Source organism: Nelumbo nucifera, chromosome 6 (genome assembly GCF_055504915.1).
Source record: "Nelumbo nucifera cultivar China Antique chromosome 6, China Antique-T2T, whole genome shotgun sequence".
NCBI lineage: Eukaryota > Viridiplantae > Streptophyta > Magnoliopsida > Proteales > Nelumbonaceae > Nelumbo > Nelumbo nucifera.
The window spans coordinates 3,681,038-3,803,466 of NC_142654.1; the positions used below are offsets into that span (position 1 = coordinate 3,681,038).

A 122,429-nucleotide genomic window follows, 5' to 3' on the forward strand; every position below is an offset into this window, starting at 1 on the left:
TAAGGTTTGTAAAGGTTTCCCTATCTTTTCCTTCCTTTCCCTATTTTTTCCTTCAAACCAAACACAACGTAAATGTTGTGGCAAATGTATCGCCAAACTAAGTTGCAGATCTGTGTCACCAATGATTCTAAAGATGTATCGTCAGACAGACTGGGTCTTGCCGATGACAAGCATTCGAACAACAAAACAGCAGTATTAGAATGTGCTTGGTCGATGTAACGATGGAAGAAGAAGAGATCAAGGCTTTTTTATATGAATTCAAATCTGCGCCCCACAGCCTCGCGCCCCAAAAACGCTCCACACAATTAAAGCCAGCCAAGTGTTCTCTCACATGCATTCCTTTCTCAGTGCGTGCGGAGCTAACGGCCCCAATTCACCCAAAATGAAAATTTATCTCTATTCCCGCTCATATTCTGTAAGATTCTCGAGCTGCGCTATGTAACCTGATTCCTGCACCTCCTCCATTCAAGCTGGGCAAGAAATCCGGCGTCTCTCTCTTTCGTATTGTCCTAGAAGTTTAGAACCAAATTTGGACTCCACGCAGCCTATCGGCCACCAGACAATCGATTCCGACGATCATACCGTCTTGCAATACCTCTATTATACTATATTTCTTTTTTTTCTTTTTTTTTGTATTTTCTCCAACCTTCCTGGTCCGAGTGGTTAAAGATACATGTTAAACTTCAAAATACTATTATTGATCAATTCTCCGTTCATCGTGTTAAACAACAATTTCATGAAGAAATTGATAGCTCCGTTCATGAATTCATGTTTCCATCCACCTTGCAGGAATCTCTTTGACATTCCATTTATAGAATTTAAAGCATCATGTTTAGAAAACTGTGAACAAAATATGTGAAATAGAATATTAGTATATTACCAAACGAAAACGCTAAAGAGGATGAGCCCTTAATTAATTGGATGGAGAGTTATTTTACTAAAACCATGATAAAAGACTCCAAGAATACCTATCTTCCAAATTCAAAGAGGGAAACAATCGGAGAAAACATTACAGAAAAAAATCAAACCACTTTACAGGGTTTTGAGGAAAGAAATGAGAGAACCACGGATATTTATCCTCCATACAGCGAGAAATATGTATGAAAATTGTAGAACAGAAAAAAAAAAAGAAAATAATAGAAGGAAAGATGATTGGAAGGAGATCAAATAGGAACCTATTTGAAGTTCAATGCAGAACGCCCGGGACTGTAAAACCCACGATAGATCTTATTGGGAAACCAAATCTCCACGTAACCTTCATACCGAATCTCTAGGCAACCTTAGTTGGGAACCTTCTTGCATGCATGTAATTAGTATTTCTGGATGTATTTGGAAAATCGATTCCTACTGAAACTGAATCTCCTACCTGTATATATCGGATGTACCTTGAATGATAAAATCACGACAGTTTCCACAAAGGTTTCTTTCATGGTATCAGAGCGAGGAACAGGAGCAAGAGGTCTGTGTTCATGACAGTTTCCGCTTGAGTTTGGGGCTTTGACGTCGCTTTAGTCGCACTCGGGGTTCTTTTCGACGGGGAGGCGCGGCCGATCCCTTCTTCACCGCACGAGGAGGCATCGACGCGGATCCCTCAGGGTTCTTATTTGAAACCCTGGTTCGTATTTGAGGAAAGATACGAGATTTTTCAACAGTTTCGGTCCTCTCTTCTTTACCGAACGATCGGAACAGTGCACAACAATGTGTACCAGCGAATCTGAAGGCATCTCGCCAGCTTCTCCATCATGTCAGGCGGAGGTGAAGACAGCAGAAAAAGCGCAGGGAAAGACACGGTTGTCCCCTCGCCATACTACTTGCATCCGTCTGACAACCCCGGAATGATTCTCTCACCTGTTTAGTTAAAATGAGAGAACTATGAGGAATGGGCGAGATCCATGAGAAGCGCCCTCAGAGTGAAGAGAAATCTCAGGTTCGTTGACGGAACGTTGGGTAAACCGACAGATGATTTGACCGATATCGAAGATTGGTGGATGGTGAATTCAATGCTGGTTGCATGGATTTTCAATACAATCAAACCAACCTTGCGAACTACTATATCATATACGGAGAGTGTGAAAGACTTGTGGGAGGATTTGCGACAGAGATTTTCTATCGGGAATGGACCTCGAGTCCATCAATTGAAGGCTGATTTGGCTGCTTGTAAACAATAGGGACAGGCAGTGATGGCTTACTACGGGAAGTTGAAGGTCATGTGGGATGAGCTGGCAGAATATGATCCAGTACCCGCGTGTCGCTGTAGCGGTTGCAACTGCAAAATTGCGACCATACTTGAAAAGAAGTGAGAAGAAGAGAGGGTACATCAGTTCTTGATGGGCCTTGACTATGCAACTTATGACACCATGCGTTCGAATATTTTGAGCATAGAGTCGTTGTCGAATTTGAACCGTGTCTATGCAATGGTCATTCAAGAGGAAAGGCATCAAAGTATAGCCAAGAGCAAAGAAGAACGAAGTGATGTTGTGGGTTTTGTGGTACATGCTGGTGCAAAAGCAATTGCTGCACGTACAAAGGATAAAAGCGTGAGATGTACACACTGTGGAAAATCTGGACATGAGGCAAAGGACTGTTTCTAGGTGATCGGATATCTAGAATGGTAGGGAGATAGACCACACTCAACCGGGAAAGTAGCAGGCCGCGGGCGAAGTGGTTTGGGCGTCGGGTGAGGACGAGGAAACAAGGCAAGAGTCAACGCTGCCCAAGCAGCGGGAACTGAGACTGGAGGACAAAAAGTTGGAACCACAAATGATCATGACCACAGCGGGTTTCCGGGGCTGAGTGGAGATCAATGGACAACCCTTCTCAACATTTTGAATTCACATAAATCTGGTGAAAAACTTTCCGGTAAGAAAAATTCTACTGATTGGATAATTGATTCCGGGGCGTCGCACCATATGACTGAATAAATTGATTTATTGATTGAAGTTCGGAATATTACACTGTGTCCGGTGGAACTTCCTAATGAGAAGCAAACTGCCGCAGTAAAGGAAGGGACTTTGCATTTTGGGTGGAAATATTTATTTGCATCATGTGCTTTTCGTACCAAAAATGAACTGCACCCTTATTCTGTAGCTAAATTATTGCAAGAGATAAATTGTACTGTCACCTTTACTAACAAGCTGTGCGTGATACAGAACCAAACCTCGAGGACTCTGATTGGAACGGGTGAGCAGTGTGATGGGGTCTATCAGTTTAGAGGAGCAGCATCGGTCCGGGCCAATAGAACAAGTGGAATGAGTGAATGGGAGTTGTGGTATCGCAGATTAGGGCATCCGTCTAAACAGATATTATATTCTCTTCCTAAGGTAGATAAATTAAATAGTAGACCTGAAAGTGATAAGCCATGTGATGTTTGTTACAGAGCAAAACAAACTAGGGAAGTTTTTCCTAAAAGTAAACATAAAGCTGATGATTGTTTTTCTCTAATTCATCGTGATACATGGGGTGCTTATAAAGTACCTGCTTCTTGTGGTGTCGTTTACTTTGTAACAATTGTTGATGATTATTCTTGTGCTGTGTGGGTTTACTTGTTACTTGAAAAAAGTGAAGTAGCACATATTGTTGAGAATTTTTGTGCCATGGTAGAACGCCAATTTGACATGCAAGTCAGAACTGTTCGAAGTGATAATGAAACAGAGTTTAAAAGCCTGAAGTCATACTTTGAGACTCATGGCATTCTGCATCAAACTTCCTGTCTTGGAACGCCCAAACAGAATGGTCGAGTGGAGAGAAAACATAGGCATATTTTGAATGTTGCGAGAGCATTGAGGTTTCAAGCAGGTTTGCCTATTCATTTTTGGGGAGAGTGTGTCTTGACCGCCGGATACTTGATAAATAGGACACCTTCTTTCGTACTTGACGGGAAGACTCTATATGAGGTATTGTTCGGGATGACACCGCGATACGAGCAAATAAGAGTGTTTGGCTGTCTCTACTATGCCCGTTGGAGCCCTCGAGATAAGGATAAGTTTGGAGCGAGGAGTAGGAAATGTGTTTTTGTAGGCTATCCCTACGGGAAGGAAGGTTGGCGCGTATATGATGTTGAGAGCGGTGAATATTTCATCTCCCGCGATGTAGTCTTCCATGAATATGTATTTCCATATGCCAATGATTTAGAAGTACCTATTGCAGACAACCCTGGCCCGACAATTGCGGCTGTAGTTGATGATGATGTTGTTCACAGCCACTGAGGAAATAAAGACAAGGGGAGTGACGAAGAGGATATATGTGCGAATGATAGGGAGAGCTTTCAAAATAATAATATAAGAGAGGAGGAGAAAGATAATGGAGAGGACGTGTAAGAAGTAGAAGCTAATGGTGATGATGACATAATTAGTGTGGATCCAGCACCGCAAACAGCACCAGAAGAGCAACTTGGCAGGGGACATTGATATCGCACGCCGTCTGTTTTGTTAAAGCCCTATGTAACCTACACTGCTCGATGTATGAAAGACCCCATTCACACTCAAGCCAACTCCGAATCAAAGTCCTCAGGTACGAATCCCTATCCCATAGCAAATTATGTGACATGTACTAACTTCTCTGCTAGACATCAAGCTTTCTTAGCTGCAGTCATTGCAGGAGCCGAGCCTACCAGTTTTTCTGAGGCAGTACAAAGTGAGAAATGGAGAGAAGCTATGAGGAAGGAAATCCAGGCTCTGGAGGATAATGGTACATGGACATTGGAATCTCTACCTCCCGGGAAAAAGGCCATAGGGAGTAAATGGGTCTATAAGATCAAATATAATTCAGATGGGACGATTGAACGGTATAAGGCACGCCTAGTTATCATCGGGAATAGACAGGTTGAAGGATTATATTACAATGAGACTTTTGCTCCTGTGGCCAAACTGACGACAGTCCGAACTTTCTTAGTCATGGCGGCCGCTAGGAACTGGGAGTTGCATCAGATGGATGTACATAATGCTTTCTTACATGGGGATTTGAATGAGGAAGTATACATGCAACTGCCGCTGGGATTTACGTCTAAGGATCGAACAAAAGTGTGCAAACTGAAGAAATCTCTCTATGGACTGCGTCGAGCTCCCAGATGTTGGTTCTCGAAGTTAACAACGACATTGATACAATTTGGGTTTGTCCAATCAGATCCTGACTATTCTTTGTTCACCTATTACAAACACGATGTTCGTCTGCACGTGCTGATATATGCTGATGACCTGATTATTGGGGGAAATGACATTGCTGCTATTGTAAAATTCAAAAAGTATCTTCATTGGTGCTTCCATATGAAAGACCTGGCCCCACTTAAATATTTCCTAGGGATTGAAGTAGCTCATGGCCCTGAGGGAATGTTTTTGTCGCAACGGAAGTATGCCCTAGACATCATCTTATAATGTGGACTCTTGGGAGCCAAACCAACATCCGTGCCCATTAAATAGAATCATCATCTTGCGTTGGCAAAGGGCGCTCTTATGGAAAATCCGAATCGGTATCGACGATTAGTGGGACGGTTGATCTACTTGACCATTACACGACCTGAGTTGTGTTATTGTGTTCATATCCTATCTCAGTTCATGCAAAGTCCACAACAAAAACATTGGGATGCAGCTCTGCGCGTGGTGCGTTATATGAAAGGATATCCAGGACAAGGTCTATTGTTCTGTTCTGATAGTGATCTGTGTCTATATGCCTATTGTGATTCTAATTGGGCAAGCTGCCCGTTGACGTAACGATCGTTGACTGGCTATTCTGTTATGCTGGGGCAGTCGCCGGTTTTTTGGAAAATGAAAAAACAACATACCGTGTCGCGGTCCTCTGCAGAAGCCGAATATCGTTCGATGGCTGCGACAAGCTGTGAGCTGAAGTGGATGGAGAAACTTCTTTTGTCCTTTGGGGTGGCGCATGATGAACCTGCACGATTGTATTGTGACAATCAGGCAGCTTTGCACATAGCCGCAAATCCAATATTCCACGAGCGGACAAAGCATATTGAGGTCGACTGTCATTTTGTTCGCGATGAGCTACGACGTGGGAACATTGTTACTTGCCATGTTCAAACCACAGAGCAGTTGGCTGATATTCTGACGAAGGCTCTGGGAAAAGAGAAATTCGCATATTTCATTGGCAAATTGGGCATTCGGAATCTGCATGCGCCAATTTGAGGGGGAGTATTGGGAAACCAAATCTCCACGTAACCTTCATACCGAATCTCTACGCAACCTTCGTTGGGAACCTTCTTGCATGCATGTAATTAGTATTCTTGGATGTATTTGGAAAATCGATTCCTACTGAAACTGAATCTCCTACCTGTATATATAGGATGTACCTTGAATGATAAAATCACGACAATTTTCCACAAAGGTTTCTTTCAGATCTATATAAAAGCAAATACAAAAACTTATTGAAGAAAATGATAAAATATGACAAAATGATAACTCAGTAACTCACAGCAAAAACGTGCAAAATGGGTTCAAAGAAACTCGAAAACAAATTATGGGTTTATATCAAAGTAGCACCGAAAGAGCTCCTGAGAGGTTGATGAAGTTTCTAAGTTGTGCAGACAGTAAGTTGCGTGCACAAGGTTTTTGCGTTGCAGAACAATGACTAAGGTGGCATTTAATAAATTTGAAATCTGAAGTCTGAAAAGTTAAAAAGATATTAAAAATGTCTAAAATGTGAAAAGAGGCATAGATGCTTTTCTATTTTTTGGAGGCTCATGCTCAAGCTTGTTTGTATTTGACCAAACCTTTAACATTTGAAATTCTTTGATTTTACTATTTTACCCCTATAAAAGGCTATTTGATAATTTTGAGCTTAATTTGTACTATTTCATATAAAATAATTTATCAAATTCAAAATAATATTTAATTAATGAATAATAAATAAAAATTTAATAATTAATAACTAATAATTAATGATTACTAAAAATAACTAATATTTAAGGAAAAAATATTAATATTTAATAAAAAACACAAACAAAAATTAACAAAAATAATTAATAACTAATAAAAAATGAAATAATTAACACTAGTAAGGATACAAATAATTAGTAAAAATTAATGAAATTAATAATTAAAAAATTAAAATTAAACAAAACAATTAACAACTAACAAAATTATTAAATAAATAACACTAATAATTACTAATTAATAGTTAATAATGTCAATCATTAATGATTAACAATTAATAACTAATACATAATATTAAAATAATTAAAACCAAATAAAGATGAAAATAATTAATAAAATCAGTAATTAATTAATAAATAATAATAAAAACAAATAATTAAATACTAAATATGTAACTAATATCTAATAAAAATATTAAATTAATCAACAATGAAAAAAATTAAAATAATTTATAATTAATACAAAAAACTTATAAAAACTAAAAATAATTTATTCAATTCAAATAATTGATTAAAATAAATTATTCAATTCAAAATATAATTTATTAAAAAAACTTAAATTCTGGTCACAAATGCGGAACCATGTCTTAAAAAGTGAATGGACCGTGGGAGGAGATAAAACTTAACAATAAAAAACGAAGGAAATTGTAACACATGTATTCTCCAATAGAGTTTAGTTTAGTTTACAAAGAAATATGTACATAAACGTGAGTTCAATTGGGACCCCAACAACTCAAATACATGACTTTTCTAAGGGATTCTTCGGAATGCTTCGTCTTCTGCTAATTTGTCATCAACTACTTGCTCACCGGGGCCATGGAAGAAGAGATCTTCTTGGCCTGAGAGAAGGATCCCATATTGTTCTTGGTGTGGTGATGTAGGCATCCAAGAGCGTAGTTCCATCTACAAAAACCTTGATCCTTCAAAACCTCAACTGCTCCAATGCTTGCAACTACGATCCAAGCTCTACTTGTCAAACTCATCCTCTATTTTGGATTATGAAACTTTTTTGTTTGGAAATTGGGCGACGAAGGTTCCACATAATTGATTATGAAACATTTTGGATTATGAACTCATTCAAATAATTGATTAAAATAAGTTATTCAATTCAAAATATAATTTATTCAGAAAATTATATCGTTTCCTAACTCGTCGTCTCGCCCTCGCCTGAAACTTTCCACATATTTGATGCATCAATCGTCGGAAAGCATAGACTATGCTCATCAGTGGTTTCGATGGTGCGCCCCTGGGACGATGATCGTGATGTGGCACGGTGACTGGATTAACAAAGCAAAGCCCTTATGAGTCACCACGGCGGTGCGCCCTGGACTCACCGCTCGCGGAAGCCAACAAAGTTCAAGCCTTTTGCATCGGGAGGAAGCTCTGTGACAAGCTTGATTTCTCGATTCACAGTGTTCCTTTCCCCTTTTCTCCACTGCTTCGCAGGTTGCGTAGTGCTACCCCTAAAAGTTTAAGAATACGGCAAGAAGCAATGTCAGATGCAGTTTGTTTGATGCGAAGGTTTGCGGCCATGAAATCTGGAGCAATCTTCAGACGCGCAGGTTTGTGAGAGAAATCAGATGCAGGCGACAATCTTCCTTCTTGTTCGTTCAAGAGAGAAAATGCAATTGAATTAGGTTTTTTAGGTTTTGGGGTTAAACAGGGGTAATTCGTGCCATTTCAAAATTTTTAAAAGGGCATTTTCGACTTTGTGTTGGGTCTGAAACGCATTTAAGCGCGTTAAGTGCCATGTTACGAACTTAAAATTTCAGATTTGAAAATAGATTTTAGATCGGTTTTCAGACATAACACCAAACATGTCTGGTGTCAGAAAAGTAAGTTTTTTAGACACCATACCTCTGAAAAGTGTTATCAAACGCCACCTAAAGTGTGGTGGGAGTGAGTCTGGTAATATGTGTAAGAGGTGAAACGTGGCGTGTAAATTTGGTTGTCCGGTGCTGGAGAGCAAGTGTAGAGTCCAAGTTTGGTTCTCACTAAAATGAAATGACAAAGAACAGAGTCGAGAGAGAAGCGGAAATGAGATTTTGGGTCTTTTGGGAGCTAACGAAATGAATTAATGTCCATCCCGTTAGTTACGCATGCATCAAGGCAAGTGTAGGAGCAGGAGGACACTTGGCGGGCTTTCATTGGGTGAGGCATTTTTGGGGTGCGAGGCAGTGGGGCACAAATTTGAACTCTCTTGATGCCTGATTTCCAATGTCTTTTTCTTTTCTATTAAAATTATCACACTACCCCTCCTCTCACGTGAATATTCTTCCTAGGTGCTCGTAAATTAGAAATACGCTATGAGAAAGGCATGTGTTCTCAAAGTTGTGTTTTTAAGAAATGACAACACATATTTTTGGTTCTGTTTATATTTATGGAGTAAACTTTTTGTATTTGTGTGGCTGCAAAACCGAAAAAAGCAATTAATGAAGGTGTCTATGACACATAGGCACCATTAGGCAACACATCAGAAAATGTATCAATAAAATATCTACCCGTTGGGGGAAACTCCAAAACGGAGCTTCCTGAAACAGGAGAGACGCACAGAAAGATACTTATGGATGCACATAATGAGACTTTTGTTGATGGGGCGCCTATGTGGCACATTTACTCAATAAACGTAAAAGAAACCACACACCCTCCAAAATCTTTATTTCTTAAGAATGAGTTTTGGAAATAGCATTTCCGTCTTGGAACAAACCATTTCTTATCTTAAATGTCTTCCAAACGCATTTCTCTTTTGGATGAATGTATGGAACACGAGAAACATTCTGTTGAATGATACCAAACGGGGCCATTTATTTAAAAAAAATAAAAAAAAGAATACTATTTGTTTTGACACGTCATTTTTCAAGCATGCATGTATTATATTTGTTAGAAGGAAAACTGTATTTGTTTATATGAGAAAAGGATATTACATCGAGCGAGATCAAGCTCCCAAACGAAAGACTGAAGGGACCAAAACTATTTCATTTAAACCCATACACAAATTTTTACAAAAAAAAGGCCACTCTATTTTAGACTCAAAACTACACGAACAAAGGAAATATAATAAAAAAAGTGGCCTTAACGCCTGAATTTCCGCAATATGCCAAAAGAAATCCCAAGATAGAACTTCCAGCCATGAAAGACCACACCTATGGAGAATAATCCTCCAAACGCTACAAGAGAAAGGACACAAACCAACAAATGATCGTGGGATTCTTGGTCTTGATGACAAAAAACACAAGAGAGATCACAAACACGTACTCCATGGGAACTCAACTGATTCTCAGTAGACAGAACCCAACAGTTAGCTAACCAAGCAATGAAGGAGTCATGGTTGTTGTCGCTGCCTAAGGCAATTCCATGTTGACTTCACCATGAAGGAGCCATGAGGAGTCGGCAGCCAAGCAACTATGTCCTCCTGGTTTTTTAAAATTGAGATGGGAAGAGTTCAACCCAAAAGGATTTAAGCAAGGGAAACCGAGACTCAATTGGGCTTCACCTGTGATCCTGGATCATACAACTTTCTGTAGCCATCCTTGAGGTATGAATGATTCCACACTGGGCGACTTCAGGGATTTCGCCTAGAATACCTTTGTCGTGCCAAGGATCAAACCATAACAATGTACTTTTATAATTTCCAATGAAATACCGAACATGAGGTTGAGCATCAATTGTGGAGTGGAACAATGTCCAAAGTTTTGATACGTATCAGCCAATAGTGTCATATCGGGGGCTTTTTGATACGCCCTTATAATGGGTGTTTTGGGTCAGACCATGTTCACGGGGTAGGCGGGCCTTAAACCGATTCCTTTGAATGAACCAGATAGTAAAAAAAAAACTTTAAAAATGGAAAAGCGAGCCTCGATATAGGCTGATACACCCCTACTGGCATATTGGCCTATATCGATATTTTGAACTTTGGATTAGAGCAGGCTATGAACTGCCCAAGCACAACAAGCTGCATTTTACATGTATAATTTAAAAATATTTGTTTTTCATTTTATGGTCATTTTACATGTATAATTTAAAAATATTTGTTGCAGATTAAATCCAAATATGATAAAAAAATGTGACATAATAATCAAATGTGAATGCAGATTTGAATTCAATTTGTTTACAGTTTTACTATCCGCATTATGTGTGGGGTTGGTTTAGATCCAAGCTAAACCTAGCCTATAAGAAAATAGTTGTTTGAGCCTGAAAATTTTGTAAGCCTAACTGGGTTTGGGCTAAGTTATAAGTGATCATCACTGAGTAGGAGTCTTATGATTCGTATCTTATAGTTGCATTAAGCAATACATAAAGCCATAACCAAATACAATGGAGAGAATGACTAATCAGTCCAGGTCAGAATTTTGTAACCCCACCGTACAGGGGGGTGAATCCTTATCGTTAATTGATGCCAAATTTACGGGCAGGATGTGACTTACAGGGGGGCTACTAGTAGCCTACAGGCAGTGCATTCGGTTGCAGAGTACTTAACCAAAAGAAGAGTCAAAGAGAGTTAGAGAAAGACATTAGAAAGTAGGGATCGTTCCTTTAAACCTTTCAAAAGAAATGCAAGAATCTATCAAGTTAATATTTCTAAAGGAGTAAAAGGTGTAGGGAGTAGGACTAGGGATTCCTTGCCTTACGATGCTTGCCATTAATGGTATTCCTAAAGATAACACTAAAAATTAAGTTAGGTTGTAAGTAGGAGAGAGACAAACTAGTTAAGTAATAACTAATAAGTAATAAGTAGTTATATAACTCGGTTTGATTCGGTTTGGTTTCGGTTGTGAAAACCGAAACCAAACTAAACCGTCAGTTTACCATTTTTTGCAACCCGAAACTGACCATTGGTGAAGAAAAACCGGCTGACTCAGGTTGGACCAGACCAGGTTGGATCTTGTTATGAACAACCCTCATACAATGTGCAATTAATATCAACTAAGTCGCTAGTAATAAATGGAAATTGAAAAATGCAAAAAATATTAAAAAAAGGGTAATTTAGAGATTTAGAAAAATTTAAACGGTTACCAGATTTTTTTTTTCAAAAGATAAGTGACGGAATTCTAATGAAGGGGTCCTTTTCAGAATCTAAAAATTTAGGAGGTAGTTTAGGGGAATTGCCACTATTCCAAAGAGTACGTGTAGTAAATTTCCCCTTCTTTTTTCTGAATTAGGATCTCCTGCCAACAAACGGTTCCAACACTCAACCAACTTGATCTTACACCACATATCTCACTTAAGTCCACCTTGCTATGCACGATATGTACAGTGTCAGATGGTTGTTAGGGTGTTAGAACGTTTTTTTGTTGATATGCAATCTGAACTCTCTTTTCCTTAATTCTTCGTGGGCTAAACTAGGGCCCGTCACTGTCTACCAACAATATCTACCACCGCACATCTCATCATAAAATTGGGACCCACTATAAAAGTGATTAAGTGAGACTCGCCATGTATAAGATGTGCGGTGTGAGATCTTCTTCGTAAAGGGTCGGAACGTGTTTTGTTGGCAGAAGATCCTATATCGCTTCCCGTAACCATTTGCAGCGGGTTTTGATCCAAACAAACTCCCAAGTCTCCACTACCAGTTTGCCGAAGGAGGAAGAAAAAGAGAACAGGGTAGAATCATTATTGAGAAGAAAGAGATAAACATGGGCGATCCTTACTGGAGATATGGCTCTGCTGCAGATAGAGGTTTCCTTTTTTTCCTCCTCAGAGCTCAGTTTTTATTTTAAGCATCTGTGTATGTTCTATATTGTATCTTTTTTTTTTTTTTTTCATCTTCGTTCAAACATAATTACTCTAAAATCGCAAAACAGTAAGTCGAAATGTTTACTGTTGAATATTTTTGTGCGTTCTACTTATTTATTTGACCTGATTCATACTCCATGTCGGGTTCAATAAAGGTGCCAACGTTTTAATCAAGCAGAAGAGCTATGCAACATCTAAACCGAATACACAATCATTTGATAAGCACTGAATTTTCTCCTAGTTGGTTGCTGTTTTTAATCAGTTTTTTGAAGTTTATATTTCGTTTTCTTTTCTATCGCGAAAGTTCACTCACTCAAATACGGACTTATAAATAACTGAAACTCAAGAAGGAAGAGGTATTCTACATATTTCCATCTAATTAGACTATCCTACAATTGGCAGTGTATTGGCTATTTCTGCACAATCATTGGTAACTACTAATGACTTACGTGAAAATGTAAATTCTTGATTTTCAATTGCTCATGGCCCTATAAATGGCAATTTGACCTCTTTTTTTTGCGTATGTGATGAAGACATTTTGTTAATATTAGAAGGGTTGAGCTCAGTAGTCATCATCTTCTACGAAAAGATGACCTAGCAAAGCTTCTGGTTAGAGAGTAATGGGCCATACATAATAAAGAAAGACCCTCCCTGTATCTTGAATGTGTTTAACTTAAAGACTCACTGTCTGCGAGGGTATGCTTTGGTTGACAGTTCGGCAATAATGGCTACAAATGTTGTCCTTTTGCTTCAATGAGGGAATCATGGGCCTTGATTATTCGATTATCCATGAAACTTTTACTTCTAGATGTTGGCATCACATCTTTCTTGCCCTCAACTATTTCTCACAATGGTCATTGTTTGACATGATTCCGATTTCATTCATGTCACTAAAGATTTTTTTCTTGTTTAATTATCCTTTTTTCTTTTAAATGCATATCAGTTAATGATAGGGCTTACTTCCTCTTGTTGGTTATCCATTTGTGACAGAGGGTGTTCCAAGAACCAGTTTTCCTGGGTACTTGTCTTCTGACACCTCTTCGTTGGCATCTCATCGCTTGTGGAACTCCAATGATTTTCGAGGATCGTCATCAGAGTACCTGCAGAATGATGTAAAAATTACACATTGCTGTGACTTTTTGTGTCTTTATTCTTAATGTTTTTTTTGGTACACTTTTAATGGGAAACATATACTTTTGCTAATGCCAGATCTTACCACGACCCGGGTCTTATGGTTTAGATCATCTGACTGGCACCAACAGTCGTGTCACACCAGGATTTGGTGGGCTTTCAACTGGAGCAAGCATAGTGCCACCTCTAGAAGATCCAGCATTGATTAGCCAAAGACGGGATATTGCACTAGGCATCAGTCCTGGTATTCCTGACATACTTAATGAAAGGCCCAATTCTTTGAGAAAATCTGAGGGTCTGCAAGGAGAGGAATCAAATATTCTCTTTGTTGATGGACTTCCAAATGATTGTACTAGAAGAGAAGTAGCTCGTATCCTATTCATTCTTTTTTTTAGTTTTATGGCTTCTATTTTGTCATTTTTTGTTGCTTTCTACTTGTTCTGCTTTGTTCATTACATTTTACTCCTTGACCTTCTGTTTGAAGATCTTTTTCGTCCTTTCATTGGCTTTAAGGAAATTAGAGTTGTTCACAAGGAGCCAAGACGTGTATGTCTATTTATTTGCTTGTTTATTGAATTTTTATCTTGTCAAAACTGTTAAGTGGTATTGACTACCCAACTCATTTTTTCCTCCCATAACTTCCTTGCTGACTCAATTGTTTTGTAATGTAGGGATAGATTATGCTATTAAATTTCCAGCTTGTTCTATATATGTATTTTTTTTGCTTTTCGATTGTTCTTCTGCTATATATGCATGAAAATCTCCTAAAACAAACAAGCAGTTATACTGGACAGAGAAAACTACAATAATTCTCATATCTATTGACCTTGTTCTTTGTTTATCACCAAACTATTGAATTAAGATATTGGTTTACAAATTAACTAGTTAAGAGTGGCTATCTAAATGGATTTAGCATGAAGTCAGGTGACCTAAATATGCAGTCTTTTTTGGACAGCTATTTTTAGTGATAGCAAATGCCATTTGACCGAATAGTCCTACTTTACTAGTATTCTAAGTGTTTCAAATGATTTAACTTGATAGTTATCTTTGTCACTAGATTGTATAAGTAGAAACAATAAAGAAAATATCACAATTATATAGAATATATTATACTGCAAGTGAACCAAGTGAATTTTCTTTCATATGTAACATTGCAAAGTTATTTCTTGGCTACTTTATATAAAGGTTGTGCTGTTATTTCTTAAAAATTTCAAAATCTGCTTTTATGTGGAGAATCTATGACTTAATGTGAAAGTCAACAACCATATTTTTCTTAAGAATACTGAAGAATATCTGGTTTGTTGCAACTTTTTGCATATCATGCTTAATGCTTTCATCCATGTATTACCAGTTGAATTTATCCACGGGTAGGGGGTTCATTTATCTTTCCCCCTTTTGTTGTGTGTTTTACCATCTCCATGTAACTCTCCTAAGCCTATTATGCAATCATATAGTGTTGGTCATTCCCCTTTTAATTACTAAAGCAGAAATGTTACTGGAAATAAATCTCTCACCCTTCCTTGGTAGGAGTCTTCTCTGTGTATGAAGCTGCTAAAAGCCCAATTACTGTTTTCATTTCCATTCAGTAGAATAATATTTATTCCTCATGGCTACAATTAGCAAGAGACCTTCCCTCAGACCTCAATGGGATGTTATTGCAAAATAATGACTGAACAAGAAGCATCAAGAGTAACCAAGGAAGACAGGAGCATATTGTAGAAGTTATTTGTTAGCTCCACTAGCTTCTTACCCGAAGCTGCTAAACCTAGAGGAAGGAGCCTTTTCTGCATAGCTACTAGATTGAAGATTCACCTTTTATGGTACTATAAACTGATAAAGCATCAAGAAAAATGTGTTAGAAAGATGATGTAGACTTATGTGTTAACCTTGAAAACTACAACTTTGGGTTTTGTAGAGGGTTAAGGGATGAAGAGCTAGGTTAAATGGAAGGCTTGTTGCATCTCCTCGATACAGTTTACTTGGAATCTGATAAACATGATAGACGGGTTTGGGCTCCCTATCCTAAAGGTTTGTTTTCTTGTGACTCCTTTTTTAAGTCCCTTTGTCAGTCTCCCAATCCATAGGATTTTCCTTCAAAGGAGATTTGGAGTAGGCCTAACCCCCCCCACCCCCCCCCCCCCCCAAAAAAAAAAGTGCCTTTTGTTGGGAGATGTTTTATGGAAAGAGAATTGATGCTTTTTATGCAAATCTCATAGTGAGAGCTTTTACCACTTACTAATTTGTTGCTCTTTTTTTGGACATTTGGGATTGGTGTTTCTCTTTGTTTGGATGCAAGTGGGATCTGCCTATGAAGGTTAATATGCTCTTCAACTCATCCACTTTTGCTTGGCCTAAAAAGAGAGGTAGGATCATGTGGAGATGTATGAGGGCAGCTGTGATTTGGACTTTATGGGAAGAAAGCAATGCCAGAATTTTTCAAGAGGAGAGAAGCAAGCAAGAGATCAAAGATTTTGTGTTGATTAGAGCAATACATTGGATTAGAACATGGGATATATTTCACCAATTCTCCTTCAATAATATATGGAGGAATTGGTTGGTGGTGACAAGAAGCTACTCTACAAAGCCAAAGGAAGACTTGGTATGGATCCCTCCTCCTGAAGGATATTGGAAGCTGAACTTTGATGGGAGCAGCCAAGATAACCCAAGTCTATTTGGAGTAGGAGGGGTTCTAAGAGATAAACAAATTTGTGTTTTGTTTTGGGATCAGTGTGGGCAGGGGGTTCAGCTGGAGCTGAAATTCTTGCTGCTTTGCAAGGAGCCTAGATTGCAAGTGAGATGAATGTGGAAATGATTGAAGGTGATACTAAATTAGTAGTAGGGTGGATGAAAGATCCGAAGACTGAAATGTGGTGATATAGAAATGAAATCAAGAAATTCAAATGACCGTTTCCAATAAAAAATCAAGAAATTCAAATGGTTAAAAGGAATATGAATGTGAGAATACAATGGGTGAGGAGGTTGGCTAATGCATTGGCTGATTGTTTAGCTATAACAAGGGATGAATAGGGATTCATTAAAATAGAGTTTTAAAGGCGTGGGAGGTTACAGTGTTTTAAAGGGATGAATAGGGCTCCAAGTGAGGCCCCCCCCTTTTCTAGTGGTATGCATCTTCATTCTTCCAAATATAAAAGATTTTTATTAAAAATAAGGAAAAATGAGGTCCTCCTTCCCCTTCTCCCTCCTTCCTCCTTGTCCCCCCTCCTCTTAAGTAGGCTTACGCCTCTTGCGTTCTGAACTATGCCTCATGCCTCTAGGTAGTGGAACGCCTCACGTCACACCTCTGCGTTTTAAAACATTGCATTAAAACATGTCAACTTCTTAGCTGAAGCTAATAAATCTAGAGGAAGAAACCTTAGTAAAGAAGCGTCTATATTCTCAGTCCACCTTTCTCAAGGCTCTGGGTATCTAGGACAAACATTCAGCAATAGTCTTCTAGTGAAAAGAATTATATTTTTGATGATTAGTCAAAATAATGGTGACTTCAAGTTATTGATAGAGAGCCCAGGACTATACGTGTTTAATTTCATGATGATGTTTTATGCATTACAACTCCTATGGACCTTTGTCAAATTATCTTGGGAAAGTGATGGATGGACAGGGGAAGTGGTGCAAATGTGAGCCTAGTAAAATTAGTATAGTCTTTGCCAAGGTTCAAAATTTCGTCACGTATCAGCCCGTATCGGTTGATTCATATCGTTCCAGCAAGTTTTCGGCACGGTACATGGTACCAAATTGAATGTGCCATATCTATTCGTCGTATCGAGGCCGTATCGTGCCCGTATCGTTGAGTATCAGTGCGGTAGCGTATCGGCTGATACAATACGATTTTACTATGGCGGAAACACAAATAAAACTCCCTTTGAAAGAGGGTTTCTAAACCCATTTCAGAAGCCCTCTTTCTTTCCCAAACCCTTCAAAAAGCTTTTTAACCTTTTTAAAGACTCAAATCTTGTAAAAATTTGCCAAAAAATCTATAAATTTGCAAGATTCAACAAGTTTTTCAAGGTTGTGAAAAAAGGAATGAAACTAAATATGTTTTTTCAAATTTCTTTTACCATTTTCAGCCAATGTTAGAAAAGATAAGGGGAAAGAAAGTGGTTTGCCCCCTCCCCCAGACCCCCCCCGTCCCCCTTTTCGTTGTAGCCTAATTTATTTTTTTGAGTTAGGGGGGTCTTGCTCCGCTTCGACAAGACCCCCCTTTTAACAACTACTGTGCATATTTATTTTTCTTAATATAAAAGTTTTTTATTAAAGATAAAGAAAAAAAATGAAATCCCCCCTTCCTCCTTCCTCCTTCCTCCTCTTAAGGAAGCTTACACCTCTTGCATTCTGAACTATGCTTCACGCCTCTAGGTAGTGGAATGCCTCTGTGTTATAAAACATTGATATTTATTTATTTTTTAATTTTTAGAATAAAATATGCAAAATAATTATTTCATCTATTATGTCCATAAATCCATTCAATTTTTTGGTACATATTTACTTTTCATAATTTTAATTTAATTGTTAGAATAAAACATGCAAAATAGTTATTTGAATAAAAATAAATAATTATTTAGCTTTTAGAAAATTAGAATAAAACATGCAAAATAATTACTTGATCTATTATGTCCATAATTAGATAGTATGTTTCTATTCCCAACTTCCCGTTTATTGATTATAATATGTTTTTTCATAAAACCCACTAAAATGTGTTATTTTTATGCATAAATAGCTCAATTATGTCTTATATTTAGTGATATTGATGTTTATTTATGATTTATTAGAGTATTCATAGCATTTCCATGTGTTTCCATGAGTATCTTAATTTTTCGTCCGTATCCATGCGTATCCAAGGCGTATCCCGATACATCTCTTAAATTTGCCTTTCTGATACGCATAGCGTTTCCGATACTTTGAACCTTGGTCTTTGCACGATAGCTGAAAAGTTATTCTAGCAGGAAGATTCTGAGGAAATACTCATTATTGAAGAAATTGTAAAAGAAAAGAATGCGGAAGTGATGGGTTATTTGGAAATAAAGCCAGAAATCATATTGAATAATGATATTACTTATTTGTCTCTTTATTTGAGGAGATTTATGACACGGTCAAATTGAATAAAAAGTTTCTTTGTGGTTCATTGCAGTTGTAGAACTAAAATACAAAGCTTGCAATTTAGAAAGCCAAGATCTGTACATGGTATGAGATTTTCAGCAACTGTGAGGCTACATACATAATCTTCAACTTTGAGGATAAGAGTAGGATACTAGAAGACTGGTGATGGACTGTTATATGTTCATGTCAAATTTAAAGATATGTCAAGGGCTTCTTTTGGGTCAGACATTTGATTTTCTTTTGAGATGGGGGGGGGGTATAATTGTAACGATGTCATTTGATTACCTTTTGAGATGTATATACTTATTATCACAAAAAAAGCAATTGCTTTATTTTATTAAGAAAATGGTTGGTTATTGATCAAAAGAAAATGTGTATAATTGCCTTGTTTTGATTGGTTTGAGTTAGTTCTCACTTCTCAGCTGAGAAGTGCTTGTCATTGTTCCTTTTTATTTCATAAGGTTTCCTTTTTTCTCTTGTTATAAAAAAGGTCTTCAGCTTTGGAGAGAATGGTGGGGTTTAATGATCAAGAAAGTGCATAAAATTTTTGTCAACCTTCACTGTATCAAATAAGTCTCTTCAACATCCTAACTTATGCAAAGTAGGCGGTTTATATTTTCTTTTTTCCCTTTGATAATTGAAGAAAATCATCTCTGAAAGAAAAATAGGAAAGGAGTTTTATAGGCTTGTGCAAATACCACAAGCCAAAAGTGCCAGGGCAGTTGGTGTAAACTTAGGAGCAATCTTTTCCCCCTGAAGAGTCGGTGATTGATGTAGGATGAGTGGTGAAAATATTGGGTTTCTTAGGTTTGTCACTTTCTTCCCTGATTGAAGTGGTCAAAACACATCTATTTCTAGCCATGAGGGGCTTTATTTTGTATGGTGGCTACTTATAGAGCTGGGGAATTGTTTTCTGATTGCCTTTCACTACTCAGGGGTAATCTTTTCCCCTGGAGAGGTGGTGACTGATGTAGGATGAGTGGTGAAAATGTTGGGTTTCTTAGGTTGGTCACTTACAGTGGATATGGCTTTAAATAGAATGGGTTGGCAAAACAGGAATCATGTAGCCGATCCCATATAGTTGGGATAAGGCATGGATGATGATGATGAGGTTTGTCACTTTTTAACCTGATTGAAGGGGTCAAAACACATCTGTTTCTAGCTTTGAGTGACTTTATTCTGTATGGTGGCTATCTGTAGAGCCAGGGGGTTGTTTTCTGATTGCCTTTCACTGTAGAGCAGTGTTGCATGGATTTGTACACAAAAATCAGAACCTGACATACGTTGGTGTTTGACTCAGCAAGCCAGAATGTGTAGGCATGAGTGCCACCTAGGTTGTTTGAAATCTTTATTGTGACTTGTGACAATAAGAAATATGTTCAAATGCTTGGTCCGCAAATATGAAAGTTTAAATTACCAAAGCGCAATCTTCTCTCACAGAGACAACTGCTAGAATTTAGGTAATTTTTTTTATTAATGATACAATTAAGGACAGTTATTTTTACAGGACTCTGCAGTTAACATTAACTAGGGTTGATCATCCATTTCGCTCAATGCAGTTATAAGAGATCTTATATATATATATATATACATACATATATATATATATATAAAACAATTTTTCTACAACAAAGTTTCTGTTTTTTATTGTGTAAGCAACAAAGTTTCTGTTATTAGCATAACTTATATTTATTATATATAACTTTGCCATTTCTCTTGAAAACCTGGCTTTAGTGATAGGGCTTCAAAACTTGTATTCTTGAATTGGTATTTATTTGCAAAATGTAACATTATTAATATGAATTAATTCTTTTGCTGTTTTGTTGCATATTTCTCTCTCTCTCTCTCTCTCTTTTATTTCTTTATTCAGTTCATTGTGAATCTCTTAAACTGCAGAGTGGGGATAAGGCAATGGTCTTGTGCTTTGTTGAGTTTGATGATGCAAAATGTGCTCTAACTGCTCTTGAAGCTCTTCAAGGTTTGTCAAGCATTTTTAATAATCTCTGATCTAGCTTTTAGCTTATTTCTTATCAAAATAGTTCCATATTTATATTGTGCTTAATCTAGTGTGGTTTTATTGGTGCCCAAACATTGACTTGGACTGAAATTTGGGACCTCCCGCAGGTTACAAGTTTGATGACAAGAAACCAGATTCCCCTGACTTGAGAATCCAGTTTGCACGATTTCCTTTCCGTTCACTGACTGATCGTGAAGATCGACGACTTGGAGTTCCGCGGTAATCAATAGTCAGAAAGCTCAGCTTTAATGCTTGATTTGGCCAAGGATATTCCTCTCTTTGAAAGACTACCGGAGAACATAGAATCAATGATTTCTAGAGAGATATACTTTGGGTATTTACGTAGATATTTGGCCAATGTAAGAGGCCTTCGGGAGAAAATCCATGACGACTATTGTGTAACACAGTTGTCACTCTGTAGTCGTAGCATTGAATATTGGTGACTGCCTGCTGAACAAATTCATTTATTTTACATGCTAAACTAATGGGTACATGAAAATGCTCCTCGTTTAAAGGGGTTCTTTAGTGCCTTGTTGCCGTTAACTAGCAATATGCTATACTCAAAGTCAAAGGTGGACTTCCATCCAAGGAGGGTGAGGTTCTTTGGTGTGAGTTACTGAACTGTTAGTAGGCATGTTAGCTTGCCCGATACATGTTTTCTGCCATTTTCCCTTTCTGTTTTGGGCTTTTGGTTAATTTAACCAAGCTTAGGGTCTGTTTGGTTTGCAGGAATAGGGGTCTGGAAAGGGCTATTCCGATTTCCAACTGTTTGGTTGAGCGGAATCGGAACCCCATTCCCATTCCTGCTGGAATGGCATTCCTCCATTTGAGGGAATGGCCATTCCCTGCCCCTCCCTTGGGAATGAAATCCCATTCCCGTTGATTTTAATTCTCATCCCATTCCTGTCTGAACCAAATAGATTTATGGGAATGGACCATTCTGCCTTTGATTATGGAGGATTTTGATTCTGATTCCGATTTCAATTATGAACCAAACGGGCCCTTAATTATTGGTTTTGGTTTGTAGGGGTTTTACTCTCTACTCAAACGCAATGCTGACTTTGGGGTAATAAACTCTTGGCCCTTCTACCCACATAGCTCGGACAGCAACCAAAATTACCACCAATTGCAAATTTGCAGTCTACGGTCTACCTTTTCTGCTCGTTCCCGATTCACTTATGGATGCTAAAGTGCTAAACATGTTTTTTTGTGCATTTCCTTTCATTTGCGAACGAGAGTCCCTTTGTCCTTGGCCGTACATGCGGAGTCCGTTTCTTTCACATACTAGATGGAGGATAGTCACGTACATTTGTTTATTTTTCAGTAAAATGACAAAACAAAAGTCAAAAGAAGGTACGCCTGTCTGCTTCCTCCTCACTTTCCAATGTAGCAAGTCTCAGCCTTAATCTCTCTGGGTCCAAAGTTTCAGCTCGAGATCATTTCAAGGATGCGTATGTTTTTTTGCACATGCCAGTAAAAGAGAAGCAAAAGCAATATACTTCTACAGGGTGTAAGATTTTGGTGACATATAAGCTCCATGGGCTTCCTCAATTCATCTTCCTTGTAGGAAAAATTTTCAATTCTTATTGGCATCTATTGCATGCTCGGTGTTTTCCTTAACCGCAGTGTCTTATTTCAATAAGCTTCTTTATTTTCTTTCGTTACATAATACTTATTTCACTCTTCAAATATTCTCAAAAACGGTGCCACTTCGTAGTCACATCGGATATCTAATATATATAGCTTTCAGGCTACAGATCCTATTATTGAGTTACATGTTTTTTTTTTAAATTTAGGCACATGGCATTTTTTGAGAAGTTGATATTAAAGTCCACAACCCACAACCCACTATTAGGCTATAACTCCCCACCATTCAGACACATAGCCTTCTTATTTTTCTGGAAAGCTAGACACTTGACATTTTCTGAGAAGTTGTTGTTAAAGCCCACAACCTACTACCACAATTTTTAAGGCAAGTGGTTTTTTCATTTTTTAGAAAACTAGACACGTGGCAATTTCTGAGAAATTCTTACTAAAGCCTACAACCCATGACCCACTATTAGGCTACAACTCCCCACCATTCAGACACACGGCCTTCTCATTTTTTTGGAAAGCTAGACACTTGACATTTTCTGAAAAGTTGCTGTTAAAGCCCACAACCTACTACCACAATTTTTAATCCATTCCTAAAAAAATGCAGAAAATGCAAAAATGGTTATCCACAACCACTTCTGTCTACATTCTATTAATCTCAGTTAATCATCATTAACCCTCTACTTATCATAACAAAAGAAAATGATCCATATTCTAATAATTATTGAAAAGATATCTTTTGAAATTTTAATAATTATTAAAAATATTAATAAATATAATTTAACATTATTGATTTCATAATGTAAATTTAACATTACTTATTCCCCGTAATTAGTACGGGGTCATTCATTAGTTCTCAATAATATTAAGGCTCCATTCATTTTTATTTTAACCATTTATCCGGGTAAATGTTTCTTGGAATACATGGGGTAAGTGTATTTACTTGTATTTTTTTAGGTGAATGAGATAATAACTATTTTATCCTTAAAAAGGGACGATATTGCCTCATCGACAATTTTCTACCATGGTGAAAAAAGTTATTTATCCACTTCACCACTTGGGAGAAGGGGTATTATGTATACAGGTAAGTGATAAGTGATATTCAGAGAGAATAACTTTTTCATGGGTCTTGCATGAATTCGTAAAAAGAACATAGAATTATTGGTCAATGGAAACTATTTTCCCATTAACCAAAAAAAAAGAAGGAATGGGGCCTAAAAAGCACATTGTTTGGTTAGTTATTTTTTGAGAAAATAGAAAAAAAATGCATAGCCTGATTCTCAAAAAATGGCCCACTTTGGGAAATTTTTTCTTTTACATTTTTTTTTCAATCTATCAAAACTAGACCGAATTGGAAAAACTGGGAACCGATCACTAGCTAGTTTTGTTTCACCCCAAAACTGTCTTTTGGCCAAAAACTGTTGATTTGGTCAGCGAACCATTGACCTGGGCAGTCGAATCGTCGGCCCAGACAATGGTTTTTGGTTGTTTTTTGTTTCTAAATTTTTAAATTTTAAATTTTTTTTGTTAGAGTGGGCCATCCATTCGGACCAAACGGCCAAACCGTTTGACTTGGGAACTGGAGCCCATAACGGTTTCATGTCTGGTCTGGTTTTAAAAGCCTTACCAAAACATTGCATGGTATGGTCCCTGGCGTGGCTTTATGTGACGCCCATTGGAACAAAACACTTCCAAACATAGCCATTGGAATCAAACACCTAGGGGTGTCAACCGATTGATTGGTTTTGGATTGGATCCAATTTGATCCAAATCTTATCAAATCAAATTTGGATAGTCCATTATAATTATTGGATTGAGTCAATCCAAAATAAATTGGTCCATATTCTTATTGATCTGAGTTGGACCTAAACCAAATTTCCAATAATCTGATCATGAGGCCAAACCCTTGTCCAATTTGAAACCGATCATAATCGAAGCTGGCATAAAATCACTTTTATGAAAAGTACTTTTAGGAAAGCACTTTCACAAAAGTACTTTTAGGAAAGCACTTTCACAAAAGTACTTTTACGAAAGCACTTTTATAAAAGTACTTTTTATAAAAACACTTTTATAGAGGTACTTTTTATAAAAGCACTTTTACAGAGGTACTTTTTATAAAAGCACTTTTATGGAAGTACTTTTTATAAAAACACTTTTATGGAAGTACTTTTATGAAAGTACTTTTACGGAAGAGCTTTTACAAAAGCAATTTTATAAAAGCACTTCTATAAAAATACTTTATAAAAACATTTTTACGCACTTTTATAAAAGTACTTACGAAAGTACTTTTGCAAAAGCACTTCTACAAAAGAACTTGTATGGAAGTATTTTTATAAAAGCACTTTTACAAAAGTGCTTTTTCAATACCAAAAGGGTACATTTTTATAATTTCAGATTTTCTTCATTTTAATATATTTTTGTAATTTTTTATATATTTTTTGATATTTCATTCGGTTTGGATTGATCCCAATCCAGTCCATTTACATTTTAATGGATTGGATTGGATTTGGACTGGATTTGGTCCTGTCCATTTGAAGTGGACTCAAACTGGATCGGGTTGGACCAAATCCAGTCCAATTTACACCTCTACAAACGCCAACTACCATATGAAGACAATAAATTAACAATCTTGATACTGTGAGTAGAGGTCATCGACTGCCAACAAATTCCTAATTAATTAAACAGTTGAAAGGTACGAAATTATGTCAAATGTGTTATTTCTTGTTTTTTTTTTTGAGGAAATGTGTTATTCCTATGACTTTTTTATAAAGCCATTTAATTTATAAGTGCTGCACATGCCAAAAACCTAATCATCCTTAAATTCAGCCGTTTCCTAATGATGGACCACCCTAAATATATATATATATATATATAGACAATTGTGATGAACAACCTTAGAGTTCAATTAGGAATAGGTACAGATACCGGCAATTAATTGTTAACCACCACCTACTTGATTGAACAGCACATTCCCTTGTTGTCTGAGTGTTATTGCAACACAAAAGTGACATAACTAATTTACCAGAAATGTACACATGATGGGCCACTTCTGTGACGTGCCATACTCGACAATGACAAGAGTCGGATCGTCATAGACTCATAGCCAATGTCAGCTATACCAGATAAACTTCAGTTTTTTTTTTTTGTTTGCAAATTGATAAATCCCTTGAATTTAGTTTTCTTCTGTATTCTTAGCTTTCTCATATGGGATTTCTAGGGTATGGCACGACTTCCCTGCTCTTTTCATTGTCTTGTTTTGAATCATTTTCATCTTAAAAAGTGAGAATGCTTAGAATTCAAATACAAAATTCCTGAAAGTGTCAATCCAAAACCTCTGGATTGAATCAAATTACTGGTTGAATAATAATATATTAATATTTGGAAGCGAATCTGATGATAGTAAAGAAACAGAACTCATTCAGCTGAAAAATAAATGGGGGGATTCGTGGAAAAGCGCTTGACACGAGTCTAGTGAACTGCTGCACTATGCAGCTTATATGATCAGTATCATACACATGATCAGTTATCCCCAATTGACGAACACTCTGTGGTGGACACAGGCCCTAGACCACGGAGCAATTGGACTTCACATATTCATGCTGTATAAGATAGTTCAGAATAATAGAGTAGAGATAATTTACTGTGTCATGTAACTGACCCCATATAGTTGGGATAGCTTCTTTTGTCAAAATTAATTATTAGAAGTTTGGAACCACCTACTCATTAACCACATGCTCTTCACTCTAAAATCCAACTCCCCAAAATGTTTCAATAATATTACTCTGCACTTTCACTCCCCCATACCTACCTCTTGAGAAGGTATTAACTAAGAATATTTTGGTCTGGAAGACCAAACAAATGAAGAATATTTAACACAGAACTCCCCATCCACCTCTGTTCTCTTTATAATTCCTTGAATTAGAATCCAAATACCAACATATTCCCTACAAGATATACGATAGTAACTAATAGAAACAGGAAAAAGAAAAGATAATGCACTTGTAGCTTGGGACGAAGCTTGTATCCCGAAATCCAAAGGTGGTATGTGGATCTGGCGGTTCGTCTCGGAGAGGAGAGGGAGCTAATCCAAAGCACGGGGAGGAGGAACTGGGCTGGATCACAATTCACAAACCCTATCTCACAATCCTATGGGACAAGTTGCTGGAAGGGTATTGTGAAAAATCTGGTGTCTTTTCTCTTAGTGGTGTTCATTAAAAGTTAGTAACCGGCGAAAAGATCCGACTCTATAAAGATTTATGACATTTATCGAGCTGGCCAGTGAGTGACTGATAAAGATGTTACCGTACGGAGCTATTATGAGGTTTTGGGAAGTCAGACAGGTCAGTTAGTTTGGACACAAAGACACAGAAGAAATGAAGAGGACTGGGAACTTGAGCAGTTGAGCTCTGTTTCAGCAAATTATAGCTGTCCTTCCCAACCGGGTGGGATTGGCAGAAGGTGGTGGCAACTGGCAAGAGCATAACGAAGGGGCCTGAACAGTAAAACCGTTCTCACTTGTTCCCGTAGTGCCATGGAAGTGGATTTGGGAGGCGGGTGTCCTCCCATCTAAGGTGTGTTTCTTTGCATGGGCTGCTATTCTGAATAAAACACAAACCATCGACAATCTGATGGCCAGAGGATTGACCATGGTTAATCGTTGTTGTTTGTGCTGAGGCTGCGTGGAAATCGGTTGATCGTCTTGTACTCCATTTCCCCTTCTCTCTTGCTGTTTGGTCCAGTGATATCTGCACCTTGTTCTCTACTTGGCCTGATAATGATTTTAGTAGGGGCGGAAGGATGCTTTGGTTAGCCTCTCCGCTAGTCATTTGTTGGACACTGTGAGGGGAGAGGAATAGTCGGATTTTCAGAGATGGTGCCTCTCAGGTGGAAAGGATTTTCTGGTCAAATGGTTGTCCATCATGAAGGAGTTCTGAGGCCTCTCTTTCTCCCATGTCTGTGAATGGTGGAGGCAATTAGTTTGGGTTTCCACCCCATTTTTTAGAGCTTTCTTGTATATGCTTTGTATAGCTCATACTGATTATCTAAGCCTTGTATAGTTCATACCGATCAGTTTCCTATTCTTTCTCAGAGGGGCTTCTTTTGTATCTATCGGGAATTTCACCCTTTTATCAATACAAATACATCATTTACCTTTAGGCTCAGTTTGGGTTTCCACCCCATTTTTTAAAGTATACAAAATATAAGGTTTTTCACCAAAAAAAAAAAAGAAGCACAGTTGATATCCTTGAAAAATCACATTAATAATTTTCCAATCCCATGATCAATGCACCTTAGAAATTTTCAAGTAGTGGTATTTACTATTGTTATTATTATCCCACTTCCTAACTAACTTATTCATCAAGTAAATACTCTCTAATGATATTGATCCTCCATGACATATTTCTTTTCTATGAGGTACATCAACTAAAGGCTACTTATTATCAACTGTAGGGCAGTTGACACATTAAAGGAGGCATAAACATTCAGATCTATTACTTCACCTTTACAGGTGCAGTAGTTAAACCAAACCTGGATCAACATATGATTATGATTGTTTGGCAATATATGGGGTCTGCTACATGAATCCTGTTCTGCCATTCCAATCCTGTTCAGTACCATATACACTGTTAAATTTCGGGCCCTTAAATCATTTCTCACTACATCAAACCATGTCCTTTTTGGCCTGCTCCTAGCTCTTTTAGTCACTTCAACTTGTAATAGATCACCTCTTCTAGAAATAACCGTAAGCTTTTATTTAAACTGCTCAAATTTAATTTACAAAAATGCTAAATAGGGCACAAGCGTATCACAAATGACTACCTTCCTGCTTCACATGCTCCTCTGTTATCAGTATTAAAAAAATTCAAAACAGAGCACAATGTGTATCACAATGTGTTCACTCCAAACAAGTGAACACATCAATCTGACTCCTTGCATGTCATTTTGAGTCCCACAGGCTACATTCTATGTTTGATTTCAAGGTCAAGCACACCCGTTTGGGCCCATATTTCACGCAGTTCTCTTGTTACAGAAGGACACTGGCTAAACAAATACTTATCACACAACAAGAAATGGAGAAACTTCACTTGGTTCACTGCATAGACTAGGGTAGTTTACTCATCCTACTGGTTTGAACTGATGACCAGCCATCAAGAGAGAAAGTGCTGGAAACCACTGAAGCAACAGGATGTTGTGGATATAAAAGACCTATGAATTGCACTCAGTCAGAGACAAACTAAACCTGGAATAATTTGCAATCTTAAATATTTGTTCTCATTAGTCCATGACAACAGAAGATGAGAAGAAGCTTCTGAGAATTGGATCAGCTGATATGCAAGAAGTGTTCAACTCTATAAGCTTAGATGCGTTCTCATCATACAGACCAATCAAGAAATCAAATAGCGATACATATATAAAGCAATTTATTAGAGCATCAAGCGTCAATTGCTGTTATGTTTAATAGTTAAGAGTGCCAATTACTTTGTTATGTAAGCATCTGTTACCAATGAACAAACATTAAATCATTACCAAAAAATAGAACATGCAATGAAGATTAATGATCTATGTGAAAAATAATGGCATACTATAGAAAAGAATATCAGATTACCAATCTCATTGGCTTCTTATGGGTAATTGAATTGATGACCCAAATTACATCATTATTTGTTTGTCAAGGATGGAAACAATTTCAAACTAAAAGGGCCATTCATCTATTTGTAGGAGGGGCAAATGAATTCTTTACAGAGCCTCTTCGACAAATTGGTAATGGATTACAATAGTATTATTCAAAGACACGACTCTAAGAAGCCGTAGTCAAAAGAATTGCAATCTCAAAGGATCAAAATAAAACAAATAGGGGAACCCTATAACTACTGGAAAAATGCGGTGCCTGCAAGGCCATGGTGTAGGAGATTGTGAGCAATGTTATCTCTAGTCTGCATTGAACTCACCGATCTGAGGTTGCTCTCAGGGACCATCTCATCATCAATAAGCTCAAACTTCAGCTCAGGGTCCACTACTTCATTCCTCATCTCACAGATGTTGTGCAATACACAGCATGCCCCAAGAACCACCGGCAAGTCTTGGAGTTTCACCTCTGTCCGCTTCTGCAGGCAACTCCACCTCCCCTTCAATCTGGAGAATGCTTCCTTGGCAACACGCTGAATCTCCCCAATTTTCTCATTGAAAGCATGCTGGGTCCAAGTAAGGTGCTGATGGGTATAAGGCACCAAGACCCAATCCATTAGAGGGTATCCAGAGCTCCCCACAATCCAGACACCCTTCAAAAATCCTGCATTAGCCCGCTGATAGAGTGCAGACTTCTCCAAAACTTGGTCATCGGGCATTGAACCAGGCCAACCAATGCAGACATCTGTAAACACTCCTCTTGGGTCAACAACTCCCTGAACTGTAATCGAGTAAGAAGTCTTCTGGTTACGCTCTGTATGCCGTTTATTGAAATAAGCGGCCACACTGATCTTAGGAGCAATAATTGGGATATGGGTGGTGTACATGGAGCCAACCACATTGGGTATTCCAGACACGGATTCGAAATCATCTTTGATATTCTTCAGTGCTTCCTCGTCAGGCCATTGGAGAAATTTGGGCATGAGAACCGTTTTTATGGCCGAACAAACCTCGAGAACGAGTTTATGGCAAGTGGATATACCCAAACCAAACCGCTTAGACACAAGGCGAAGGGGCTCACCTGTGGCCAATCTCCAGATACAGACAGCAACTCGTTGGTGAACAGGAATTGCAGCACGAAGCATCGTATCCTCTTTGGCAACCACCGAATTGAGCTCCTCGCATATCATGTCGAAGGTAGCGCGTCCCATCCGAAATGCCTTACGGAATTCTTCTTCAGGAAAATCAGGGTGATTACATCTATCCCACCAAGCCTGTGATCGGTCCTTTACCCATAGCCTGCGGTGGTGGCCAGCCGTAGCGCCCGCACCGCCAGATTGAATTGGGGCATCAGAATTGGCCTTAGCAGACGCAACAGAAGCGGTAGCAGCAGCAACAGCAGAAGCCGAGAGACGAGACCTCTTGGTGCGCAGCTGCTCATCCGATTCCTCTAAATCAGAATAATAATCCTGAAGATTGTTATAATAATTGAGCATAGCTTGGCTCCTCTGTTTGTGATTGGACTCGAGGAGCTGTCTCTCTTGCTGATAAGCCCTGGCCGACTCTTGTTGGTCCAATTTTTCTTGCTCTTCCAATAAAAGATACGAAGTTAGAATCTCCTTAAAGTTCTTATTGTTTCCTGTTGTTGTCTCGCCCTCGTCAGCTTCATCATTTGTGTTGTCTCTTCTCCTTTTCCTGCTGTTGTTGCCGGTGGTGGTGGTGGTGGTGTTGGTATTCATTTCGCTGAGGGCGTCCTGAAATAAGCTGTAGAAAAAGGAGTAGTCTTCTTGGGTTGGGAGGGGCAAAGAAGAAGTTACTTTCATTTCATTCATATAGTGCGGTGGGGGGAGAAGACCTGGGGAAGACAGAGGCCGTGAGAAATTTTCTGGTAAGAGCAGAGAGAAAGATACAGATAGAGAGAGAGAGAGAGAGAGTTGAATCTGGAATTTGGAAATTCTGAAATGAGAATGACTATAGTTGTTGTGTGAATCAGTGAATGTGAACGCTGGATGGTGAAGGGGTTAATATATAGGTGTGTGTGTTGATGGGGTTTGAGGAAGGAGGAAGCGTGTGGGGGTGTGAACGCGGTTGAAGATGTTTCTGGGGAGGAAAGGCTTTTGGTAGGTGGGACGAAGGTGACTCAGGATGACGAAAGCCAAAGCATACGCGGTTGCTTATACCCCAACTCGCTTGATATCGGCCCAAAAGCCGAAAAAGAGAGCGTTTTTTTATCAAAAATCAAGAAAACAGTTCAACGTTTTGAAGCTGCTGCTGATTTGGACGTTTGGAACCACCGCGTGTGACATGAGGTGTACGAGATTGGATAGGAAGGTACGGGTGTAGAATCTCATCTCGTCAAATGTCCCTCTCTCTCTCGTGATCTGACACATAGGTCTTGTTAATCGTTCGGATCAACCCGATAGCCCGAGAGCACGTATTATTGGATCGGAATGGGCTTTACATATAATAAAAATCCATATTTAACCGATAACCCGATAGTCCGAGAGCAAGGTGCGAACCAGTTGGTTGGTAAAATCTTCGGCTGATCGTAGCAGAGACTTGGGAATCCCGCTGCACCTAGGTTGGGGGATGAGTTACCTCGTTGCGTAGCCCTTAAAAAAAACTTAAAAAAGATAGTGTAAAATTTATACTTGGTTTGTAACGGAAAGCAGGACCACTATTCCTCTTGTATAATCTCATGGATAAAAAAACATAAAACTTTTCTTGATTAAAAATTTTAGTTTCTAATTTGATTTTTCTTCTAATTGTGAGGGTATAAAATATAATTTAAATTATTATTTTTTACTTCTTAATTTTTTCTTATTAAAGTCTTTATATTTGAGATATTAATATATGTTATTTTTTAATAAATCCTATATTCAAGGTTTTCCCATCAATAAAGTTTTTTCTCATTAGGATCTATATATGATGATGCACAGTGTGATGCTCCTTGTTGGCGGATAGATTGGACGTTGGGCTGAGTAGATTGCTTGATCGAGTTGCAAGAGAGAGAGATCAAAGTGTTCGGGTTGCTTTATTTAGGGTGGTTACTCTGATGCTTAAGTTAGCAAACTAGAGATGTGATTGCAAGAATGCAAGAGAGCTAGAGTGCTTGAGAGCTAAATCGCATATAGCTTCTGAGGTTAGAAATGAGGGCCTTATATAGGCGGGCTGCCGTGAGCATCATGAAACACGTTCGGGATCTCTGACTCATCTAGTTCGGAGGTAGTTTCACGCCTGGAGGTGGACTCCATGTAAGTAGGTAGTGCTTATCCAGTTGCGCCCAAAGTGGGCGGGGGTGGTAATCGGCTCTTCCGACGTGGCGTCGTGATCCCGAGGAAGTCAGAGATGATAACCTGCTTAAGGAGGAGGTTGCTCGGCAGATCGCTAGTTGAACTTAGGTCAGGTCGATAGAAGCACGTCACCTCTCATGTTGACTTGATGTCTTGCCAGGGGCCAGGGTAGTTCGATGGAAGCAGGTTGCCTTTTACATCGACCTGAAGTCCTACCTAGCTGTTCACAGTTCGATTTACCAGGGTGGTGCCGAGGTCGCTAATGCAGTTGTGAATTGTTCAAAGTGGTTTGCTTACGTGGTGCCAAGGTGTCACCCAATTGTTATGCGATGCCATGTGTCATGATGTCATCGGAGGACCAAATTACCCTTCATCAATATCCAATACCGTTAACAATATAAAATTCATGCTAAAAAACATAAAACACAAAAAGCAATAAAAATAAAAGTTTTATAGAAAGACATTTTGGCATATCTCTAATATTGTATCAATGTTTTAAGACTTGAATTGGATCAGAGATCGAACTAGTTAATCCAAAAACCAACTGATTTGAATGATCCGACCTATTTTCCATGACCGACCTGGGTTACTAAGTAACTATAAACTTTAAAATAAGAATAGAAGGGTTTGAATTTACGAAAAAGTACGGACAGGCCCAATGCAGATTTCTGAATTCCATTGCACAGCTATAAACATTTAAAATGTCAAAGACCCCCACTCTATACATCAATGCCCACCCATGAATTGGCATCAATTCCGAGTTGGCACCTACTCCAGCTATACTTTGGGCATAGAAATTCTGACCCTGGGCTGAACCGTCATTCTCCCTTGAATTTAAGACCTCTTACATTTATTAGATTTTAACCATTAACTAACATGCCTTTTATGATTATTTGTCTCTTTTAATGTAAATATTGATTAAACACACGTATTAAAGCCTTGTTTGTTAAATGGTAAGTCATTTACTTGGATATATGCACTTACTCGGACAAATTTTCTTGAAAAATACTTGCCTAGGTAAGTAAATTTACTAGTTTTTTTTTTTTTTTTTTTGTTTCCCAAAAGTTATACTTACCCACAAGGCCCCGTTCACTTTTCATTAAGTTATTTACCCGGGTAAATGCACTTACCCAGGAAAGACTTACCTAGGTAAGTGCATTTACCCATGTTCTTTTATTTCTCATGTAAATAAGGCAATGACCATTTTAGTCATAAAAATCCATTATTACAAGGGGCATTTTTGTCTCATTCAAGTGCTTACCCAAGTAAGTGATACCCAGGAAAATAAACTTTCCCTGATTCCTACATAAATCTGAAAAAAGAACATAGAATTCTTGGTCAATGGGAATCAAAATTCCATTGACTAACTTTCCCCCCTCTCAAAATCCAGAAAAAGAATGCCCCTAAAAGTGTTGTTGCATTAGCAATTTTCCACGCAAATGGGATAGCTACTTATTCAAATAGCAGAGTTGTGGGAATCATTCTTTTTCAGAGGACTCACTAATACTGAAACACAAATGTGGGTTTCTTCCTTTTCCATAGGACTCACCAACTTATTCACCCCCATTTAATGAAAAATGAACAAGACCTAAATAAAATGAAAATTGCAAGACTTGAACTTTAGTCATTTATACAAAAAAAACTTCTTAACCATCTAACCACTACCCATACACAAAATCTTTTATATATATTTTCTATACGACTCACAGTCAAGCTATTTAACCCAACGGTCAAATTGTTTAACCTATGACCCGACAACCATTCATGTTTTGTGTTCGATCAAAGTCTTAAAATACTTTATTGTATTTTCATCATACTAAATACAAAACAAGTGTGATGAATAATAATTGCTTTCATATATAGAAATATAATAAAATGTAAAAAATTTTGAAAACATGTTATTCCTACTTATTTTCATCATACTAAACACAAAACAAGTGTGATGAATAATAATTGCTTTCATATATAGAAATATAATAAAATGTAGAAAATTTTGAAAACATGTTATTCCTACTATTGTTATCAACATCATTTACAACTCTCATGTTCAAAGCACATGTACATTTGGTATTACTTAAATGCTTATACATGTTTCTTATGAATTAATAGGGGTGGCAAATGGGAGGATTGGGTTGGGTTGGGTTTGGGTTGAGTACCAACCCACCCATATTGACCCACTAACCCATTTGCCACCCACGTTAATGGGTTAAAGAGGGTCACAACCCACTCTAGCCTTGACCCACCCTAACCCACCCATTTGACCCTCTAATTCCAATTAAACTCTTTTTTTATTCTAATTAAAAAAGAACATAGATTTATAAAAGACTCAAATTTTTCAAAAAATAATAAATTCACAAAAAACACAAAAATGGTAAAAAAATATATTTCATGCAAAACATCAATTTTTTTAAAAAAATATAGAAAAATTGCAAAAAATGTAATAAACACACAAAAAATGATTATATATATATTTTTATTTCATGACACATCAGAAATTGCAAAATATAAAAATAATAAAAATTAAATGAAAATATACAATTCAAATAAAGAAAATAAATTTAAATATAAAAATTGCAAAAAGTGTACAGATTTTCAGAGAATAGAATTTGTAGAAAAACAACAAAAATTATGAAAAACACAGAATTTTCAAATAAATAACAAAAAAACTACAAGAAAATATATAGATTGTAGAAAATAGAAATTGAAAAAAACATAGATTATAAAAAACACTGGAAATTATAACAAAAAATAAAAAATGCATAAAAAAACAAGAAAATGGAAATGTAAAAAAGCTCAAAAAGTATAAAAATTGTATAAAAACAAAATCTACAAAAAACACCATAAATTATATAAATGCAGGAAAATGCAAATAAATAACAAAAGTACAAGAATAAATATAAAAGTTATAGAAGAATGAAAAATTCTTTTAGAAAAATAACATCCGTTTGGAAATCTTGGCTACATTGCGAACCGATTTTTGAATGAATGCAGAACCATAGTTTTAGAGCAAAGAACCACGATTTTCAGTCTGTTGTTTGTTTGAGCTACCAAAGAGAGAAAATAGAAGAGCTTCGTCGTCGCTTCTACATTCGGTGTTCGGTGGTCCTTGAGCGGAGACGAGTGCCTATTACGCAAAGAGAAGTGGATACAATGTGGGGAAATGAGGGGAAAAAGAAGAGAGAGAGAGAGAGAGAGACACCTATCATTCATCGGTGTGCTATGCAATCTGGTCGTCGCATGCCGCTGCATTTCGTTCGCTGGTGGATGTGAAATTCCATTCGTTCGCTGCCGCTGCAATGGGTAACTCTTGACCCAATCCCACCCAGCTCCTTTCCCCCCCCCCCCCCTCCCCCCTGGGTTGGGGTCAAGATTGTAATCCCTACTTATGATTTTATCTCTAATAAGATCATATATCACCATTATCATTATCATTATCATCCAAATATGGGATTTGATGATGCACAATTCGGCCGGTCTTATCTATCAACGACCTTGCCTCTGAACTGAGTAGCAGAGAATCTGAAACGGAAAAGACGAAGAAGCTCCAGGGGGAACTCGATGTAAAGGCTTCGAAGCTTAAGTTAGAATCCTTCAAAGGCAAGGTAAAACCAGATAGCACAAAGTTTGCATACCTCCTCTTTGGGGGTGGAGAGCCTTTTATAACCACTTCGCGCACTCACTCCTAGACTCCTGTCAGGTCGGGAATGAGTATTTCCGTGCTTCTACCAGTTCAGGCGTCATAGCCTCTGCTGGGGTAGAACCGTCACTGCTCTTTTTGTCGGAGCCATCTCTGTAACTGGAGGTAGCGGTTGACAGGTGACGGTGGCAGGTGGCCGTTTGAAATGCAGCCGTCAGGCATCAGATCCCAAGTCAGTCAGGTGCGCCGCCCCCGGATACGGACTCCTTCGGTGTCAGGTACGGTGTGGTTCGTCCAGTTCAATGCTCCGGAAGCGAAGTGCCCGGAGCGGTGCGTGAGGCGAAGTCTTGAGTTCGGATGAGGGGGGCCCTAGACTGTCATAGGACGGGCCAGTTCGGGTCTCTTCTTTGTGCGACTCGGGGCCAAAGGGAGAGTTCGGTCTCCTCGTAGGGAGTTCGAGCACTAAGTAGGGAGTTCGGGCACCTTGTAGGGAGTTCGGGCTCCTCGCAGGGAGTCCGAGCTCTAAGTAGGGAGTTCGGACACTTTGTAGGGAGTTCGGACCGCTGGTCTCTTCCCTTTGGTGTTTGTTCCCTCGGTAAGTGCCGAGCTACTTGTTTTTTTGCCACGTGGCGTGATTTGCGAGGTCGGGCCAAATCTTCCTTCATCAATTGCCCCCCACTCCTCGTGCTAAGGGTCTTGCCCTGGTGCGGGGAGTTCGCGAGGTGTCAGGTAGGTTTGTTCTACACTTTGAATCTTGGTTCTGCTGGCGCGAGGTGCGTTTTGTCAGGGTTTCTTGGGCTTTCTTCGAGCGTTCATTTAGGCGGGAAGCGCACCGGCCTGTCTAAATGCTGATGGAGGTGGCGGCGTGCGCGTTACTTCGAAATTTCAAAAAAAGTGCGCCACTTGGGGGCGCGATAGCGAGCATTTTTTCAAATTTGAAAAAGGCGTGCTGCTGCCGTTTTTTCTGAGGAGACGTGCGTTGGCGTTCCGTCAGTTTCAGAAAGACGTGCGCCAATCACGTCTCGGCCTCGGGGGACGTGTGGTCCGTGCGGTTGTAGGCCATCAGATTGGCTTTGATCTAAGCCGTTGCCTTTCGGTCACTGTGAGCATAAATAGCGGGGGGGGGGGGGGGGACCCCAGTTGTCACTTCTGTATCTCTCGAGCTTGCGTCTGAGTTTCAGCTCGCATCCAGTTCGCGTCCAGGTTTCTTCAGTTTGCGCTCAAGGTCTTTCGCTCGTCCGAGCTCCTGTGGTCTACAGCTTTTGTCCGGGTGAGTACTTTCCTGGATCTCATCATTCTCGATGTCTAGCTCGGATGGCTCATATAGTCCTTTCAGTGGGCCTGATGCAGGTTCTACGAACCAAGTTGCATCCCCCGATAGCCCTAGCGAGCCGGAGGTAGAGCTCGAGGAAGAGTTCGAGCTCATAGGCCGTGGTGCTTCGGGTAGCTTGGCGTCCACCTCTCGTCGGGGTCGGATGTTAGACAAGTTCAGCTCTTCGACCATGATGCCCGAGGAGCTTCAATCCCTCATTACTTACTATAACTTGCCCGGGGAGTATGCTTATTTCATACCTTCGGGTAGCTTTCCTTGGGAACACGGTCCTGATGAGATCGTGGTATTCCGAGAGCAGCTTGCCACGAGGCTGCGGTTTCCTTTCCATCCCCTCTTTGTCGAAGTCTTGAACCACTTTGGCGTGACGGTCGGCCAGCTTCACCTGAATTCCATTCGAAACTTGGTGGGGACAATCTCCTTATTCTGTGACGAGAGCTTTCCGTTGGACTTGGAAATTTTTTCTTCAATCTTGATGCTTAAGAAGCAAGCGGGCCCACTCCCCGGGCGCAGGCGGGCTTACTACCTGTCTCCTCGCCCGGGCTTTAAGCTTTTACACGAGCTCCCCAACAAGGTCCCAGCATGGAAGCGGGACTATTTCGGGGTGCGAAGTGTGCTGGGGTGGCCTTTTCAGACCGGGTGGGGGATGGCCGCTCCTGACTCCGGGGTCACGCTTGACAAGGAGACGGTGAAGGGCCTCTGGCAATGGGTGCGCCTTGGGCTGAAGTGTCAACAGTATCTGACGGAGGCCAAGCTCATTGCGGCCGGCTTGAGCTCGGGTAGGTTCTTCACATAGACTCTTTTCTTGTTGTCTTTCTTGCTTTTTATTGATGGCGAACTTCTTTTCGCAGGTGTGATGGATTCGCGAGGGACCCAGGGTGGGCACTTGTTTCAAGGTATGAAGAGGAGAAAGCGAGTTGCCAAGTGAACTCGCGCCAAGATGCCCCAGGATGTGGAGCCCGAGGTGCCGGGCTATCAGCCAGAAGATCCGCCCAGGGAGCCCGAGATGGTCCCTCCGATGCAGGAGTCGGCAGGGGGCCTTATGCTGAGACTACATACACAGGGGCTCCTACATACTCCGGGTCTGCTCATACGCGAGCTAGGCCCTCGGGCTCGGGGGCCCCGGGGATTTCAGGAGTGTGTTGACGCCGACCCATGCTCTTCAAAAGAGTAAAGAGGCTATCTTCTCCGAGGAGGTCGTGGCGTGGACTGATCTCCCTCTGCATCAAGTGGCCTGCCGTGCCGTTACCCATGCCATGGTGGTAAGTGTTTTCCTCTTTTAGAGCTCTTTGGCTTTTGTTTTGTTGGTTCTTTTGATGATTCGGTCTCTTTTGGTAGGTGAACTCTTCTATTCACGCTTTGGCAGCTCAGGTGGAGAGGAGCTCGAGTCTGGCGCGAGCTGCCGAAGAGGCTTGTCGCGATGCCGAGGAGGCTACTTGTGCTACCGAAGAGATTGCTCGTTTTTCACGGATCAGGCAGGCGAGGTCTCAGAGAGATGCCGAGGCCATGGGAGTGGTGGTGAAGCACATGGCAGACTTGAGGCTGGATTTGCAGCATCAGGTCGAGTATCTTCAGGAGGATATCAGGGAGAGGACGCAGATCTTTTCTCAAGGTATCGAAGATGCCAAGAAGAAGGCCGTTGATGAGTACATTGCTTCGCCGGGCTTTGATGATCTGATGGTGGATTCATATAGGAGGGGTTTTAAACTAAGCCGGTGGATGATCCGGAATACGTACCCCGAGCTTGATGTTAGCGCCATATCCACTTCGCGCATAACTCAGGAGGTGGCTAATGTTGCTGACGCCGAGCCAGACTCTGAGGGCGAGGCGGGGCCTTCGGGTTTTGTTGAAGTGCCTTCTGATGATGAAGAAATAGCTCCGGGCTTGTAAATTTTTTTTTATGTGCTACCTTACTTTTGGAATGGAATGACTTTGTTTAAGTGGTGGTTATTCTTTCTCCCGAACTGAGCATTTTTGCTGAACTGAACGTATTTGCCGAACTGACTACATGTCCGTTTCTATTAGTTCGTTGTCTCCGTTTTGCCTTTAGCTCTTTTCTATGCTTGCCTGTGCCGAGGTTCCTTCATTAGTTCGGCATCCTAACCCGTAGGCTTTGGTTGTGATTTTATCCACTTTGCTTGGCGGTTACAGGTAGTATCGTCTTAGGTTGACAATGTTCCATGCTCGGGGTACTTGTTTTCCCTCTATGGTTTCGAGCTCGTATGCCCCCCCGAGTGCTTTCTTTACTCTGTAGGGTTCTTCCCAATTTGGTCTGAGTTTTCCTACGCCGAGTTCGGGTACCATGACCTTATGGAGAACCAGGTCACCGACGCGGAAGTTCCTCACCAAGCTACCTTTTGTTGGTAGGCCGCAGTTCGGATGTGCACGAGGTCTCTCACCTCGTCCAGTAGGTCGAGGTTGGTGCGTAACTCGTTTTCATTTGTCTGCTCGTCGTATGCTTCTAGTCATAGCGTGGGTACTTCGATTTTCGCTTCGGTGCCGTGGGTGAGGTTAAAGGGGGTCTCCCCTATGGCGGTTTTTTTCGTGGTTCGGTGAGCCCATAGAACACTTGGTAGCTCGTCCGCCCACAACCCTTAAGCTTGGTCTAGTCGTGCTTTCAGTCCGCGGAGGATTGCTCTGTTCATTACTTCTGTTTGGCCATTTGCCTGCGGGTGTGCGACCGACGTGAAGTTCTGACTAATTCCCATACTTTGGCACCATTCTTGGAACTTGATATCCTCGAACTGTTTGCCATTGTCGGAGATCAGTACCCGAGGTAGCCCGAAGCGACATACTATGTTCTTCCAAAAGAAGTTATGTATGTTTCGGGCTGTAACTATCGCCAGAGGTTCAGCTTCTATCCACTTTGTAAAGTAATCTACTGCCACCACTAGGAATTTTCTCCCGCCTGTCGCTGGTGGGAATGGCCCTAGAAGGTCGATGCCCCATTGGGTGAAGGGCCATGGACTGGTGAGGTACTTGAGGTCGGCAGCAGGCTGATGGTGGATATTGGCATGCTTCTGACACTTGTCGCACTTTCTGACGAGCTCGACGGCCTCTGTCTTCATCGTTGGCCAGTAGTATCCTTGTCGAAGTGCCTTTTGAACGAGGGCTCCGCCCCCCAGGTGTCCGCCGCACAAACCTTCGTGAGTGTCGTGGAGTACGAGCTCGGCTTCGGCAGGGCGCAAGCATTGCAGGTAGGGGAGCGTGTAGGATCGTCGGTACAACCGTTTGTCTATTATGACGTATTTGGCTGCTTGGCGCTGCACCCACTTGGCTGCATTGCGGTCCGCAGGGAGGGTTCCGTCTTGCAGGAAGCCCGCGAGTGGGTCGATCCAGCTCGGTTCTACTTCAGAGACGGGAGTGACCTCTTCTGCCCCACCGAGAATGCTGGGCCGAGGTAAGTCTTCTATGTACACGGTTCTCCTGGTGTTGTGGCTCGTGCTGACTAGTCGGGACAGGGCGTCGGCCTCAGTGTTCTCTGACCTCGGGATTTGCTTGATGAAGTGTGACTGGAAGTTGAGCAGGGCCTCCTTTACTTTTGCCAAGTATGCGATCATAGTGAGCTCGCGTGCTTTGTACTCTCCTTTAACTTGGTTGACCACGAGCTGGGAATCGCTGCAGATAACTACGTGCTTTGCTCCGACCTTGTGCGTTAGGTTCAGCCCAGCTATCAGTGCCTCGTACTCCGCCTCATTGTTAGATGCCGCGAACTCAAAGCGTAGTGCGTACTCCAACTTTGTTCCGCTCGGGCCGCGTAGCACTATTCCAGCCCCACTGCCCTACTGGTTCGAGGAGCCATCTACGTGAAGGATCCAGGGCTCCTCATCGCAATTCGCATTTGGTCTAACTAGGAGAGATGCTATACTGGCTGCTACTTCACGGGGTTCAGACTCTATCGGCTCGGGAGCTCCGAGCTCGCCCGAGCTGGGGATCTCGGGCTCGACCGGCTCAGGGGCTTCGAGGCTAAACGTGCACTCAGCGATAAAATCTGCCAAGGCTTGGGCCTTAATAGCAGTTCTTGGCTTGTATGGAGGTCGTACTCGCTGAGTTCGATGGCCCATTTCGTCAGTCGACCGGAAACCTCGGGTTTGAGTAAAACTTGTCTCAGAGGTTTGTTGGTCAGGACGATGACGGTGTGAGGTTGGAAGTACGGGCGGAGTTTGCGAGCTGCTATCACCAGTGCGTACGCTAGCTTTTCTATCTGCGGGTACCTTATCTCTGCTCCCTACAAAATTTTACTAACATAGTATATGGGTCGCTGGACTCGGTCTGTTTCTTTTATTAGTACCGAACTGACCACCTCGTCGCTTGCCGAGAGGTACAGTTGTAAGACCTCGCCCTCCTCGGGCCGGGCTAAGGTTGGCACACTAGCGAGGTAACCTTTTAGCTCGTCAAACGCGAGCTGGCAATCTTGGGTCCACTCGAACCCTTTGCCTTTGATTGCTTTGAAGAAAGGTAGGTAGCGGTCTGCTGATTTGGACATGAAGCGGCTCAGAGTGGCTATGCGGCCGTTTAGCCTCTGAACTTCTTTTACTTTCTGAGGTGGTCTCATATCTAGGATGGCTTTTATCTTGTCCGGGTTGGCCTCAATGCCGCGCCGATTGACAATGTAGCCTAGGAATTTGCCCGAGGTGGCGACAAAGACACATTTGTTGGGGTTCAATTTCATGCTGAACTGACGCAGGATTTGGAAGACAGGATCTAAGTCTTGTATTAATTCTTGTGAAAACTGTGTCTTGACGACCATTTCGTCTACATAACACTCTATCTTCGTGCCAATCAGGGGCCAAAACAGCCTATTTACAAGTCTTTGGAAGGTCGCCCCGGCATTTTTTAATCCGAAGGGCATGACCTTGTAACAGTACAGGCCGAACTCGGTTATGAAGCTAGTTTTTTCCTCATCGGGCTGGTCCATCCTGATTTGGTTGTAGCCTGAGTAGGCGTCCAGGAAGCTTAGCAACTCATGTCCCGAGGTCGTGTCTACTAGGCGGTCAATTCTGGGGAGGGGGAAGCAATCTTTCGGGCAAGCTCGGATCAGGTCGGTGTAGTCGACGCACATGCGCCACTTGTCGTTCGCCTTTTTTACCAGTACAGGTTGGCCACCCAGCTCGGGTAATGGACTTCCCTTATGAAGTCTGCTGCGAGGAGCTTCTCAACCTCCTCGTCGACTGCCCTCCAACGTTTTGGGGCTAAGTTGCGTTTCTTCTATCTAACGGGTCTGACTACAGGGTTAGTGTTAAGTTTGTGAGTTATAAGGCCAGGGTTAATACCGGGCATATCGGCCGCGAACCATGCAAAAATATATAAATTTTGAAGTAAAAAACTCACCAGTTCGGTTCGTAGGGGCTCCTTGACGGAAGCACCGATCTGGAGTGTGCAGCTGGGTCCGTAGCCGAAGTCGGGATTGCGACTGTTTCCTCTGTGGGCGAAGCTCGTTCCTCGCCTTGCTCCGTAGGCCGCTCCAGTTCGAGGTCGTCGGTTGCCTTGGTTTTTCCCTTCAGGGTGGCAACATAACACTTGCGAGACTCGAGCTGGTCGCCCCGCGCTACCCCCACACCGAAGTCTGTAGGGAACTTCATGGCCAAATAGTAGGTGGAGACCACCGCCCGTAGGATGTGCGTGATCGGCCGCCCTATTATGGCGTTTTATGGGGAGGGGGTCGCGACCACAAGGAAATCATGGTTGAGTCTGACCGCACAAGGCCATGTGCCGACTTCCACAGGTACTGTTATTTTTCCGAGGGGCCTGACTTCCTCTCCGCTAAAACCCACTAGGGGAGTGTTTGCGGGTTTTAGTTCGCTCTTTCGTAACTGTAGTTGGTCAAATGCTGATTTAAAGAGGATATCCACCGAGCTGCCCGAATCTACGAGTACGCGTCTGACCTCGAAGTCGCTGATCCTTAGTTTAATGACAAGCGCGTCATCGTGGGGGTAGCGGACCCCCCGCGCGTCGTCCTCCGTGAAGAAGATTGGTTCTTCGGTCTTTGGTTGGGGTTCCGCTCCTCGAGGCCCGCTTCGCAAACTGAAGTCCGGGCTGCTGCCGAGGTACACCCTATTACCACTGAACCTCCCACAATTACATGGATGGTTCCCCGAACTGGCCTCTCCTCCGGAGGCTGTCGCTGCAACGGTTCGGTTGGTCTGCTACTAGATTCGGGGGCATCCTTTTTGTGCTCCCCTTGCCGATCTGCCTTATTGTTATTATTGTTGTGCTGTACAAAGTTTCTCAAGTATCCGCGACGGATGAGCCCCTCTATCTCGTCCCGGAGATTACTACACTGCTCGGTACTATGACCATGGTCTCTATGGAAACTACAATAGAAATTCTTATTTTTTTCGTTCGGATTTCCCTTTAGGCGAGGTGGCCACTTCACGTATGGGGCGTCCTTGATCGTCATTAAGATCTCGGTCCGCCTTGTGTTCAACGGCGTGTAATCCGTCCGAACTGCTAGGGGAGCTCGGAACGACTGGTTCGGCTTCGGCTCTTGGGCCGGGTTTTTCTGGTCGACTGGGTTGGAGGGCTCACCTTCCCTCTTTCTTTTCTCGTTCCCGCCCTCGGTTCGTTGGTTGATTTCTTTCTCTGTCCTCATGAACTTGTCCGCGAGCTTGAGGAATTCGGCCACGGTTACGGGCTGGTTAGCTACCATGTGCCATTTGAATTCTTTGTGCGTTACCCCTCTTTTTGCCACCGCGAGCTGCACCGCGGGGTCCAACCGCGGTATCTGCAAGCATGCTTCATTGAATCGCTTGATCTAGCCCTGTATGGATTCTCCTTCCCTTTGGACTACTCTGAAGATGCTTTCCTCTGTTCTAGGACACCGTTTGCTGGTGACAAAGTGTGCGGTGAAGACCTGCACGAACTGAGCCCAGCACTTTATCGACCTAGGGGCTAGGTTCCTGTACCAAGTGCGGGCTACGCCCCTGAGGGTGGTGGTGAAGGCCTTGCACATGCACGAATCGCTGGCCCTGGCGAGGTGCATTTGGGACTGGAAAGCGTCAACGTGGTCATTGGGGTCGAACGACCCGTCGTACTTGTCTAGAGGTGGGAGCTTGAAATCTCTGGGCAAGGGGACCGCCAGGAGTTCTGATGCGAGGGGGGAAGGAACTGAAAGAATCGGGGCAATTCCTACCTCGTCCGAGCTCGTATCTTCTTTGCCTCTGAGCTCTGACAGGACTCGGGTGGCGGTTCGGCGACTTCGCCGGTGCCTTCGTTGTTGAGTGGGCCTTGTACTGGCGCTGCTGGCCTCCGTGTTGCCGAGCTCGATGGGCCCGGAATGCTGGTAGTCTGCTGCTGCCAGGGTGCTGAATCAGTTTTCCGTGAGTGGGAACTCGGGCTTGGAGCGCCGAGGTGCCGATCTCGCGGGCGAGGTTCTCGACCCGCCTGCGAGTTGTGAGGCGGGGACGATTTTTTTCTCTCTTCGGCCTGGGGACGAGGCCTGGCTGTTATGGGGGTTCTGGGCCCTGGAGGCCTTTCCTTGGTGGGGGCGTCCATCCTGCGGGGAGGCCTTGACCGCCTCGGAGCAGGGTGGCGAGGTGGAAGTAGTGGTTGGTTCAGTGGCAGCTGGGGGAACTGTTGTTGATAGTGATACTGGGAGATGTTGTGCAGCACTTGGTGCTGGTGAAGCTGGTGTTGCTGGAACTGTTGCATTTGGGCTTGCATTGCCCGCTTGCACTGCATCAGGTCGTCCAACCGGTTTTGGCTGGCTGCCAGGGGGACGGCAGTCGGTTCAGTAAAGGTTGTCTCAATAGGGGGAGGAAAGGGGATGCTTGTGGCAGGAATGTTTACGGGCGCCACTGCTTGTGGTGCATTCAAGCTGGGGATTCCATCCACCGAAAGGGGGATGGTGAACTGTCCAATGCACACCATGGGAACTTGAAGTTGTTCCCCGGTGGTTTTGTCTCCGTGCCATGTCCGGCGTTGCTGGAAGAGGCCATGAGTGTTGGGTTTTTTGAAGAAGAAAAGGGGGTATGATAGTTTGAAGGGAGGCTTTTTTGAAGCGTTCCCACAGACGACGCCAATTGATGATGCGCAATCCGGCCGGTCTTAGCTGTCAACGACCTTGCCTCTGAACTGAGTAGCAGAGAACCTGAAACGGAGAAGACGAAGAAGCTCCGGGGGGAACCCGGTGTAAAGGCTCCGAAGCTTAAGTTAGAATCCTTCAAAGGCAAGGTAAAACCAGATAGCGCAAAGTTTGCATACCTCCTCTTTGGGGGTGGAGAGCCTTTTATAACCACCTCGCGCACTCACTCCTAGACTCCTGTCAGGTCGGGAATGAGTATTTCCGTGCTTCTGCCAGTTCGGGCGTCATAGCGTCTGCTGGGGCAGAACCGTCACTGCTCTTTTTGTCGGAGCCGTCTTTGTAACCGGAGGTAGCGGTTGACAGGTGACGGTGGCAGGTGGCCGTTTGAAATGCGGCTGTCAGGCATCAGATCCCAAGTTAGTCAGGTGCGCCGCCCCCGGATATGGACTCCTTCGGTGTCAGGTACGGTGTGGTTCGTCCAGTTCAATGCTCCGGAAGCGAAGTGCCCGGAGCAGTGCGTGAGGCGAAGTCTTGAGTTCGGATAAGGGGGGCCCCAGACTGTCATAGGACGGGCCAGTTCGGGTCTCTGCTTTGTGGGACTCGGGGCCAAAGGGAGAGTTCGGTCTCCTCGTAGGGAGTTCGAGCACTAAGTAGGGAGTTCGGGCACCTTGTAGGGAGTTCGGGCTCCTCGCAGGGAGTCCGAGCTCTATGTAGGGAGTTCGGACCGCTGGTCTCTTCCCTTTGGTGTTTGTTCCCTCGGTAAGTGCTGAGCTACTTGTTTTTTTGCCACGTGGCGTGATTTGCAAGGTCGGACCAAATCTTCCTTCATCAGGATCAGCTACATGAATCCTATTTCCCCATTCCTTTTTGTTTAATGTTATAAGAGCATAGACATACGCCTCAACACAAACCTAGTTTAACTCATCTTGAACCAAAACTAAATTGATCCCATAGGGGGATGGGCTTATATATCACACCATCACAATTTTAGTAGTATAGAACAATCACGGATAAGTTATGGTGCACTTGCGAATTATGGACTATTCCCACAAACATAAAGAGCCATGGGTGAAATGTGGTGTAAAAAGTAAGGCCACAAACAACAAAAACGTCGTACAGGCATACATATGTATACACACACTGAATGTGACTAGACCTGTTCATGGGCTGGGTAGCCTGTTGGTTCGACCTGGCCCGTTTTGACTCGCACTCCGGTCGGGCTTGGTCATGTAATTGGGCCCGCGGGCCTAACATAGTAAGTCCGACTGTGTTTCGGGTCGGGCTTGGGATTTGTCAAGAAAGCCCTGCCCGATTTAGCATTATATATTTTATAAAATATATAATATGCATTTTATATATTATATAAAATATATAAATAATATATATATATATATATATATATATATATTTATTCTTTTCTTTATAATTTCTCTCTCTCTCTCTCTCTCTATTCAGCCACTTCAGCAATAGTAATAGTAATAGTATGGGCTAAATTTCGGACTCGAGTCGGGCTCGGGATCGGGCCTTATAAAAATCTGTTAATACAGAGTAATAGCCCGGCCCGGCCCATGAACAGGTCTAAATGTGACACATGGTAGGATAATGAGGGGTTCGACTATGATATGGAAAAGATATGATAACTGAAAAAGGTCTGATCAATCAATTGAAATCATAAATGTGTTAGCCAATCAGGTCTTATTTTTCAAAATTCATGATGTTTTAATTGATCAAAACTCTTCCAATATCATATCTTTCCCGCATCATAGATTTTCCTGATAATAAAAGTGGAGGCCATTACTGTCTCCACGAACTAATAACTAGTCCCCCCCATAAAATTTGATGCATGTTCTTAATAAATCAACCTGATTGTGCGAGTTAACTGACTTAAAATATTCTGGAATTCTTGGTCAATGCACAAATAAACCCTTAATAGTGTTCCTTTGGATGGAGAAGGGATGATTAATTCATTACCCCATTATTCCCAATTTCCCATCACCTATTTCCGTTCCTCATTGAGAGTCTTTTCTGACCAAAACCTTAGTCCTCATTCCTTCTCCGATTTAACTTTATATCCTCGACCACAATCACCATCGAACTATTCGTTAATAGTTGGCCACCTTGGTTGACATGGCACTAGAAGATTTCGGAATCTCTCTCTCTCTCCACCGAATTTGTAATCTTCTTCTAAGATCCATCATTGAAGAACTACGGTAGCCTGATCCCTCTTTGTCCTCTTCAACCAAATTCAACCATTTACCGGATAAACGTTGACCATCACCATTCTACGTTGAAACAAATGCCATATCCATTATTTAATAATTGATGCATAAATTATTTCTTAATGGTTAATACTTCGTCCTTTTTTATTTACCGCTATACGGCTACCTTCTAATCCCTTCAACTTGCAATACATCAAATCTTCTAAAAAATACTTTGTTGATCTTATATATGTTGATAGTCTTTTATTAACTTGCCATGTTAGAAATCTTGATTTTATAGGATACATCGATAGAGCTAGCGGTGCCTGTTAGTTGTAATTGGATTTATTAATGGACTTAATTGTTTCAGACCCGATAAACTCAATTAACAATGGGATGGGTTCGGGTCGGATCGAATGTTTTCTTTATTTCTTTATCACCTATCAGTTCGAGACTAGATCTGTCTGGCGCTCATCCCAGATTTATTTGACTCGTTGGCAGCCCTAAATTAATAGCCACATAAATCATAATTGTTTGCACCCAGACACCCGGTCGAAGATGGACACGTCATTCAGAAATCAAAACTCGAAATATTTATCTTCACAAATTTTGTGGATGGCACGTGTCTCACCTGTTCAAATTTCGAAGGAAGAGGAAGATATCTATATATATCTCATGCCAGACCTTTCAGGTCAACGATTCTTATCTGACATGTGGCATCCTTTTGACCATGTTGGGACACGTGTCGTTTCTCTCTTTTCCACCGCTTCTCCAGAGTCCAGAATAAATATTCAAACTTTCAAAGCAATTTTGTAATTTTTCAAAGGCCCTCATATTTTTATATATTTGATGAAAGAACCCCCTCGTCGTGGCTCGTGACGTGAGTATTGACTATTGAGGGTGATATTTTTTTGTTTTTTAATTTTACAAACTGTCCATTTCTCCCTCGAGAGATTCGTGTAAAAGGCGGCTTACGCGGTACCTAGGACCAACAATGTGTTGTGTGGACCGATGAGAGAGAGAGGAAAATTTGCCCAAGGTAAGGTAGTATAATGGTACATTTTGTCCCCGCCCATTGACAACTCCGACCATCCAAAGCAACGTCAATAGAAATTTTCAAAGTATTTTCAATTACAAGAACAACCATTTGTCGTGACTCGTGACTGCAGCAGAAAAAAGGTAAACAAATTTTGGGTATCATCAACTGAAAACAAGCGTCAAAATTCAGAAACAGCTTAGAAATTTTGGATCCTTAGCTGCTGCTAAAAACAGGAAACTGAATGACCTAAACTAACCAATTTCAGACCAAGAATTAGGATTAATTTTTGTCCCGAAAAACCAAACAACAGTTTCAGTCTCAATTCTCAAACAGACAGGCGTCTAAGAATAAAGAAATAAATGACAGATTTATGCAGTTCCGAACTTGTAAGATGTATTTTGAATCTGCTACCCACAAGCTGTTTCTACATCTCTACCCACGAGGCATGCATTACAGCTGTGGAATATCTTCCTTATCATTTATGGGAAGATATGGTGGTGTTATGCAAACTTGGGGCTAAACCCTCGGATTTGGGTACCATATAAAGTAAACAAAAGAAAGCTGGAAAATGACTGCGCTGATATCTGTTCACACTACATGACTTGACCTTTTCTCTCTAAAAGGAACCCTTCTTTCTGTAATGGTGATAAGGGGGGACAAAAAATAGATTACAACATCCTTAGTCGCTGCAAACAATGGCAGGGTACTTGGGTTTGAAGAGGAAATAATTAATCTTTACTCTACCAGAGTGTAGACAACTAGACATTGAAGCCAAAAATAGAAGAGTGTAGACATGACTAGCTCAACGTTCAACGTTCACACTTGCTTTGCAATGCTTGAAATTTGAAAATTAACTTTTGTGGACTTAATCGTTCAAGGAGTGGGGATTTATTTATTACACGTGGCATCTAATGCAGTTACGATAAAGAGTCCACGTGGTAAACCGCACCATGGTCCCTTTCCAGCTTCCAAGATTCTGCCTTGGAACCAGCTTGATCGGTCTTTATTTGATTATATATATTAATATATCTTTAGAAGTTTGAAAAACAATCGGATTAAGGTAGGCTTTCACACCTGAAAAAGGTGTATGGGTCAAGACTCAAGATAGAATTGTCCGCGTAGAGAATCTGGAAGTCTCCTTCAAATGGGTGGTTTGAACTTTGGATTGTCCACATCGGTCCACTGTGCTGTAGAGAAGCTCTGGAGTAGCGAAAGCAATATATATACATCATCCCTCTCCCTCTATGGGTGGGTGTTGTCAGTTGTGTTGCGTTCGGAATTTTGGAAGCAGCGGAAGAGAGAATGAGATCAGCCAGATGACATATTAACGGTGATCTCTCTCTATCTATCTCATTTAGTAGGGGATGGCAACGGCGCGGGTTCGGGTAGAGGTGTAATGGCCGCCCGCAGTAGCGGGCCATGCCGAGCTGGCTCGGAACCCCAACACATCGTCTCGTGGCATGGGTATATATATGAAATTTTGATTTATACAATTTTTTATATAAAATAAAAAATATAGTAAAATTGAATATATATATATATATATATATATATATATATATATAAATAGATAGATTGATATATAGAGAGAGAATTTTGATGAATATAATTATTTATCCTATCGTGTTGTGTTGGCCTACAGACTCAAAACCTGAGCCCGATAGAGCACATATCATGTTGGGTTGGCTTGTGGGCGGCACCACTCACTTTACAGCCTTAGGTTTGGGGAGGTATTTGTAAATTCTAGACCCTACCGCTTTCTTATACTTTCCAACTTGTACCCACCCCAAAACTCATAGTGGATTAGATTTTCAAAATTCAGACCCTCCTTACACATGAAAATACAAAACCCTCATTAACCCTACCCTCCCTTCATTTGAGGGTGGGGCGGGTTGGATAAGCGACTTCAGCCCAAAACTCATTTAATTTCCTATTATTTTCTATTATATGTAAGCAATAAACAAGAAAAATAATATGAATAAACAATAGACATTTTAATAATTTAATTAAAATATATAAACTATCAATTATCCTTCGCATAAATTCAAAATGTTATTAAATTCAACACTTAATACATAAGTTTATATGACCTGGTGGATTTCCGTCAGCCCATCTATATATTATATAATAAAAGGGGAAAGAGGTTAGGTGAAGGGTATTCTCACCACAAAGCTCACATATACCTTCCTCTATTCTCATTTTTCACACATGGTTAGTTATTTTTAAATTAAATCATAAAAGTATAAAAAATAAAAAAAAACCCTCTGTGGTCTTAGTTGTCTCTAATATATATAATCTATCCATTATTCAAATAAAAATCCTCTTAGGTTTTAATTATTTCTAATAAAATTCATGATTACTCTTACAAATAAGTAGGGGTGTAAACGAATCGAATTCAAATTGAATAAGGCAATATCCGAATTTGAATCCGATTAGAAATTTGGATATCCAAATTCAATTCAATATCTGACGGATATTGAAAATTAATCTTCGAATTCAAATTCGATTAAATATTTGGATATTCGATTTGATTTGAATTCAATCAATTAATTATTTTAGGTAATTAATAAATATATGAAATGAATATTTTATTTATATAAAATACATAAATATATAATTATTTATATAATTTAATTATTATATATAAATTAACATTTAAATATTTTATATATTATATATAAGAATTAAATAATAGGTCAAATTCAGATATTTGTCGAATTGAATTACGTCATATCTGAATTCGATTGATTAGATATTCAAATTATTTGAAATTGATTCGATTATATTGAATCCCGAATTTGAAATTGGATATTTGAATACCATTGACACCCCTACAAATAAGATTCTCTCTCTCTCTCTCTCTCCCCCTCCCTCCTAGGTTGTCCAAGCATAGTTATTTTTTTCTATTTTTCTTATTTTTCATTTTTCTAAATGTTAAAAACTCCAACTATTACAATGATGATAGTGGTCTCCAATGCTCATGAAATGAAATTTACTAATACGTAACAATCTTGGGTGCTCAAAAACTGAAGAGAATCTTTATTAGCATTTGTGTTTTTTAACAAATCTGTAACTTGGAAAAGTTTTACCCAAGTTACTATTTTATTAGGAATTTCTTATCAAAGTTTTTACATAGAAAGTATTATCGACACATATCGGCCGATATGTATCATTTCGGGACCCCTCTGATACACCCCTATAGTGGGTGTATTGGGGGTTTGACCGGTTCACGGGGTGGAAGAGCCCTAAACTGCCACCCTGAACCAGTTTCAGAAAAAAATAAAAAAAAAGTTAAAAAAATAGTATTGATTTGCCTGATACCCTACAAAGCATATCTATATTTTGAACCTTGAACATAGGTTAACTAAAAAAATATGAGAGCTTACTTGAGATTGAAATGAAAAATAATATTCTATGCTCTAATGTTATAATCAGAGAGAACAAACAATCTTGCTGACTAACCATAATTAGCAAAAAGTTTCAAATTTATAATCCTACCCTCATTCTACTGTACTCTCTTGGTGTAAATTCTAATATAAAAGGCATCGAAGTTCTAATAAAAAAGGATTTTGGTGTTTGATAAGGTATATAGAACGGATGGCCCAATAAATTGAACGATTAGTTTACAAGATGATATGATAATTTTTTCTTAGAATAATTATTAAGTATTTATTAAAATTAATGATTTCTGTTTGACTTTCTAAATGTGAAAAATAATTTGACTCTGGATATAAAAATGATTTGGGCACGCCACATTTGGGTATTTAATTTGATATGGACACACTTGACACCGGTGATTTAATTTGATATGACCACACACCAAGTTGATTTAATTATGTGTATACGGTGTTAATGGAAACATGAAGAAAACTTTATTTATTTAGGGTAGAGCTGCAAAAAGATGATTGATATCTTTAAACTCCTTTTCACCCTCTCTAATAAAATAAGGGTATAAATTAGATGGGTTTAAGTTCGACTCAGGCCTAAGGCCCAAGCCTGAGGTCAAGCTTGAATTGTTCAACCTAGGCCCAGGCCAATTTGAAATTTGATGCATTTGGGTTAGGCTCGGGCCTAGGGTGGGTTTGGGTTGATTAATTAGTTTACATTAAAATTTAGGGAAAATTCTCGATTAGTACCATGTACTTTGGGTTTAGTGTCACTTTGGTCCCTAAACTTTAAAATGTGACAATTTAGTACCCGAATTTTCAAAATGTGTCAATCCATCGTTAACCAATCTGTTAACCAGCCGTTAAGTGACATTTGAAAAGACACAAATGCCCTTTGAGTGTCATCTAATTTTCTTTATCAACCATCCACATGTTAATAAAAATGAACAGTCTCAAATCCTTGTCTCTTCTATTCAAGAAAATTGGGGTTACGTCTCAATGGGCATTCTAGTGATCCCAACTTTCTTGAAGAGAAGAGGCAAGGATTTGAGACTATTCATTTTTGTCAATGTTTGGATGGTTGATAAAGAGAATTAGATGACACTCAAAGGGTATTTATGTCTTTTCAAAAGGCACTTAATGGCTGGTTAACGGGCTGGTTAATGGCAAGTACTAGATTGGCACATTTTGAAAATTCGGGTACTAAATTTTCGTGTTTTAAAATTTGGAGACCAAGTGGCATTAGACCCAAAATACAAGGTACTAATATGAAAATTTCCCTAAAATTTTATGTAAATATATATATATATATGTGTGTGTGTGTGTGTGTGTGTGTGTGTGTATGTATATTTGTATATATGTATATGTGTATAATTTATAAAAAAACATATATATGTACAACAAGTGGAGTGAGTTTAGACTGCTTTAGACCTAGGCTCAACCTGTGGACCAAAAATCCAAATCTGGTATGTATAAAATTAAGGGAAGAGATGGGTTGCAACCCTAATCCTAAATACGAAACCAAATTTTATCCAATGTTAACGTACAAAAACAGAGAAACAACAGGGAAAGTCTTCTTTGCCATGTCCACGTGGGAGATGGATACTGATGCGGCGCGATCCGGTCACTCCTAGCTGGCACTCACGTGGCTCCTGGAAGGTACCTGAGATGAGGAAGAAGAAGAATTCTCGGGGGGTTTACCTGGTGGGGATACTCCGATGCTTAAGTTAGAACTATGAACGAGAAGCAAGGAGACGAAGGCTAAGAGTGTAGATAGCGCATGCTCACTATACTTGAGAGATTAGAGGTCTCAAGAAGAAGTTTCTCTTCTGCCCTGAGGGCTTTTATAGGGACACTCACATCAGGTCGGGCATAACCGCCATTGGGCTCCTGCCACAGCCGTTACCTGCCAGGGCTGCGCAGGTGGTCGTTGTGGCGTACGTCTCGCCTGGGTGAGTGACACGTTTCTAGAGTGGCAGGCACGCCTCTGCTTGCTGAGAGACGTGGACGTAGACTGCCAAAAGGACTGGGACTGCGCAGTCAGTAAGGGATATGGCGCAGTTTGATCGATACGGTATGTCAGTTAGAAGTTTCCTAGATAGCGCTCGTGCGGTTCATTCACGAGCTGTTTTGTAGCGAGCTTGGAACACTCTAGGATTACCCTTAGTGGAATTGGTTTTCAGAATGACTTGTCTGCTTGGGAGCTCGGACGAGCTAATAACTTTAGCTCACGAGCTAAGGTTGCCTCGGAGTATCTCTTCAAATGTAGCTCGGGGAGCCTGGGGTTCGCGTGGCGGCGAAATCCTTTCGCGAGCTACAACGTAGCGAGCTGCTTTGTAGGCTCGTCACTTGGTCGTACCAGGTTACAACGCTGAGCTGTCGCTCGTGCTGATTCAGTGTCCACGTGTCATCGTTTTATAGGTGGGGTCAAATCACCCTCCATCAGATACTAAACTTTTTTTTTTAGGAAATTGTCCAAAACCCACCATCATATTTTCTGAATTCTCTTAAATTCACCAAAACTTTTTAAAACGTCAAACTCCCTATGTCTATGTCACTGAGATAATCATGATTTGACTAATGGACACCATTAATTTACTATTTTACCCTTCATTATTTTCGGTCTATTTTTCAATATACCAAAATTACCCCGTCATTATTCAACCCAGAACCCAAGCATTAGCCGCTGCTTCCCCTTCGTTTGAGATTGAAGAAGACGATGCATTACCACTATTCGTCCTTGTGCATGTACAGTCAAAATTTACTTCTTTAATTCTCTCTGAAAACCTTTTCAGAGATGTTGATCATTTAACAGCTAATGGTCAGATTTTCTTTTAACGCTTGTTGAAAAACAGAACCTATTTCAAGCATCTCTGTGAATACATCTCTCTAATTTTTATGGTCTGAACTATTCAACCACTGCTGTAAATGATGAAATTTCTTGCCGAATCGAAGTCTTGCACAGTTGTTGTACTTCTACCATACTCCATTAGCCTCAAATCAAAAGTAAACCAGGACGTTCCTATATCCTACAACTGAAACTTCAGCCCGCAACAAGCTCAAGAATGGTACCCAACTTCTTAGGAAGCTACGTTGCCTAGAGCTACTGCAACCTCGTTTGGCCTGTACGGCTGCAGGGTCATACCCTCTGTTGTGGACAGCAGAGGGTCATGTACTGCAGGGTCATATTAAACAAAATATATCCTCAATGTACGGACAACATGTTCATGTATTTTTGTTTAAACTTCGACCTGTATAGATCCCACAACTAAGGGCACAGATAACATGGATCACTGTATTCCCGTCCAATGAACATTTTGAATATTGAGAGAAATCAGAAAGGCACCTTCTTTGGAAACTACAAGCCCCACTCTGACATACCCTCTGTTGTCGAAAAACGGAAAAACACACGAACCAGGCGAGTGGTCATTGTATTTCAGATCAACCAATCACTATTTGTATTACTTTCACCTGCCTTGTAGTAATATTTAACCCCTTTTTTTCTTGCTTTGGAGGAACTCGAATTGGAGAAATTCATAACCCATGAAATCCCATTCTCAGATATCAACAAGGCCTTTGAGTACATGCTACAAGGAGAAAGCCTTCGCAGAGATCTAAGTATATTGGCCCGGTTTATACAAAAGAGACAGCACATAGACCAGAAAATCAAGAGAACAGGGAAATATATTCATTAGTATAGTAGATATTAAGGTTAAACTCAACAAGATTATGAATACCAAGGATATAAGCTTCACTTGATATCATCCGTAATCCCTACAGCAAATCCATCAACAATAACTCGATCGTTCTTGTTGCTTGGTTCGTAAGCCCCATGTTTCGTTCCGTATTACAGATTTACAGAGTCATCAACACAGAGAGATACAGAGAGAGGGGAGGGAACGGGAGAAAGAATAGACATTGGCATTAATTCAAAGAAAAAGATAATACAAGTACAGATCAGAACTCAAAAGAGAAAGCACACTGATCAGCTCGAAGACGCTCGTATTCCGATCAATGTTTACGAATACAAAGTAGAGTTCGTTCACCTGTTTTACTTCCTTTCTTCTTTAGCGGCCAGCGGGTGTCTGTCTGGTAAACCGCGCAGTATAAACAACAAGATATATATGGATTGTCTCTTAAAGCAGTGATCGTGGTAGAGAAAGGAGTACATATTTTCACCCAGTAAAGCAAACAAGCAGTAGAGATTGTGGTAGAGCAAACCTTTAACACTTCCCGTTTGGAGCAAGAAAGATCTCAGTGAGGAACCCTTCCTTCGACGTTGAGAGCAAGAAGACCCTTCTTTGATGTCGAGAGCAAGAAAGACTCTCACTAATGAATATTATGTATGAAATAGGATTGGGCGCTTAAAGGGCATTTCGGTCAAAAAAACTGTTTAACAGGCTGACTCACCATTCAAGGGCAGTTTAGTCATGAAATATTCATTTAGGCTGACTCATCATTCAGCTTTAATGGTGTTGTAACAGATGTTGAGTTTTGGAAAATAAAATCCCGCTGACATAGTGAGTTGTTGACGTTTTGAAAAGTTATGGTGAGTTAGAATTCAGAAAAACTGATGGTGGGTTTTGGACAATTTCCCTTTTTTTGAAGGCCATATTAAACTTGAGCTTGCCATATTTGTGGATGCCCAAATTAACTTAGGGCTTGTTCATTTACTCTGAAGTTTAACATCTGAAAGTACAATAATTACATCAAGAGGTATATTGGTATTATTGAACTTTGAATGTAGAGAATGTTGTTTTGAACTCTGAATTTTGAAAATTATCAAATATCTATTTTGACCCCATATATTAGAATTTTTGTTTGTCTTTTTGGGGGTATTATTAGAAAATAGAAATGTGTATAATTGCATTTTAAGAGAGAAGAGATAAGAGATAAGAAGAAACAAACAATCATTTTTCTCTTAAAATTAAAAGATTCCTCTTAAGAGATAAGAGTTAAGAGAAAACGAACAGACCCTCACTTACAAGATCACCCTTAGAACATGAGCCAAACTGATCATCATAGTAAGACTCATTTATAATTAAACAACTAAACAACGACGTTTTTAGAACAAAAGCTCTCTGGGATCTCAGATTCCAAGCAACAATCAGGGTTGTTAATTTGGACACCTACTTCCAACTATGAGAGCAATTGATCTAGAATCTGGATTGGTAACTTGACAAATTTGGTGCCCTAAAGGGTTGAATCAAGGTTCAAAATATTGATTATTGATACAGTTCTATATACTATAGGGGCGTATCAGACTGTATTGAGACTTCCGTTTTTTTTTTCTAACCTGATTCAAAGGAGTCAGTATCATGGTTTTTAAAAATGAGCCGGTGACCGAATCAGTCAGGGGTTCGGTTACCGGTTCAAACGGCTGACCGTTTGACCGAACGACCGGCCCATTTTGACAAAAAAAATTGGAAAACGGTCAAAACCGTTCGAACAGTTAACCGGCCGTTCAGTGGTTTACTGATCAAAATCAATGGTTTTAAAGAAAAAAATGGTTTTGAAGGAAAATAGAACCGATCAACCTGGTTTTTCCAGTCTGACCATCCAGTCCAGTCTGATTTTGAAAACAGTGGTCAGTATATGCCCATCTACCCCTGAACCAGATTAAACCCCGATATAATACATATTAATGATTCACAAGGGTCGGTATAAGGCCCATATACCCCTGAACCAGATTAGACCCCGATATATCAGAATTTTGAACCTCGGCCTAAATTGAATACCAATAATTGTTTCCCAATCCTCTCCTACTCCATTACGAAGGAGAAAGGACCAACCACGGAGAAGAGGGCGGAGCCTGGCCCAATCAATTTCCCTTCCCTCTTAGTGACGTGGCGACAAGCGATTGTCCCAGGACCATAACTTTGGCCGATCGAGCAGGAGAGGATTCCGATTCCGAATGTGTGGTAACAGGTAAGCCCAAGCGTCGTTTCCTCCAATGAATAGTTGAATACAACAGGAGAGGGATTCAGAGTCCTTGAAATGCTTCATTAGTTACTTCTCAGATGGGACCGTCTAGGATTTTTTTGAGCTTCTAGATTCCAAACTCGTTTGCCACGTGGAAAAGAAATTAATAAATGGTCTAAGTCAACTGACAACCCGTTATAATGATGCGCCTATGTGACAAAGGCGTGGACATCTGGTGGGCTGCCAGCCTGCCACAATAAATGCCACGTTTAATAATAATTCCAATTACCGCGGGTGGTGTAGCACTAGGGACTCTTCGCTACACGAGTGATATAGCCAACAAGTCCCAGAATGACCGAACGAGAGCTTAGGAAACAAGTGGTGGCTGCCGTTTCTCTGTATTTGATCTGAGGGAACACGAGGCAAAACGTTGGCTCCTTCTCTTCCATGGCGTCTCTTCCGAGCTCATCTGCAATCCTTTCTCACACTTTGAATACGGTAAGAACCTACTCTTCTGTTATCAGAGGTCTGATAGTTGTTTAATAGAGTTTAAAATTTTCTCAACTTTGATGGAAAAAGGAAGATGTAGAGAGGAAAGCTTCATGTGAAGGTTTCGAGTACGCTTAGGAGTGGGACAGATTACTGATGCAGTTTTTTAATAGGCATGATAAATATGCTATAATCTCAGTACCGTTGAGATGAACTCGAGCCTATAACTCGATTGGGTTAACACTGTTCAGTGCAACTGCGCCTTTGCAGGACCGATCATAGATTACCTCTGTTAAAGCAAAATAGAATTATATATTTCCGAACTGAACCCGTAGCTAGGTTCTTGTACGCGATTGGTTCTTGCTCGGGGTCTTTATCAAATTGATTTTTTTTTTTTATTTGGCTTAATGCAAGTATTGCAGAGTAGCCCAAATAAGCCCATCTTATTAATCTCACCTTATTACTTTGAGTGTCTTTATCTTCTGCATATCTTTTATTGGGCGAAACTTTGGGTGGATTACTGGAAATTTGTTTCATTGCCAAAAATTTATTTAAATTGGTAATCAATCATGATGTTCTTGAACCTGATTGAATTGTCTGTATCATCACTTAATCTTTGAGAATTTGAAAGCACCAACTTCTTCTTGCAATTCGCTTGACATATAGACTTCTCTATAACCTTTGTTGAGTGATTGATGGTCAGCACCACCAATGATTTCTTTTGGAGTGCGTATCGTATCACCTCAGCACCCAAAGATTGATAACTGCTCCTCTACCATGATAAACAATGTCAATAATCAATAATTTAAAGGAAGTAAGGTTCAAATCTCAGAACTAGAAGAAACCGTATTACCTGAATGATCACTTAGAAGCGTCGTTTTATCTACAAATTTAAAAATAAAATAAAATAAAAAGAATTTTAATTTCATCCTGGCAGCTCTGACCATGAGGACCTTTAATGGGATCTTAGTTTTGTCTCTCAGGAATAGAAATTCTGTAGCTGTTTATTTGCTGACCAAATAGATTAGCAGTTTGTTGCATTTTCCCTCAATGTCTGTATGCACTGTTGATTTTCTTTCTTCTTTTGTTTCTCATGGCTGATAACGAGCAATCTCCTCCAGGAAAACCATGTTAATGTCCGCTTCTTTTCTACGAGCATGTATTCAATTGGGAATTGTCAAGGGATTGGGAGAAATGGTAAGAAATATAGGCATTTCCGGACAGAAGCTAAGGTGTCCATTGAAAAGGATGTGCTTGTGAAAGAGCCCACTAATGACAAGGATGATGGTTGGTATTTTTCTTCATCTCTTTCTTATGCATATGATGCATGGTGGATTAGATTTGTAAAGGCTAAAAAGTTATTGAACATGGACGATTTACCGCCTATGCATCAGAACAAACAAGTATATCCACATGGTTGCCATTATGGATACTATTTAGCAATGCTTAAATATTTTGTATGTAATCATTGAACATATCAATATATTTAATAAAACAAATAGTTTAGTTGCAAATCGGGGCCTAAGTACATTTGTTGACACAAAACTAAATTTTGAATTGAAGGGAAGAATGACAACTTGCAATTAAAATATAATTTTGTAGCAAGTGAAGATGGAGATGAAGCTTCTCAATATACCTAAGATCATCAACATCCAAACCTTATCCCAACTATACATGGTCAGCTACATGAACATTGTTTCACCATTCTGATCTGTTTAATGCCATATCCATTGCTAAATTTGTTGGCACTTAAATCATTTCATTATTACTTCTACCCATTGGCAATTTGGCACTTAAGTTATTGGTGCGCCACCTTGACAATCATTTGGATTGTAATGTTTTTTCTTTTTCTTTTAATGAAAATTTTTCATTATTCTTCAGAAAAAAAGTCCTAACTACTTTTAATGGTCTTCTATGCACGTGACCAAACCATCTTAATCTACTTTCTCTCATTTTATCACCTATGGGAACTATTCCTAGGTTCCCTAAAATGACTAAAATTTTGATCCTATCCTTTCCAGTTTTTTTCCACTCATCCATCTCAGCATACACATTTCTGACATACTCGTTTTTTTACATGTTCTTTCTTGACTGCCCAACACTTTCTTCCATACAACATAGCTGGTCTAACAACTGTTTTATAGAAGTTTCCTTTTAATCTAAGTGGTATTTGTCTATCACATAAAACTCTACATGCACTTCTCCATTTTTCCCATCCTTCTGTAATTCTATGGGCAACATCCTCCCTAACTACTCCCTTGTTATGAATTGTTGAACCAAGGTACTAAAAAAGGTCACATATATATATATATATATATATATATATATGTATAATGTTTTAGGCCTACTTATTTTTAAACCTCTTTTTCCTAAGGCATTTGTCCATACTAAACCCAAAATACAAAACCCAAGCCCAGCTTGAGCTTAAATTTAGCATACTCAGGCTAGGCTCGGGTTAGGGCTAGGTTGGGGTGGGCCTATAATGGATCCGAGATAATATGAGCAAATATAAACCTAAAAAGCTAAAACCCTAAGAAAATAAGAACTTTCCTTAATTTATTCTAGAAAAAGATCCGGATGCAGGATAATACCAATACTTTTACTCTTATCAACAAATTGAAGCCTATTGTAATTGTAGGAATGGGTGAAGAATGGCCAACTAATTGACAAAATGAAAACATTTGGGGATAAAACATTAGAGTTAGAGCTGCTAATGGATAAGCTTGAAGCTTGTTTACAAGAGGTTAACTAAGCTGCATTAAATCCTATAGGAAGAATTTGTCTTTTAGATCTTGATGAACAGGTGACATGGCAACTAAAAGTGCATGGCATCCATAAGATAAGCAAAGCCATGGATTAGAAGCTTCAACAATATTTCTTCCCTTTTGGTATCCTTTTATTGGTTAAACAATCAAGACGTTTGATATGAAAAGATTGAAAATAATGACAGGTTTGAGGTCTCCATAACAACATATTTAAATACATAACCGACTTTAAAATGAAAATTGTGAAAGAGAGATAGGGAATACCTACCATTGAACATTGATTTTTACAACTTGAGACTTTAACTTTGATATGTTAGAGCTCACTTGTAGCCAACAAATGAGGAAGATTGATCTTGGCTACTTGTAGGTCCAAGTAGCAATCAAAATCAACTCAAGGTGTGAGGGCAACAAAGAAGCGGTTGATGGGATGATGGCTGTGATGACCTGTAGAAGGTGGACTATTGTCACCTTTCAAAGAAAATGAAAGAAGATTTACAGAAGAAATGAAGAATATGGGTATAAGTCGAATAGATAACAGAGCGTTCGAGACTGAGTTTGGTGTTCGAAGTTAACAATCTTTTAGGTTTTACTTTTACATGATATTTTACAACTTAGGGTTGGATTTGAAAGTTAAAATGAACCCTCAGGTTAGAATAGAATTAATAGTAAATCAATAACAATTAAATTAAAACACCTAATAAGTAATTACCTAATATAACCGGTTCAGGCTTGGGTTTTCAAAGGTTTAGGCCCAAGCCCAACCCGAAAATACTGAAAGCTTGACTTTCTTGGCTTAGGTCCAACCTTAGGATTGAAAATCCAAGCCCAAACAGTGTAAAGTTAAAATGAACCCTTAGATTACAATAGAACTAATAGTAAATCAATAGAAAATTAAATTAAAACACCTAATAAGTAATTACCTAAAACATCTAGTTACCTAATATAACTGGTCCGGGCTTGGGTTTTCAAAGGGCTAGGCCCAAGCCCAACTCGAAAATATTGAAAGCTCAATTTTCTTGGCCCAGGTCCAACCTAAGGATTGAAAATCCAAGCCCATCCCGTCTAAATTTTCGTGTTGGGTTGATCCTGCCTTGGGTTGGGCCTGCCTCAGTTGCACTACTATTTGTCCATAAGTTTAATTTTGCATTTAATCCTTCATTAGTTTCATCAATTAAAATAAGTCATTAGCAAACAACATGCACCACGGGACCTCATTCTAAATATGTTTAGTTAATTCATCTATGATCAGTGCAAATAAGGGCCAAGTGCTGAACCTTGTTGAAGACCCATTACAGCTATAAAATCTGATGTCTCTCCCATAGGTGTTCTAACATTGGTTGTTGCACCCTCATACATATCCTTAGTTAGGTCTATATACTTATTTTGGACCCTTGACCTACCATATTAACTCTCTAGGAACTCTTATCGTGTGCATTATTTAGATCGTTGAACACCATGTGTAGATCTTTCTTTTTCTCTTTGAATTTTTCTATCAATCGTTGCAAAAGAAAGATAGTTCCATGGTTGATCTCCTTGACATAAACCCAAATTTGTTCTTTGATATACTTGTTTCATGTTGTAATTTTTGCTCCATTATCTCCTAAAGTTTCATAATGTGGCTTGTGAGTTTAATCCCTTGATAGTTATTACAACTATATATATTGCCTTTGTTCTTAAATATACACACCAAACTACTCTTTCTCCAATCATTAGACACTTTCTTTTCTTTTATTATCTTATTAAATAGCTTATCTAGCTATAATAACCCTATTTCTGTCATACCTTTTCACACTTCTATTGGAATCGCATTGGGTCCTAAAGCCTTTCTCTTCATCTTATTTAGTGCTTCTTTTACTTTAGTAGTTCTGATTTTATGAAGGTTCAAGTTAATTTTAACACTATTAATATTACTTATCACTAATCTATTAGTGTCCTCTACCTGTTGTTCATTTAATAATTTTTCAAAGTAGTTTTTCCTTCTTTGCTTGATTTCTTCATCTTTTATCAAGACTCTTTGATCTTCCTCTTTAATGAACCTAACATGGTTTAGATGTCTGCTTTTCCTTTATCCCATCTTTGCTAGTTTATAAATTCCTTTTTCTCCCATCTTTTATCAAAGTAGTTTCTTTCTTTTAAACTTCCTTTCTTATGGTTTTATATTTTCCCAATTTTCTACATTTTTAGTCTTTTGCCACCCTTGGTATATCTAAGATCTTCAACGGAAAAGGATCAGCTAGGTTTCATTTCCCATGTAGTTTAATCAAGTAACGCAAAAAGAAAGTTTCATGTTGACAATTTGACATGAATTTTAGCCATCAATTCAGCTTCTGTTTAAAGTGATGGGACAAGAGGGACAGTCAAGCCTTTTCATGAGATCTTGAGATTCTATATTCTTTTTTGTCCCAATGGAATCCAGTTTACATTTCATGCCTTCATTGTCAAGTGTCTAGTATGTCAGTGGATCTTGGCCTAGAGGAAAAGGATTGTAGGAATCCTATGAAGCTCATTGCAGAAAGTTTAAAGTCAAGGAAAAACTTTTGTTTGCAGAAGTTTGAGCCTAAGTTCTCTGCTGTGAGACCTTACGGTTAGGTGCATATGTGGTTTCTTAGATGTGGAAATTATCCAAATTTTGGTCCATATATATGATAGGAGAAGGTGAGTCATTATGTTTGTTTCCTTATTACCTGGAAGATATCATTAGGATAAGAAGCCGTAACATTTTTATCTACATGCAGTTTTTCAGGCTCATCATAAGAAAACCGTGACATTGCTGGATGCATCCTAGCTTTCAGAGATCATGTCATTATATCCTTCACAGCTTACTTTTATCAAATATAAATAAATAAATAAAATAGCCTAAGCTCTTAGATAGTGAGCTACTGCAGAAGTTGCATCATGTTCCATTCTTGCACACCTAATCTTATCTGTTTTATTTGAATATTTGTGCAGGTATTGGGGTTCTTAGCATTCACCATGTAGGATTGCTGTGTGAAAATCTTGAACAGTCACTTGAATTCTATCAAAACCTTCTGGGTATGTCAATTTATTATGCCATTGTCTGAATGATAGACATTTTTCCATTAAAGAAAATATAACTTTTATACTAAAACCAGGTCTTAAGATAAATGAAGCAAGGCCACATGATAAGCTACCCTATAGAGGTGCTTGGCTGTGGGTGGGTTCTGAAATGATTCATTTGATGGAGCTTCCGAATCCTGATCCCTTAACAGGCCGTCCTGAGCATGGGGGCCGAGATCGTCATGCTTGTATTGCAATTCGAGATGTGTCAAAGCTGAAAGCCATTTTTGATGAAGCTGGTATTTTACTGTTACTTCATTCTTCACTGTTCTTTTTTTTTTTTTAATTTTTTATGGGTACAGTTGAATTTTATTGACAAATGTTGGGAAAATCCCCCTCATACTGTATGTGTGGTATTTGGATTTAGAGTGGATTAAATCATCCCATCCTATCAAAAGGGGAAAACCTGGTATTTGACCTCTAAAATCTTCAACCATGGATTCCCAGAAAAATGATAAAGATCTATAAGGATTTGAAGTCATACTCCGTCCAGATGCACCAAAATAAAACAAAATGAACTAATGAAGTATCCTACATATAGTTATTCCTATCCACATTTTGATCACGTGGCCCTTCACAATTTGTCCTCTGCAATCTTTTTGTGTTTCATTTTGATACTTGAAGCATCAGAGTCTTGAACTGAAAAGGAATAAATTAATCAAATTGCCCTTTGAATGAAACGATTGCTTGAGGTGTCTGAAATAATGAATTCACTGACAATCAGAGAACATTTTCCAACATGGCAGAATCAGATGCATGTCTATGGAGGTAATGTGGAAAGAGAAAAGCAATTTACAATCTTGTCTATGAAAAATGGATATAAGTTAGAGACTTTGACTTAAAATTTGTTATAAGTGTGTGCTGGACCTTTAAAGACCACGGTGTCAAAATTAAGTTTCTTTACAAATGGAAGGATGCAAGAAACTAAGCAGCAGTAACCTAATGACCTGGAATGTGATAAGCAGTTTAGGTGTTATTGTCTTAACATGTGCTGTATATTCATATAATATTTACAATTCTGTATTTTTCTGATGAAACATATATGGATGTATTAAAGTTTTGAATTGTATGTTTGGTACATAACAATTAGATTAGAAGGAAAATTTTATAAAGTGGCTAAAATGCCAGTATGTTCTATAGAGTGAAGTGTTGGGCAATTAAAAAGTAATACACCCATAAAATGAGTCTAGTAGAGACAAAAATGTTTAGATGGATATGTGACAAGACAAAAAATTGATAGATTTAGAGGTCAATGCACAAGGAATCTAGTAGTAGCCCCAGTAGATGACAAATAACTAAGATGGTTTTAACTTGTGCATGAAAAGATAACCTACCACACCAGCAAGGAGTATTCTGATGCAAGCTGAGGGTCTTAAAGATTTAAGGCAAAGCCAAATATCATAGGTTGAGTAGTGAAAAAGACTCCTAATCTAACAACACGAATGATCCTTGAGGCCATGCTTTGTAGAGCTCAGTTGACAACATTAATTTAGGGGGTGTTCTGTAGTGTGGATGAGAAATTGGTGGGTGTGGATTGGTCCACACCACACCTTGTGGTAGGGACCAACCCACACAACACCACAGTCCACACCACGGTGGCGTTTTGTAGGTGTAGTGCACACTTTTTGATTCCATGTATCTCATATACATTTTATGGGAGATCTATACAGTCAATCATAAATGTCTAATTTTTGCATTTTATACGGTAAATAAATTGAAAAAAAGGGACATCAATAAATTAATATGTAGGCAACAATTGCATTTTTTAAATAATTAAAAAATATTATTTTATTGTTAAAAATATTTAAATAATGAAAAAGAGTAGAGAAGGAGAACTGTCGGACTTGTGTTAGAATTAACATTAAAAATTATTATTTTATTAATAAAATATTAAAATTAAAAAATTAAATAAAATGAGAGTAATTGGACCAATGTAACACGTGCATTACACTGAAACCCATTGTGTGGACTATCCATGAAAAAATACTATGGACGATAAATTGGGGTATGGTTCGTCCCTGTCCATGCTATTTTGTGGACGGGGACTGTCCACACATAGCAGAACACCATTTCTTACCGTGGACAGGACCAAAAAGGTCCCATCCATGATACTTACGCACTACCGAATGCCACTTTAGTTTGGATGCATTTATATGTAGCATAGATGCCTTATGCTGCTGTTTATTTTGCAGGAGTACCTTACACTCTCAGCCGGTCTGGGAGGCCTGCAATCTTTGCACGAGATCCAGATGGAAATGCACTGGAATTCACACAAGTTGATAGCTAATTATTTCTTTAACACGTCAAGCATAACCATGTAATGATGTAATATAACTTGTCTTTTTCTTTTTTTCTTTTGTTTTTCAGTTTTATTTCGATCTGATATGTAAGTGGCCTGAATATGCAAAAGCATATTATTCATGTAATGGCAAACTGGTTTCTATATGGAAACAGAGGTATAAGAAAGCCAAGGATTACCAAGGTTTATAGTCATGTTAAATTTCTTAGTTTGGACGGCAGTGTGGAGGCTAGTTCTGTAGCTATAAGTCCTACGACTAAAGCATTTGTTGTGCTATGAACCTCATCTGTTTCACACTTTCGTCTGCTACTTGTATGTTTCCTTCACGGCTTCTAACAAATAGTCGAAAATCATCAGAAAAATGTACTACGGCTGGAGGGCCCGGAGCGCCCTGGTAACCATGCCATGTAATTTTTAAACAAACAAGAACATTGTTTCAATCAGAGAGGTTACAGCCAAAAGCCCCAGTCTCTAATAAGTATCATATTTCATATGATATGAAATGAACTGTGAGGCACTTGTATTAACAGGTTGATATCATTAGACATCTCTGCTCTCTTCAGAGGTTGGAAAGTTCCTCCAAGGGTAGAAGGATTCGCAGAAGCTTTTTTGGGTCTCCAATTGCAGGTTTTCTAAAACTCGATGTGGACGGAGGTTTTTTTCCCAGGATAAAGCACCGTTTGGTTTTCTGGCAAGAGATTTTGAAGGTGTTTCTTGGTGGGCTGTATGTGGAGCTTTCGTAGCCTCATTCGCCATTAATGGCAGAAGCCTTGAAAATAGAGAGACGATTGAGTTTTGTTTGCGGAGTAGCTTGATGGATGTTTTCTTTGCTGTTGTTTGTGCTTGTGCTTCAATGGAGGTAGAAGGGTTACTTGTTTTGGAACAGGAAGTAAAGTTTCCCCACTTTATATGAGTGATTTGAGGTAAAACCGTAAAAGTAAAGTGGTGCAAAGCTTGCAATATGCACCGTCAGTGAGTGCAAATGAAACAAAGTACATATTTTGTATCAGGTAAAGCGCAAATCATAGTTAGAAACCAACGGATGCAAAATTTGTATCCGGTTCAGATTTGTACTGCAAACAAGCAGAACCTAAATAATTTACCTTCATGAACCGTTGAACCAGTACGAAAATATACACATACCTTGTGAATCAACTATTTTTTTTCTTTCAGTTTTGTTTTTGGTGGGTGATTAGTGATTAGTGAACATAGGAAAGCCATCCAAATCAACTGGTCAGCAATCTATAATTAAAATATTCTCCGATTAGATTAATATGTACGCCATGGTAGGTGTTGGAAGGATTTACAGTCGGCAACTCTGCATCCGAATTTGATTGTTTTTACACATAAAACATCTTCAATATTGTTAAGGCTGAAATCAGGTAAGCGATTTGCCAGCCCATTCACGTTCTCTGCGCTTTAGCTTGGCTTGCATCTTGTTGAACTTCTCTTTCCCCTTCTCGAGAAGAGGGTCATGCACCACATACTCATTTGGATCATCCTTCCGGTCCATGCTATCCTGTGTAAGTGTAACTTGCAGATTTTGTTAGAGCATGTTAAAAAGAATAACTCAAAAATTGGCTTTGAGAGGGACTAACAAATGAAGCTTTACCTTTTCAAAAGGATTGCGTGGAAAACTCAACTGATGTGCCTTCCACCCAGATACATCCTCGTCATTACCTTCCCCAGATTTGCTACCTAGTAAGCTGGATTTTGCAGATAAAGACTTCTTAAACTTCTCGAGCTTTGCAAGCACCTGAAAGTAACCAGACCAAAAAACTGCATTAGAGGAGCAGGTACATAAGGATAAGAGTATACAAAGATACAGAAAGGAAGGAAACTTGAAAAAATTCTGTTATTGATAAAAAAAAAAAAGGAAACTTGAAAAAAGATACAGAAACCAATAGATCACTAGTCACATTTCAATTATACATGCAACTCCCCATTTACGTTAATGGAGAAAGAAGGAAGTTCATAGAACATGAGCACCATATGGAAAAAAAAACAGAAGTGAAGCACTACTGTAAAGGGTACTTTGTCTTTTAATAACAAAAAATTGTATTTTATCTTCGTTGTTTACCTCCCCCCCCCCCCCCCAAAAAAAAAAAAAAAAAAAAAAGTTGAGCAGTCTAAGGTGTAAAGCTCCCAGTACTTAATATCATGTCCACAACAAGGTTTGTAGTAGGACTCATGAATGTGAATTAGTGGGAAAAAGCAAATGAATCACATACTGCGGTAAATTTATGTCAGGCTGACAATGTAACTGCTCTTTCCAAGAGAGATGCCGTATTTGAATCAAGAAAGACAACTTCAGCAAATCTAACTAGTGTCAGTAGTTAAAAATTCTTACTTGCCCAATAGGCAGCATAAAAAAGAAACAGAAAAACGAGAACAAATGTAATTTTGTATTCTTATCATTTATTGTAACTTACTTCTTCTGAACGGCCCTGGAGTCTTCGTTTCTTCTGTTTTTGCAATTGTCTTACTCGCTCAGCATGGCCCAAAAGCTGCAAGTCTGCATCTGCTTCAACCATACGTTCAGCCCTTGCTTCTGATCCTATTCCCTTTTTCTTTAACAACAGCTTTTCCTTCTTGGGATGGTCATCAAGTTCTTCGCTGCTGGCCCTGGTGAGCATGCACTATTATTTCTACATGAGAGTTTGCAAACCCTTCAATGTAGTGAAGGGATTCTGGAAGTACTTTCACAAACTAGACATCTGTTATGTTCCATGGAAGAACACATGGTAATGCATTTACACCATTAGGGGAACTCTGCTTCTGACAACAATGATAACTATGACGGGTTGATGTAGCATTACATAACTTTATGTACAATGGTGCTTTTGTACTTTTCCCTTCACTATTAAATATAACAGTACATAGGTCAATTGGCCCAACTACTCGTCCCCTCTAAAGTTCTTTCATTTTTCTTCCTCTCTAAAAGTTGACCTATCCACTCCTAGTTGGTATCAGAGAAATTTGAAATTACTGTGTTTTTTCTCTTAATTGGGTTTGCAGTGGCAATTTCATAATTATGCTGAACAGGAACTCAAGCCACCCTATTTCCTAGTTAAATAATTTGTTATCTTTCTGTTTGAGGCATGATGGAAGAAGAAATTGGATGTGATGTTATTGGAGCTTGTGTTTGTGTTCTTTCCCCAACACCTTAACGCTCTTTTTCTACTATTCTCTTTTTTTTACTATTTTGATATTTTAACTTCTCTAGTTTTCTTCTTATACAGGTTTAATCTAAGTATTGATTGGAAATGTAATTCTATCTATTATAAGGCATCAAATTCATTGATTTTACACATCTTTAAGTAATTTCTTCCACCTTTTGTTCAATTTTAATTAGTTCTTATAAAATCCCAGACTAGAAACTTCTCTCTAGAAATCATTTAACTTAGAAACCCTAAGATCCCCATTAAAACTTCTCCCTCTATATCTCATCTATTCACATACTCTTCCATCCTGTTTTGTTTTCATCATACTTTTCAAGATGTCAAAGAATCTTTCCTTTCTCAGTCTTGAAAATTCTGTTTATGCAGGAGTCCTGTTTGTAGGATCTACAACATCTTGAACAGCATCCAAAAAGATACTATCTACAAGTAGTATTAGGCTTGGCATCTTTTGACAAGACTACAAACAAAGGAGCCTAATATATTGAAAATTAAAGACGTTCAAGTCCTCATCTTTTAATCGTTCATTATCAAATGTCTTCCAGATTTATAGATCAAGTTTTTGCCTCCTGTTGCACTTTTATCTCCAAATTTCATATAAAAAAATTTATATTTGAATCCTCATACTGGGATGATAATGACAACAAAGCTAAAGAGGAAGCCTATCAGCAATCCTTGTACATTGGAAACAATGTACAACTTTGCCCATCCTTCCCAATTGGTATCTTGTCAAGAAGGCAAAATGAAAAAGATGATGACAAAGAAGTAACTAGTAAGACTCTTTCCACTATGAGAAGGCCAAACAGGTAAGACATTGAATCAAAATCCATACCTTGGAGGAGATACTCCATGTTCATCTTGGCTTGATCTCTCTGCACATTAAAAACAAAAACAGCAACAACTGACATCAATATTTTGTCAATGATAAAGACAGAAATGCCATAGTGAATACTGAATGCTCAACTTGACTCAGAAAAGCCTTTTTCCCAACTATATACAGTTGCCACACAGATTCTGTCAAATTGTAAGCTGAATCATTTCTTACAGCTGCAATAAATGTCCTTGGTTTCCCTTAGCTCTTTTAGAACCCTCAACTTGCATCTAATCACTTCTTATTGGTGCAGTAGGTCTCCTATGCACATGCTCAAAATAGGGGTGATCATGGGTCTGGCTGGGCTTAGCACCTCTATTAAGGGCCTTAGACTGAGTCCATGCTGGGCCTAAAAGGCTGAGAAAGGTATTATTTATCAAGTTGCATCCCAACTTCACTTTTATAACTCAGCTCTTGTTGCACCTACATAAAATTCCCCCCCCCCTTTCCTTTTTGGATAGAAAAAACTGGATTAGAACAATGACCGATGCAAAGATGACTGAACGATGACCACGACTGATGTCAATGAGTGACCAGTGGAAATGGAGATATAATGGGAATGTAGAAGGAAGGATGGTGGTTAGAAGAACAGGTGGGTTTGAAACAGGAGAGAAGCATCAGAGGTTTGTAAGAACATTAGTATGGAAAAATTAGTAGAGCAACAGCAATGGGACCCATGTAGAGGTGGCCAGTGCCTCAGTGTGGATGAAGGAATTGCAGAAGTGATGATAGGAATATAAAAGGCATGTACATCACCACAAGGGGGTTTGGAGAAAGAAAAGAGAGAATTTTTTAAAAACATGCTTAGTCAGTGCAGTTAACACCACAAGAAAGCTAGAGCCTAGAGGGGAGATTAGAAACTGGACCATGTGAAGATGGAGGGTGAAGGGTGCCTTGAAGCTATGAAGGTGGCCGGAATTGAGGATGCTCTTCATTTTTGCCAATGAGGAAGAAGCTAAAAGGGTATGGTCCACTGGAGACAGGAATATAGAAGGAGAGTTACCACACTTGGTCCATTGAGAAATGGGGAAATTGTGTTGGAATGCAGGGGTGAAGAAGGCATATTGGATAAGAATTTTCAGATTACCACTCCACCTCTGGAGTACCAAGGTGGTGGAGAATATTGGGGACATTTGTGGAGGCTACCTGGGAATCAACAACTTGGAGGTGGCCAGAGAAACAACAGAGTGGATCAGTATTAGAGTTAGATGGCATGGATATACCCTAGCTTCTGTAATGGTGTTGGATGGAGATTTGATGATAGAAGTGACGATTTGACTGGAGATGCTCCTGGAATGAAGAGCAAAACTAGATGAATATAATGAATTAGTGTGGGTAGAGAAAGAATGGATCTGAAAGTCATTTGCGGGTATGGACATTTCTTTGGAAGTGTGAAGAAGATTTAAAGGGAAGGAGGTGTGCAAGGAGGAGGAGATGGGACAGCTACAGCGGAGATAGTGGAGGAGGACAGTGAAGGGGTCCAGCCTTTTGAGGCCAAGGGTGGTGTGGAAAGGATCAAGTACAATGGATCTGTTGAAGCCACAGCCATTGATTTGACCTGCCACACTGAGACACTTGTATGGCAGGAGGGAATTCAAATGGAGAATAGATTTCAAATTTTAAATGAAGACCACTTGGTCAAGAGGTTTTCCATACAATGCGTTAAGATACTCGGTGAATAGGGGGTAGGGAGTAGGACCAAAAATGATCAAATGCTAATGAGGGAGTCTAATCAAAGAACAGATTTGGTTAAACATGATTGTGCGGTGGAAAAGGGGTAGGCAGGAGAAAACAGGGGTGTGGCATTACAAGGGGAATATCTCCCACGCGCTGAAGAGGTGGGCCACAATGTTTTAAAGGACAGAGTGGTTTCAAACCAAGAACCAGGTAACCTCAATTTAGCCCTTGGTTCAACCCACTTTCAGACCAGCCCACGACTATTAACCCCCTTTTAGACAAATGAGGGGTTTCCATCACAATCTCAACCTCTAACTTCTCCATCCAAAGAAGTAGCAGCAGAGTTTAGCCCCTTGTCAGCAGAGCAGTTCACAAGGAGGCAACACAATGAGTTGTTGATGGGAGGTGATGATACTGCAAGGGAAAGCACCCATGGTACCCAACTACAAGAAGCGAACATGGTGATCAGTGAATAGGCAACGGGGTTTAGTGAGTGGAAAGAAGCAAAAATGGCAATAGTTATTCAAGGAGATGTTATGGAAGATGTGAAAGTAGTGTTGAAATGTTGGAGGTAGTCCTCTTGCCATGGTTTCAGCGGATTGGCCTATGGTGGGGGAGGCATCAAATAGTATACAGGAAGGAAGACTAAAGAACAGAAGTGTGGAGACAGAACTCACGAAAGGCAAACCTGATGCTGAACCATTTAGGTGCGTTTTTAGGGGTGTCACTTTGAGGAATGAGTTAAGAAACAATAACTTTCTTAATGGAGGTGGAGAGAAGGTGATAGGTTACTGCCTATCACAGGGTTTCTTTGAGGGAAATCTCATCCTCAAGAAAGAAAGAAAGGGAGAAGGATCTCAATTCTCACTTCAAATTATTACAATCTCATCTAACACTTTATATACTCATTCAGTTAGGATATTGTTGTAGCTGCCTCAATTGCTCCCACCAATCAGAGATGCCTCAGTTGATGTTGGTGTCTCACATTATCTCCTCCTATATGTTTGTTTGATAGATGGTAAGTCACATGTAAGAGGCTGATAGACCACTGGCTGCTGGACTGAGTGTCTAGGCCATAGCTTCATGGACTGGCCTGTGTTCCTATTAGAACTTTGGAGGAAAGGGCAGAAAGGGCAAGAAAACTCAAAAAGAGAGTTATTCAGGTTTGCATGGGGGTTAAATGACAATGCAGGGAGTGGCTAAGGATGGAAAAGAGGGAAAGGGGGGGGGGGGGGGGGGGGGGGGGGGGAGTTTTCCCCTGAACAAGGTGGAATTGTTTCTTAGACACAAGTCGAGGGTCAGACATGAAGATAGTCTCATGGAATATCTAGGGCCTAAGTTTAGGTTGCAAAAGTGGTGGCAGGTTCTTATGTGAAAACATGAAAAGCAAATGTTCTTTGTTTACAAGAAACTAAGGTGGAACTTGTGAAAGATCAAACTTTCAGAAGCATCCGGGGAGATAATAACTATGATTGGGTATCTTTGCTGGTTGTGGGTACATCAAGGGGTATGTTAGTTATATGGGATATAGAGGTGGTGGGGGTGAAAGGCACATTAGTGGGAGTGAGGCAATTCTCTATATCATTGTGGTGCTATGTGTTGGAGGACGGATGGGAATTCTCTCTCACTTCAATTTATGGCCCAAATGATGATAGACCGAGGGAAAGTTTATGGACAGAACTTAATGGAGTTAGAGAAAGGTGGGAGAAACCATGGGCTATTGGGTGACATTTCAACACTATGAGATTTGCTTTTGAAAAGAAAGGGGGGTCCAGGTTGAATGGGGGAATGAGAGGTTTTCCAAATTCATGAAGAGTTCAGTTTTCTCCAATCGGGAAAAAAACTTCAGCTTTCAGTATAAATTTGTTCTCCAGCACTTTGTCCATGTTTGATAGATCCTAATCCCTGTGCATCTGCATCACTTGATGGCACAGGTAAAACAAGGAGTGCTTTGCCATCCTTTTTTTCAATAACAAGAATCATGTGGTTAATTGACAAGTGACTTCGTCGGCGTTGATGGATTTCGTCGGCAGCAAAAGATCTCACCGGCGGCAGCCTACTGAAAGGAATGGCTTTCGCAGTTTCGCCACTGTCAAAAGATGGGACCAGGGTATCTTGATCAGAAGCGGGAATGCTTTCCCTCAAGAGAGACGGAGGGACAGGCCGGAAAGAATGGTTACCCTTGGGTTTGGCCGTCAGAAGGTAAGGTGAGCATTAAAGCTAACCAGCGACACCTTTTCCTGGAAGTAGATGCCGGAGGAGTGGAAAGGCGGAAGGATTTTCTTTAGGTGTGCCTGGTCGGATGTTTTGACTGGAAAGACTTGAGGGTGGAGAAGGTAGGTCAGTGGGTGTCTAAAGCTTGGGGTTGTTCGAAAGGCATTGAGGTGCGTAGGCTTGATGACAAGTATTGGCTCTTCCTCCTCCCTTCTCAGTAAGACGCTAGAAGAGTGGTGAACTTTGGCTCCAGATGTTTCAAAGGTTCTCTGTTGCACCTCGAACATTGGTCAGACTCGTCTGGAACTTGGCAATCCTCCAAGGACATACCTGGTTTTGTGTGGGTAAGGGTCTATGGTTTGCCGTTACACCTTGGGAGCACGAATCTTGCCAGAGGCATAGGGTACCTCTGCGGAGACTTTTTGGAAACCGATAACTCTAAAGCTAGTAAAGGTAGTGCAGAGTTTTTTCGGGTAAAAGCGCACTGGTCAAGGGTACCTCCCCCGACGATTAATGTAGTAGTGGGTAATTCACTGTATGTGGTTACAATCTGGCCAGAGATAAAGCAGGAAAAGATGCCTGTGCAGGTGGATTTTGCTGAAGCAGTGCAAGTTGAGCAGAAGCACGAATCTTGCCAGAGGCATAGGGTACCTCTGCGGAGACTTTTTGGAAACCGATAACTCTAAAGCTAGTAAAGGTAGTGCAGAGTTTTTTCGGGTAAAAGCGCACTGGTCAAGGGTACCTCCCCCGACGATTAATGTAGTAGTGGGTAATTCACTGTATGTGGTTACAATCTGGCCAGAGATAAAGCCGGAAAAGATGCCTGTGCAGGCGGATTTTGCTGAAGCAGTGCAAGTTGAGCAGAATCTGATTCAGCAAGCTCTGGCAGGCTTCTCCATTCCCGACGACACCAAAGGGAGGTTGGGAAACTCCGATGGCTTAGAGAAGCAAGCGGAGGAGTGTTCAACCACTTTGGAAGTTTCTAGGGCTCATAGCAGTGCTAGAGCTGGAGAAGAAGATGGTTGGCAGATAGTCAGGGGAAGGAGAAGTAAGAAACATCAGAACCAATGGACTTTGGATCGAACGGTCAAGAAGGAAAGGCAGGCTGGACTGACTCGAGAATGGGGTTTAAATCTTTTCAAATTTTAAAAAACCTGGAAGTAGCGGATGAAAAGTCCTTTTTAGACCACTTAGCAGGCGCAGTTTTGCATCGGTTCAAGTTGAAGGGGAGGGATTTGGAACTGGCTATTTTGGGCGAACCAAGTCAGACTAATCATCCTAGTGGGCCTGGCCTAGTTCGGTTTAAAAGCCCTCCCAGAATGGTGTTTAAGGGAAAGCCTTCGGCGCAAGGATCATGAAAGGGGAAAGAGGTGGCGGTGTCTGCTTCTTCAGAAGAGTCAGACACAGAAGAACCTTTCTCGCAGGATGACGGTAGTTCTATCTCAACCTTCATAGAAAGCTGGTCCAGAAGTAAAACCTCGAGCTAGGAGACACAGATGGAACCGAGCTCTCCGATTCCTCAACCAGTCCCTTCGTCTCCTGTGGCTCAGGACTGTAGAGGCCTAGAAGGGACAGAGGCCTTTAGTGGGGGGGAGAGTGGACAAGGAGGTGATCCTCTTAGCCAAGAGACAGAAAGGGAGAGTTCTATGGACGGTGTTTTGTTGTAAAGGAATACGGAAGACTCAGTTATGGCAGGGGCTTTGACTGCGTTAGAAGGTTCACCACCTGTCTTCTAGGAAACATTAGCAATGATTTTACCAGGAAACAAAGAAGCTGTTGGTTCCCATGCAGTGTCTCAGCATCAGATGGTTAACCTAAGGTACGCAAAGGAGGAAGAGGTATTGGTGTGGGTTCTGTCTAAGCTGTTGTCGTTTGGCGAGTTTCTGGGTATCTCTATAAGAGGCTTGGAGGACGAAACAAAAGCTTTGTTGGTTGCAATTGAGAATAGACACTTAATGGAGAGGGGCAAGAAGAACCGGAGGCAACCTAAAGAGCTGTATCGTCTGGCCTGGGGCCTTAATGATGGAGGGGTGGGGAGCCAAAATAGCAGATCCGTAAGAAGATAATTTATGGAGAACTTGAAATTGATTTCGTGGAATGTGAGAGGACTTGGCTCTGGTAGAAGGAGACTGGTGATTGGGAATTTTTTTAAGGAAAAGAAACCTGATATCCTTTTGTTGCAGGAAACGGAACTCCAAAATTTCAGCTCCAGAATAGTGAGAAGTGTATGGGGTTTTGGCCCATGTGATTGGCTGTCACTACCGTCAGTTAACACTGCTGGCGGTGTAGCTGTAATTTGGAACACAAGCAGCTTTAAGCAGCTAGACAAAGAGGCTGGCAGATTTTCTGTTTCAGTTAGACTGCACTGGATCCCATCTGATGTTTCTTTGGTTGTGACAGGAGTTTATGGCCCCGTTGAGTCCAGCCTAAAAGAAACTTTCTGGGCGGAGCTAGAGGGTGTGAGAAGGAAGTGGAGTGGACCCTGGACAATTGGTGGGGATTTCAATGCCATCCTAAGGGTGGAAGACAAAAAGGACAGCACTAGATCAGATAGAGGTATGCAGTTATTTTCAGATTTCATGCAGAAATGGGAGTTGATTGATCTGCCTCTGGCCGGGGCGTCATATACTTGGACTAACAACCAAGAGCAGCCTTCTCTGGTCAGATTGGATAGGTTTGTAATTTCCAATGAATGGGAGGAACTCTTTCCCAATTCGATTCAAGCACTTCTGAGACCAGTTTCAGACCATGTGCCCTTGCAGCTAAACATAAATGGAATTAGAAGACAGGGTCAACCTTTTAGGCTGGAGCACTGTTGGCTGGGAGAGGAACATTTGATTCCTTTGTCAAGAGGTGGTGGGCTGAAGCTTCTTTTGAAGGCACTGCAAGTCATGTCTTAAGCAAGAAGCTCCAATGGCTTAAAAGCAAAATAAAGGAGTGGCAAAAGGATAGCCAGAAAGCTGATGAAATCAAAAAAGCTGAATGTCTGAAGATCATTAAGGAACTGGACCTTCTGGAAGAAGCAGGTACCTGGGGGAAGACCAAAGGCTGAAAAGGTTGCTTGTTAAAAAGAATTTTGATGTGTTGGCTTTTCAGGAGGAGATCAAGTGGAGGCAAAGATCAAGAATCAAGTGGTTAAAGGCAGGCGACAGTAATACTGCCTTCTTCCACAAAATGGCCAATGCAAGACGGAGAGTTAACTCAATTTCGAGGCTGGTCATAGTCTCATATATGGTTGTGAGGTGGAAGAGAAAGGAGAAATTGAGAAGGCTACTGTCAGTTTCTATGAGAACTTATACAAAGAACAGTGCAGATTTAGGCCAAAGCCAGAGGGGCTGAGTTTCAAAAGCCTTTCTGGGCAAGAGGCAGAAGAGCTGGAAAAGCCTTTCTCAGAGGTTGAAATCAAGAAAGCTGTGGATGAGCTGGAAGGGGAGAAGGCTCCTGGATCCGATGGTTTTACCATCTGTTTCTTTAAAAAATATTGGGAGCTAGTCAAACAAGATTTTCTAAAAAGTCTTTAAGGAATTCCATACTTCGGTGTGGCTTTTGAGAGGAATGGGGAGACAGGTCTGGTTTGTAAAGTGGGCCTAGAGAAGGCTTACGATCATGTAAACTGGGCTTATCTAGATTACATGTTGGACAGAATGCAGTTTGGGCAGAAATGGAGAAACTGGATGAAAGTTTGTATCACAACCTCTAGTTTCTCAGTTTTGATCAATGGGGCAGCTAGAGGCAAGTTCAGAAATTCGAGGGGTTTAAGACAAGGTGACCCTCTGCCACCTTTGCTGTTCTTGAGAGTAATGAAGGGCTTAAGCAAAATGACTGAGAGAGTGGCAGAACCAGGCCTGCTGGGAGGTTTTGAGATCAGTCCTGGAGGTACAAGAGTCTCATTGCTGCAGTATGCTGATGACACTATTTTTTTGTGAGGCTTCTCCGGAGAAGGTCCTTAATCTCCGCTTCCTTTTGAGGGTGGTGTCAGGTCTGAAAGTTAACTTCTCTAAAAGTGAAATGCTACCAGTTGGGACCATCTCGGATCTTGAAGAGTTGGCTGAAGTATTGGGGTGTAAAACAGGTAAATTCCCCTCCTCTTACCTTGGTCTTCCCTTAGGGGCAAAGAGCAACTCAAGCAGCATTTGGAATCCCGTTTTAGAAAGAGTTGATAGAAAACTTGCCTCGTGGGAAGCTAGATATCTCTCCAAAGGGGTAAATTGGTTTTGGTTAAGAGTGTTCTGGCCAGCTTGCCAACCTACTATTTGTCTCTCTTCTTGATACCCACGGAGGTGGCTGTGAAGATTGAGAAAAAGATGAGGGACTGTCTGTGGCAAAGGTGGAAAGACTCCTCGAAGTACCACTTGGTAAAATGGGAAGAAATATGCAAGCCCATTTCCCATGGTGGGCTTGGGATTAGGAAGGTGAAACTCTTCAACCTTGCTCTCTTGGGAAGCTGGTTTTGGAGATTCTCCACTGAGAGTCAGGAGCTGTGGAAGATGTTAATAGCCAAAAAATATGGTTTTAGTGAAAATGGTAGGGATGTCGGAGGGTCACAGCAATCTTTTGGGTGTAGTGTATGGAAAGGTGATAAAGACTATACTCTTTTCATCAGAGGTATTTCTTATAAAGTAGGAGATGGTAGGCGACTGAAGTTCTGGTTGGATCCTTGGTGTGGTGACTTCTCTCTAAAAGAAAGGTTCCCTGTTTTGTATGAAGCAGGAAGACAATTTGGTGTTGGTTGCAGATTGTTTTGCACAGGTGGAAGGGGTTCTAGTTTGGTTCCCTGCTTTCAGAAGGAATTTCAACGACTGGGAATTGGATCAGGTGGCTGAACTGCTCTCCGTGATTCAAGAACAACACCCAGATCTGCAATCTGAGGATACTAGATGCAGGTTGTGGTCCAAATCTGGTTGTTTTACTGTCAAATCTTTCTATCTGGGCTTGCTGGGGAGTAACAGCCAGCCCTTCCCATCTAGAGACATATGGGAGACTGCAGCTCCTTTGAAATTCATTTTTTTTTTCTGTGGGTAGCCGCAAAAAGAAAATGTCTCACCAAAGGAATGTTGAGTAGGAAGGGTTTCAACTTATCAGATTTAAACTGTCCCTTGTGCAATTTGGCTCCAGGAACAGCAAATTACCTTTTTTTACACTGTGGTTTCACAGCAGAGGTGTGGCAGCACTTCCTTAGAGCTATAAATCTGAGTTGGTGCTGGCCGGAATCAGTCTTTGGTTTGCTACAAGGGTGGAGAGTTCTTCGTATGTCCAAGGAAGGAAAGCTAGTATAGTCTGCCGTTCCAGCTGCTGTTTTATGGGCAATCTGGATAGAAAGAAACAATAGGATTTTTGAACAAAAAAACAGGACTGAGGCTGGGGTGATTAACTTTGTAGTAGAAGAGTTGAGAAGCTGGTTGTCTAGCTCTGATTTGTTTAAAGATGTTTTTTGTTCTGGGGCTTTTTTGAGGGTGAACTTTTTTGGGGGGCTGTAAGGTTGTTTGTATAGCCTCTTGTACAGTCTTTTTACAGCTCATACTGAATAGAACACTTTACCTTTTCAAAAAAAAAAAAAAGAACAAATGGGAACTGGCGGATTTGCCTCTAACAGGCGATAAATACACTTGGACAAATAATCAGGAAGAGGCAACATTGGTGAAACTGGACCTCTTTGTGATTTCTACAGGGTGGAAGAAATTTTTCCAAACATCTCTCTTGAGGCTTTGCCAAGACTTCTATTAGATCATGCACCAGTATGTGGACTGCAAAGGAATTCAATCAAAACCATTGCCATTCAGGTTTGAAAATCTATGTCTGCAAGAAGAAGGTTTTGTTGAACAGGTGAGAAAGTGGAAGAAACACAGGTGGAAGGTTCAGCCAGTCATATTTTCAGAAAAAAAAAAACTGAAAACACTATAAGAAAAAATAAAGGTGTGAAGAACTGAAGTTTTCAAGGGGCTGGAACAGGGAAAAAAATAATAAGTGTCTGGAAACAATACAAGTAGATAGGGCAGTGGAGGAAGGTCACAAGAGGAGAAGAGAAGATTAACTGCTAAGATGGAATTTGACAAGGTGGCTTTTCAAGAGGAGATGAAGCAGAGACAAAGAGCCAAGTGTCTTTGGCTAAAAGAAGGTGAAAATAACACCAAAATTTTCCATAGAATGGCATCTGCTAGAAGAAGGGAAAACTCCATAAAAGGGCTGGTGATAAATGGTGAGGTGGTGGAGGAGAAGGATAAAATAATTGCAATGCCTATAGGCATTGGAGCCTATTAGAAAGAATGCAACAGTAGGGTCTTTGATAATGCTGCACATCCTTTGGAAGCTGTTATAGGGAGGATATAAAGGACCATCATTGGCTGAGTCTGCTGCATAAGAGAATCCAGCATCTTAAATACCAGCATTTGTGTTCCCACTGGGAGGGTAATTGCTTTTTATGATAACTTTGATGTTTTAAATCTGGAATGGTTTTGTATCTTCCATCTTCTTTTTGTACAGACTTTACACACTTGTAAGTGCTCTGTTAAGGGAGCCTTTCCCTCCTTTTTTATTGCAAAAATGATACCTTACTTGTCATAAAAAAAAGCACTACAACACCTGTTGACAAGCTAAGCTTGGTACCCTAGGCTCATCCCATTCCTGAGCACAGTAGACAAAGCCACAAAAAGCTTTCCCTTGAAACTTCTTTTTGTACAGACTTTACACACTTGTAAGTGCTCTGTTAAGGGAGCCTTTCCCTCCTTTTTTATTGCAAAAATGATACCTTACTTGTCATAAAAAAAAAAGCACTACAACACCTGTTGACAAGCTAAGCTTGGTACCCTAGGCTCATCCCATTCCTGAGCACAGTAGACAAAGCCACAAAAAGCTTTCCCTTGAAACTTCTTTTAGTAGCTTCTCCAAAGCAGTTCAACAAAAGTTTCATCCCTCCCAAATGGGCCCATAGAATGGTTTGTTTCCATCATATTCAAGCCTTGGAAACCTGTCCAGAAAACCCCAACCCCTCCCATGCACCCACCCACAACAAACCATTGTATGGGAGAGAACAGAAACCAATAATAACAACAATGGCATGTGATACACAAATACGATGCCTTAAACATCAACAATAAATAGGGCAATTGAACAGCAAACAGAATGATGCATCAGCATCAAGTATCCATAAAACCAAGAATATAATTAGGAAATTCAAAAAAAAAAAAAAAAAAAACAGAGCTCTTCAGTACCATTGGGTAATTTTTGCCTGGTTGGAAGATCTCCAAGCTCCTTCCGCTTTTTAAGAATTTGCAGACGCATGCGTTCATCAAATTTAGCCTCATCATCATCATCATTGTCGTCGTCGTCATCGTCGTCATCACTGACATCATGAGAAGTAGAATCTGGGCCTTTTTGTGGATCTCCTTTCTTTCCACTTAGAGCTTCTCTCACAGATAATTGCAAATCCCTTGCTTTCTTGACTTCTGATGGGTCCTGGATTCAAAAACCACCATCAGAATATAGTGTACCACAACACTAAAAGAAAATAAAGTTGCATTTTAATGAGTAAAGACAGCAAAAAAAAAATCTGCATGTAATGAAGGTCAAACCATCGCAGCTGGCAATAAGTTATTAGATTATCGCCAGCCAGCTTTGATGGCTGTCCTTTACATGTATGGTGCATTACAACGAAAAAAAAAAGTGGCATAGAGAGAGCTACTAATAACTGGTCCAAGATTGCGCATTAATGCATCTAGCTAGGACAGCAAATTCCAAATTTGAGAGGTTTTCTTAACTGGTATTGAAAATATAGTGGTGCTTCAAATCTCAAATGGCAAACTCACAATCTGAGATTAAGATGTTAACCTCATTAGGAGAATTATGATGCTGACCCACTAAAAATAGTTTTACTAAGACAGTAAGACATTGTATGCAACAGAATACAACAGCTAATGGGTGGAGAAAATTGTCTCAGCTAACAGTTCTGAAATTTCATATAGTCGAGACCATATTTGCTAACTGTGCTGACTAAAACAAGAATTTCCAACCATCAAGTTGAAGCAATTGGCATTGTGTTTGGGAAGAAACAGCTAGAAAGAATGCATTGAAGACTAAGTTTTAAGATTGCATGAGTTGTGGCTCAGTAGTCAGAAGAAAGCTTCCCCAAAAGAAGATGGTTGCAGGATTTCAATAGATGCTAAAATGGTTTCAAATGTTTAACAATCTAAATTATCTAATATTCATCATTCAATGATAGAAAACTGGAAGCTGGGAAAAGAGCAAAGAAAATCTAAGCCCTTAGTGAAAACAATGACCTAACCATCAATCAAAGAAAAAGGAAAAATAAAGCAGGTAATATAAACAAAGAAATGGAGACAAGCAAGCTTCACTATCTAAAGATGTACAAGTGTTTTCTGAAAAGCTTGCATCTTATATGTTTATCATTTTTTTTCTTTGAAACTGTATATGTCTATCCATTTTTATGCTGTTTTATTACCATTTCTTTTCTTGGTATTTCTTCTTTGAGGAGACGAGGATCATTCAGCACATCATGACTACTCTTAATTTTCTCTTTTATGGTTGCCAATTCCTTCTCCTCTTCTTCTGCTTCTTCTCCAAATGAAAGCAAGTTCAGCTTTCTGCATTTTGCAAATATCATAGTTAAATACCTAAAAGTGCGACATTATTACTGATAACAGATTTGGATACCGCATGCATGTAGTTTCTCTCTGTATCATAAAATAAAAGACTAGGCTTTAATAGGAAAATAGTAGAGAACACACTTTACAGCTTTCTTCTTTTGATCTCTGCTCTCAGAGTCAGTTGTGGAGTAAGGCAAAGATTTTCCAGATGCTTGCCTGGGAACAATATCATCAAAAGGGTTCCACAAAACCTGAAACATATGATTTCAAGAATTAACTGCATGACCCTGGAGAAAATATAGTTGAGGATAAAAATCTATTTCCATTCTATAATCAGACTTGAGGTAGGCAGAAACTCATTTAAGTTGGTAAAGAAAAAGAATTCACGTTTACATGATGTCCTATGAATAATGAGAATGGAAAAAAAGGTCAAGAAGTGCTCAAAAACATCCCGCACGCATTGCTTTCTACAACCGTACACAGGAGAATAGCCACTATTGCATCCTAGAAGCCAGCCTACCTCAACAGACAGTATTCTTGGTGGGTCCAATGGCCTGTCATTCTTATCAGTCTCAATATCACCTAATCTTAGAAGATTAAAAATGGAATCACCTGTTACCTGTAAAAGTGGAAACGAGTTCAACACAACCAATTTCAGGAAACAAATGCATAGGATAGTAGGGAAAAATCATTATTACCTTCCCAAAAATGGTATTCCTTCTATCAAGCCAGTCACAGCGATCCAATGTTATAAAAAACTGGCTTCCATTTGAATGAGGTGATCCCGCATTTGCGCATGCAACTAAGCCCCTGTGCTTGAATCTCAGTCGCGAATGGAACTCATCAGCAAAAACACTTCCATAAATGCTTTCACCACCTGCAAATAACAAGAGTCATGCTTCCCTTGATATTATAAACCAGTTACTCTAATGTTACTAATCAAAATTAGCTACACAATACATCTAGCTAAATTTATGCTCTCCATCATTTTGGGAGAAACAAATCAAAACTTAGTTGAATCCCACCGAATATATCTTCAGAGAACAGATTGTTAGCTGATATAAACACGGAGTTGCAGTTGGAAATATCAGTATTTTTTGCAGTCTTAATTATATAAACTAACTACTAGCTGTGCTCGTAGTTATAAATTATAATTCCAAACAAAAAACACAGATCCTGGTTATAATCTCAAAGAACCATCAGTCATTAGAAATGTATTACTTCGCATCAGCTAATCGAATCCCACTTAATATATCTCCAAACAACACATTGTTAGCTGATATAAACACGGGGTTGCAGTTAGAAATATCACTGTTTTTTGCAATCTTAATTATATAAACTAACTACTAGCTGTGCTCGTAGTTATAAATTATAATTCCAAACAAAAAACACAGATCCTGGTTATAATCTCAAAGAACCATCAGTCATTCGAAATGTATTGCTTCGCATCAGCTAATGGAATCCCAATTCATTCCATTCAGCGAAGAGACAGAATTTTTGCTACTCTAACTAATGAACGGCCTTCTCCTTTTTCCTTTGATCCATACAATCACCAAAGAATGATTCCATTTACGAGTGCAATAATAACATGAAACAGAAAACTCTCCCAGGCAAAGGAGAATATTCGGGGAATTAAGAAAAGAGTAACATATGCTGCAACTAACTAACAAAAATTGAGATAAAAGAATGTCCATAATCGATTCAAACTAATGAGATTTACCAGTGCCACTTCCGGTGGGATCGCCGCCTTGAACAAGAAAGGACTTGATGATTCGGTGGAAAATGGTACTATCGTAGTAACCCTCGAGGCAAAGCTGGACGAAGTTCCTCACTGCCTTGGGCGCTTCTTTGGGCCAAAGCTCAATGTCTAGTGGTCCATGGGTCGTCTTCAGTATGACCTTCCCCTTCGTCGGCGGCTCCAAGACGTAGATAGAAGACATCGATGCGGATTGTTTAATGTTCCATGTTCTCTTCCTCCACCAACCGTTTGTGTTTATGTCCCAGTTAACCACGCAGATAATGCTTCTCCAGAAATAATGGCGTTAATTAATAAAAGCTCGTTGCCAATGTCTCACCGAATTGCTGCTTCAGCGTTGACGTACTCTTTAAACCATGAAATGCCTTGTTTTTGGATTCCGAATGTCTGATACATGAGCTATGAACATCCTCCAGGAGCAAGTCTTGACCCAAGCGGACCCGTTCGTCATTTTCCTGTGCTCAGATTGGGTTAGCCATGAATTTTAGAGTCCGTTTGGTTTGTAATCGGAATCAGAACGATCTATTTTCCCTCTATTTGGTCAGACTAGAATTGAAAGCAGAACTAAATTTGGCTGGAATGGATTCTCATTCTTAATAGGATGGAAAGGGAATGACCATTTTCTTATAAATGGGGAAACGTCATTCCACCAAAAATGAGAATTGGATTTCGCCCAATCAAATAGTTGAGATTGGAATGTACCATTTGAAATCTGATTTGAGACCTTTATTCCCACAGACCAAATAGATCCTTAAATCTGTCGGATTCAAATTAAGATAGTCGATTTGGTTTGGACGATTAGGGTTCTTTTAACCAATACTGAAGTAATGCAAATTACTTCCACCTATGCATCTCACACCGTTGATCTGGAATATTATTATCATAGAAATTAATGCACAATTTGGGAATCAAGATTAGCTGTGTACCGGATGCTGTGTCCAGCAGGGCTAGAGCTGCAACTTGGGTCGGGTTGGGCTGGGAACTGGCAAAATTTTCCGGTGGGTCGCCCCCCCCCCCCTCCCCCAACACAAACCTGCTTTGGACACAATGTCAAAACACAAAAAAACCGGACCAACAACTTGGAACTCATGTGGGACCGTTAGGTTGTGTTTGGGGTTGTATCCTTCCTTTCCCTTGTGATATTCTATATAGATCGTGTGAAATAAATAGACTTGTTCATGAGTTGGGTTCGGACTTGACTTTTACCAAAATTTCAATAGACCCTTTTGTTTGAAAAATGGGATTTGGGCCTTTTTTTTGGGGGGGGGGGATTTTTATAAGACATATGAACTTATGTATTATGTGTTGTGGTATTAGGCTAAATTTGACCCTTCCCTAATATTATTTTTGTAAGACATACGAACTTATGTATTATGTGTTAAATTTAATAATGTTTTAGAGTATTACATGAAGAATAACGAGAGTTTATGTCTTTTCCTCTTGGATTCTAATGTTTTACTGCACAAGATTTCTGGACTAGTTTCTTCCTTTTTTTTTGTTGGTTAAGTTTATGTATATTCCTAGGTCTCTTTCATCTGCACATCTATCTTGTGGCTCAAAAGGCCAAATTCTCATATAGTTTTTGTGTGTGGGACATAGGACCTGTTGCTTGTATTTTTTGGTATAGATTTTCATCTATCACAAAAATATCAAATAATTGAAAATTGTGATATTTGTTCATTTTATTTATTTATTTATTACTTATACATAACAAAAAATAAATACAAAATTAGATGTAGCTTTGGACTTAGTTTGCCCCACCTTCAAATGCAGATAAGGTAGGGTTGGAGAGGGTTTTGTAATTTCATGTATGCCAAGGGTTTAGATTTTAAAATCCCAACCAGTTTCATGTTTTGGTGGGTGAATCTAAAATTTATAAGACCCTTCCTGAACCCGCCTTATTGCCATCCCTGATTAATAATTGGTTGGGACCGGTTCTTTCTATTCTAAACTTATAAGACCTCAACCAATCATATAGTTTTTCCTTGTTTTTTTTTTTTTTTTCTTTTTGCTTTCCAGACTATGCACAACAAAGGTAACCCATCCCCGTACCTATAACGCTACAATCCCCAACCCTGGTCCCAAGTCTCTGCTACTTCTACCCAAATAATTTACCAATTGAGCAAACCAATCATATAGTTAATAACATATAAATGCTTTCTCATTTATTAATAATTTTTTGTTATATGTTGTATCTAAAAGGATAAATGTAATATACAGTACATAAGATAATTTTGGTTAAAAATACTTATTTTATCAACACTCCGTGATTGCCTTCATCATGTGGTCATCATGGTTCAAATCCTAATCAATGTAAATATACATTAGAAAATGTATTTTCATTTGTCAATGCATAAATGTAATGTTGCCAAAAATAAATAAAAATAAACTAGAGTACAAATTTACCCAGAACCGAGATTTACACCATTTGCATCATTTTCAAATGCAGCCTAAGGCATCCCTTTGCTGTTTCATTTTATATCTTAGTTGATTTTAGAATGAGAAAATCAAGTTCATGTTTCATGCATTTTATAACCAACTATGTTTTTGAACACTCCTTACTAATCAATCCAAAGAGAGAGCTAAGAGAACAATTTCTTGGTATAAGCATCACATGACAGTCAGTTATATTGTGTATCTTATGTACCAACAAAATTTCAATTAGGTGGTGTTTGGCAAATATTTTTGCATGGTTTTCTGGACTTCAGCAAGCTTACAAGACCAAAAATTGATTTTTTTCCATTTGGTAACAAAAAACTGGAAAGACCATATATATATATATATAGGATGACGAAGTACCAATACAACATCCTGTACGATTAAAAAATTGCATTATTATTATTTCTTAAAAAAGTGGTATGATTTCACCCTTTTTTAGAACCACGAACAAACGCTACATATTGGTTATGGGCACCAAACTCAAAATTCTGACCTTTTGACGTGGTCAATTGTCTAGCTGGTATTCATTCTTCAAGCGTGTATCATCACGTGTCACAATGAGAGCCCTACGCTGATAGTTGAGAGAGGAGAAAGACAAAAGGGTCGGAAGGAAAAATAAATGAAAATGGTTGGATCAAGTCAAACTGGCTTAAAACAAGAAAACGAAGGAAGAGGAGGAGATCCTTAGGTTACTGAAGACGTCTACGCCTCGCGAGAAAAAACGAAAAAAAGAATGAGGTGAAAGAGAAGTCAGAGGGAGGAGGGAGAAGAAACAGAAAGATTGAGAAATCTCAGCAATCGTTCTCTCTAGTTTCCTTTTCCTCTTCTTCCTCTTTCAGGTTGGATGCATTAGCCCTGGTTTCTCCATTGTTCATTAATCCTTCTTATTGCTTGGGCTAGCTAGAGTTGGTATTGGTAGTGGTGGGGTGGTGCTGCTGAAGCGCAACCACACATAGAAATGGCTCCTCATCTTTCGCCCGACGAACAGCTGGCTACCAACTACACAGCAGTGGCCGTCGATAAAGATAAAAACAGCCCGTTTGCCGTCAGATGGGCAATCGACCATCTCTTAAACAACAACCCCAGTGTAATTCTCATTCACGTTAGGAATCGCAATACTCAACATCGTAGGTACCTTTCCTCTTTCATCATCGTCGTTCTCATCGCAATCGTTTTCATCAGCATAGTTATTTTTCTTGGTTGATTCCGCAGAGAGTTTCGGTTTCGGTTTAAACGAGGGTTCTCCCGAGATCGGTCATCGAGAACCAGTTGAAACTGAGATGCAACAGCTTTTCCTTCCTTACCGTGGATTCTGTGCTCGTAAAGGGGTATGTAGCACTAGTTATGCTTTTCACTCTTCGTACGTAGATCAACAGTAGTTAAGCCTTAAGCCTGGTTTTCATGGTCTATGGGGATTTCAGGTTCAAGTGAAGGAAGTTGTCCTTGATGACCTTGATGTTTCAAAAGCCATAGTTGATTATATCATGAGCAACAGCTACATCAGCAACATTGTGGTTGGGGCATCGACTAGGAACGCTCTTACCAGGTTTTCTCTCTCTCTCTCTCTCTCTCTCTCTCTCTCTCTCTCTCTCTGTGAAAAACTAAAAATCTAAATCTCTTGTTGTTCGTGTCTACAGGAAGTTCAGAAATGCAGATGTTGCTTCTTCTTTGACCAAATCTGCACCAGATTTCTGTGCGGTGTATGTTATCTCAAAAGGGAAGGTGTCGTCGGTCCGATCGGCAAATCGGCCCGCCCCTATTAATGCTCTACCCAAGCAACCATCTCCCGGAGGAGCTCGACTCCAGGCTGCATCTGATCACAGCGAACCCGACGATAACCTAAGGTCAGTCAAAACAGGCATGACATTTATAACCATTGAATTAATTGTAAATAGCTAGCTCATCATCACGATTGAGCAGTAGCACTCTATCTTAAAATTCGTTAAAATTTCTTCTGTAACCTTTGGAGGGAAATAGGATGCCTTCAGGCAGGGGAAGCTGGAAGGGTACTCCGGGTTCTGATAAACGGTCATCAGTAATAGAAAGGAACTCGAACATTGATTACATAAGGATACCGTTACGGGATAGACCTCCATCAAGCACCAAGAATGTTCACAACAGCTCGTCAATGGACGGTCTAGACATATCGGTACGCAACCCAATGGGCTCAGGCTTCCGCGATTCATTGTCTGATGACTCAGAGCATTTCAGGGATTTTGGGTCCCGATCGATGGACATCACTTCAGAAAATATAGATTTCGGGAACTCATCCGACAGTCCCACGCACCCCTCACAGTCGTCCGTGGTGAGTGTGCATGCATGGCATAATATATATGGGTTTACATTACGACAAGTCTCAGAACTTTATTCTTCTTTCTTCTTCTACAGAAAGATATCGAAGCCGAGATGAAAAGGCTTAAGCTGGAGCTAAAGCAAACCATGGAAATGTATAGCACAGCGTGCAAGGAAGCAATTTCAGCCAAGCAAAAGGTAACTGTTTTGTCTTCCTGCATTCTCCTAGGTCGAGCTTCAATCAAGCTACTATAACCTTCTCCTTGATCATGGTTTCCTGTATGTTTGTTTGTATTATTGATCAATGTTTAAATGCTTCAGGCTCTAGAACTTCATCAATGGAAAGTGGAAGAAGCTCGTAAATTCCAGGAAGCCAGGATGGCGGAAGAGGCAGCCCTTGCTATTGCAGAGAGGGAGAAAGCAAAGTGTAAAGCGGCCATTGAAGCTGCGGAAGCGGCGCAGAGACTAGCTGAAATTGAAGCAAACAAGAGAAGGAGCGCAGAGCTCAAGGCAAAGCGTGAGGCGGAGGAGAGAGTCAGAGCATTGGATGCATTGTCCAAACATGACATTCGCTACAGAAAATACTCCATAGATGAGATAGAAGTTGCAACAGAACGCTTCGCAGAATCATTGAAGATTGGAGAAGGTGGATATGGGCCCGTGTATAAGGCCTTCCTGGATCACACCCCCGTCGCCATTAAGGTTTTAAGACCGGATGCAGCTCAGGGAAGGAAGCAATTCCAACAAGAGGTATGCATACGCATGTGGCTAACTAGTTGTAGCAGTACTGTGCTCAGGCTTAGGAGTTAGGAATGCTCCGGCTAGGCCGGCCGATTTGTGACGGACTACGATTGTCATGATGATGCAGGTTGAGGTATTGAGCTGCATCAGACATCCAAACATGGTTCTGTTGCTAGGTGCCTGCCCGGAATACGGATGTCTGGTTTACGAGTACATGGACAACGGTAGTTTAGAAGATAGACTATTCCGGAGAGAGAACACTCCCGCAATCCCATGGCAGATTCGGTTCAAGATAGCAGCAGAGATAGCAACAGGGCTTCTCTTCCTTCACCAGACGAAGCCAGAGCCCCTGGTGCACCGGGACCTCAAGCCGGCGAACATCCTCCTGGATCGGAATTACGTGAGCAAGATAAGTGATGTAGGGCTAGCACGGTTAGTTCCACCGTCTGTGGCTGATAGTGTAACACAGTATCGGATGACATCGGCTGCAGGGACGTTCTGCTACATAGACCCGGAGTACCAACAGACGGGAATGTTGGGGATCAAATCAGATATATATTCTCTGGGAATAATGTTGCTGCAGATTATCACGGCCAAACCTCCGATGGGTCTCACCCACCATGTGGAGAGGGCCATCGAAAGAGGAACCTTTGCGGAGATACTGGATCAGTCCGTGACGGACTGGCCCGTTGAAGAGGCCTTCAAGTATGCAAAGCTGGCTTTGAAGTGCGCCGAGCTTAGGAGGAAGGATAGACCAGACCTTGGAACCGTGGTTTTGCCGGAGCTCAACCGACTCAGAGATCTTGGGAATAATGAAATCTCTAACCTCGGCGGCATGAGCTTTGGACCTCGTTCTTACCATGCGCATTCACGCCAAAGGATGTCCAATCCGGGTTCGAATCCGAATTCGAGTGCAAGTTCGGTTAGTTCATCTACCTTATCAGCGATCGAATTATTATTACTATTTTTTTACAACACTTTGGAAAACAGTGTTATGCTATCCATACGGGTTTATCAAATTATTTTTCCAAGATGGTAGCCTTGGACAACATGATCTGGGTTCCATCCGGTGCACCAGATCCACCGTCCCATGCAATACTACTGTTTTCACTTCTCAGAGATCAATGACAATGATGATATGGTAGCATGCCTCAGGTTTAACGTTAAAAGATTAAGGCCGTGTTTGGGAGCGCTTAATGGGCTTTCTGTACTTTTCATGTTTAGGAAGCCAAAAGCCCAGAAAACGAAGGTTTTGTGAAAAAGCTTTAAATGGGCTTTTTGTTTTTTTTTTTTTTTTAAATAAAAAAAACCGTTTGAAAAAAAAAAACAAAATAAAATCCATTTACTCTTTGACATCTTAACTAACTATTTTGATCAAAAAAACCGATAACTAGATAAACACCAAAAAACGCTTTTCTTAACAAAAAGTGGTTTTTCAGTTCATTTATACTCCCAAACGTGGCCTTAAACAGAAATAAAATTTCCAGAAAAACACAAGGCAAACCAAAAGAAAATAAGTAGATAACTGTTCAGCAAGACAGTCTTGAAATCTGTAACGGTTTTGAGAAATGTTCAGATTATACCTTTTTCTTTTTTTAACACGATACACTGAAGATAATTCTTGAGACCCAGGCCGAGCATACCGAAGATAATTCATATTTGAGGCTTTTTACACTGTTTTCTTTATTTTTTATCTTCTTGGAAACAGGAAGCGATGAGCGATCCTAATGTGGCAATTGAGCCAGCGTAAATCTGAAGAAGATGCCACCAATGCACATCCACAGGCAGAGTAATTGGAGGAAGAAGAACATTGCCAAGAAGTTAATTGCACGAGGAAGCGGGAGAGTAGGTTATAAATCAAATAAAAAACAGATGGTCGTTGGTTATGTAATTTGCAAGTTTTACCTGTATATCATGTTTTCTTTCTTTCCTTCTTCCTTTCTTTTCTTTTTGAAAGCAGCTTGTATATCATGTTAATATGTATTTTGTTAAATTCAGTATTCATATACATATTAAAAACAATCAATATTCATAGTTTGTGGAGAAGGATCTCTCTTAAACCGTTTTGTTTCTCTTTTCTTTTTCTTGAATTGATTAATGCAAGTGGGATGGATTTAAATTACATAACTTCGCCCGTCCGATCTTGTCATATATCCTTAGAGGTGTAATGTGGGCCGGGCCGGCACACGGGCCTTGGCAGGTCATGCCTGCTTGGCAGTTGGCACGAATCCCCCAGGAGGGGAGTCTGGCACAGCCCGAGACCTGGCCCCAATGGGCCATAGGCCAGGCCACGGGTGGCACAGTTTTTTTTAGAAATTTTGAAAAAAAAAAATAATGAAAGTAAAACAAATTAACAAGATAAAAAAGAATTTGAAAAAGATGAATTTTGATGTATACAATTGTTTATTAGTTTATATATGAAATAATAAAATAAAATAAAAAATTACAATAAAATTGGAATAATATATTATAATTTGGGTTGAGACTGACATAGCCCATTTGCTACAGTGATCGGGTCATGTCCATGCTGGCTTGCAGGTGGTCTGGCCCATTTTACAACTCTGCCTAAACCTAGATAAAGGAGAGGTTGAATCAAGTTGGCGATCAGCATTAAAATTTTTGCCTTACTCTTATGGTTATGGATCTGGACTTGTCTTTTTCACATGGAAGACCATTTGCAACACTAGTTAAAAAAAGTGTAGATGGCACTGCCTTTGGTGGAAAAAATAAGAAACTATGGATATGGCACTGAATAAAATGGAATGACAAAACATGACTCATATAGCTGACCCATAACTTATTGCTATAAACTGTTGAGCCCAGATCTCTTATAAAGCAAAAACTTGGTGGTGTACATATATGTTAAATTCATGGGAAGATGTTCCCAATATGCAGTGGGATTTCCATACTTGCGCGGTCAGAGATTTTGCTTGCAGAGAATCCCGTTGTCATTTAAATCCCATATTAAAGTTTAAACTATCACAAACCCACACGCAAACTGTATTAGGAATACTTACTTGCTCAACTGTTTACAAAATACTCGACCCTCACAAACTGAAATCAATTGTTACAAACCGATAAGTACCTGCCTGTTTTTTATTTTGAATTATTCTATTATTTAACACTGCTAAAAATTATATACATACGTTCATACATTTATATATAAATGTGGCTAATTAAAAAAGGAGAAAATTCTTCCATTGAACTATACAAGTATACATACGTACATACATCTTTCTGACTTTCTTGAGTTGTGTCGAGGTACAAGGGGTAATCTTCTTCCAATTACAACAGTACACTTTTTTCCATCAGGAACTTGAGAATGATACACGTGGCTTCCACTCTTGGATGGCAGAACGCAGCGCATGGTTTGGAGTTAGCCGGGTATGTGGAAACTTAAGCTTTGTCACAGGAGATATGCTGTGTTTTTCAAGCCATGCCTTTATCGCTCTGTACTCATAGGTGAATCCATCAGATGCAATGTATGGATCCTCCATTATTTCCTACGTTTATATGCAGTGCAATAGAAAGAATTAGTGGGCATGACAGCTAAAATAACTATACTCTTGCATTGGACAACCATTTTGTTAGAGTTTAGACTGTGCACCTGAAGGATCGGACAGAAGTAGTGGCTTGGTGAATAGATGTTTTTTTGTAGTTTAACACTTGAAGCTGCTATACTTGAAAGCTTTTTGAGAACTGGCAGAACTTCAGCTTCGAGATCTGGTCTATCCCTGCATCTAAGTCTGGAACATTTCAATGCAACCCGCGCTAATTCTTCTGATTCTGCAAGTGGCCAATCTGCAACCGAGTTGTCTAATATGTCAGCAAAGGAACCATTGTTGATGGCATTTTCCACTTTTATCAACAGTCCATTTGGATGGCAAGCTGTCAACAATTGTAGGGTGATAATTCCAAATGCATATATGTCTGATTTTGGTCTGATTGTACCAGTTCTCTGGTACTCTGGATCCATGTAATGTAGAGTACCAGCAAGAACAGAGTCTCTATACTCCGTGATGTTGTCAGGTACAATGTTAGACATAAGTTTAGCCAGCCCAACATCTGCAATCTTGCTGACAAAATTCCCATCTAACAAGATATTTCCTGGTTTCAGATCCCGATGAATGATTGGTTCTGGCTTTGAGTTGTGCAAGAATGCAAGCCCACAAGCTACATCAAAAGCAATCTTGAACCTAACAAACCAAGGAAGAGGTGGTGTGCCCTTTTTACGGAAAAGACATTCCTCAAGGCTTCCATTTTCCAAGTATTCGTAGACAAGACACCCATTTTCAGGACAGGCTCCAAGTAGTAAAACCATGTGTGGATGACGTAGCTGGCTAAGAACTTCAACCTACAAGAAGGTTTAGAATATCCAAGCTCAATTGGCGAGAAACAGTAGAGCATCATAATCACAAGGGTTTCAGATCTTTATTGAGTATGAAATAAGCTCAATATAATAAGATATACCTCTCTCAGAAATTCCTCCTTCCTGTCAGATGCATCTGGACGAAGAACCTTGATGGCTACTGGCGTGTGATCAAGTATGCATTTATAAACTTTTCCATAACCCCCCTCACCTATAATTTTGTCCTCAGAGAAGGAACCAGTTGCAACCTCTATTTCATCCCTGGTGTACCGCCTGTATCTTTTGTCACTTGAGAATATGGCTTCAATGAATTTCTGTCTCTCTGAGGATTCCTTTAGGGCATTCAGTTCTGCCATGCATCTCTCACGGGTCTCTTTATCAAGCAACTTTCTTGCCATCTCGACTTCCTTTGCAGCCTCTAAATGCTTGGCTTTTTCTTCGGCCACAATTCTTCTCAAAACTTCTTCTCTCTCTAGAGCATCATTCACTCTCCTCACATCCTCAAGGCATTCAGAAGAAAGTAACTCAACCTGCAAAATTGTGGATTACTGGTTGAAACATCCAGATTAATTAATTGGTGGGATGCATGTGTGTCATGTGGGGATTATGTCATGAAAGAGATATATATGAGTGATTTTGTATTTTTTCAGATACAAAAGTTTGAGCATAATAAAACTGTCACCTTGTTTTGGGTACAGATCAGCTCTTCACATGTTTGCTTGTACAAGACAATTGTATTATGTAGTTCTTGTTGCAGTCGCTCTACCTCAGCATGCAATTCAGACTGCATAAAAAGTTGTACCCTAATATGGTCAAAACTTGTTTCCTGTGGTTGTTGGTATGCAGCAGGTGAGTAAGGGGACTCAAAATGGTTTGACTATCGGTAATGAGTTGTTCTTACTTCTTAAATAGGAAATCATACAATTGTAGAATACACATGGTTAAACCTTAGAAGTACTTACATGCTCAGTATCTGTAAAAGAAGTCCTGGAACCATGTGATCTATTGCTAAAGTTGTGATGACTTCCTTGTTGGTGATCTCCCAAGGTAGTATTACTAGAGGAACTAGCAAAAGAACAAGACTGCAATAGCAGGTTTAGGTCACCAAGACCTACTTCTGATGACATTTGTGAGGATTTGCTAACTATTGAACTTGTAGGTGCAGAATGAAGGCTGGATTGTTGATAGACGCCACTATCATCTTCTCTAATTGACATCCTGTGCCCAAAACCATTTCCTGGGAAGATCAAGGCAACAGCAACAACAGTAAAAATATACAACATCATGAACAGGGAGCCATGAGATTAGGGAAAATGAATCCTTCCAACATACCTCCATTAGATGAGGAACTGGCCAATTTTTTGATGATTTTGTTATTTGATACAATGTAAACATTGCTTGTATCTGGGGCAAATTTCAGAACGGTTGATGGTACATCTGGACCCTTGAGTTTCCTTTATAGTTGGAACTGAAAATCTTAGTGAAAACAATACCCAAAAATCTCCTATTTTCATCCACAAAATTGCATATGAGGGGAAGAAAGTTCGTGAAATAATGGGGTATCAAAAAATAACAACAATAACCATTAACATATTGAACATAGAGAAAAAAAAAAAAAAAAAAAAAACAGAAGCTGTTATGTCAGGGGAAAACAGATTGTGTGTTCTCCATTAATTGCCAATATATGTTTTTTTTTTTTTTGAAAAGGTAAGGTAATTTATTAAAACAAGATCCAGTACAAAGGAGCCTAGGCCATTAGAGGCTGCCTAGAGCCACCACAAATTACAGATACATCCAGTTCTGAGATCTAAACAACAGACTCAAATTCTGATTTTTAAACACCTCCGTTGCCGACACCCAGGACAGAAGTTTACCCACAGCTTTCTGCACCATTTCCTCTGAAGATTTAGCTTTGCCCTGAAAAATTCTGTTATTTCTTTCAATCCAGATAGTCCAAAGCACAGCAGCCGGGATAGTCTTCCAAACCAAGATACCTTTCTTGCTGAGACCATCAATCTGCCAACACAACAGCAGATCCTTCACAGAATTTGGCATTACCCAACTGATTTCCAAAGCTTGAAGAAAATGCCTCCAGATATAATTCGAGACTGGGCAATGTAAGGCCAGATGTTCAGTAGTTTCTACTATCCCACCACATAAGCCACATGACATGTCCGAAATCTGTATGCCACATTTCACTAGATTAACTTTGGATAGACATTTATTTAAAGCCATTGTCCAGAGTAAAAACTTCACTTTAGAAGGACTGATTGAGCTCCAAATCTGCCTAGCCGGAAAGTTTTCTTGACCTGAACTTATCAACTTACTGAACATAGACTTTACAGAAAACCTGCCATCAGCTTCCCATTTCCATCTCCAAGCATCCTCCATGTTTGGGTCAATCCTCTGGTTCTGGAGCAGGCCCAACAGAATTGCATACTCCTCAATTTCCCAGTCAAAGAGGCGCCTTCTACAAGTTAGGTTCCAACTGAAAGAGTTACCATCCACATTGAAATTCTCAGCCACTGAGGAGTCCTGATTTACAGAAATTTGATACAAGAGAGGAAAGGCATCTTTCAGACACTTAGAACACCAAGAGTCTTTCCAAAATTTAATTTTTTCCCCATTTCCCAAGTTGTAACCGATTCCTTCCTCAAATAAATTAGTGTTCTTCATTATACCTGTCCTCCCTCTTGAAATAGGAGAATTGGATCTCCAATCACCCCAGTCCACTCCATATTTGTCCACAATCAGCTTTCTCCACCAAGCATTTCTTTCATTTGCAAATCTCCAAAGCCATTTACACAGGAGGGCAGAATTGAATTTCTTCAATTTTCTTATTCCCAACCCTCCAACTTCCTTAGGAAGACACACTTGATCCCAGCTTACAACATGAACCTTCTTCTCCTCCTCCCAACCTCTCCAAAGAAAGTTTTTCTGTAGTTGCTCCAATCTGTTAGCCACTTTGGAAGAAATAGGAAATAGGGAGAGGAAGTAAGTAGGTAGATTAGAAAGAGTACTCTTAATCAAAATCACTCTCCCCCCGAAAGAAAGGTATTTAGCTTTCCAGGAAGCCAATTTCTTCTCCATTCTTTCAACCACTGGATTCCAAATCTGAGAGAAAGTATATTTAGCTCCAAGAGGGAGCCCCAAGTACTTGACCGGAAGATGGGTAGTCTGACAGGCCATAACTTCTGCACAAACTTCTAGATTTGTAACAAGACCAACAGGGATAATCTGAGATTTACTCAAATTAACCTTGAGGCCAGACACCACCTCAAACCAACTCAAAATTCCAAGCACCACCTCTAGTTGATTAGGAGAAGCATCAACAAAGCATAAGGTGTCATCAGCAAATTTAAGAATATTGACTTTTTCTTTTCCCGGAGCAATTGCAAAGCCCTCCCAAAGCCCATTCTCAGCAACCTTCTTGCTAAAGAGAGATAAAATTTCCATGACGCAAATGAAGAGTAGGGGAGAGAGAGGGTCACCTTGCCTCAAACCTCTTGAACTTCCAAAAAACCCCGTCGTTTGCCCGTTAACTAAGATGGAGAACTTAGGAGTCTTAATACAAACTCTGATCCAGTTTCTCCAAAGCTGCCCAAAATTCATCTTCTCCAAAACCAGATCCAAATAGTGCCAGTTAACATGATCATAAGCTTTTTCAATATCCAGTTTACACAGAACACCTAGGGTCCCCTCTCTTCTTCTGGACTCCAGCAGTTCATTGGCAATGAGAATAGAGTCAACCATCTGTCTACCTGGGACAAAAGCACTTTGGTTACAAGAGATAACACTACCTAACACACACTTCATTCTTTCAGCCAAAACCCTAGCCAAGATTTTGTAGAAACTGTGTAAGAGACTAATGGGCCTGAAGTCCTTTATATTGACAGCCCCCTCAATTTTTGGAATAAGAGTGATGAAAGTTGCATTCAGACTTCTCTAAAAGGAGGCATTAGTGTGAAATGCCTGAAACACCGGCATCAGATCACTCCTCACAATATCCCAACATTTAAAATAGAACAGATTAGAGAACCCATCAGGACCCGGTGATTTATCATTTTCTAGCTTCTTTACTACACCCTTAATTTCCTCTTCTGAGAATGGTCTCTCTAACCAGATTTTTTGCTCTTCATTTAACTTATTAAATTGGAACTCGGAGGGAAAAGGTCTCTTGAACCCACTTCTCTTTATAAAGGTTTTTATAGAAAGAAGTAGCTACAGATTTAAGTTCAGAACTAGAATCACCACACCTGTCCTCCCACACCAGCTTGCTGATTGAAGAGAACCTAGCACGAGCATTTGCCATTTTGTGAAAGTACTTTGTATTTTTATCCCCCTCTTTAAGCCAAATGGATTTAGCTCTTTGTCCCCACTTCCTCTCTTCCTCAACTGCCATCTTATCATACCTGATTTTTGCAATTGCCCTCTGAAGTCTCAGATCTTCAGACAAGGGACCCGCCTCTTCAGCTCTGTCAATCTCAACCATGGTGCTCAACAAAACCTTCTTATCAGTAACCCACTTCATATTCTTCTCCTTACTCCAAATTTTTAGTTTGCCCTTGACAGCCTTTAATTTTGATGCCATAACAAAAGAACTAGAGCCCTCCACTTGCAACTCATTCCACACAGAGCTGATTAAGGGGATAAGATTTTCCTCCTCAAACCAAGCATTTTCAAACTTAAACGAGGATTTTACTGTCTCACGGAGACCATAAACAAGCTGAATAGGGCTATGGTCGGACATCGGTCTAGGAAGGGTAAGCTGTCTGAAATCAGGAAAGAATTCATCCCAGTTTGAAGAAACCAAGAATCTCTCTAGCCTAACCAGGGTCGGGACAGATTGGTTATTGGTCCAAGTGAATCTATTACCCTGAATTGGGACGTCCATTAATTCCATACTGTTTATGAAGTCAGCAAACATGTTCATCGAACCAGCTCTTCTACCCCTTGTATTCTTCTCATCCACCGAAATAGTTGCATTAAAATCACCCCCAATTACCCAAAGACAGTTCTGAGGATCTCTCAAATCTGGTAATTCTGCCCAAAAAGCCACCCGAAAATTAGAATCAACAGGACCATAAACGTTTGTGACTTGAATAAGTTTTCCATCTTGTAGTTTCAGGCTCAGAGTGATTGAGAAATTACCAATTCTGCAAGAAACCAAAGAACAGAAAGTGGGGTCCCAAAGGCTCACAATTCCACCAGCACTCCCCGAGGCAGCCAATGCCTTCCATCTGACCTGACCCTCCCCCCAAACACTTCGAATTGTAGCAGCATCAACCCACTCCAGCTTAGTTTCTTGGAGCAAGACAATCTTTGACTTCGATTGCTTCAAAGAATCACATACCATCATCCTCCTCCTTCCCGACCCCAGCCCTCTAACATTCCAGGAAAGAATTTTCACTTCCATAAGAAATAACTAAAGAAGAGGACCCACATCTCACATCTTCTTAGACCCCCTTGCAGCCCCTTCACTGCTCCCCACCTTATCATTCAGACCCCAAGTTAATCTCATCATTTCTTTGCTTCTCTTTTTTTTTTAATCCCCCTTTTTTTGCCGCCAATTTTCCCCTCTCCATAAGCACTCTTTGTTCAATTCCTTCCAAGAACTTAATAGTATCAGCTTCCATCCCCTCCATTGAAATTCCCAGGAAAGTCCCCAGCCCCAGAAGTTTCGATGTCACCCAAGAAGATTGATTATTTTCAGACTTACTATCCTTGCCTACCTCCACGGCTGATGAACTCGCTTTCCCCTTGTTTCCAATCAAGACTTCTCCGTTGTTTCTCCTCATTTGCTCAAGGCTTACACCACTATTTCCCAACTCTTTGGATTGATCAAGACAATTTCCCACATTCCCACTAGAACCTCATTACCCACCACCGCAATAGGGGTCACCACCAACGGAGTCTCTTCGACTGTCTCTTCCACTGGCACCAGAGGCAGCTCTTGACTTTGTTGCCGCCTGTTGTCCATCTCCCACGCACTTTTTGAAGACCGAACTTTTTGGGAGGAAGTAGCAGCCTGACTCAGACCACCCATCACCATATTATCAGGGCTGGGAATGTGGGCTAGAGGAGAACCAGCACTTGGATTCAACTACTGTTTGGATGGCAGACTAACCTAGGTCGGTTCCAACCATACCGGACTATAATCTGTTTGTCTACCAGTGGGCCACCGAGGCAAACTAAAAAACTTTTTACCTTTAAGTTTCTTCACCAATTGAGTAGAGCGGGTAGGCAAGGACTTAAACCTAGCTTGACCCGGATCTGGAACCTGAGTCCATATCTGAGTCTCCTCATCTTCCTTGGAATCCAATCCGGCCCCTTGTCGAGCCTCCCTCCCCTTAAACCTCGAGACCTCCACGTCTGACTCCGCGAGTAGTTCTTTAATGCATTGCTTTATGAGAATTTTTAAATCCTCCACCCTCGGAAAACCCCCACTTCTTCCCTTCATTAACTTTGGCGTGCAAGATTCAAAGCACTCAACCTGAGGATGATCCTGAAGTCCAGCGGAACTACTTGTGGACGGATCAGATTGATCCCATGACCATCTTCTTCCCCTCCATCAACCTCCGGCGAGCTACTCAGTGGCGGTTTGAAACTCAACGACCTTTTATGGAACTCTTGCGGCAGTGAGCTTTCTCCCTTGTCTTCTAAGACCACCGTATTAGAGATTTCTGAGCTCCTTCCCTACAATCGGAACTGATTGTTCTCATGAATCTCCTGCGTCCAACTTCGGACCGTCGGCAATGACTCAGGCCAAATACAGATTTCAAATACCGACTCCCCCACAACAACCTCCACTTTTTCAGGAATCTTCCTGGACCTTTTCACCTTCATTCAAACCCACTCACAGGTTGAAAGCTCCTCAAGGGAGTCATCGGTTTCCACGAAACCACCGCAAGCATCCCCTATGTTCTTGATCACACTCGGGCACCACAATATCAGAGGAAGACCATACACCCTCACCCATATAGTTTTTGAACGGTCTGAATCTTCGCTTGATTCTGGATAGAAGCAGCCAACGCTTGCCCCCCACCAGTCCAGAAAGAGATGATTTCTCCCCATTTGCCATGGACCCTGCTTAAGGATCCAAGAATATGAACAGGAAGAGGTCATCGGCTAATTTCTTTACTTTCACTCCTCCCACCTCCTCCCAACATCTACTTACCCATTTTTTCACTTCTTGAAAACCTTCCCTCCACTGAAATTTTCCCACCAAGCAATCTCTCAGGAATCTCCTTCTGGCCTCTACGCCTTGGGAGTCTGTAGATATCATTTGTCTGTCCTCCACCTTCTTGAATTCAGATTGCCCAAAATTCGGCCAAACTCCAGTCGTAACCGCCTTACTATAAGAGAAGTTCAGTCTCCTCCTCGCCCCCTTCTCTACACCCCTGTACCAATTCCTAGCTTCCCATCTCCTTCCACCACCCTGATCTTTCCGAAGAGATCTACCTTGAAACATCTTCACCCCGAGCCTAGGCCTCCATTTTCACATAGAAGGCTTTAACCACCACATCACCTGAGTACATCTTATCAAATTTCTTCCATCATATGTTCTTGATGGTATTTTCCTATGCTGCCACTAGTGTAGATTCAGTTTTATGCAAGAAGGATGAGGTAGCAACGTAATGGTGCCAAAGGAGAAACAGCTCAGTTAAAATTTAAAAAGACAACAGCAAGAAATTTCTGAAGCAATTCTAGCCATTGAATACATGGGAGATGCTTCCATTAAAGGCATCATCTGACTAACCAGAGGACCCAACTGCATAATAGATTTAGAATCACTTAGAACAAAAGGGCAGCCCATTGAATAAATGGAAGATGCTTCCATTAATTGCCAATATATGTTACTACATAATCATGGTACATGAACCGATAAAAAGGGCAGCCCAGTGCAAAAGGCTCCTGCCAATGTGGGGTCTGAGGAGGGACAGATGTATACAGCCTTACCCTGCACATACAGAAAGGCTTTTCCAAGATCTGAACCCTAGTCACCTGGGTCAGAATGGAGCAACCCAACCGTTGCACCTAGGCCCACCCTCTGGTACATGAACCAATCTATCTCATTCAATTATGTTTTGTTAATATTGCATCAAATTCAATGTAAATGGAACCAATTAATAAACCCTCATAGTTTTAGGAGCCAAAAGAAATCTGTTACATGTTATAAACTTATAGTTTCCACTTTAAAGACCTGTCAGATCTAAAGTTTGAAGAAGAAGAGCCCACAGGAAGGGGACAGAACATACAGATATACAGAAACCACAGTTAGGGGACCAGAGTGCAATTAGGTTATTTCAAGGATTGTTTTAAGTACTTCTGATATGTACCTTGTAATAAAGTTTGAAGAAGAAGAGCCCAATACTAGACTCTGTGAACCAGATTCAGATAGGTATCTTAGAAGTGCAGATGCAGGATCATCATCCTCTAGTACCAAAGTCTCCATCTGCACAAGTTTGGGCCACAAAATTACAATTCGACACTAACCCAACAAGAAAAATGCCCAAGGAAGAACAAGCATACCTCTCCTGTTTTGCACAGCCTCTTAAATTGGAGGAACATTTCTTCACATTTCAACTTAATGTCTTGCTTATACATTGCGACCACATCATCATCCATTTGCTTAGTAGGAATACGCTTTCCTGCTGAAGAAGAAAAAGATCCAACAAAAAATACATCAGATGGAAAGACTATTGAACTAGTTGGCAACATATGCAATACACTTGCATTGGATGATCCCTTTTCCTGCAAACAATATATCATGAAGGCCGTAGATCCACCCCTGATCATGAAACCGTGCCCTTTCAAATATTAATCATGTAACAACAGAAATTACTGTAACAATCGAAGAAACAGCGTTTAACAGAAAGGAGAAAGAGAGAAAGAAATAATGAAAATTAAGAGAGAGAGAGAGAGAGAGAGAGAGAGAGATAAACCATAGGATCTCGAGACATTATCAAAGAAAAATCATTTTTTCCAGTACGTAGTAAGCAGATAGTAATCTGACTGGTAAATCCCAGATAATAGAATTCATTGTTAGCATACACAAAATGCCAACTTTGAGCCCATTTACGCCAATTGAATTGTTTCTAAACTAAAATTAGGGAATTGACATCGCTCTCGAACGAATTGTCGTGTATGGTAATTAAACGAGTTGCTGCTCATCTTTCTAAAACGGGCAAGTTACTTGAGTTTGAATCAGATTAATCACCATCATTTTTGGCTAAAATTAGGGAATTGAATAAGTTGTGTCTCTACATAGGTTTCAAATCCTACGAGAACAATTTTACATCTATTCCCGTAGCAGAAACCAAACCAGACCACACAAGAGCTAGGACATAGAGAGAGAGAGAGAGAGACTTACAGGGAGTCGGGATTGAAGTGATGCAAGGCGTAACATGTACAAGGGTGAAGCGATCAGCACGAGGCATGAGATTCTCCACCGCCCAACGGACGGCGCGACGACTGCTCTTGCTGCCATCGCGGCCTTGCACGGCCACCGCGATATTCATCGGCGCCACGGCAGAACCACCGTTGCTGCTACCACTTCGTTCTGACATACGATTGAAGCTCACAAGGGGGTAGACGATGAGGGAGTCGAAAGACTCGAAGCTCGAAGGTTGGTTGACTAACTGCTTTGTCGTCAAGCTGATGGGTCCGAGCCTTCGAGGGAGTTACAATGAAGGTCGTCACTTGTTGTACATACATCGGAACTCGGAAGGCAATTCAGAATGCGACACGTGTCTCGAACAATGCTGGCTAAGCCATCTATATAGCAAAGCCGTCGGTAACCATTTCAAGCGCGTTTACGGAAATTACGGTAGCGTCAGGAGCCTGGGCTGAAAGCACCGTACTGGGCCTACTGGCAAGCCTGTGGACGTAGGGGTGCAATTTGGGCGGCCCAACCCGTGCCGGAAACAACCCAACATACAACTTTATACGGGTTGGGATTAAATTTTTGTTATCAAATAGGAGTTCAATCCGGATCTCTTGCCTACGATAACTCTGTTCACGCCTACCCACAATATACTATTCCCGTGAATTGGGAACATCTCCTCTGCATAATATTATGTATAAGATGAGATATTTTCCATGTATGACTGCGACTAACATAGAGCAAAGTTCTCATGAGTAGGAGATCCAGACTCATCAATCAGCCCCCCACAATACATCCCCACCGTGTATTGAGATCATCATCGAGAGATGTTCCCAATACACGGTGAGGATGTACTATGGGACGCTATGGGGGCAATTTATGGGGAGCTGATTTGATCTCCTCAAATAGGACTTGGCTCCAAAAGTTTTTTTAATGCTAGATTTGGACCTAGCCTTAGAAGTTAAAGTTAGATCTAAGTTTATTATAATCTGAATTTGGGGCTCCCCGATGGTAGACAGTTTGGACGTCGAACTGAGTTGGTCGCCTGATCAAGCTGCAAGAAAGTGATTATTAGAGTGTCTAAGTAGCTTGACCCAGGGTGGGCACTTCAATGCTTAAGTCAGCGAAATGGTAATTATTTGCAAGAAAGCAAAAGAGATAGGGAATTGCCAGAGCTAAGTTGTGTGTACCTTTCTTAAAAAATGGGGGTGTTTTTATATAGGCATCGGTTGGCATGAGCTTCACACACCGCAACCGAGATCCCTACTAGGACGTGACTTACCGAGTTATCGGTCCAAAGTCCTAGAAGGTAGTTTCGCACACGGACTAGGCTTCCATGCCTTATTTGGTTGCTTCTAGAATTATCGGTGCGGGAGCTAACTTCTAGAGGACATGAGAGTGATAAGACGCACACAAAGGAGGTCAGCAAGCACATCTCGTAGGTCACCACCTGTACCTTAGTCAAGTCGGTAAGTCCTTTGGGGGAGGTCGCTCCTCATGCTGAGGTCCCTTAGACTGGTAACGAGGTACCACAGGTCGGCCCTAGACGAGGTGCTACTAGCCGCTATCCTGAGGTTCCTGAGTTGTATACAAGGTGCTCTAACTGGTTCCTAGGTGCACCTCCTTGACTTAGTGAGATTCATAGTTGTTCGTGTGGCACTAAGGTGTCATGTGGCGGTCTTGTCATGCCACATGTCACGATGTCATTGGAGGACCAAATCACCATTCATCAATTTCCCTCCACTCCTGAGACGAGGTCGATTCGGTGAAGGGAGTAGCTCACTGTGGGTCCTTGGCCTACAATGACTAGTTCGATCAATTCGTAGGTATTGGTCCAGCTTGTTCTTGTAGTCAAAAGAATCTAAGGGTTGAATGCAACATTACGTACGATTTCACCATCTTGATTATCGGGGCACATGAGCAAACTCATCTACTTGAGGAGAGGCAGAACAGACACTCCGAGGACATCTAGCGTACTAGGGACGTAACCATTAAGAGAGGCAATGCTGGTTATGTGGCATAGTCGTGACACTTCCCCAACTTTTAAACCTTATTCCTATCATTTCTTCTCTTACATGGCTAATTGCATCCCTTCTACCACGAGATTTTGTCAGGACAATTAAATTGTTTTGTTAATCTTCGAATCTCTTGCCCACGTTTGCCCACATAATATCACAGCCACACACAAAGAATATCTCATCATCTACATAGTATTATAAAGGGGTGATATTCCCAATTCACAGGAATAGTATGTCTCATAGGCAGGAGATCTCGTGTCTCTTAATCACGCCCTTTCAATCGTATATGGCGCGAAGTGGATATGGCGCTGGTATCAAGCTCGGGGTACGTATTCCGGATCATCCACCGGCTTAGCTTGAAACCCCTCCTGTAGGAATCCACCATCAGATCATCGAAATCCGGCGAAGCAATATAATCACTGACAGCTTTTTTCTTCGCGTCTTCAATGCCTTGAGAGAAGATCTGAGTCCTCTCCCTGATATCCTCCTGAAGATACTCGACCTGATGTTGCAGGTCCAGCTTCAATTCCGCCATATGCTTCACCACCACTCCCATGGCCTCAACATCTCTCTGAGACCTCGCCTGCCTAGACCGCGCGAGGCGAGCAGCCTCCTCGGCAGCTTGCACCTGCCTCAAGCACCTCTCCACCTGGTTCGCCAAGGCATGAATAGAAGAGTTCACCTACCAAAGGGAAACAAGGGATCAAAGGAACGAATAGAAGACTAAAGACCGAAGAACTCTAAAGAAGGGAGCACTTACCACCATGGCATGGGTAACGGCACGGCAGGCCACTTGGTGCAGAGGGAGCTCGGTCCACGCCGCGACTTCCTCGGGAAACATGGCCTCCTTACTCCGTTGAAGAGCGTGAATAGGCGACAGCACACTCCTAAAGTCCCTCGGGGCCTTCGAGCTCGACGGCCCAGCTCGCGTATGGGCAGACTCGGAGTAAGCGGGAGCCCCTGTGTGAGTAGTTTCGGCATAAGGAGCCCCCGCCGGTTCCTGCATAGGAGGAATCATCTCGGGCTCCATAGGCTGATCCTCCGCTGGGTAGTCCGGTACCTCGGGCTCCGCACCCTGGGATGGCTCGGTGCAAGCTCGCTTAGCCACCCATTTTCTCCTCTTCATGCCCTGGAACAAGTGCCCACCTCGGGTCCCTCGAGAGTCCATCGTACCTGCGAAAAGGAGTTCGGCATCAGTAAAACAAGTAAAAGAAGAGCAAGACAGGATCGCTAGGGGAAGAACCTACCCGAACTCAGGCCAATAGCAATAAGCTTGACCTCCGTCAGATACCGTTGACACTCCAGCCCAAGCCGCGCCCATTGCCGGAGGCCCTTCGCCGTCTCTTTATTGAGTGTGACGCCGGAGTCGGGAGCGGCCATCCCCCAGCCGGTCTGAAACGGCCACCCCAGCGCACTTTGCACCCCGAAATAGTCCCGCTTCCACGCCAGGACCTTATTAGGGAGTCCGTGTAAGAGCTTGAAGCCTGGGCAAGGAGACAGGTAGTATGCCCGCCTACGCCCAGGAAGGGGACCCGCTTGCTTTTTCAGCATTAAAATAGAGGAAAAAATCTCCAAATCCAAAGGAAAGTTCTCGTCACAGAATAAGGAGATCGTCCCCACTAAATTCCTAATGGAGTTCGGGTGAAGCTGGCCGACCGTCACACCGAAGTGGTTTAGAGGATGAAAAGGCAGTCGCAACCCCGTAGCGAGCTGCTCCCGGAAAATCACGATCTCATCAGGACCGTGTTCCCAAGGGAAGCTACCCGTAGGGATGAAGTAGGCATGCTCCCCGGGCAAGTTGTAGTAGTCTATGAGGGATTGAAGTCCCTCAGGCGTCATAGTCGAAGGGTCGAACTGATCTAAAGCCCGGCCACGACGGGAGGTGGATGCCGACCTACCCGAGGCACCTTGGCCTGTAGGTTCAACCTCTTCCTCAGGACCTACATCGGGCTCACTTGAACTACCGGGGGACGCAAATTGGTTCGTAGAACCTGCATCAGACCCGCTTGAACTGTCTGAACCCTCCGAACTAGACATCAGGGAATGGAACGGGATTCCAAGAGCACTCACCCGGGAAAAAGACTGAAGTAGACCACGAAAGCTCGAACAAGCAAGGAACTTGGGATGCGAGCTAGAGAGCCTGGACGCGAACTGAAACTTAGGCGCGAGCTCAAGAGGTACAGTAGCAAGGACTGCCCCCCCCCCCCCCCCGCTATTTATATCCACAGCGGCCGGAAAGCGACGGCCCAGATCGAAGCCAATCCAACAGCCCACAGCTACGCTAACCGCACGTCTTCCGAAGCCGACCAGCGCACGTCTTTCCAAAACTGATGAGGCGTCACGCATGTCCTGTCAAAGATGACGGGGCGTCAGCACGCATCTTCTCGAAACTGACAGGGTGTCAGTGCACGTCTCCTCGCAATAAAAGCATCTGCAGCACGACTCCCGAACGGCTACCATCACGTCTCCCAAACGTGCGCCTTTTTTGAAAATCAATTAAAGCAAACGCCCTCGGTACGGACCAAAATCCTCCTGCAACCTTATGAACTCCCCGCGCCAAGAACAAGACCCTTGTCGCAGGGAGTGGGGGGCAATTGATGAAGGGAAATTTGGCCCGACCTCGCAATCACCCGACATGTGGCAAAAGCAAGCAACTCGGGGCAGCAGAATGCCCAAAACAAGTCCAAGCTCGCTACTGAGCCCGAACTCCACCAGACCGGATTCCCTATTAGGAGCCCGAGCTCCCTACCGAGAACCCGAGCTCCCTACTAGGAGTCCGAGCTCCCTATTAAGAACCCGAGCTCCCTACTAAGAACCCGAGCTCCCTGCAAGGAGCCCGAACTATCTCAGGTCCTAAACCTTACGAAGCCATGACCCGAGCTGGCCCATGGTAGCTCGAAACACTCCCCAAACCGAACTCAAGACATCTCGCTCGCCACTCCAGCACTTCGCTTCCGAAACACCAGACTGACCAAACGTACCTGGCACCGAGGACGTCCGTATCCAAGGGCGGCGCACCTGATTGATTTGGGATCTGATGCCTGACAGCCGCACTTCAAACGGCCTCCTGCCACCGTCGTTACCAGCCACAGAGACGGCTCCAACAAAAGGAGCAGTGGCGGTTCTGTCCGGCCAGAGGGGATGACATCCGAACTGGCAGGAGCTCAGAGATAATCATGCCCGATCTGACAAAAGCCTGGAAGTGAGTGTGCGAGGTGGTTATAAAAGGCTCCCTACCCCCCAAGAACGAGGTATGCTAACTTTGCGCTATCTGGCTTATCTTGCCTTTGAAAGATTCTAACTTGAGCTTCGGAGCCCTTACGCCGGGTTCTCCCCGGAGCTTCTTCACCCCCTCCATTTCAGGTCCCCTGCCACTCAGTTCAGAGGCAAGATCGTTGACAGCTAAGACCGGTCGGATTGTACATCATCAGGTACTTTTTTATTTTTTTCACAATCGGTTTGAGGAGCTAGTTTAAGCCTCCTCCACACCCTGAACTGGTCAGACCCCAATACACCTATTGTAAGACATATCAGAGGGGTCCCGAAACGATATGTATCGGCCGGTACAGGCCGATATATACCTTGAACCTTGCCACCAGGCAGGGAAGAGAATTCACAGGCTTAGAAACAACTTCTAGAAGTAATCACATATTGGAGACGCGGAAGAATAATTGCTCATAGAAGGTGGATTATGTTTTGAGAAAGGCATCAGAAACTGATATTCACAAACACGTTTGGCCTACGATTCTCTTTCATCAAACGAAAGGAATACATGCCAAAAGTTTTCTAGTTTTTTTTTTTTTTTTTTCACCGTCTCACGGGTCCCACATATGGGAATCGGTCACTATTCAAAAGTTTTCACCGGATCTACCATATTCCTTTCGGCCCATCCACTTAAAGTTATGGCAAAAGGCCCAAATTAATCTTTCAAATTTTCATTCAATTGAATATTTTTTAGTGGACTGATCTTCTATACAGGCCCATGTCATGGCATCCATATTTCGTATCGCACACCCATGACCCATGATCCATCCGACCCGTCAAACCGTGTTCCTTAATTAGTTTATTTCATTTTCATGCCTTTCAGTTCGGATCAACCCGATTCATTGCCCCACCTGGTTAAAATGGAAAATAGGATGAAAACAATTGAAAGCATTCCCTCCTTTACAGCAAATACCATATTCTGATTTCTTTAGAGAAAAGGGAAAATTAAATAATCCAGACGACACTTTTAAAAGAGAAAGATGACAGATGTGACAGAGAAGGTGGTTCATGTGCTCGACGGAGTTGGCCAAACGCACCCTATAAGGTCACAAGTCGGTGTCGGATTAATAGGTTTTGAGTTACAAAATCGTGGTCGGGTGGTAGCTTCTGAGACTGCATCTGCGAGTCTGCAACAGATATGGGTCATAGAGGATTTCTCATTGGGCTTGTGAGAGTTGGGATCATGGGGATGATCTTGTTTGCACGAGTTTCATTGGAGGATCAAATTGGACAACCTTCGACAGGCTTATTGTGTATCAGCGACTGTGTGACATGTCCGGTCATCTGTGCACCACCTCCTCCGCCGCCTTCACCACCACCGCCACCCGTTCACCACTCACCATCTCAATCCCACGACCTTCATCGACCCCTACCACCTTCAACCCGGGCAACACCACCTCCTCCTCCTCCTCCATCCGATTATTTGAACATCATCCCTTCGGTTCCATCACCGCCTACTGTTGGGCAACAGACTTCCTCCTATCCTTACCACTACTTTTATGCCTCCAAGGCCGCTTCACTTACTCTGCCTGCTTCATTTGCATCCTGGCTTACAATCTTACTCTTCTGTTGTATAACTTTTGTTTGTTGCTGAGAACTTGCAAGGTATGGTACAGGGGAGGGAGGTCCTAGAACAATCGGTTGTATCCCAAACGTTCAGATTTCATATATGCCTTCAATTAGTAAAATTATATAGCAAAGCTTTTGCCTGTTACATATTGATATTTTTTGGGTTTCTTTCACTTGCTGTATTAATTCTGAATAGTTAGATCCATGAATCCTTTAATCCACAATCTCCACATTTTGTTATTCAGCAAGCTTTAGATGTTTTTATGTGTGTTCTCTTCTCTCGTTTATTGCTGCTTAGCACAATCGAATGAGCTCAAATCTGATGCGATCATCGTCTCACAAATTCAAAACGGGACCGGACCTATAAGCATGTTAAATGAGCATTTGATAAGTATTTTGACAAGTGTTAAAAGTGGGTTTTAATGTCTTTTAAGAATGGGGTGAGAATATTTTAAGGAATAGGTGTAAAAAAATTATTTTCAAGTATTTATTAGACATGCTTATAATATTGTGCCATGCAAACTGATTCGAAACATCGTTTTGTTTCGAATTTTTAATACTGTATGATCTGCTCTTTGGTTTGATCTATAGTGTATTCGTGTATTATCGAGTGGCCGCAGAAATGTTCTACGACTATGATTGCAGCATATACGGATTTCCCATGGATGGGTGTTAAAGAGCTCAAATCTGCTGCAATATGCGCAGATTCCATGGGAGAGGTAATTTTAGGCTCAGTTTGAAAGGAGTATAAATATAAATTTGTAGAATGCAAAACCTTGTATTTTATATTATTTTATATGCATTTGTACAGTATATATTTGTATTTGTACTCCTTTCAAACTAAACATTAATTTAAAGAGCCTGACCAAGTCCAATTTCGCCCAAGTGGGTTTTGAATCGGAGTATTCACCGTCCCGTTGGATGTGGTTAATTTGAAGAATATTTCATACCAAATCAGTAAAAATTGTAAAAAACTATTTGTAGAATTTTTCAAATCAAACCATGCCTTATCAAACCAAACAGTTTTATTATAATTTGGTGTGATTTTTAATATAGTTTGGGCCATTATATTGGACTTAATTCAACTAGAAAGCCTAAACAACATATATGCATGAGACCTTGAAGTTAGGGGTGAGGATTATTCGGTTAAAATTCAAAAGCCAAACCAAAATTTTCAATTTTGTTTTTTTTTTTTGTTTTTGATTAATTTGATTCATTTTTTTGCAAATTTTGATTTCGGTTTCAGTTTTCAAAATTAGAAATTTAATTAATCAAAAAAAACTGAATTAACCAAACTTTGTTATATAACATGTAATATATAATATATTATAATGAAATTCAATTTTATAATGTATACATATATTGATTTTAATTGAAATTTTCAATTTTGATTATTTTTTGTTTGATTTTTAACCAAATAAACCATATGCCCACCCTTACTTAACGTCAATTCAATTAATCATCCAAATGATTTAGATTCCACTTCAACTACTCAAGAGTTTAAAAAAGAGAGAGTTAAGAGTTGGAGAGAATGAGTTTTTGAAACCAAATCAAACCATTGACAAGATCAATTCATTGTATGGTTTATGATTTTGTTTGATTTCTAAAATTCAAAAAATTAAACCAAACACCAAAAGTAAGCTAATAATTTCACTTTGATTTGATTATGAACCCATTATTCATGCAACACAGGGTGAACCAAAAAAAGTCTCCCTCTTTATCATGGTTTTAGAACTCTTCAAACGACCCAAAACATCAAAACCTAAAAAGCCTATTGCTATAATGACTCTTTGAATTTGACCAAGTTCACTTTTGATGTGACCAGAATGAAGATGCTCACTATGAGGTGTAGAGCCCATTCACATTAGTGATTGGGAGATCAAGGGAGCCTGGAAAACCGAAGTGAACTCCTTGGTGATCAAGGTGGGGTGGGGATGGGCGGAAAATCTTCCATGTAGTAACATGGTTGGACGCACATGTTCTTCTCGTCAACCGATGCAATTCAAACTGGTAGTTGAATTTGGCAAGGGCGCAAATGATTAATTAAAAGGGAAAATTTCCGATAAGCGCCTGAGTATCCGAAGTTTAAAATGTCACGATCTAATAACCGGATTTTCAATTTGCGACCTGGCGTACCGCCAATTAGAATGCAAAAAGATATTACTATCCACCTACCTGTGATTTTGACCGATGTATGAATTATTTTCTGAAATGGCGAAAATGACCTCAACTATAGCATCCTTTCTCTACAATCTGCAAGTGGAAATCACTGGTCACCCACTATGAGTTCCTCCTGTCAGTGATGTCAAATGGATACAACGCCTGAGAAGTTGAAATCGGTGAATCACACACCAGACAGCGTCGCAGGAACATCTTCTCCGTATATTTTGAAAAAAACCGCTGGAATAAATCGCATCTGCTGCTGGTACCCCCTGTTTTTAACTCAACCGCTGCCAGAGAAGACCTCTTGTTGCGCTGGAGGAGACAACAGGGTATGGTTATTTTGCTATTATTTTAGCCACATCACAATCTTATTATCTTTCCTATCTCTCTCCTCCGCCTCCACGACCAAGACCATTCCATTTCCAGAGAAAAACCACAGCCCCCTTCTCCACCTCCTGAAAGTAGCTAACACTCACTCCACCGAGTTCGTTCCTATGTACCTGCACTGGGGAACCAAGAGAAGATGCACGACAAAAAGGTATATGGGGTGTTGCCAAAACACTGCGGATCTGTAACCAACAAATTGTTCTTATGTCTCTACTCAAAGAACACTAGCCTTGTGCCCATGAATGATAACAGATATATTCTCAATATGAATTCGGATTAGTTGAACGATTTGACTGTTCAGCGGGCTGTGGAACCAATAATGAGGTTCCCCGCTAATAATAAAATACATGGGCCCGCACCTTTTCATTGGTTACATGAATTTATTACTGCCATGGAACCTTATCATTGATTCCGCAGCCAAAGTATTCAACTAAATCTTGTTTTCTCAATATACAGCTACAATGTTCTGTGGGTATGGATGTGGGAATAACTCATGGGCGGTAAATTCAAATCCTCGCCAAAACGCCTTGAGGTATAGGCATGAGGTGTTGATGCCTGTGAGGCGTACACATCATATATCTATTGCATGAGACTTGTTAGAGGCAAATGCCTCGGGTGCCCTCATACACGCCTCACACAAAAAAGACAAACTAAAAGAGAAAAAAAGGAATGAAAAAAAAAAGAAAAAAGAATAAAAAAAGAAAGGGAAAGGAAAGTTTGAACCTAAGGTAAACCCTAATGCAGCCCAGTTCTGAGTCTGGAACCAACATTGGCTAATGGACCTTAAGGAGAGACAAACCTGAGATTAATGAGCCTGACATCAATGATTAGCTTAGGAGTAATGGGCCTTAAGAAAAACTGGCTTTTCTTAATTAATTTCTCGAGCCGGAGATGGTTTAGAAGTTCATCCTGTTTACATAACTAAAGACAAGAATTCCAATTTGCCGTATTTCTAGATGATAATATAGAGAAATTGCTTTGGATATATGGGCACAAATTGTGAAACAACGTTAAATCTTGTCTATTCATAGTGTTTATTACTTTGCCTGTTTTCTTGTTTCGCACCATCAATCAGGAAGTAGATCTGTAGAAAGGTAGTGTTTCATATGATGCAGTAGTTTAGCCAATTAAGGAGACAGTGGTGTTGTATTGCATTGTCTTGCATTTTGGGTCGATCAAAGCAAATTTGTGCGAAAGAGTTTTTTTTTTTTTATTTACTTGAAATGTTTTGAAAATGATTTTTTTATTGCCTTCATGGGGTTATACAAGGAGGATAACCCATCCCCCAATTGAACCATCATCAATTGGTTTAAAATGTTTTGAGCTGATCAATACAAACTGCTATTTCTATTTAAAATATAGGGGTGTCTACGGTTCGGTTAATCGAACCTTGGCCTTTTTTTGTAAATTGAACCGATGGTACCATTTTTTTCATTTTGCCAAACTAAAACCGAACCGGTACCACCGGTTTCAATTTTTGACCGATTCAGTTTTTTGGTTTTTTATATTTATAATATATATAATATTATATTATAAATAATAAATGATATATAATATATTATAAATATGTTAAAAATATATAATATATTTATAAATAGATCATTATAAATATAATATAAGTATATATATATATATATAATACATAGAAAATATGAGACATATATTAAAAATATATATAAAATATACATATAAATATATATACCGGTCGGTTCGGTTAACAATCGGTTTTTTTTTGTAAGTTAACCGAAAACCGAACTGGTCCTTTGGTTTTTCAAAAATTCCAAATTGATCGATTCAGTTAACTGCATTTTGTGGTTCGGTTTTTCGGTTTTTTGGTTTTTTATTTTTTCATGGACACCCCTACTAAAACATCACATTTGATGTTTTTCATACATACGTATTTTCTAGTTGAAATGGCACTGATATATGATGTGAAAAATCCATCTATCCAATACCAATGTTTTAAAAAATGATCCGGAATCAGAACTGTTCTAGCCACTGGTTTCTAGGTTGACGGTTTGAATAGATGGCCCATTCTGACAAAAATTTTAAAATTAAAAAATAATAATTAAAATAAAAATAACTAAAACTGCTAAACGGGTTGACAATTCGATTGACCAAATCAATGAATCGTTGGTCGATTCAATGATTTTAGGGCAAAAGACTGGATTTGAAATAAAACAAAACCGATTTCATTCCTAAAGGGTCCCCAAGCCGAACGGTGCAACCATCCGAATCAACTACAATTCAAAAACCATACTGTAATGGCAACACAATACCACTGTACCAATCTCCCCCTATGGGTTAAATGACATTTTGCTACCTAGAACAGTGGAATCTATGAGTATCCATGTGGGACTCATCACTCATGGGCGTGGCTATCGCATGGTGTTTATCAATTTGGAGCTCGAATATAATGCTATGGTGGTGATGTCACGAAATGTAGTATGTGGACCAGGAGATTCTCTACCTTATTCTCAAATTCCTTTGACATCTTGGACCTACTGGGACACATTTCCTATGCTAGCTCAGAGGTCCGCCAACAAGGCAGCCCACCTCATGGCCGACAGTAGGAGGGACTCCACTTGGAGGTTTCATCTTGGCAGCTTCGCTAGTCCAAATGATACCAAGTTATTAACTATGGAGAGGTGACCAAGATATTGAGTTTTTAATGGGGCCACTTACCCAGACACCCCCATACTAGTAAAACCTATCCTACAATTTGTGTTCATTAGAACACCCTTACGGTTTGCAAGTTGCAACCACTTTACTTGATCAACCTTTCGTCAAGAACCGTTTATAAGTCTATCTGGAAAAAGGTCATTTAACATAATTAAATGAGTAGAAAATGTGAAAGGGCATAGGTCCATTAAGACCCGTTCATGGGTTGGGTAGTCTAATGGGCTATTCCGGTTTGGCCTGATTTTTTGGGGTTGGACAAAATTTTAGGCTCGCAGGTTTGGGCTCAGGATTTAAATACCAGGCTCAATTATTTTTTTGGATCGGGTTCAAGTTTTCTCAAATAAGCCCGGCCCAATACTATTACATGTAATAGAATTATACATTATTTATATATATTTATTTATAAAGTTATTATTAAATATTAACTTATTATTCATGAAATATGAATTAATGTATTAATTTATTAAATTACTACCAAATTAATATAATATTAGTTTATTAAATTACACAAAAATAGAGCATTTTATGTGCAGATCGGGATTCAGGCTTAGGCTTTGGGCCTTATATAAGGGATGGGTTCGGGCTCAGGCCTAGACATTTTCTGTTGATAAAGAGGCAAAGCCTGGCCTGAAACCGACCTGGCTTGGCCCATGAACAGGTCTACTTGCAATTCTCGCAACAACCTTTTATAAAACAAAGGAAAAATCTATGATGCGAGAAAGATATGGTATAGAAAGAGTTTTGACCAATCAAAACTCACCCATAAATTTTGATAAATAACACCTTATTAGCTACCAAGTTTATGACTCCAGTTTATTGGTCAGTTGTTTTTCGGATATCATATCTTTTCCATATCATAGTTGAACCCACAAACAAAACCTCCTCCATATTACAACTTGATCTATAGAAGGTGTTTTTGGAATAAAAAAAAAATTAATAAATTTTAAAAGGTCACATGCATGAACATTCCAAACAGAAATATAAATGGTTTCTAACCTAAAGTCAATTAAGCAGTTCAATGTTTTAAAAACCAACATGGAACCAAAACCACTTTGGCCACCGATTTCTGGGTCAAGGATTTAACTGTCTCGTCCAAACAGACTCTTCAATGCAATTTAAAAATAAAAAATAAATAAAATAAAAAATAACCAAAAACCATTATCTAAATCAAATGAATTAACAGTTCTATTATTCAGATCATTCACTAAATCAACAATTTTTAACAAAAAATTGATCCGGTGTAAAACAGAACCGATTTTCTAAACGGTTTTCAAGCGTGTATCTGTGAAACTACAATGGGTGTCCAAGCAAACAACTCTTTTTAATTCTAGCTAGCCCTCCATGAAGAGCTTACTGATATGGTGATATTATGGGTATCAGCGTGGACGAACCCAAATAAAAGAAATTATTTCATTTTACGTGGCTCCAAAATGTCTCCAATCCTTGTTCGATATGATACAATTGCTCTAGTTCTGATCTGACCCTACTAAACCAGGTCCACAAAATAAACTTCTTACATTGGTGAAAATATGTAACACTCCCAACATCTGCCCAATGTCCCCTTAATTTGTGTCACCATTCAATCAATTATTCTTCTTAAGATCCCAATGTGTTGGCCTCAAGTAAAGATTCCGTTAGCATTTTTAGTTCATTCATGGTCCTGCATTGTGTTCCATTGATAAAAATCTGGGGCATTCTCATAGGTGGGAGTGAGACCCATCTAAGGCTGTTGGATTGAAATAGATAACCTAACATTCATATAATATATTAAATACAACAATAAAGAGAAGTTTTTGCAACTATTAAAATAAAATAACATACAATTCTAAACATATACAACTTGCTTCACAATTGGTTTTTTATCCGTTGGCTTCATGGAATACAACAGGGGTAACCCATCCCCCTATCCCTATCCCTAGCCCTCCAACCCTGATGGCAACAGAATTTTATTCCAAGGATCTCCACTAAGCGAATTGGCATCATTTTCAATTACTTTATTTTAGTATTTACTAGAATAGATAGACATGAGGGATGCACAGGCTGGTATAATAAATTTTCCTAATGTTACATTTGGACAATCAAGATTTTAAAAAGCTAAAGGTGGAGTAAAGGCGGTTGGGTGCCGAAGACGTCAGGCGGTAAGTATAAAGTATAAACATAATTTTTTATATCTTTATGCATTTAAATACAATGTATGTATATAAGCATACAATTAATTTCATATTATAAACAACTTAAATATTTTCTTTTTATTATATATATATATAAAGAAAATATAATTCTGTTTATATTTTTGAATACGGGACTTGTGCTTTTTAAATTTTATTTTATTTTATGCTTATAATTCCATTTATCTAAATTAGTTATTATATACATACCTACCAAAATTATTTATAGTATTGTATGCATTAAGAATATATTTATATTCTTTTTTTGTCTTAAAATTAGTCATGTATTTTATGGCAATAATCTAAATAAAATTATCCATTTATTTAATTTGCAAATTTTCATAGTTAAGTTATATATTTATTTTTTATTTAATTATGTGATCTTTTTTTTTTAATTTTAGTTTGCATTTATAACATGTTCTTTTACTAAATAAAAATAGTTTTATTTAATTTATATATATATATATATATATATTAGATTTTTTAATATAAATATAATTTATAAATGATGAAAAATTAAAACTAGTAAAAAGGAGGGGTTTTCTCAGAGCCAAGGCAGGCGAGCAAAGTAAGCGATCCAAACAAAGTTTGTTTGTACAAGGGTATTTTTGTTCATTGTATTTAGATTTGGGGAAAAGAAACCTTATCATAACATGTAAATTTAGGCCCCGTTCGCTTTTCAATAAGTTATTTACCCAAGTAAATGCATTTAACTGGGTAAGTGTTTCCTGAGAAACATTTATCTGGGTAAGTGCATTTACCCATGTTCTTTTATTTCTTAGGTAAATATAATAATAACCATTTTAGCCATAAAAATGTCATTATCAAAAGGGCATTTTTGTCTCATCAAAGTTTGGGCAACTTTTCCCTAAATGGGAAAGTTAATTTATCCCACCTAAGAGATGGTTATATCGAGGAAAATAAAATTTCCCTAGTCCCCACATAAATTTGAAAAAAGAACATAGGTTTCTTGGTTGTTCCACTGACCAACTTTCCCTCCCTCAAAATCCCAAAAACAAACACCCCCTTGTAGAAAAATAAACAATATTGTGTTAAAATAAGTATTATGTGACTTTTTTAGTATAAATTGGTTTATTTTATTTATAAACAATTAAATAATAAATTTTCTTAAATTTCAAGAAGAGTTATAACTAATTCGAAAAAAAATCCCAAAATTCTAATTGGAATTTATTTTAGAATATAGTATAAAAAGATTACATGGCATGCTGATATCATTGTCTTGGCAAATTGTTCTCTCCATTTCACGAGACTGCATTTGCTTCTCAACAGAATCTCCTCACACCAACCTCATAACACTTTCAGGGTGTATTGAAAATATCTCCGGTACATGTAATTTGTCGGGGATGCACGGCTGTGATGTAGTGTGAGGAGAAAATTCGGATTGGATTTTTATGCAGTCCGAAATATTGACAACCCTAGTTCAGAACTCGGAAGTCTGCATCACTTGAGACGGTGATAACTGGGCTAAACTAATTAAAGCCACACGCCTACCCCGACATTTATTTTAATGAACGATGATAGAAGAAAATCCAAATTTGTATGTAACCATTTACCCATACCCATTTATCCCATGAATTGGCAAACAAATTGATGAATCTGTTTTGCAGAGTTCATTTGGAGTCTTGAATCATAAACTACTTCTCAAACGTAGTGAGAGAGAGAGAGATCTGAATATTACACATTAATCTGATCAAATACAGCTGATCTTCAGGCATATCTTGAGGTGAAAATATATGACAAATTAAACTTTCACATGGATCATGGAACTGAAATGCACAACTTCTTTCAGTTCCAGCCAACTTCTGTTTCAATGGTCTGTTCTGTAAACGCAAGCTGAGTTGTGGGTCTGGAAAAGAAGAATCTACTTCATCTCTAGATAGCTATAGCGCTTCAAAAGTATTAATTCCTTGGAGGATTCCGCCCCGTGTGCAACTATACTGCAAAATTTCACACAAGAGATACAGAGTTTTGCTCAATGATGTTAGAATCAGTTTCTGTGAATGATATTGATGTACAAATAATTAACCTTTTGAGACTGAGGCCTGAGGCCTTCATAAACAGGACCCGAGAAGATATATATAAAAAGTTATTAGGAAAAAGGCGAATGGCATCACACATGCATAGTTCAACCAATCATCTGTCAGGATTTCTCAGTCAAGCTGAACACCTTTTGGATAGCAAATATAAACTAACTACGAGTTGAATAAGGCATAAACAAATGACGATGACGATGTATCGGTGTCGGTGATAGGTGGTTGCCCAATATATTTATCTCTAGTTGATAATTAACAAAGGATGGTGCTTGGGGGCCCGATCAGATTGGCTCAACCCCTGACCACTGATAAAGGCCAGGACTTTTATTGATGATTCCAACAAGTGTCAAAAGTTTTCGGATACCATGGAATTTGACCTTTTTTGGGGCTACATCTTTGACGGATGTAAGACGTTTAGATTCTTTTGACGATAGACTGTGCAGATGTGAATGGAGACAGGAAACCGAAACTATTACAACAATACAACTGCGGCTTCCTCCTTCACTTTGATTCAGCTTCATATCAGTCTTCCTGCTGAGTCCTGGCTACAAACCTAGATTGTTTGGAACAGATGCCATTAGAAAACAGTGCTGCATTGGTATGCCATTTTTTTTAGAAAACGGCATTTTTTGGGACCACTGTTGCCATTTAGGCGGCGTTTTTTATTTTTCAACAACATATATATCAGCAAAACAGTATAAAAATGAGAAAACAGTACTCACCCAATTTCTAAGGCATGGTCTTTAAAAAAACATTTTTCATAAAAACATTCAACCAAACAGGTATCATTTTTCTCAGCACGGAATCTCCTACATGGTTGATTGAACTGTTGATACTTCAAGGCTGATGAAGCAGCAACTAAATACACACAGACAGAGATAAAAAAATAAAAAATAAAAAAAAATAATATAGAAACAGCAGTAAGCAAGAGAGAGAGAGAGAGAGAGAGAGCCGAGTCGGAGGAGGGTGGGTGGTGACAGATAGAGAGCGAGCACGCAGAGCTTCGAGCATGAGCCTCCATGCAAGAAAAACCATGTGTGCTCACTCTCTTCTGTCACCTCCCTTGAGACCCAGATCGATGGAAAAGACATAAACATCACCTGATCACACCACCAAAATTAACAGACCTTGTCTCGTTATTGTTATCTTCTCCATGGCTCAAAACCGTTAGAGAGAGACACTGGATTTGATGCTGAAGAAGGGAAGGTACATCGGGCTTTATATAACAAAGGGCTGAGTGGTGGCATTACGTATGGAATAAATGTGGGCTTAGCTCCCATTGGTTTTCTTTTGTAAAATAATTTAATGGTAATTAATAGTCAAAAGAATGAATAGAAAGTCCATCTTTTTAAGCTCTCTCTCTCAACCGCAACCAGTCTCATTTATTCAAATTCCTCATACCAATGCGTCTTGTAATTCTAAATCACTAATTCTCCAATCCCCCCACTAACCACTGCCAGTAACCACCACCACCACCACCCCCTTCAAAGTTAAAATCTTCTCTGTTCCAGTTCTCTGGCCTCCCTAAATTAATGGCTTCTTGCAAGTTGCAACAGAACAAGTTTCCAGATAATGGATCAGTTCAGTTGGCTTTAGTCTTTACTCTTTAGAGAGAGAGAGAGAGAGATTCATTCCTGTGTAGGATTAATTGCTATTCCATTTTTGCCATCTTTATCCATTTATTGGCATATATGTTTGTTTATTGAGAAAAAGAAAAAAGAGAAAAGAATGCAAGCCCATCTAGATTCCTAATTTCACTCAAATAATTGTCTCAAAAGCAAAGAAGGAATACTAGTTTGGAGATGCTGGTCCACGATTATTAGAAAACTCAAAAGATGGAAGAAAAAGGGGGAGAAAAACCTTTTATGGGGCATGAACCAATTGGCCAACCAGAGCTTGACAAAGACTTGGTAACTTTTGCCCCCATCGAAGATTTACTAGAGTGCAAAAGCAGATCAAAGTATATATGCTTCGTATATTAAATTATAACTACAAAATTATACCCAGAACCATTACAATTCTTCATTCCAGTCGCAACAAAAG

The 122,429-nt window shown here is 40.3% G+C and overlaps 7 protein-coding genes, 1 long non-coding RNA gene and 1 other non-coding gene across 13 annotated transcripts; 5 read left to right on the forward strand and 4 right to left on the reverse strand.

Annotated features, from left to right (window-relative positions):
* Nucleotides 1–4,460: 4,460 nt before the first annotated feature.
* LOC148790559 (uncharacterized) lies at nt 4,461–6,137 on the forward strand. Its single transcript, XM_088889613.1, has 2 exons — nt 4,461–4,931; nt 5,742–6,137. The coding sequence occupies exons 1-2, from the start codon at nt 4,461–4,463 to the stop codon at nt 6,135–6,137; spliced, it is 867 nt and encodes a 288-aa protein (XP_088745739.1).
* A 6,218-nt stretch (nt 6,138–12,355) lies between these two features.
* Nucleotides 12,356–21,360, forward strand: LOC104590401 (RNA-binding protein 1-like). The gene is made up of 6 exons (XM_010249068.3): nt 12,356–12,559; nt 13,607–13,728; nt 13,826–14,117; nt 14,232–14,293; nt 20,759–20,840; nt 20,987–21,360. The coding sequence occupies exons 1-6, from the start codon at nt 12,517–12,519 to the stop codon at nt 21,100–21,102; spliced, it is 717 nt and encodes a 238-aa protein (XP_010247370.1). The 5' UTR covers nt 12,356–12,516; the 3' UTR covers nt 21,103–21,360.
* A 7,798-nt stretch (nt 21,361–29,158) lies between these two features.
* LOC104590402 (protein ALP1-like) lies at nt 29,159–31,105 on the reverse strand. Its single transcript, XM_010249069.3, has one exon. It carries the CDS (start codon nt 30,929–30,931, stop codon nt 29,342–29,344), a length of 1,590 nt encoding a protein of 529 aa, XP_010247371.2. The 5' UTR covers nt 30,932–31,105; the 3' UTR covers nt 29,159–29,341.
* Nucleotides 31,106–58,265: 27,160 nt separating this feature from the next.
* Nucleotides 58,266–66,752, forward strand: LOC104590407 (Lactoylglutathione lyase / glyoxalase I family protein). 2 transcript variants are annotated; one of them, XM_088889202.1, is made up of 5 exons: nt 58,266–58,425; nt 59,538–59,703; nt 64,131–64,214; nt 64,412–64,498; nt 66,452–66,752. In XM_088889202.1, the coding sequence occupies exons 1-5, from the start codon at nt 58,375–58,377 to the stop codon at nt 66,544–66,546; spliced, it is 483 nt and encodes a 160-aa protein (XP_088745328.1). In that variant the 5' UTR covers nt 58,266–58,374; the 3' UTR covers nt 66,547–66,752. The 2 variants fall into 2 exon arrangements, with proteins under 2 accessions (XP_088745328.1, XP_088745327.1); XM_088889201.1 differs by having other exon boundaries at nt 58,268–58,425; nt 64,295–64,498.
* A 1,049-nt stretch (nt 66,753–67,801) lies between these two features.
* On the reverse strand, nt 67,802–85,884 carry LOC104590408 (Cyclophilin-like peptidyl-prolyl cis-trans isomerase family protein). Its single transcript, XM_088889199.1, has 10 exons — nt 84,820–85,884; nt 83,798–83,976; nt 83,620–83,718; nt 83,241–83,350; nt 82,955–83,096; nt 81,708–81,951; nt 70,570–70,609; nt 68,991–69,183; nt 68,171–68,314; nt 67,802–68,077 (listed from the first exon to the last, which is right to left on the reverse strand). Exons 1-10 carry the CDS (start codon nt 85,037–85,039, stop codon nt 67,937–67,939), a joined length of 1,512 nt encoding a protein of 503 aa, XP_088745325.1. The 5' UTR covers nt 85,040–85,884; the 3' UTR covers nt 67,802–67,936.
* A 2,096-nt stretch (nt 85,885–87,980) lies between these two features.
* Nucleotides 87,981–92,373, forward strand: LOC104590409 (U-box domain-containing protein 52-like). 2 transcript variants are annotated; one of them, XM_088889195.1, is made up of 9 exons: nt 87,981–88,421; nt 88,507–88,622; nt 88,716–88,840; nt 88,932–89,138; nt 89,272–89,599; nt 89,683–89,784; nt 89,908–90,336; nt 90,455–91,249; nt 92,036–92,373. In XM_088889195.1, exons 1-9 carry the CDS (start codon nt 88,253–88,255, stop codon nt 92,075–92,077), a joined length of 2,313 nt encoding a protein of 770 aa, XP_088745321.1. In that variant the 5' UTR covers nt 87,981–88,252; the 3' UTR covers nt 92,078–92,373. The 2 variants fall into 2 exon arrangements, with proteins under 2 accessions (XP_088745321.1, XP_088745322.1); XM_088889196.1 differs by having other exon boundaries at nt 88,291–88,425.
* Nucleotides 92,374–93,333: 960 nt separating this feature from the next.
* Nucleotides 93,334–104,367, reverse strand: LOC104590404 (U-box domain-containing protein kinase family protein). 2 transcript variants are annotated; one of them, XM_088889197.1, is made up of 9 exons: nt 104,070–104,367; nt 103,229–103,350; nt 103,036–103,151; nt 96,029–96,150; nt 95,659–95,933; nt 95,379–95,480; nt 94,798–95,226; nt 93,935–94,681; nt 93,334–93,830 (listed from the first exon to the last, which is right to left on the reverse strand). In XM_088889197.1, the coding sequence occupies exons 1-9, from the start codon at nt 104,263–104,265 to the stop codon at nt 93,636–93,638; spliced, it is 2,304 nt and encodes a 767-aa protein (XP_088745323.1). In that variant the 5' UTR covers nt 104,266–104,367; the 3' UTR covers nt 93,334–93,635. The 2 variants fall into 2 exon arrangements, with proteins under 2 accessions (XP_088745323.1, XP_088745324.1); XM_088889198.1 differs by lacking the exons at nt 93,334–93,830; nt 93,935–94,681; nt 94,798–95,226; ... (3 more) ...; nt 103,229–103,350; nt 104,070–104,367 and adding an exon at nt 96,330–98,457 and having other exon boundaries at nt 103,036–103,153.
* A 15,650-nt stretch (nt 104,368–120,017) lies between these two features.
* Nucleotides 120,018–121,564, reverse strand: LOC148790560 (uncharacterized). Of its 2 annotated transcripts, none has more exons than XR_016077837.1 (2): nt 121,514–121,564; nt 120,018–121,244 (listed from the first exon to the last, which is right to left on the reverse strand). It is a non-coding gene; the product is annotated as an uncharacterized LOC148790560 (long non-coding RNA). The 2 variants fall into 2 exon arrangements; XR_016077836.1 differs by having other exon boundaries at nt 121,487–121,562.
* On the forward strand, nt 120,324–120,397 carry LOC148790561 (small nucleolar RNA SNORD36). Its single transcript, XR_016077982.1, has one exon. It is a non-coding gene; the product is annotated as a small nucleolar RNA SNORD36 (small nucleolar RNA).
* Nucleotides 121,565–122,429: the final 865 nt, after the last annotated feature.

What these genes read in the sequence shown, in the direction of transcription:
- LOC148790559 (XM_088889613.1), top strand. Translation starts at nt 4,461, where the DNA reads ATGAAAGACCCCATTCACACTCAAGCCAACTCCGAATCAAAGTCCTCA. An exon ending in GGGAGTTGCATCAGATGGAT is followed by an intron (nt 4,932 to 5,741) that starts GTACATAATGCT and finishes ATGCTGGGGCAG; the next exon opens with TCGCCGGTTTTTTGGAAAAT.
- LOC104590401 (XM_010249068.3), top strand. Translation starts at nt 12,517, where the DNA reads ATGGGCGATCCTTACTGGAGATATGGCTCTGCTGCAGATAGAG. An exon ending in TGGCTCTGCTGCAGATAGAG is followed by an intron (nt 12,560 to 13,606) that starts GTTTCCTTTTTT and finishes CATTTGTGACAG; the next exon opens with AGGGTGTTCCAAGAACCAGT. An exon ending in TGCTCTTGAAGCTCTTCAAG is followed by an intron (nt 20,841 to 20,986) that starts GTTTGTCAAGCA and finishes GACCTCCCGCAG; the next exon opens with GTTACAAGTTTGATGACAAG.
- LOC104590402 (XM_010249069.3), bottom strand. Translation starts at nt 30,931, where the DNA reads ATGAATGAAATGAAAGTAACTTCTTCTTTGCCCCTCCCAACCCAAGAA.
- LOC104590407 (XM_088889201.1), top strand. Translation starts at nt 58,375, where the DNA reads ATGGCGTCTCTTCCGAGCTCATCTGCAATCCTTTCTCACACTTTGAAT. An exon ending in TTTCTCACACTTTGAATACG is followed by an intron (nt 58,426 to 59,537) that starts GTAAGAACCTAC and finishes AATCTCCTCCAG; the next exon opens with GAAAACCATGTTAATGTCCG. An exon ending in ATTCTATCAAAACCTTCTGG is followed by an intron (nt 64,215 to 64,294) that starts GTATGTCAATTT and finishes TACTAAAACCAG; the next exon opens with GTCTTAAGATAAATGAAGCA.
- LOC104590408 (XM_088889199.1), bottom strand. Translation starts at nt 85,039, where the DNA reads ATGTCTTCTATCTACGTCTTGGAGCCGCCGACGAAGGGGAAGGTCATA. An exon ending in AAATACCAAGAAAAGAAATG is followed by an intron (nt 81,952 to 82,954) that starts GTAATAAAACAG and finishes TTTTGAATCCAG; the next exon opens with GACCCATCAGAAGTCAAGAA. An exon ending in CAGGCAAAAATTACCCAATG is followed by an intron (nt 70,610 to 81,707) that starts GTACTGAAGAGC and finishes TTTAATGTGCAG; the next exon opens with AGAGATCAAGCCAAGATGAA.
- LOC104590409 (XM_088889195.1), top strand. Translation starts at nt 88,253, where the DNA reads ATGGCTCCTCATCTTTCGCCCGACGAACAGCTGGCTACCAACTACACA. An exon ending in ACTAGGAACGCTCTTACCAG is followed by an intron (nt 88,841 to 88,931) that starts GTTTTCTCTCTC and finishes TCGTGTCTACAG; the next exon opens with GAAGTTCAGAAATGCAGATG. An exon ending in CAATTTCAGCCAAGCAAAAG is followed by an intron (nt 89,785 to 89,907) that starts GTAACTGTTTTG and finishes TAAATGCTTCAG; the next exon opens with GCTCTAGAACTTCATCAATG.
- LOC104590404 (XM_088889197.1), bottom strand. Translation starts at nt 104,265, where the DNA reads ATGTCAGAACGAAGTGGTAGCAGCAACGGTGGTTCTGCCGTGGCGCCG. An exon ending in TGATCTGTACCCAAAACAAG is followed by an intron (nt 95,227 to 95,378) that starts GTGACAGTTTTA and finishes ACAATTTTGCAG; the next exon opens with GTTGAGTTACTTTCTTCTGA. An exon ending in ACTTCTGTCCGATCCTTCAG is followed by an intron (nt 93,831 to 93,934) that starts GTGCACAGTCTA and finishes ATATAAACGTAG; the next exon opens with GAAATAATGGAGGATCCATA.